The sequence below is a fragment of the Gopherus evgoodei genome, chromosome 5 (genome assembly GCF_007399415.2).
Source record: "Gopherus evgoodei ecotype Sinaloan lineage chromosome 5, rGopEvg1_v1.p, whole genome shotgun sequence".
Classification (NCBI taxonomy): Eukaryota; Metazoa; Chordata; order Testudines; family Testudinidae; genus Gopherus; species Gopherus evgoodei.
Window position 1 is genome coordinate 8774836 of NC_044326.1, and position 144179 is coordinate 8919014.

Below are 144179 nucleotides of genomic sequence, written 5' to 3' on the forward strand. Positions count from 1 at the left end.
AAAATTAAAATTTTCTGTAATCCATATTTAACCAGTGCTAAGGTTTTGTCTCCAGACTGACCAGGAAGATAGAACTGAATCATCCAAACATGGGCAGCTACAGTTTATGATGTCCCAGCCTGTCCTGAATGATGTTATAGCTTCCACATGTGCTTAGTTAATCCTCACACTGATCTGGAGGCAACCAGAATCGGCTGACAGAAAGGCAGAATTTGGCAAGACACTGCAAAAGTATTGCACAGCAGCCAGTGTTGGAATCCTTTCCTCTTATGGATTCCGCCTCTCTGCACAAAACTAACCCACCCTTGTTAGGGGGAACTTGCATCCTTTGTTTAAATGAAGAACAAAAATGCTGCCAAAATGCACTAGACTACAGCATAGGGTGACCAGATGTCCTGATTTTGTAGGGACAGTGCTGATATTTGGGGCTTTTTCCTATATAGGCTCCTATTACTCCCACCCCCTGTCCCAATTTTTCACACTTGCTCTCCGGTCACCTTTCTACAGAAGTAGTAGGTATTATCAAACAACTTTATAGTGAATGGCTCCACATAATTCTACTTTATGCTCTATGCATCTCCAGATGTCTTAATTCAAACATCGGCACAGCTGTAATTAACAAAACAAAGGAGATGGGTTGGGGTTGGTTTGCTTGCTTTAGCCTACTTTTATCTCCTCTGTTCCCCTGCTGCTCTGACTAGAACCCGGAGGAAGAATCGGTGAAAAACCCGACAATTAGACGTTGTTTTGCTGAATGCGTTCAAGTGATCAGAGGGTAAAAATTCAGGTATATGAAATCATAAAAAATAAAACAGAAGAAGCTAATTTAAAAGGTCAGACGGAAGTGTTAGTAACAACCTCAGCAACTTGGGAGGAATATTTGATAAAATGTTTGCCAGAATGGCTAGACAGCCCTGGAAAATCTTCAGTTTATGAGAAAATGTCTGTGCTTTGGGAAATGACAGTATACTGGTGTGTGTGTGTGTATATATAGGTGTGTGTATCTGTATGCAGCATCTAAATCTACACACCCGGATGGATGGATTTATTCTCATCTCACTGTATGGGAAGTTACCTGCATAAATCCATTAATATTATATGAAACTCCCATTTAAGATCAAATTTCCAACCTGTCCTTAACTAGGCCTCCATTTTGGTGGGTGCAATTAACATCACTTGTACAACTCACAGCCTGATTGTACCTGGAAGTCAGGTATTTAGATGGTTAAATATCCGCAAATTACCACAGCTACTGACGTGGGCACCTTTTGCCCCTGGTGCTTTCTTTCCTCTGCATACAGCAGATCTCGAATAGGTAGCTGTTTCCATACAGCACCTTACCTGTCTAGTGGATTAGTCCCGCTGTCAGTGCAGATCTCCCCTGAACATCAAGGGACTACATGCACATGTGTCTGGAGTTGGGGGCAGAAGGGCAGGGTGAATGGATTCTTCTCCTTCCAGAGCTCCTGACAAGCCACCTGCTCTGGGCTGGATTCCAGCGTCAGTGACCACACACTGTTCTGGCTTCGCCTACCTGGTGCTGTCTCATAGTGCAACAGAGCCTTTAAGCTGCAAGCTCCTTGGTTTAGGGGCTCCAGTCTTTGCATGGCTGCACTGTCCCGGGCGTGGCTACATAATGCTCCCACTCATCGGAAGTCTTTCCACTGACTTTAATGGCTGGGGGATTGGGCCCCAAACAATTAGCGGTAAATAAACAATAAACTGCAAATTGAAAAGCGCCCATCACCTGCAGTGGGAATTTGGCAGGGGGAGGGGTTAGGCCTGTGTCGAGCTTTGTATGTTAACCATTTGCAGGCACTGTTCTTACACCACTAAAGGGCTATTTGGTTATCCTCAGCTCTCCCTTTATTTACGGTCACCGCAGGGCTCCTACAGACCAGAAATGAAATATGCTTTTCCCACTGAGACGGCCCAACTGGGTTCCCCTGGGGAATTTTGGCAGGACTGGGCCGACTGGGATTTGTGAGCGCTCTTTGGCAAGCCCATTAGCAATCTTTGAACACACACTGTAACGAACCACCAGACATGGCTCATAGCAAGTGCATCATTGGCCAGTGCTGCTTGATATTGTTGGCTTCCTGCAGGGAAATAGTTTGACACACACCAGACTTGCTTGTGCCATAATTCATTTAGTTCAGTGTCAGCTTGACAAGGGTATTGCAGAGTTCAGCTACTACCCGCTCCATACACGGCATCTTGGAATCCAATAGATTGGTTTCTTTCTTTCTTTTTTTTACATTTTGTATATTGAGTTTCGATTTGAAAACAAAGAGAAAGGAGGACAAACCATAACACTTGGTTTTCCTAACACCGTGAGTCTGGCAGCTCTGTTTCTCTTCTTGCAAAAGCTTAGTCAGAGAGGCTGGGTAAACATACGTCAGGCCCCAGTAATGAAAGCCATGTTAGTCTTAATGGGCCAAGTTTGCTCCAGGTGGGACTGTACTGACCTGGGTGGGATTACACCTGGGATGAATTTGACAGCATGTCTCCACCATGGCGCATGTTTTCCCGTATTTTTATTTGCACCAGAGAACAGACCTGAGATAAGATATTTAGACTCAGATCCATGTTCTGCCCAAGTCCCCAGGGTATCTGAAGTCAGGGATTGTGGGCTGAGTCTATTTCTAAGTTTAACACAGGTTGTTTATGGAGCCTACTGGGCTTATCAGGTGCCCAAAATGCAACAAAATAGGCACATGAAATACACAGCTGAGTGGGGTTTAACCAACTAATTGGCTGAGTGCAAATATACAACAAAGCATAACACACAACACTATGTCTGGTCATACTCCGATGATGCCCTTTTGAGGGGTCACAGATCTTCTTTCTCCACATAGTCTAGGGCACTGAAGGCCACTACATCCTTTCGGAAGTGGGTTCAATCTGGATCTGTGCATGGTGGGGAAAAAAATCATTGCTACCCTTTTTGGCCACAGCAAGAGCAAACAAAACTAACAATTACTGAATATTTCAGCTTGGGTAGCTCTGCCGTCTCGGCAAGGAATTGTATCGGAAGGGCCCAAGAGTGCTGAATATCATCTTGGACTGATTCAGCTCAAGAACCCTAATGCATTACAAGGGGGAACGGCAACCTTTATGGAGAGATGTCTGACTTTAGCTCCGACACACTAACCTCAGAGATGGGCCTACATGGAAACCTCCATCCCAAACTATGGGGAAGTTTGAGCCTTGAGCTGAACTTCGCTGCCACTATGTCTCTTTTATTGTTTGAGAGAGAGAGAGAGAGGGAGAGAGAGAGAGAGAGAGAGAGAGGAAGAGGTGGTGGCAGAAGAGTCAGACATGTCCAATATCCAAAAGCATGTCTGGCAGTGTTTCCTCACTGCTGACACACAGCAACATGTGCTAGCGATGGTGCTGGCAGTGGATGCTGTGCAAGGCTTTTCAACAAAGTAAAATGAGAAGTATATCTCAGATTTGGATTAGAAAAAAGACCCGCATTTCCCTTTGCTTCAGCGTGTAAGTGAGGATGACTGTTCAGGCATAAACCCGTCTTACGCATAGGTAGTAACCTGTGGCCAGATACATCAGAGACCCGAGAGTCGACAGCAGGAATCAAACCCTGGGACCTTCACCTTAAGCCCTTATCCTTGAGCTAATGGAATAGCTCTGTCAGCTGTCACTTAGCAGCAGTTGAATCCTGCCTGGGAGCAGCCTCTGGAAGGACAGAAGAATTACACCCAGCTTTGGGGCTTTCATGGTGTTGACCTTTCTGTGTTTTTATAATCGCGGAGGATGCATTCTAGTTTCCCCTGAATTGCACAGCAGCTGTGAAACACCATCACCCCAGTAGACGAAACAGATCATTTCCCTAGAACCCCGCAGTCCCCCTGCTTCCTTCACCTGGCAATACAGCGGATAAGATGCTGGTATTCCATTAGAGCATTAGTATTGCCCTTACACTAAACTCTTATTCCTGTAACCTTAGTGGGCGGTGATCACAAAACCTGCCGGTGGCTCATTTGACACCCGATCGCTTTTTCCAGCCTGCCTGACAAACATATCGATTGCATCCCGTTTTTGTCCCCTCTACCCACATGTAATGCACATTTAAAAACAAACTAATCATTGTCCTGGGGCTTTAAATATCTGTTTCTCTAAGCCCGCAGCAGTCTGGTAAATCGTACATTTGGTAGTCAATAGCCTCCATGAAGTCGTTAGGGATCCCTATGGAAACGGACTCCACCTCCATCTTATAAGCTGCGGTCACGCCCCCTTTGCTGGAGCCCCTTATTTTGTTGGAGAGGCTGTTCATCTTTTCTTTCAGTTGGGTGGAGGATGGTTTTTGGAAAGCTGTGACCATTTTCCACCCTTTGAAGCTTAGCGTTCGCCTCTTAGGGGTTCTTTCCTGAGGGGTGGAGTTCAATATGAAAGAGCTGTTGAGGGTGGCGATTCTGGGCCCCATGTCCATGTCGGAATCCCGCCCCGAGCTGCTCATGGAGGCGGCGCGCCAGTGGTTGTCGTACACCCTCCAGATGGGCCGGCGGTGCCGGCGGCACTGACACTTGAGCAGCCTGATGAAAGCTCTCTTGAATTCTTTGCTGGAGCAGGGGTAGATGATGGGGTTCACGCAGCTATTGAAGTACCCCAGCCAGAAGATGATCTTGAAGACCATGTCGGAGGGCTTCAGGGAAGGAAAGAAGGAACCTTGGAGGAAATGGGGACAAACAAGGTTAGAGGAAGGCCATTGGGAAACTTGAACTGCAGGTCAGAATATCAAGCTCTGCAAGGAAGGGCGAAACTGATTGTTGCCCTGCATAAAATCGGCATGCACCATGGACCAAGAGTTGAGGGTCTGACTGGCTGTTTCAATACCCCAGGTTGAGTAGTTGGCAAGCCTGGCCTCTAGGTGCTCATAACAGTGCAGTCAGACTGTGCAGCATCCACCGCACAGTGGGGCAACATCAGGGATGAAACAGCTTCACCAGAGCAGCGCTGCTGAAAGAGCTCAGCGTCGGGGAAATATCTCTCTTCCCATCCCCCCACATGCCTGCCCAGTGCCCATCCTGGCTGCTTGGGCTGGGCTCTGGGGACAGTACTTGGTCCTAAACCATTTTCCACGATTCACAGAGAGACGGGCTTAGAAGACAAAATCCAGAACACAAGGCAACGTTTCCTTTCTTACCTGTAAAGGTACAAAACCTGCTTCTCATCTGGTGCAAATCAGCACAGTGCAAGTGAAGTCAATGCAGCCATGCCCATTTGTCCCAGTGGAGGATCTGGCCCCTGTGATACCATCTTTGAGTAAACTAGGTGTTTCAGGAAAATATCTGGTTGACAGGCCTAGAATCCAAGTCTTCTAAATGGAGTAGATGTGGCAGCACATCAGACCATCTACTTCCTTGATGCCCTCACAGGAAAGAGCCTCCCAAACCCAGCACAGCTGGAGACTCCCAGACAGCGGGGCGACTGGGTTATGATGAAGATTTCTATAAGAGACATGTTTACTTGGAAGCAAGCTGAGACCTTCAACCCAGTCCAAGCGGGCCACTGGACAACGGCTTTTGCCCAATGCCGGCATGGGCTGGCGCAACTCTCCTAGGGCCGATCTACCAATCACCTGAGCCATCCAGTTCTTAGAGGATATCACTCATTTGGCCCTGGCTCCTGATGTGCAGGTTAACCACGTTAACTGCCGAGCTCTTGTGCTCAGTGAGAACAGGGAGCCAGGGCTCAGAATGAGCACGGTGCTGCTGCAGCAGTGAAGGTGGTATATGAACCCAGACTGATAGACAGCGCAGCTGTTTGTGACACTGATGGTTCTCCCAATGCTAGCGCCAGACAAAGAACTAGTCCCCAAGGGACAGCTGATGTCAGTCACTGACAAACACGGCAGCAGGCTTGCAAACTATAGAAGAGAGCAATTGAACAAGCGAGATTGAGATGCTTGGGGAAACCACAGAGTGCAGTCAGTTATCAACATGAAGGCAGTTCCCATTTCAAGGCAGATGAAACACTAACAAATTCTGAGGGAAGACTTTAATCTGTACCCACGGTGCATGCACAGGATCTCGCTGACTTTTATGGAGTGCTCTGTCCCGAGCTGCCACTCCTCTCCTGTTTGGAGAGTGGAGGCACGTGGCCAGTTTATACAATCCTCAAGGTCCTTGCAGCTTGGATTCTAGCTAGAGAAAATGGAAAAAACATGTTGTGAACTATAACTGTGTATATATGGCACGGAAGTGGGGGAGGTGTGGTGGGGAGCGGGGGACTCTTGGGTTATTATAGCTGTAGATCTGCTATTGACTCATCAAGCTATTTGGGCACCAGATGAACCAGCTGGATAGTGATGTAAACTTACTTCACAGGGGTTTGCTGAGGCTTAGTTCAACAGTGTTTCTAAAGTGCTTTGGGATCCTGAGCTGAATAGAGCTTTACTACTGCTAGGGTGATCAGACAGCAAGTGTGAAAAATCGGGACGGGGGTAGGGGGTAACAGGCACCTATATAAGACAAAGCCTCAAATATCAGGACTGTCCCTATAAAATCGGAACATCTGGTCACCCTAACTAGTTCAAACTATTTATTACTACTTAAGAAACCTAAAGGAAGATGTAACTAAGTGTCTGGTTTAGCTGTACATAGCCAAAGCATTCACATATGCTAAGACTCTTTTGAACTCCCAGGAGAGATTTACAGTAGATGGTGAATTGGGACAATAATTTTGTCCTTCTGTTGGGAGCAGCAGAACCCCAACAATAACTCCAGGAGCTATGGCATGTGGCCAGGGATACATAACAAAAATAGATGTGTCTTCAAAATGCATATCATTTCTATAAAACAAAGAATGGACTGAAAAGGAAGAGGAAGCCCTACCAGCTAGGAGGTTTATCAGGGACTGATATTCAAGATCTCCTTGCAAAGTTATTCTAAAACTTATTTGATTTAACAGAGAATGAAATCTTTTCTATAGAACTTTGAAACCACCCTGTTGAGCTGAATAGGGAAAAACCCAAAGAGTCCAGTTTAAAAAGGCCACAGAGAAGCGTTTTCTGTGATAGGCAGGTGCCAAATGGTACCATTAACAAGGCTATGTTGCATCCTGCACAACCAAAAGTTACCTTCTCTCTCCACTCCCCATCACAGGCTGCTGGCTCCCCATTCTGTTGTGGCATCTCAGCATGCATCACACTGTGACATCACTGCTTTTTCATGGAGTTGGCTGTATGGTTAAGTAATTCCCAACCCCCAAATTTAAAAAATCATGAATCAGGGCCACAAAATCATGAGATTTAAATAAATAAATAATTTTGGCATTCTTTTCATTTTCAATCTGGCACTGGAGCCCGTAGGGTTTCCTTTTTCAAACTTGTCTCCCCATCCTGGAGGGCTAGAAATGTACTTTTTATTTTAAATGAAAACTGAGATTCTCACATAATCACATGACTCCAGAAGCTGGGAATTAACAAAAAAAAGTGAAGAGCGTGAGATCTGGGAACACAGTTTTACTGCTAATTCATACCTTGGATGTGTGTGTCCCCTTCTGGGATAGGAAAAGGAATTGGGGCACAAAGTTATTCTCTAATTATGTCTTCTTTACTTTGCCCATTTTAACAAATGGCTGCTTTTATAGATATCATAGGCCAGCTCTTGGCAGGGATGTACACTGGCTTCGACCCAGGTATAACCTGTATGATGGCCCTTGAATTGAGAGTCCTCCAAGAGAAGAATGCAGTGGCACAGAATAGCCACAACTTCCCTGCCACTGCAGGGACCAGATCGGGGGTTCAGCCCATGCGCTGGCTCAGGAGTGGACAGGACAAGAAGATATGCCGATTCAGCACACGGCAGCAGCAGCCTCGCACAGTGCAAACTCTGAGACAGGGTGAGTGGTGGTATTACAGACCAGGGGTGCAGTCTAAGGGCCAGCATAATTCAGAGAGATGTAATTCCCTGCAACAGCAGCTGTGATTCTAGGCCTCCATCTTCATAGCACCACTATTGTCTTTTGAACTGGATATTAATTAAACTTACTGGCGTGTTTTTTGGACCTGGAAGCAGTTGATAAGGCACTGGTCCTGCCTTCTATTCTCAGCTCTGGCACTGTCCTTCTGCAACTCAGTTCACCTTTCTGTGTCTCTGTTTCCCCGTCTGTAAAAGGGGCAAAATGGTACGGATCTTTCTTTGCAAAGTGTTGGGAGAGCTGCAGATATAAAATTGCAACTTAAGTGCTGGCTGTTATTCACTCTTGAGCTTTTTAAAATAAAATTTCAAACAAAATATAGCCTCTCAAATCTTCCTAATTATTTTTTTGGTTGCTGTTTGCTTTATTAACTTTAGAAGAAACAAACAAGCAAAAATAAAAAAAAATACAATGCAATTAGCAAGAAACTTAAGGACGGGGTTGTCACAAGTGCTAAAGGGATTTAGGAACATAAGTGTCAGTGTCTTTCAATCCCAATTCAGGTAGGCACTTGTGACAACCCCTCTCTAAATTAAAGTTATTGAATCAACCAGGAATTTAATATTAATGAATTTAACGTATCATAAGAATTAATTTATCATGATTAAAGTAAACATTATTCCAGCATCACTGCAAAGGAATGCAAACAGATAACTGTTTTATGCTTTGGTTTCTATATGGTTTCTAATGTTTTTAGGGCTATATGGTTTCTAATGTTTTTCTTGACACAAAAGGCCAGCAAAAGGACACGTTATAGCCAGCAGGTGTCACTGTTGCACCCGCAGAGTCTGCTTCTATTACACAGAAAAGCCTGAAATAACTTTCTGACTCAGCCTTAATTTCTTTTAATTTTAGCTCTGGATGACAAATCACGACACTGTGTGACTGAGCGTTAATTTGCATGTTAGTAAATATCATTAGCTCTGGGTATCATTATTATTTTATCTGCACACATAGCCCTGGTGTCAAAACAGTTGAAAGGGTGTTGAGAATCTGGCATGAAGCCACAGAGATCCAGAAATTCAGCGCTACGGAGAAAACCTTCCATGGCCCAGTGAGGAGCTTCCAAAATAGTTTGATAGATGAAAATATGCTCTGTAAAACCCAGGGCCCTAATTCAGCAAAGAACTTAAGCACATGCCTATCTTTAAGCATGTGCTTAAATCCATCCCTATTCTGCACAGAACATAAGTGCATGCTGAAATGATAAGCATGTGATTACATCCTATTGAAGCCCAGGGGAATTAGGCACATGTTTAAGTGCTCTTACAGGGAAGGCTGGACTTAAGCATGTTCTTAAATTATGTGCATAAGACCCCATTCAGGAACGCACTCAAGCCATGTGTTTAAATTTAAGCATGTTTTTAAGTTTCGTTGCCCTCGGTGGGACTTAAGCATGTGGTTAAAGTTAATCGTGTGCTTAAGTGATAGTCTGAATAGTAAGGCTTTCAACTGAGACCAAAACCCTGTGCTGAATTGGGGCCAAGTGGCGATTTACAGCAGTGAACTCTGAATGTTTAGGCTTTTGTTGCTCTTCGAAACAAGCAACACTATTGTCAATAGAGATGTGCAGCACCAAAACCACTTGAGCTATGATTAAGTGGCCGGGTTTTACCCTGGTACAATTATTAGTGATACTGTGGCACATAGGAGCCCTAGTCACGCCCAGCACTTCACTGTGCTAGGGGCTGTACAAACACCAAAAGAGCTTACAATCTAAATATAAGACAAGAAGCATCAGTTGGATGCTGACTGATGGGAGAGTACAAGGAAACAGAGGCAATGCTGGTGAGCACGACAGGCGGTGGTCTTGGCATGCCAGTGGCCTAATTGTTGTCAAGTGTTTTTGTAGGTATCCTGGCAAAAGAGCGTTTTAAGGAGGAATGGAAAAAAAGCACAATGAAGTGACTTTGTGGGTGTTTCTGGGGAGTGACCTCCAAGGATGAGGGGCAGCCTCGGAGAAAGCAAGAAGGCTCTTGTTTGAAAATGTAACAAGTGGGTCCTGTAGGCTGGCATCACGGGCCAATCAGAGCAGGAAATCGACAATGTGAGCTGATTGTGAAGGGCCTTGAAAGTGAAGGAAACCAGCTTATGTTGGATATGACCAGAAGGGGGCGCCAGCGGAGGCATGAAGAGAGAGAGGTGCCCTGGTGGAAGCAACAGGCTGGGAAAGTCATCTTTGCAGCTGTTTTCTGAATGGATGAGAGAGGAGCAAGACTGCATTTGTCAAGGACAGAGAGAAGGATGTTGCAGCGATCTAGACATCAGATGATAAGAACATAAGAACGGCTGTACCGGATCAGACCAAAGGTCCATCTAGCCCAGTATCTGTCTACCGACAGTGGCCAATGCCAGGTGGCCCAGAGGGAGTGAACCTAAAAGGCAATAATCAAGTGATCTCTCTCCTGCCATCCATCTCCATCCTCTGATGAACAGAGGCTAGGGACACCATTCTTTACCCTTCCTGGATAATAGCCATTTATGGACTTAGCCACCATGAATTTATCCAGTTCCCTTTTAAACATTGTTATAGTCCCAGCCTTCACAACCTCCTCAGGCAAGGAGTTCCACAAGTTGACTGTGCGCTGTGTGAAGAAGAACTTCCTTTTATTTGTTTTAAACCTGCTGCCTATTAATTTCATTTGGTGACCCCTAGTTCTCAACATCACTCATGATTTTATATACCTCTATCATATCCCCCCTTAGTCTCCTCTTTTCCAAGATGAAGAGGCCTAGCCTCTTTAATCTTTCCTCATATGGGACCCTCTCCAAACCCCTAACCATTTTTAGTTGCCCTTTTTGGAACCTTTTCTAGTGCTAGAATATCTTTTCTGAGGTGAGGAGACGACATCTGTACACAGTATTCAAGATGTGGGTGTACCATGGATTTATATCAGGGCAATAATATATTCTCAGTCTTATTCTCTATCCCCTTTTTAATGATTCCTAACATCTTGTTTGCTTTTTTGACCGCCTCTGCACACTGTGTGGACATCTTCAGAGAACTATCCACGATGATGCGAAGATCTTTTTCCTGACTTGTTGTAGCTAAATTAGCCCCCATCATATTGTATGTATAGTTGGAGTTATTTTTTCCAATGTGCATAAATTTACATTTATCCACATTAAATTTCTTTTGCCATTTTGTTGCCCAATCACTTAGTTTTATGAGATCTTTTTGAAGTTCTTCACAATCTGCTTTGGTCTTAACTATCTTGAGTAGTTTAGTATCATCTGCAAACTTTGCCACCTCACTGTTTACCCCTTTCTCCAGATCATTTATGAATAAATTGAATAGGATTGGTCCTAGGACTGACTCTTGGGGAACACCACTAGTTACCCCTCTCCATTCTGAGAATTTACCATTAATTCCTACCCTTTGTTCCCTGTCTTTTAGCCAGTTCTCATTCTCAGTCCATGAAAGGACCTTCCCTTTTATCCCACGACAGCTTAATTTACATAAGAGCCTTTGGTGAGGGACCTTGTCAAAGGCTTTCTGGAAATCTAAGTACACTATGTCCACTGGATCCCCCTTGTCCACATGTTTGTTGACTCCTTCAAAGAACTCTAACAGATGATGGGAGCCTGGAAGAAAGTTTTAGCTGTGCAGATGGATAGGAAAGGGCGTATCATAGACATAGGCCGCAGAGCCGGGGACACCACCTGGACCATGGTCCAACTGTTACCTTTGGGCCAGGCCAAAACTGAGTGGCACTGGGACACCAAGTGCCTAGTTGCAACACCACTCACTCAAATTTGGCCAAGCAGGCACTCACTCTGATCTGTCCCAGCCACCTCCTGCTCCCTCACGAACCTCCTGACCCATGAGCCCCTGCACCCACCCCTACTAAGTCTGAGGGCATTGCAATGTGGCATGCCGGGTTGCAATGATACTCACTCAGATTTGGAAGGGGTGTGGGTAGGGACTCATGGGCCTGGGAACAGGCTGGTAGTGGTGTTGGGGTACCTGAGAGGGGAAGAGGAGAACTCTGGTTTTCCTCCCACCAGAGATGAAAATAAGCCGGTACACCCCGGTGTAGCGTACTGGCAAGAGCTGGTGCACTGTACTGGGGTGGTCTGGCTTCCCCTGGTGGCAATTTAAAGGGTTTAAATTGCCACTAGAGCCCTGCTGCTGGAGCCCTGGGGTAGCAGCAGCAGCCAGGGGCTCCAGCAGCAGTTTAAAGGGCCTGGGGCAGTAGCAGCTGTTGAGCCCTGAGCCCTTTAAACTGCTGTCGGAGCCCCCGGCTCTGCTGCTACCCTGGCAGGGGAGGGGAGGGCACTGACTGGTACAGGGCGGGCCAGGGCTGGCTCTGACCCCCCCATCCCTGTCCCTTCTGCTCGAGGTCCCACCACTTCTGGGGGCCAGAGCCGGCCCCAACCCAGCCCCGTACCAGTAAGTCCCTATTTCTACTTTCACCCCTGCTTCCCACATACTTTAATTGGGGCTCAGCAGCCCTATTAGACACATAACACAGATAGACTCTGCAAGATGCTGGGATGTGAGGTCCTAGAGAGTGGCCTGAGGTGAAGATCATGCCCAGGTTAGAGTCCTGAGTAAGAGGGAGGATTGTGGTGTTCTCCACAGTGACTGAGAACAGAGGTAGTAGTAAGGGCTTAGGGAGAAGATTAAGAGCTCTGTTTTAGTCATGTTGAGCTTGCGCTGGTGGCTAGGAGATGTCAGAAAGACAGGCCGAGATTGTAGTTTGGACAGGAGGAGACAGGTCTGGAGTAGTGAGGTAGATCTATCAATCATGGTAGCTGTATGTGTGTGTGCAGATGAGATTACCCAGAAATCAGGTGTTGAGGGAGAAGAGAAGGGGCCCAAGGACAGAGCCCCAGGGAACCCTCACAGGAAGCTGGAGAGGGAATAAAGAGGATCCTTTGAAGGGCTGGTAGATGGCGCGATTCGAGGTAGGAGGAGAGCACGGAGCCACTGAAGCCCAGGGAAGACAAGGTCTTAAGAAGAAGAACATGTTCCATGGTGGTAAAGGGGGCTGGCAGGTGAAGGAGGAGGAGGATGGAGTATTGGTTCTGAGCTTAGGCTAGGAAGAGGTCATTGTTAAGAACAGTTTCCGTGGAGTGCAAGGAGTGGAAGCCGGACTGGAGAGGGTCTAGGGTGGGATTGGAGGCAGGGGCGGCCCCACACACCAGCACTTATTGGTGTAATGTGGCTACTGTAGCTTATCCCTTGTTCCTGCAGTGTCGAAAAAGCCGTGCATTTTAAAAGCAGTGGGAGAGTTCACTGAAGTTTAACACTGGTTGTTTTTCTCCCAGCTGAATTTTGTGTACATACCAAACCTAGGGGCTCATTAGCATCGCTATTAGTATGCAAATATACATGCCCCAAAGAGACACATATTGAGTGCATCCATAATTCATCCCACCACTTGCAGTGTGATTATGCAGCTCATATTTTATGTCCTTGGCTAGTAACTTTATATACATGTAAGCATTCATCAGTCTGGCAGAAAAATAATTAGTAAGAAAGAACTAGTTCTCTGTATCTCTCACCCACATAGCCACATGGAGAGGGAGGGCTTTCAGGATTGGGTCTACGTTATATAATAGTTACACTGCAGATGCTATTCAAGCATGGAGTGAGAACACTGAATATTGAACACACTAAGAACCCAGGATAAAATTTCCAAAAGCACTTAAGTGACTTAGGAGCCATAGTCTCCTTTTCAAAACTGATTTAAGCACTTAAAAGCCAAAATCCCAGCAATTTTCAGTGAGATTTAGGCACCTAAGCAGTTAAAGGACAACTAATTGTCACTGAAATCACTCTGAAACCTGAAATCAATAGTTACCTTTAAAAATTTGACCCTTAACTGCCTGCGGCATTTAGGCATTTTTGAAGTTTTTGCTCCAAATCTTGCAACCCTTGTACAGTCTTCATTTGGAGTTTTGCATGAGTAAGAACAGCAGGATGAGTAAGAACATTATAATTATGTATCATTATCCTATGTTCCAGTAGTACCTGCCATAAATAAAACCGCAGAACAGTTTCCATTAAACCCTCTTGTTTAACTGTCCAAGCCATTCACCTTTGGGCTACGGTTGGATTCGGCCTGCAGGTGAATTTGGAGCAATAGCTGTGGAAGTGTTTTGGGGTCAGGAGAGGGCAAAAAAACCCACATTTTTGTATGTGTGGCCCGTCCTGAGTATGTGCTTTGGGGAGTATGTGGGTGCAGAATCTGAAAGTGCAATGGCTTTAAAACCTACATTGGCAGCAACCTTTCCCTCAAAAGTGACAGCTGATCCCAGCCCCTCCTCCTCTCCCAGGTTGAGGCCTCGGGCATGGTGCTGCGTGGTACATAGGACGGCAATGGGACAAATGTGCTCTAGAGAAATGAAGTTGCATGGGTGGGAGATGCTGCAGTCTCATGGGTTAAAGGTAGAAATATGAATCAGGGGCTCCAGTCCTGGCTGTCACTTTGGCTGACTTTGTGACCTTGGGTAAGTCAATTTCCCCCTCAGTTCTCCATCAAGATGCTGATGTTTTCCTACATCATAGAGGCCCGGCTGAATTATGTTCACAGAGCATCCAGGAGGCCAGTTAGTTTTCCTTCTCACCTGCAGCTTTCCTTCTGGCTCATGGGTGAACACCCTCACCTTCTGTTTATCATGGGGTTTTGAGGACACCTCATGCGGACATTCCCAACAAGGGTACCCCTTGGCTGTCTCACAGGATGTCTTGTGGGAAGCTCAGTTAGTTATAAACCACAGTTTCCCATCCCTGTATGGGCAGAGCGTCACCCACTGACTCACCATGTAGACATGCATGGAGATCTCCCATCCACTCACTGACCAGCCCTGGATCCTTTCTATGCTGCCTCCATCCCATAGCTTTTGCTCTTCCCCCAGGCAGTGAATCAGTTTAAGTTGCTACCATTGGATTGTTTTGCGAGTTCCCAGTCACGGTTTTCAGTGAAAATGACAAATGCACAAATGAAAATGGACTGACTCCAATTGAATTCTGGCCTCAGCTCCCTGGATGTAGCCAGAATCTCTGAGCAGCTTTCTTCCTGACGCAGTTGGTGCGGGGGGGCTGGTCCTTTCATAAGGACACTGGTTACAGCACGCCCTGAAGAACTGCGGAAGAGAAATGCCACAGTGTCTCCAGGCACAGGCACGTGACGACTACTGTTCAGAAATGGGTGTTAGCCCCAAACCCAGAGATACTAAAGACATCAGCGTGCGAACCCCAGCCTCTTGACACTGTGTAACCTTGGGCAAATCAGCTCTATCTGGCTATCCAGCCCACACTCTTCACCATGGTATCGAGATGCTCAGCTAACACAACCTTGGGCACAGAATCTAGACAGACAGGGCTGAGGACCTGACCTCTTTCTCAGTACCTCAGTTTCCGCAGTGGGGATACTGACACTTCGCCACTGCAAAGGGACTTTGTCCCAGGTGGACAGCGCTCTGCACACTCACCCACTACCAGTCTATGTGACCCTGCCAGCAGAAAAGTGAGATAATGGTCTGGAGGGACTTTAAAGGGATTCCCTTACCTTCTGATCTCCCCCCACCCTCCCCACAACAGAACAAGGGGGTTCTCACGCAGTGGCATAGCTAGGAAAACTGGGTGGGCCCTGGCTTTCAGGTGGGTGGGTTCTCATGGGGGGAGAGGGGTGGGGCAGGAAAGATGGGAGGCCCTGGGGAGGGGGACAGAAGGGATGGGGGCCTGTCTCTCCTCTCTCCCTCTTACCGCTCAGTAGGCACCTGGGGCACACAGGTTGTGGGGCGCATCCATGGGGCAGATGGGGGCCCCCAGAGGCTCGAGCTCTGCCCACCTCTCCTGACCCAAGCTCAGTATCTGTCAGCCCGGATGTGCCCCCATCCTGCTGGCACCGGGTGCTGCTGACCCTGTCTCCAGCCCCAGTGTTAGCCCTGCCCAGATCTGCCCCCATGAGGCATGGCCCCCGCAGGGCTATGTCCCTGATCTCACTTCCTTAGCCCTACTAATCCCCCAAACCCAAGGAGGCCTGGCCGTGCCTCTCACTCCCTATCCACCTGCCTCACCTTGTCCTGCTGGTCCCCACCAGATGTGAGCTCCAGACCGACCTGTATCCCACTGCCTTGACATTCAAGTCAAGAATTGGGCGCAAGGGTGGGGAATCAGTGAGGGTTTCTGGAGGTGTGGGTGGGTCAAGATTCTCGACACTCTCCCACCTGCCTGCTGGGAGACCCTGACCGACCTGCTGCTCCAGCCCCTAAAAAACGCTTCCTCCCAGCCTCTGTGAGAGTGCTGGGATTGGTAGGGGCCAATGTTTCACTGCCCACTGGGATGGCCGCGTATACTGGGGTGGTTGTGGAGGTCACTCCACTGTCAGGATGGCAGTAGGGAGTTGCCTTGTCTAGGGCAGAGAGGAACATGGGAAGCTGCAGCTGACAGCGTGTTTACAGTGATGAGAGCCGCTGCTTGCTGAAGGTAGCGGCGCTAGGATCTCAAGTGGCCCAGCACTGGAATTCCTCAAAGATTGTAAATGTCCCAGATGCAGTTCAGCCCCATAAACAATCTAACAATAACAAAGGGCTTCGATCATGCCACCAGAAACCCAAACACCATGGCATCTGCTAGAGGCTTTTAAAAGGTACGTTCTCTGAATTCAGTGCTGTGGTGAGGAGTGAAAGCATGGAGCATGTAACTCTTTCACAGTGACTATAAGTCCAGAACCCTGAGTGAGCCCTGCTTGTAGATTGCCATCAGCAGCGGCAGTGGCCAGTTTTGATCTGGGGATCTCAAAGCACTCCAGCATGGTAAGGAGATGTCTCTATCTCCTTTCACAGGGAGAGTTCAAATGAATTGCTTACAGTCACACAGCAAGCTAGTGGTAGAAGCCAGAACAGAACTCCAGTCTCCTGATCCTCTGACCTGGCCCCTAATCGCTAGCCCACTTTATCCCTGAAGGTGATGCTTTGGGATCTGCAGATTTAGAATATGCTGTGACCTAGGGGCTCAGATTGCAGCTGGGTTGCTGGAAAGCCCTTTGTTGTCATATGATTTCCAGGCAGCTTAGCAGGTGTATTGTTTCCAGATGACACCTTAAAGAAAAGAGGCCATGTCTGTGCTGCGTGAACATTAAACGGCCTGACTCACTGCATAGTACAAGTAAGGGTTTGTCCCCAGGTCCTCAGCCAGAATGTCTTCCACTGGCTGCCCACACTTCTCCACTGCAGCTCCTGACAGTGGAAGAGCTGGGTTCAAATCTGCTGTAAGGCACAGATAACAGGGGTAGAGCAGTTTAGTTTAGGTCTTCATCCACAGCAGAAAATCACCAGATAATTGTCCGTCTAGTGATTTCAGTGATAATGAAGGTGCTCAACGCCCTCCCAGGAGGCACTCAGTATCTTGCAGGACTGGGCCTCCAATTGCTCTGCACCTCCGTTTCCTCATCCAAAAATGGGACTAATAAGACATACCTGCCTCACAGGTAGGCGCTGAGGCTAAACTGATGAATGCTTGTAAAGCTAGGGCCGCCCGGGGGGGCAAGTGGGGCAATTTGCCCCCGGCCCCCATGAGAATATAGTATTGCAACTTTTTTTTATGGAAGGGGCCCCCGAAATTGCTTTGCCCCAGGCCCCGTGAATCCTCTTTGCAGCCCTGTGTAAAGCCTGCTGAGATCCTCAGCTGGACAGCATTACAGATGTGCATGTGCACTATTCGCTCCTCCAGCAGAGCAGGACTGTTCCCTGTCTTCCATTCCTTTACACTTCACCCAGCTCATGGGTGATCCTGTTCTTTAACCCGGCATCAGCCCAGAACAGAAGCCGCAGATCTCTAGAGTCCTTGCTCACCGTTATAGGCAGGGCTATCTGTAAAGCTCATGGGCTTCCAGCAAACTGGACTCCTATCCAATGGACTACGGAAAGGAGACCAGACGGGCCTCCAAAGCTGTGACCAATGCACTATGGATGGTAGCGGGAGAACCATTCTCCCTGTTGGGGCTTCTCCACCAAGATCTCCATCCACACTGGCACGGTGCTCATGGGCATTGGCCCAGTGGAGGACAACTCAGTGGTTAGCTTTCCTCTGAACCCAGTTTTGTGATGGCTTGTGCACTACTGGAAGCATTTGTTTATGTATGTGACATATTAGGGGGACCAAACAGGGTGTCAAATTCCTTTTGGGTAGAAGAGGCCATAGTGATGGAATAGCGCCACCTAGTGATACATCACTTCCCAGGGCAATGGACGGTGCAAGCCGAAGACCAATGTGCACCAGAGCTCTTATACGGGGACAAAGATCTGAAAGCCACAGCAGAAGGGGCTCAAAAAATTACTGTACTAATAATACCAGGCACATCCACAGCACATGACAGCTGGGGATCTCAAAGCACGATACTGGCATAACACATTAAGCTTCATTACACCCCTGTGCCGTGGGACGTATCATTGCCCTGCTGTTAGCAATGGAAAATCTAATCCACAGAGAAGATGAATGCCTCAACCAAGCAACAGAGGAATGGCCAACTTGCCCCACTGCTGTAATGCCATTGACTTGATGGGAGTTACTTCAGTGATGGATATGGCCCTAGGTCTGTATAAGAGTCAGGAACAGAACCAACATTTCTTGGTTTCCCGCCCTGCGGTGTGACTACAAACCCATCCCCTCCCCCTATTACATTGCCATTAATCTGCCTATGCCATTAATCTGCAAGCTTCACCATTCACACGCAGAGTTGTGACAGCCTTTCTCCCCATCTTACGATGGGCTAGCAGAGGGCGGTGGTGAGGGTGCATATTAAAAAGAATTGGTTACATTTGAAACCGTGCATTTACGGGGCCAGCATGAGGAACTGTCAGAAACACTTAAAATGAAATGCTAACTGTCAAAAGCAATTGTGTGATTGCTGGGCCTTGTTCTGATTTGTACGCGCGAGTCACTCAGGGTACAGCTACACAGCTAAAAAACTAAAAACCAAACCAAACCTTGTGGCGCTGAGTCTCAGGTCAATTGCTGCAGGCTCACTGGGCTCAGGCTGCAGGGCTAAAAATAGCAGCACAGACTTAGGACTCAGGCTGGAGCCCAGGGTCTGAGACACTCCTTCCTCCCCACCCCTGCTGGGTTTCAGACTTTGGGCTCCAAGCTTGAATGTCTACACTGCTATTTTCATCCCTGCAGGACATAACCTGCAAGCTTGAGTCAGTTTCCTCGGGCTCAAATTTGCTACTGTGGGTTTTTTATTTTATTTTTTTTGCTATGTAGCCATACCTGAATTTCAGTGATTCGCAAAGCCTCTCCAAATCGTTAGAGCAGTTCTGACTGTAATGGTGAATTAAGTGGTCCCAGAACACAGACTGCAAGGCCAGATGGGATCACTAGCTCATCTCACCTGACCTCTGGTATAACACAAGACACAGAATTTCACACTGTTACCTCTAACTTGAGCCCCAAAACTTGTGTTTGGCTAACGCATGTCTTCCAGAAAGACAGCCAGTCTTGATCTGAAAACATCAAGAGATGGAGAATCCATCACTTCCCTTGACAGTTTGTTCCTTTGGTTAATCACTCTGAATGGTAAAAATTGTGACATTTCTTGTCTGACTTTAACTTCCAGCTATTGGTTCTTTTTATGTCTTTTCCTCTGTAGGTTAAAGCACCCATAAGCACCTGATTTAGTGCCTTTTTTCTCCAGTATATAGAACTTCCAGGTCTCATATTTGGGCAGCACCTTTCATCCAGTCAGATCTGCAAACCCGTTCCAAATAGATAGCTTTCAAGAGAGACCTGCTGCATGGCCACCAGCAAGAGCTGCACCCAGGAAGCTGTTTGCAATGCAGAACAACAACTTTATAGACAAACTTATGAATTATCAATTATTAGAGTTGGAAGGAACCTCAAGTCCAACCCCCTGCTCAAAGCAGGCCCAATCTCGAAATGGCCCCCTCAAGGATTGAACTCATAACCCTGGGTTTAGCAGGCCAATGCTCAAACCACTGCAACATGTGCTGTTGCTCTTACTTGCCACTATATAGCACTCTTTGCATATACTGATGCTATGTACATAGCCAGACAGATACTGCTTTTTATCTGCAACTCTTGTAACCGCCATCAGATCACTCCACTTAGTGAGTTAGATCTGAGAGGGGACAGCATAGGCAAGCACTTCAGTGGAAGGGTGATGACTGTTTTGACTCATGTCTCCCCCACATCTCTTTTCGACCCTGTTTCATGTACCATGTGCTGGGTAATGACATGAGAAGATGCTATTCTTGTTAAACTCACCTGGCTCTTCTCTGAAAGCTACTATTTACACAGCTATTTCAGCTGTAGGTTAGCATTCCCGGCCATGTGCACACAACCTGATGTCTTGTCACCTCCTCCAACCTCTGTTCCGCCTTCCAAGTTTCAGGCAGGGTCTTTTGTCATAACTCTAGTCCCAGATTTGGACCTTAGCGTCCAAAATATGGGGGTTAGCATGAAAACCTCCAAGCTTAGTTACCAGCTTGGACCTGGTACTTGCTGCCACCACTGCTAAAGGTCCACTGAGCTGTGACCTCAATTCTACCATGTACTGGTCTTCGGGGATGCTGTACCCAAGACAGGCTCTTTCAAAATTTTCCAAGAAGGCCTCGGTGTCATCACCTGCCTTGTAGGTGGGAAATTTCCTGTGCTGTGGAGCAATAATTGGCGCCGGGTTGTTAGTGTTGGCTGGCACATGAAGCCCAGCTTTTGCCAAGTCCAGTTCATGTTTTCTCTGTTTTTCCTTCTCTTCATTCTTTTTTTGTTGTTTTTTCATTTCTTTTTGTTGTTTTTTCATTTTTTTGGTTGTTTTTTCATGTCTCGGCGGTGGGCCGCCTCTTCTTCTTCTTGCTTCCTTCTGTGGGCCAACTCATCTTCTGCTTGTTTCCTTCAGTGGGCCAACTCTTCTTCTTCTAGTTTTTTTTTGTGTGCTGCCTGTTTGATTTGTTCTTCTCTTTCTTTTATTTCCATTTTTTTTGTTTTATTTCCAGTTGTCGCCTGTGTTCAGCTTCTTTGAATTGCTCTTCGGCCTCAATTTTTGCCTTAGAAGTCATGGTTCCTGTTTTCTTGGGTTGGGGTGCCCTCCGGTGTTTATCTTCTGCACTGCAGGCTCTGTTGCCTCGTAGAGTCTGCCTAGCAACAGTGCCTTTAGCTAATCTTCAATGTTAAGTAAACCTGAAAAACCACTTTATTTGCATGTATATAGTGCTGGTAATGACTCTCAATGGGAGAGCTATTGTCACAAAAGACCCTTAACAGCCTCTTAATGGCTTCTTGCTTATTATGCAAGCCACAAACTGCCAGAGAGAGCAGAAAAAAAAATTCTCTCTGGTTCCCTTTTAAAACCAAACTGTTTCTCTCTGCCAAAAAGCCCTTAGCAGAGAAAAGAAAAATATAATATTCCTACTGGCTTCTGGATTTTGTCTGTCCCATAACCGCTGCACACCATGTCATAACTCTAGTCCCAGATTTGGACCTTAGCGTCCAAAATATGGGGGTTAGCATGAAAACCTCCAAGCTTAGTTACCAGCTTGGGTGATGACTGTTTTGACTCATGTCTCCCCCACATCTCTTTTCGACCCTGTTTCATGTACCATGTGCTGGGTAATGACATGAGAAGATGCTATTCTTGTTAAACTCACCTGGCTCTTCTCTGAAAGCTACTATTTACACAGCTACTTCAGCTGCAGGTTAGCATTCCCGGCCATGTGCACACAACCTGATGTCTTGTCACCTCCTCCAACCTCTGTTCCGCCTTCCAAGTTTCAGGCAGGGTCTCTGTGTTCTTGTGAGTAAGGGGGTAGGTATTTGAGGGCTTTGAGACTGACCGCAGCTCAGCACCAAGGGCTAAGCCTATCGCGTAACCTTACTTGGTATATAGACCTAGTGAAATTATTCAGCTTGGACACTAGGATAATAAACTTTATCAATCTCAGTATCTTGGCTAGATCAGGCAGGTGATTGGCCTGGTGCAGTGCAGCGGACTAAGTGCAGAGCTGGGTTTCCTTGTGCTCTTGTACCTTCTTAGCATTACTTATTTTGTGCTTATACACGCAACCCTGTATCTAGGCTGGGTAGGATGAAGCCTTTAATGAGATCATTGCTCTGCAGCTGTCACGTTACTTTTACTTAATGTAGCAACTTGCATGCAACTTGGAGGGAGGAGCCCAGGTTGCAGGAGGGAATAGTTTGGAGGAGGCACTGGGAAGTCAGTCTGTGGGCACATGGCTAGACTGTTAGCTGTGGTTGCAGAATCACTGGATGTAGTTCTCTTAATTAAAAAGTCAGTTTAGTTTATAAGCCTGGAGTCCTCACATATTCTTACCCAGTGTGTGGTACATGAAACACTTAATAGCAGGAATCATGCACAGGGAGACAGTGTACAGCTAAGAGCCTCATTTGCATGCTGAGGATCACAGCACGTCTTCCCAGACAAACCCACTGTTTAATTTGTGCTCTTGAGAGTAATGGAGCCAGCCTGCAAGGGGCTTGCGATTTACTCCAACTCAGTGCAGTGGGCCACGGATAACATGCAATCTCAGTTGTGCCCCCCATCACCTGTGCATCCACATGCACTGGAGTGCAACAGCGTTGCTGTGAACTGTGTCAACAATTAAACAGTGTTAAGGCTGAAATAAGTAAAGAATGCAGACAGTGCCTGATATTGCACTGGCTTGCACTTGGTCATTTACACTAGTACAAAGAGGATGCAGAATGCTACAAAGTCAGGATCAACAACCCACTCACTCACACCAGCGGTAGCCTTTTATACTCACTTGCCATGCACTTTACACAGGTGGAAATGACAACAGGCAGCAGAGAATCAGGCCCCAGAATCATAGATTGTATGCCCCTGAGGGCAGAGACTGTGTTGTGCTGTGTGCATGGGCAGCGCCTAGCACATTGTGGTCTGTATCTGAAGACAAATAACATACAATAACAATCACTTTATGGAACAGTCACAACTGCGTGCTTAGTTACACAGCAGTAGTAGTGGCTCAGGCCATCTCCAGTATTGCCGATCCCAAAGTATCAAAAATCATATCAGTCCCTTCCCCCCAAAATGATGAGATTGACTGAAAAATCATGAGATTTTTTTAAAAATTAGGTTCTTTTATTTGAGTTCTGATTTTGGAGCCTTTTAAGGGTCATATTTTTAAACTTCTCACAACCACGAGGATTAGAAACATTCTTTTTAACTGAAAGCTGAGACTCTCAGGAAACAGCCTGAGTCATGGGCCAGAAAAACCCTCGGGTCACTAGACTTGTGAGAATTGGCCACCCTGGAAATCTGTGGAAGGGCCTCAGGGTGACTGTTATTTATGCAGAAAAGCCGGGGACTCCAAATAAAAGACATAATTTGTCTCTTGAGAACAGGGAACACTCAGGATAATTGAGTTTAGATCTTCTAGTGTTTACATCTTGCTAGAGGTCACAGGGCTAGAAGAACGGAAGTCATTGGATGGAACTAACACAAGGTAAATATGCACTAGAGAGATTATTATAAGATCCTTGTTTGGATGGTTTGTATTTCCTCTGCTCAGATGACACCGGGTGACGCCAAAGAGCCTTGAGCTTCAAGCACTCAAAGGTCTTCAGAAAAATTCCATCTGCATCGGGGGCTGAATGAACACAAGCGATGCATGATGTTCCCAGGAACCCTTAAGGACGATTCAGAATAAATGAGTCATGCAGGATCTATGCCATCACAGGTGATAGATCCCAGAAACATGGGCTCTTGTTTTTCTGTAATATGAGTCAATTTCCCGATTGCTTTGGCATAGCAAACAGCTGCAAATTGTCCATAGTTCATGCATTTATTACACTGTGTGCCTCTAGCTGGACATGCATAGTCTCTTGGAATATGACTTTGTCCACACCTTGTTCATGTAGGCTGGACTTTGTCCCTCTTGCCTGGGAGTTCTCTCTCCTTCCTTAGGAGTTTTACAATTATGACTTTTAATACTCAAATATCTGTTTATAGCTTCTAAGCTCGCTTTAGGTTTTTCATGTTGCTCCTGCCTTTTATTCTGTTGTTTGACTAACTCTGAATGGTTTCTATCTGTATAGGTGTGGCTAAGGTTAAATCACTCTTCAACTGTAGCTGCTGTGAAAGGTTTTTATCTGGTAACCCAGTAGCCAGCCTGTCTCTGATATTTTCATGTTTTGCATTCCCCAGATCATAATTTTCAGTCAAGGTATGAAGAGCTCTTATAAGCCATTCAACACTTACCCCCAGTTCTTGAATTCTCTGGTGAACACCTGTTCTTTCATAACCCACATTTCTGAAGGGTATAAAATATGGGTCAAATATAGCCAGGACCTTTTCATAGTCATCTTTATGACTGTCTTCAGTAAAGTCAAAGTATTTAAAACTATACTTTGCTTGCTTTCCCGTAGCGTCAATTAGATATCCGCATATCTCCAGTTTCTTTGTGGCATTTGTTTGCAAGGTGAAATCTTGCAAAACGCTGCTTCCAGCTCGTCCATTCTGTAGGTTTGTGGAAGCTGAAGTTCTCTGGGGGCATTGGCGTGTTGATGAGATCATGCAACTTTTGTTGCTTTATTCCTTCTGTTTGCACCCTTTGTTGCTGTTCTTAGTTTACTCCTGAAACGATGTCATGTTCCTGCACCAGATATGGACTGGTCACAGAGCTTGCTTATGCACACCGGATGTGTTCATCATAAGATCTTTTAATGCCCTGCCTGGTAGGGCTGAGGTTCGTTTAGATGAGGTATTTTACACACAGTGCCATATTGTGGGTGAACAGTATGATACAGTTTAGCGTTTCATTACAACTCTTGCAGATTTCCATTGTGCGAGCACTGGTGTTTTTTAAGCATTGGTGCTTGAAGAACTCACAGCATCTGATCACAGAAACTGTGCACACAAGACTGTCTGATCCTCTGCAACCATATCCTGGGATACTGTAGCCAGCTCTAGTGGGACAGGGAGTGTTTAGTTCAAAGCTGATTGGCAGCAGTGACAGAGTGCAATGGGTGGGATATGAAATACATCATAGGGGGAATCCTCTCTTACACAAGAGGGCTGGGAAAAGACCTCTAAACCACTTAAGTTCCATTTAAGCTGACACGTGATTCAGTTGGTGGCTAGGCTAGGGTGACCAGACAGCAAATGTGAAAAATTGGGATGGGGTTGGGGGTTTGGGGGGGAGTAATAGGAACCTATATAAGAAAAAGACCCAAAAATCGGGACTGTCCCTATAAAATCGGGACATCTGGTCACCCTAGGCTAAGCCCTGTTCTGGATCTCTGCATAGGGGTGTATTTCCCCCCTATGAATTGTCAGAACACTGAATAACTTTATCATTGACAGCTGGATTGTTTTCTGCCATTCCATGTAAAACAACTTCCATTCCATATGTTGCTCTCAGGTTGGGTGTGGGGGAGACAGGAGGGGTTAAATTGTCTGTCAGCTACAGCAGATTCTGCAAAAATAGCCTTTTCTAGCTACCTGTATGCTACCTGTGTGCTGGGGGTTGGGAGATCCTGATGTTTTTTATCAGCTCACAGTAGCTGACCTTCAAGACAGCGCCAGATCCAGTTCAGCCAAATTGGCCACACAGTTTTGCAGTTCATTGGCAGCTCTACTGGCTTGTGTTGTGATCCTCGCCTATTTCCGAAGCTAAACAACATCGAGCCAGGGCAGTGCCAGGACCAGAAGTTTAATCCCCCAAATCCTTACTACCCGAGTAGTCAAAGTCAGCCACATTGGCCTCTTCCAGCTGTTACGGACTTCGGAGAGTAGTGGTTTACCAGCATCAAGCCCTCCCCTACATCAAGGTCTTGCTGCCAGTGATCTCTCTGCAGAGATCCCTACAACTGTATGTGGGAGAAGGCCCATAACCCCTGCTTACAGTTTCCCTTTTGGGATGCCAACTTGCTTCCAGTGCCTGTGCAAGACCTTGGACCTGATCTGCAAAGTCATCAGCTCACCGACATCAGTGACTGCCTCATCTTCATCCGTGACACTCTCAGGCAGCCACATTCCTCGGGAAAAGGCCATTCGCAAAGCCTAGCGTGGAAGGCAGAGATGAAGTATTCTCAGCTGAGTGGGTTTGGCTGTGGAGGAAACTCCCAGAGGAAGGAAGATTAATCCAGAGCCTAACCAGCATTAGGGCCTTTTGCCAGATCCTCCAATCTGAGAAAGCGTTCCCATAAAACCTGGAACGATTCAAATTTTTAAAAATAATTGAACAAACAACAATAAATAAAGACCAGGATGGAAGAAAGTGTGTATAGGCTGGTGGAAGGGGAACTAGGCTGAATATATATTTAACCAGGCAGAATCCTCTTTAACCTAGGATGAGAAAAGAACGGAAGACTCCATGAGGTCCACTAGAGGCACACCATGCCATGTAAATTACTTGAGAAATGCTTACATACTATGACAACAGTTGCAATAGAAAGCCCATAGATAAGTAGACAGAGCTAGGAGAGTTCTGCTATGATCCTGTTACCAGAAGTCATATATTTTAATAAAGGGGAAATTTGGAGAGAAGACTAGATCTTTTGCCAGACCCTGTTACAAGAGTGCTCTGTGCCTGCATATACATAAATAGATAACAGATAAGGTGCCAGTAGGTGACACTCAAGACTCTGGCACATAGCTCTTGGGTTTTTTAGGACTAATACAACTTTGTGCAGTGGCCTGCAAATGGCTTCTTTTGTGCAGGCCCTAACACGCTCTTCAACCTCCCTCCCCATTTAACCACTGCTTTTTCTGAGAAGACCAGAAGAAGTCTGGTTTCAACATACCTCTATGATAAAAGGTAACTTGCAATCAAGCTCTCTCCTCTGCTAGAAATAGGGAGAACATTTTTTTTTAAAGTGAGAGCTTGGGGAATCCTGGGGAAAAGGAAATAAAAGATTCTCAAACAAGTCGCAGGACTCTTGGAAAAACCTCTGTGTTTGCTGGGCCTGTCCCAAGACGACTCTTTGTTTTTCTAACTCAGAAGTTCTTGTCTTCTCTCTTGGTTTTCTAAGAATGTGAACTTGGAGACCCCTCCCCCTCTCGCTCCTGTTTAAACACTCATAAATATGAAGTTTAGACTTGGCTGCAGGATCAGCGTTGGAGTATCTGAATCCCACTGGGAACACATGCATTTTTATACGCTTCGGGGCCAGATCCTAGCTTCCCAAGAGAAGGGTGAGTTCCACCCCCTCCCCTGCCGGAATGCCTTTCCTGCATGAAATTCACTCAGTGTATCTGATCCTATGCCCCACTTCAGCCCTTAACATGGCCTCAAGCATGCTCTCTGCTCTAGCGTGAATGTTTCCTGAATCCAAGAACAGGTGGAACTACTGAGGGCAGAGAACTGCCCACCTGAAAACGATGACTGGGGCTTTCTGCCTTCATCAGAATCCAACAGCCAGAATGTCAGCAGCTGCTGCTCCCAGTGCAGTTTGACTCCTGCACCTTCACTGTGGCTCTGACTGTAAATGCCACATAAGAGCACAACAGGCTGACCAAACAGCAAATATGAAAAATTGGGACAGAGGGTGGGGCGTAATAGGCACCTATATAAGACAAAGCCCCAAATATTGGGACTGTCCCTATAAAAGTGGGACATTTGGTCACCCTAGAGCACAGAAATGCTCGCCCAGGTGGCTTGAGAGCAGCAAGCCCTGGGTATGGGCAGAGGGAATGGGCATTGTGATGTCACAAAGGAAAGGGGGGGATCTTTTGAGGCTCTGCTAAAGCTCTTAGTGGATCCCTACTGAGCGTGCTCAAGAGTGGTTATTCAGAAGCAACCAAGCAATTTCTCATGGCCCTGGGTATTCTCCAAACGAGAACTAGTGAGTCGCCCAGGTTAAAAGTTCAGCCCTTCCTGAGTGAGTCTGTGCGAAAAAATGTACATAATTTCCCATCGTTTTTCGCCCTGAGAAAAGTGTTGGTGGTTTGGTCCCCTCCATCCACCCCCACTCTCCTGCCAAGCTTGTATAATTCAGAAAAGTTGGGATGCTGGTTTCTCAAACTGCCAAAAGATATTCATCTTTTGGCTGAGACCAAGACCTGAAAATTACAGCCCCAAAGAGAGACAAGGTGGTGGAGGTAATCTCTTTTATTGGACGAACTTCTGTTGGTGAGAGAGATTTATGGATTTACGGCTTTTTACAACACTCTATAACCCATTTACCACCTCTTTCCATCCTATGACTGCTGAGGTGTTAACGGGCCACTCGATCTTGAATAGTCCCTTACAATATTACTTATGCCAAAAAAATCTGCTCCACCTTGCCTTTTGCTGTGATGCTGGGAGTTCCTTTCTCAGACATGAAGAAGAGCCCTGTGTGGCTTCAAAGCATGTCTCTCTCATCAACAGAAGCACGTCCAATAAAAGAGATTACCTCCACCACCTTGTCTGTCTAATATCCTGGGACCAACATGGCTGCAAAGCCCCAAAAGAGACGTTTCCAGAAAATGAGGAGAAGGCAAAACACAGGTCACTATATATGAAGTTGTTCTGTAGCCTTTTCTTTGACATTCTCTATCATGCACAAATAAAATAACAGCAAAATCAGAACTGGGGCTCCGAGGTGATACCAATTAACAATAAGAAGAGGAACCACCTCCGACCACTTCCTGAGGCCCTGAATAACTTCCTGCTTTAGTTTATATCATCCTCTTGAAAATATGGAACATGATTTGTACAGCACCTAGCACAATGGGGCCCTGGTCCATAACTAGTGCTCCTAAATGCTATTGTAATATAAATAAACAATAATAATAATAATAATAATAACAATAATTATTATTTAGGGCCTGATCCTTCTTATTGAAGTCAGTGAAAAGGCTCCCATGGACTTCAATAGGAACAAGCCCTTCAGGCCCAATTTTGCCATTGCACCTTGTGCAGATGTTCACACGAGTGGTGGTATGTAACCATTCCGATTGGGCAATGCTTTACCTCCAGGACTGGCCTTAGGGGTGGGTGATATGGGTGACTGCCTACGTCATGGTCAAGAGGCAAGGAGCGGGGTGGGCCCGGGGTGTGTGTGAGACAGCAGAAGGGAGCTCAGGGCAATGGTAGGGGGAAGGCAACAGGGGCCAGAGGAGATGGGTGGGTGGCCTGGAGAGGCAGCGGGGGCCAGGAGCATCAAAATACAAGTTCGCCCAGAGTGCCATTTTCCCTAAAGCCAGGCCTGGTTACATCCAGTTATATTATTATTTGTATTACAATAGCACCTAGGAGCCAGACACGCCAAACCCATGAGAAAAAAAAAAAGATGCAGAAATTGAGCTTGATTTTGGCTTAACTGGTTTGTGAGTTGCTCGCTGGCTAGTTTTTGGCTTGTAGCTTGTTTGGCTTGTAGCTTGTTGCTTGTTGTAGCTTGTTGATTCTTTTTTTTGATCGGTTCCCGGCAAGCCTGAGAAGGGGCAAGGGAGGGAGAGATTCAGGGGTGCACAGCGGGCCCACCACAGTCCCAGACTGCAGGCCGGGGGGATCAAGTCACATAGAGTGCTGGGGTTCTTAGGAACTGGCTTGTTTTGGCCTTGTTTTGAAATGAGATTAGCTTGATTTTTGGCTTATTGTGAAAAAGTCGGGGTGCTTATTTACCGCATGAATGTTGGCAACTGTGCTAGGAGCACCAGTCACAGACCAGGTTCTCCACAAACACAGAGCAAAGAGACGGTCCCTGCCCCAACGGGCTTACAAAGTATCAGACAAGAGACAACAGACTGATACAGAGAAGAGAGAACAAGAAAACAGTGAGATGATATCGTACAGCACGATCAGCAGCGGTCTCAGTGCACCAGCAGCATCACTGTTCCCAAGTTTTTGGTACGGATCTGAAGAAGGATCATGAGGTGTAAGTGGCTCCATGAGATACAGGGCAATGGGATACCGTGACAAGGAGAGTGGTGCTCTGCCGCTTCCATGTTAATCCAACCTCGTAGCAAGTGTTAGGCCTCAGAGCAAGGTGTAGCTAAGTGCCTTGTTATCATGATAAGGTCAATACGGAGTCTTTTTCTTCACTGGCACATTCGTTCTCAGCCTATGCCTCACCCCTTTTTTACTCTGTGCTCTTGATGCAAACAGGGTCAAAGCTCCATCAGTATTTCTTGGCATGGGCCCATCTCCAATTTAAATGCAACCTGTGTGGTAGCTGCCTTCCTCACTGTTGCCTTTCAAGCTGGATAAACAAGACTTCTTGCCTACTCTGTTCTTTAATTCACTAGCCTAAGGGCTAGCTAAGGCATCCATGTTACACTTTCATGTCACTAAGCGTTCTCAGTTGCTAATTATGTTTGAATACTCAAAAGGAACAGTCTCCAGCCTCTTGAGTCATCCATATTAAAAAGCAGACGACTGTGACAATTCTCATACTGCAGATGAATTAAACATCATAATCTCAGAAAGCTACTATTGCCCTGTCTTCTGAAATTAGTCTCCTGCGTCTTATACCAATCTTGCCACCCTGCTGAGTGGCAGAAGAATTCTGGGGCCTTGCAGGTTGGCTTCTCATTGGAGAAAGATCCATGATGTGGAGATATGCTTTACTTACACACATACATCAGACAGAGGCAGTCACAAATGGCATGCAGGAAACATCCTCTTTGAGAAATCCCAGCCCACACACCAGTATCTAGTTCCCAGGAAGCTTGTCTGTCCCCAGGAATTGTCTCCAATTATACAGAAGGAAGAAACGAACAAACTCTCTGCTATCTGCTGCAGCTTCTCTCAACTGCAACACGGGGCAAGATGGCACTTCAAGGAAATGCCTTTCAATGCTGGTTCTGTTGACTGACTGATGCTGTGATTATTGTTAACTCCCTCACAGAAGGATAGACACTAGAGCAGATTTGGAATTTTCTGACAAAACATTTTTTGTTGGAAAATGGTGATTTGTCAGAACTAGAACTCTGTGGGAAAGGGTGGTTTCTGACAAACCTCCCAAGTCAAAAACAATTTTGGAAGCAAAAAGAGTCCAAAATTGCTGAAACATGATGTTTTGACATTTTCACAATGAAGGATTTCATTTTTTTTTGCTTTGAAACAATGTTTTGTTTTGAAATGTTAGTTAATTTATACTTTTAAAAAATGATAAAAAATAAAAAAGGTCAAAAACAAAATAGAATGTTTCAAAATGTTTTGACTGACCCTATCTGAATTTTTTCCCCAGCTTATTTACAATTTTTTTTGACATTTGTCCCATTTGGGGATGGGAAAAAATGTGAAATCTCAAAAACACTTATGGTACGGGAAAAACTCTTTCTTGCCCAGCTCCGCTGGTGATGTTTAACTAACTAATATTTATAAAAGCTCTCTGACATCCACATATAAAAGGTGGTACAGATATAAGGCAAATAACAACCACCAAAGCACAGAATAATATGTAACAAGTCAAGAATGGGAACAGATGAACAGGACCAATGAAGAGGACAAAATGGAAACCCCTCATCTGGAATAGGTGTCCAATTTCAGAGCCCACACTTCAAAAAGGAAGTTAAACAACTGGAATAGATTCAGAAAAGAGCCATGAGATTGAGTTATAATTTGGAAAACCTGCCTTGTAGTGGCAGACTAAAAAACTCGATCTATTTAGTTTATCCAAGAGAAGATTAAAAGGTAGCTTGATCACAGGGCATGAGTACCTATACGGACAAGGGATTTCTGATAGTAGATGGCTCTTGAACATAGCAGATAATGCTCTATTGAGATCCAGTGGCTGCAAGCTAAAGCTAGACAAATTCAGACTGGAAATAAAGTAAATATTTTTCACAATGACAGTAATTAACCACTGGAGCAACTTATTAAGAGATGTGGTGGATTCCTGATCACTTGAAGTCTATAAGTCAAGCCTGGATGGATGTCTTTCTAAAGGATATGAAACAACTCACACAGAAGTTATGGGCTTGGTGCAGAAATTTTTGAATGAAGCTCTTTGGCCCGTGTTATGTAGAAGGTCAGACTAGATTGGGAATCATTAAGAAAGGGATAGATAATAAAACAGAAAATATCATATTGACTCTATAAAAATCCATGGTACGCCCACATCTTGAATACTGCATGCAGATGTGGACACCTCATCTCAAAAAAAGATATATTGGAATTGGAAAAGTCTCAGAAAAGGGCAACAAAAATGATTAGGGGTACGAAACGGCTTCTGTGTGAGGAGAGATTAATAAGACTGGGACTTCTTAGCTTGGAAAAGAGGCAACTAAGGGGGTATGACAGAGGTCTATAAAATCATGACTGGTGTGGAGAAAGTAAATAAGGAAGTGTTATTTACTCCTCATAACACAAGAAGTAGGAGGTCACCAAATTAAATTAATAGGCAGCAGATTTAAAACAAACAAAAGGAAATATTTTTTTCACACAACGCACAGTAAACCTGTGGAACTGTTTGCCAGAGGATGTTGTGAAGGCCAAGACTATAACAGGGCTCAAAAAAGAACTAGATAAGTTCATGGAGGATAGGGTCCATCAATGGCTATTAGCTAGGGTGGGCAGGGATGGTGTCTCTAGTGTCTGTTTGCCAGAAGCTGGGAATGGGCAACAGGGGATGGATCACTTGATCATTACTTGTTCTGTTCATTCCCTCTGAGGCACCTGGCATTGGCCAGTGACAGAAGACAGGATACTGGGCTAGATGGACCTTTGGTCTGACCTAGTATGGCCATTCTTATGTTCTGATGTTACGTTCTAGATGATCATAATGGTCCCTTTTGGTCTTAAAATACTTGAATCTATGAATCTGGCTTTGGCTAGAGCACTCCTTCTAGTGGTCAGAATTAACAGAATTGGTACAGATAAGACTTCAAAGTTCAAAGAGCTGTGGAAGGTAGTTGTGGAAAACAGCAATGTGGCACAGATCACGCTAGATCACCACAACTGATGAATTACTGAAACTGCTCTAATTATACATAGCAACAGAGCCTTATAATCCACCACAAGGTCCTTCGCTGTGTTCGCTTCAGAGTCCCTACACTAGGGTGTATTTTGTGTGAGCAAGAAATTACAATGAATCAAGTGTCTCTGCTAAGAGGTTTAATTGCATATAATGAATGTTTTGGTCATGGGGGATCACTCCCCCAGGACACTACAGACCTGATGCCAAATCCATGTTTAGGTAAAATTCACCATCGGAATCCAAGGGAATTCTGTCTGAATGAGGAATGCAGGGCCAGGCTCAATGCAGTATGTAGGTCCTGGGAATGTTAGTACTGAGCATGGTAGGGTGCAGATAGTGGTAGTGTCAAGGGTGGGTTACAACTTGATGGGCCCCAGTCAAGAGTATGGCTCCTGCTGCTGGAATGGGGAAAATCAGGCCTTGAGTTGCTTCCTCACTCCTGTATTATTGCTGCAGGGGATTATGGGAGCCTGGCTCTGTTTCCTCTCTGCATGCTCCTGCTTTGGAGGTAGAAGGAGAGGGGAAGCATGTGAGCTGAATGCGTTGTGGCACCCCCATAAGAATGGCCACCCAGCCAGTCACTTATTTTACTTGTGCCATAGGCCTGCCTTGCATCTCTGGGCACTGCACCCAGGGCCTAGACAGGAGAGGTGGCTGGGCTAATGAAATCAGTGGGCCTTCATGAGTTATGTCCCTCCATCCCAGACACACCCATCTCGTCCCTCATCTGTTCAGACATGAGCTCTCCTTGCCTGCCCTTACAACCAATAATGGCAACAGGAATAAACAGCTCATAAATCTCCTCCTCTCTCCTTTGGGGCTTTCACAACATTTTTCATACTCTGCCTCGGAGGGGCTGAGCTTGCTCAGGGCTGTGGAATCTGTGCTTGGATCCTGAGGGAACAATCTGTTCCCTGCCTTAGCAGGAGACAGCGAGCTCTCTGCATGTGTCCTTCTCAGGCTGCCTCTTCAGACGCCCATCGAGCCTTTGCTGTCGGTTCGTTCCTCGCTGCTGATGCTGCTCGCACACCTTAGGGACATGTGGCAAAGGACACACGCTAGCTCCTGGCCACAGCCCAATGAGGGAATTCAATCCCTGTGGCTGCAAGTAGTTGGCAAATGCTGACCATTGGTCAGCAGAGACAGAATTCTGAATAGAATTGGCTTTAGGATTTTCAGGGCTTTTCCCATGCCCTGCCTTGCGATTCTTCTGCTGGAGGTGGGAGAATAGGACTATAAGGAGCCTCCTCCTCCATTTCCACTTTCAGAGTAGGTCCTTTAAGGTCTTCCCATCTGGTTCTCCTTACCAAACATGGCCTCCTACTCCAGACCTACTGCCAGAAGCATGTGGGTCAGGGAGAGGGTGAATTAGGCCACATGTTCCTTCCTTCTTCACTCCAGCAGCTAAGGAAGGCTGTCAGTTGCTGAGGCTATGGAAGCATCTCAGAGAACAGTTGCTTGTGCTAAAAGCCAGCCTAGGAATCATATTAACCAATGGGGGATTAGCCAGTGGGTCAATGGGGCCTGTTCCCAGGGTTCCCCGTGCCCCAACTCTGCTTCCCTCAGGGACTGGGGATGGGGCAGGAGGGCTTGCCCCACTTGCTTGCCCAGCTCTCTTCCCAGTGAGTGGGGCAAGCCCCCATGCCCCGATCCCACTCCCCAGCAGGAGCACCGGTGAGGGGACTGCGGGGCAGGGACTGCAGGTGGCAAGGATGGGGAGGAGGCCACACTTGCTCTGGGCCAGGGCCCCACAGTACCCTAATTCACCTTTGATATTAACAAAAGTGGGGATGGGGTAAGACTGCCATTAATGCCTTGGGACATGGGAGTGTTGTCGAGATAGGGCACTCAGCCCTGGGGGCGAGGTGGGGGAGGAGGTCCTAGCATCGCCGCTGAGGTGCTAGACTTGCCCCAAGCAGGTGGGACAAAGGGCCAGTATCTGCAAAACCCTGTTGCCCATATTTCTGAACAATATTAAACTCCATGGGCCTTGTCCAAAGCCTACTGAAGTCAATGGGAATCTTTCCTTTGACATCAGTGGCCTCTGGATCAGCCAAACTTGCCTGAACAACCAGGATCTCCTATTTTGCCTAGCTGTGCACCCCATTTGGGAGGAGATGAGATCATATTAAGGTGCTGAATTCATAACTTCACAGGCCTCTGTGCAATCACAGAATCATAGAGGATGTGGTGGCCTCACCAGTGCCGAACAGAGGAGAATAATCGTTTTCCTCGATCTGCTGGCAATGCTCCTACTAATGTAGCCCAATATGCCGTTAGCCTTCTTGACAACAAGGGCACACTGCTGACTCATACCCAGCTTCTTGTACACTGTAATCCCCAGGTCCCGTTCTGCAGAACTGCCACTTAGCCAGTTGGTCTCCAGCCTGCAGCAGTGCATGGGATTCTTCCATCCTCAAGTATCAGAGGGGTAGCTGTGTTAGTCTGGATCTGTAAAAGCAGCAAAGAGTCCTGTGGCACCTTATAGACTAACAGACATTTTGGAGCATGAACTTTCATGGGTGAAATGCATCTGAGGAAGTGGGTATTCACCCACGAAAGCTCATGCTCCAAAACGTCTGTTAATCTATAAGGTGCCACAGGACTCTTTGCTGCTTTTCCATCCTCAGTGCAGGATTCTGCACTTGTCCTTGTTGAACCTTATCAGATGTCTTTTGGCCCAATCCTCCAATTTGTCTAGGTTACTCTGGACCCTATCCCTGCCCTCCAGCATATCTACCTCTCCCCTCAGCTTAGTGTCATCCATGAACTTGCTGAGGGTGCAATCCATCCCATCATCCAGATTATTAATAAAGATGTCAAACAAAACCAGCTCTGGATAGACCCCTGGGGCACTCCACTTGATATGGGCTGCCAACTAGACATCGACCCATTGATCACTACCCGTTGAGCCCGACGATGTAGACAGCTTTCTGGAGTTATGCAAGGGGTGCATTTAGCCCTGTAGAGCACATGGCCCGCCAAGTAGCTATGGCTGATGAATGCTTTAATAAATGCATTCTACTCCAGGCATCCCTGGGCTCGGTGCTTTCTGTGCTGTTGAGCTATACAGTAATGTCACACAAAGTGAACTGCTGGCACTTGCATCAGGGAGAAGAGAGACATTCCCCCACTTTCCAAACACAGACATTCAGATTGGTATCTCTTGCAGCATCATTTGTGCGTAACTGGAAGACAATCAGGTAGTTTGGTCCTTTCCCTATTTGTGTCTGGCTGATAGAGGGCATGACTCGAGGCAGCAGACACAGTGCAGTAATTACACACTGCAGTCAGATGGCTCTTCTGACTTTGAAAAAAATGTTTTTCTGACTGAGGAATGACCTTATAAAATAACCCAAATGTCTGAGGGGCTTTAGAAAATATTGATTGGCCCAAGTCACAGAGGGCACAGACAAATCTGGACTTTCCTAAAGTGCCAGAGGATATTTGTTTCAGCCTGTTAGAATAATAGAATCATAGAATATTAGGGTTGGAAGAGACCTAAGGAGGTCATCTAGTCCAACTCCCTGCTCTAAGCAGGACCAACCCCAACTAAATCATCCCAGCCAGGACTTTGTCAAACTGAGCCTTAAAAACCTCGAAGGATGGAGAGTCCACCATCTCCCTAAGTGACCCATTCCAGTTCTTCACCACTCTCCTAATGAAATAGTTTTCCCTAAAATCCAACCAAGACCTCCCCCACTGCATCCATTTTGGAACCCCCCTTCAAGTAGTTGAAATCTGCTATCAAATCCCCTCTCACTCTTCTCTCCTACAGACTGAAGAATCCCAGTTCCCTCAGCCTCTCCTCATAAGCCATATGCCCCAGCCCCCTAATCATTTTTATTGCCTTCCACTGGACTCCAATTTGTCCACCTCCCTTCTGTAGTGGGGGGCCCAAAACTGGACACAGTACTCCAGAGCACCCCGAGCAGACTGTCACTGCTTCACTTCTCCTGCCCCCCAGGCTTGCGGCACCTAAGCTGATTGGTGGGAGGAGTGAAACAGCCTGGGAGGTGGGAGAAGTGAAGTAGCCACGGCATGCTCAGGGAGGAGGCGGGGCAGAGGTGAGCTGGGGCGGGGAGTTCCCCTGCGTGCTGCCCCCTGCCCCTTACTTGCTGCAGGCGGCCCTCCCCGTGCTCCCCCCACCTAAATGCCGGCGGTGACTGGGGCAGCCGAAGATCCAGCCGCTGTGGTCACCTAAATGGTGCCCCCCAAATCCCAGTGCCCTAGGTGACCGCCTAGGTTGCCTAAATGTTTGCACCAGCCATGCTTGTTATAGCTGTGTGTGCTGTGGGATGGATGACACGAATGTCCCCTTTCCATCTCCCTGATCCTGAGCTGACTGGTCATTGGTATAAACTAGAGCTGCCTGAGAGCTGCTCTAAATTATGTCAGCTGCTGCTAGAGGATTCCTGAGGGTATTCCAGCAGCTGGGGATTGGCAGGGTGTCCAGACACCCCAGCTATGACCCTTGCCCTTCTTTCCTCTATACCAGTGGCTGGAGGGCGGATGGCAAAGGAGCAGCTGTAGTGGCACTATGAAGGGGGAATCACCAGTGACCAGCTAAGCTCCATTTACGTAACTCTATTGCTTTCAGCCATGTACGCACAACAGAGGATCTAGCCCCATCTCTCTCCGTCCAGCATGCATGAGGCTGAGGCAGATAGCTTGGAATCCCATGTAGCCACAGAACGCAGCTAGCCCCAGGCCTTTGCTGTTACTGCTACAGAACTTGCGGCTGCTGCTTTTCTTGGCATTTCTCATGGCTCTTACAGCCAAGATGGCAGATACATCACAGGCCAAGAATGTCACATGGGCCCCTCCAAACAGGATGGCGCATGGATTTTACTCTGAAAGCCGACAGACCCTCTTCTGATTGCCCACAACCCTCCTTCAGCTCCTAGGCTTGGATTTGCAGCAGAGCGTGCAAATGCGAGATGATGCCCATCTGGCAGCTTTCCGGTGTGGCGTCAGGAGGCAAATGCAGCCAAGTATCCCCCGCCATCCTCCTCCCTCTCATGAAATGTCATGGCCAATCAGCACGGGATAGGCTCCAACCGCTCGTTTCCCCTGTGACTTCAGAGTCTGGAGATCTCATCAACCTGTCCTCTAGCCCTGAGAGGTTAAAAGCCCTAAGGCTGCTCCCCAGCCTGGTCAATGGGAAGGAACTTTTAAAATTTTCACAACAATACTGCATCACAGGCTGGTTGTTACTAAGAATAACAGGTGTTTGCATAGCAGCTTTTACTCGAAAGGAATACCGAGAGCTTTACAGACGGGTGTGTATGGAGAGATCACCTCTTCACACAGCTGGGCAGACACAGAGACTATTCCGGATTACCTACGCTGTGTCTACACTTAAATCACGGTAGCACTTCAATGTAGCCACTCACGGCAGTGATGAGAAGGGCTCTTCTGTCAGCAGAGTTACTCCATCTCCCCGAGAGATGGTAGCTGTGTCTAGGGAAGAATTCTAGTGCTGTCTACACTGGGGGTTAGGTTGGTTTAACTCAGGGGGTCTCTCCCTTTTTCTTTCTGAGCCCTTCCCCCCAAAAGGTTATAAAAACTCCATGGCTCACCTGTGCCTATAAAAGCCAGGGCCAGTGTTAGGGGGCAGCAAGCAGGGCAATTGCCTGGGGTCCCCTGCCCAGGGGGGTCCCACGAAGCTAAGTTGCTCAGGCTTCAGCTTCAGTCCCAGGTGGCAGAGCTCGGGGCTCTGGGCTTCAGCCCTGCATGGTGGGGCTTCGGCTTTCTGCGCTGGGCCTCAGCGAGTCTAATGCCATCCTTGCTTGGAGGATCCCCTGAAACTTCCTCGTGGCCCCTTAGGGGGCCCCGGGCCCCTGGTTGAGAACAGCTGAGTTCTCTATCTATCTCACTTAGGGGGTGTGGATTTTTCACACCTCAGAGTGTTATAGTTGGGTCAATTTAACTTTTTGGTGTAGACCAGGCCTCAGATTATAAACTCTTTTGGGCAGGAACTATCTTTCTCTTCGTACAGCACCTTGCACGTCATGGGGGCAGGTCAATGACTGGGACTCCTGGGCGCTACTACCACACCACAAATAAATAATAATAATAATAATAATAATAATAATACTCTCAGATGATCAGCCTTTTCACACTCTCGGTGTTTTAATAATGGATGACCATTGCTAAATTCCTTTGCCTTCTTTCACCTGCTTAGACCTTTTTACCTTGGTTTTGCCACCATTCGAGTGCTTAGCTCAAACGTTTGCCTAGGGACAAATTGTGCTCCCAGTGACATGAGTGCGAAATGGAGTAAAGTCAGGGGAGGCACTCCAGATTCACACCGATAGCAGGGTCGGGTAAAATGTGCCGAAACCAAATTCTAAGGTCTGTACAAAAGCTGCGAAGGGACAGCAACTTGTTCTGCACTAGAAATTAAGTTAAAGAGATGAAATTGAATAATTAAAGAGAAAATCAGGGAAAAACTTCGTAACTGTGAAACTTTCTAACTGCCGAATAGTCTCCCGAGGGAAGTAGTGTAAGCCTCGTTGCTTGGGATGTTACAACTGGAAGGAGAATGTACGGTTAAGAACAACCCTGCAGTGGCAGGATGAGATGGCCTAATCGGTCTTTTCCATCACTGTTTCTATGATTAGGAGTCCAACACTTATCATAATGTTTAAATGAATGAAAAAGAAATGCCCGTACTATAAATACTGCATCACTTTATGCTACAAATGGGCCCAGATCCAGTCAAGTTCAGAGTTCAGGCCAAATCAGGACTTAGATTGAATGGCTCTGAAATCTTGCAGTCTGTTCTTACCAGCTGTCCACCCTCTTGAGTAGCAGAGCTGTCATGAAATCAGCTGTCTGCATGAGATTCCTCCTTTCCTGGGTTGGAAAGATGTCAGCTGCATTTGAACCAGCACTAGGAAAGGGCACCTTCAGAATTCACCTTCATCAGTGGCCAAAATCACACCGGCAGGGATCTGAAGTCAAGCCAACAAACCCTATCAAATGGCATTACACACGCAGGGGTATATTTTACGTTACAGTACCTAGAGGAGAGCCTCTGACTGAGATCAGGTCCCACTGAGCTAGACATTGCACACCCATAGTAAGAGACAGTCCTTTCCTCGAGGAGCTTAGTCTAACTAGCCAAGACTGCCCTTTCCTCATTTTACAGGTGGTTTTGTTTTTTATTTATAGGTTTTCCTATGAGCCTTGTGGCTGATGTATGTAAGTGCAAACCATTGGTGTTACAGGTGCTGATCTGCAGGGGATATGACTCTGTTACAGACCCATCTACTGAATCTTGGTGCTTTAACGGCTCATGCTTTTAGCTCTCCACATCCCCAGTCCAATCTGCATCGCCTCAGCCAAGATGGCGGCGGTCACATAAGCGCCTCACAGACCTTAATGGATTTTGCCTCATCTCATTCTTGTGAGGGATGGGAGTATTCGCATCCCCATTTTACGTATAGGGAACCTCTACACACAGAGAGATTGAGTGACTTGATCAAACTCATTCAGGGAATCTGTGGCAGAGCTGAGAACTGATCCTGTCCCTCCTGAATGACAAGCCAGTGCCTTAGCCACAAAAGCATGCTTCCCACCCTGCTTTTGTCTCATCACTGTTTTGAAGCTGAAATAGAGGGGTTCTTTTTTATTAAGGGGCCATCAACAATGGCAGGATGCCCATCAGTCTTCAGGGTGTCAGTCCTAAAGCTGCAGGCTGCTGTCTCCTCCATGCACACCATTGGACAAATTGTCTTGGTGCATTCTGTGAGTGTGCCTGCTTTCCCTTGATACTTCGGAGCTTGGACAGTGGGAGAGGCAGGATAGGAGCCTAAGTGGATCCATCTAGTGTGGCACATCCTATCTACAACCTGGCAAATGTATCGCAAGTGCGTCTGAGAGCAAAGAAGGACAGAATCTGGGGGAGATGATCTCTCCTGCACTCTCAATTCCTCTGCCACTCTGTCCTTCAGAAACAAACTGCTTATGATGCTCTCTGGAAGGTATTGAGAATGTGAGCAGCAGAGAACGGCTAATCAGCGAGTGCATTTCCAAAAGGATTAAACGCACCTCAATCCTTGGTGGATGAGGCACTCCCAAGAGGAAGAGAAAGAAAAAGAGACATGAAAGTGACAATAAACAAACAAATCAGGAGAAAATAAAATTGACTTTCCCAGCTCAGATTTCCAACCCACTTGACCCAGTCGCCATGGTGATTGTACCCAGGAGATTTGGAGACAAGATGACGCCCATCTGGCAGCTTTCTGAGGCGGCATCAGGAAGCAGACACAGAGAAGTATCCCCCCCACCTCATCTACCTCCCTCTCATGAACTGCATGTCACAGTTGGCTTCTGTGGAGTCAGAAGGCTTTAAAAAGAGCCCCCGACGTGTTTTCTGTTGTGTGATTTGCAGAGCTATTTTAAATCTGGCTTTGGAGGGAGACAGAATGCTGCTGACTGGACAAGCCTCAGCCGCAGTAAGAAGATAGACTCTAGGAAGGAGAGGCAATCATATGAAATAGCCAATCTGAAGCCCTCCCTCCAAGGACATACATTGGGAGTAGGCGGGGGCATGCTTTTTTGGAGGGATTCTACCCTGGGATTTGTAACTGGCTTTGTGGGTGAGTTGATGACACTCTCAAGAGCCAGAAGCTGGTGTTGGCCAAGCATCAAGCTTGAAATACCAAAGTGCCTCTTAGCTTGAATTGTGGGGAATTGTCCATCCCTCACAGCTGGCTCAATGCCATAATTCACTGCCCTCTTCAGGAGGGCAAGTGTAGTGCATCCTCTAATCATAATAACAAGAGCATGACAGACTGTTCTCCCCAGGTTCCAGAGGTTGTCAAAACTCTTTGGCTGAACAGATTCATAGAATGTAAGGCCAGAAGGGACCATTATGGACATCTACTCAGACCTCTGGCAGAATGCAAGCCTTACAACCCTGCCCCATGAACTGGCCTCCCTTCCCACACAAGTGAGTCCCCAAAATGTCTGTTGACCAACAGCATCCCTTTTACAAAGGCACCGAGTCTCAAATTAAAGATTTCCAGTGGCACCTGTATGCCAGAGCAGCAGCGATCTGCCAGTTAGCATCTGGAGAAGCAAGGATCAGTGAGGGGCTGGTGGGTTAAGAGGTGAGGACCTTGAGAGGCTGGCTCGTAGGAAGTGGTGCGCAGAATGAAAATGAGTGACACCCACTGTGTCAGAGTCAAAAACACAGCTGGCGATGTCTCTATCCACTTTGCTAGCTGGGAGGATAATATCTTGCTTGTTTATTGGGCTTTTCATGCGCAATGATCTCAAAGCACTCGCTCTACCAGCGAGTTACAAAGGAATTGCTTCATGCAGTACTGAAATGCAGCCATCTCTGGGGTGGAAAGCTGCTGCTTTTTACCAGTGCCCCGTGGAATACATTGCTAGTGTGTACATGTTTCCACTTGCTGTTCTCTACATGGTGGAATATCAGACCTCACTAGGGTGACTAGATGTCCCGATTTTATAGGGACAGTCCTGATTTTTGGGTCTTTTTCTTATATAGGCTCCTATTACCCCTCACCACCTGTCCTGGCATTTCACATTTGTTATTTGTCACCCTAGACCTCACCAAGTGTTTGTAGTTATGTCAGCTGCTAGAGACTAGTCTTAATACTATTTAAAGAGCATTTAAAGCATTTAAAGAGCTTCTCTTTTAGATCAAGAGGCAGATGCCTGTGGTTTTGGAGCTGGATGGTTTTATCACCCATGCTCCAGGTGGGTGGTTTAGCTGGTGATCACAATGTCTTTAAATGTGTGGCCTCAACAGCAATACCACACAAAAGTGCAGGAGAGAACAGGAGGGAGCAGACCTTTTCCAGCTGAAAATGCAGAATCATTCCTTAAGTGGTGAATAGTATATTCAATATAGTAGAGAGAGATTTGAATTAACTCCCCTAACCTGCCCCAGTCCAAACAGTACCAAATTTTGGGGAAGTGCTGATCTGAACACAAACTTTGTCTCGCTCCCCTGTGACTGCAAAGGGCTGAACAAAACCCCCAAATTCCAACGCCCCTGAGCGTTGAGGCTCTTCAGAAAGGGCCCTCCCTCCCCTGATCCCGTCTCTACGTAGAGAGACACAAAGTAACCAAGCCGTGCGCAATCCGAGCGATTTGCCTTGTGTGCCGGGAGTGCAGTGATGCTAATGGAACCAGAGAAGCACCCTCGTGCCCCATTTTGCTGCCTCTGGTTCCTGGCCCAGTTTCCACATCTCAGTGCTATCAGGTGCAGAGCACAGCAAAGCTGTAAATGGGGCAAGATAGTTGGACTCTGCGGAATACAATCTTATTTGAAAGGACGTGCACTTGCTAGTGTTGTGCTCCAGTGCCATTTCTCAGCAAAGAAAACAATATTGCTACATACAGAGGCTTAGCTGATGTGACTCAGCCCAACCCCGCTAGAACAGCACCAGCTGAGGATCTGGCCGACAGAATTCAAGCGCCAGGGAAATTATCATGCATGGTTTTCTCTTCTTTTCTTCTCCCCCTCTTCCCATACACAGCTGTATCTTCAAGCACAGATTAAAGCGTACTGGCATTGTATTTGCGGTCATGCTGCTAAGTACATCAAGGCGTTAGTCCCAGTGCTTTTTCCTTTCACAGTGGTACAAGTGTAACGATTTAAGCAGTTTGGCAGGAAAGCAGCAGTTATGCCTTCAGGCTGCCATGTTCATGACTCGGCTCCAAAATTAACCTGTGGGACTCATAGTCACAGGATATTATTCAGGTACCAAGATCTTACACTTTAGGGCACAAACAACATGTAACTAATGGGAGATTTGAAAGAAGCATTCTCTGTGGGAAAGCTGTCTCATAAATGCCTCTTGCAGGGTGTCTGGTCTCGCTTGTAATTATCTAGTGGATTTACTCCTGCTTTACAGAAGTGCTGGTGAGACAAGGCTCAAACCTTCTGTTTTATTGCCTGATTTCCACACCTGTTCCACTAGATCCCTTGGGAATCTTGCATCACGATTGGAAGTTGGGATGTGGAAGAGCCCAGAGAGGAAAGACACAGGTGGGGCTCCCAAAAGATTTGGGCTGGCTCTGGTACAGGCTTCCTGTAGGATCTTGGGCACGTCACCTAATCTCTCTGTGTATTTGTAAAATGGGGCTAACAATAATACTCTACCTCGCGGGAGTGTGTGAGGATGAAACTTTGAAGTGCTCAGATACTGTGGGGTAACCAGAGCACGTTAGTAGGTAGCTAGAACTCTTTGCTCCACCTTGAAAAGGAGTGCCCCAACATTGTGAACATTTTCAAAACAACGGGGCAATTTTGCATTCATAATGAAACCCCAATATTATTTTAAATAACATTCCATCTTGTTGTAAATATTTCACACATTTCTGCAGCTCATGCACTAGAGAGATTAGTGCCTAAATTCTTGGGGGTAGGGCCATCTCTTACTGTGTGCATGTACAGGGCCTAGCGCAGTGGGGCCCCACTTTTGGTTGCTATTGTAATACAAAGCATTAGCAATAATAACTATCATAAAGAACTTACCCCACAAACGTGTACCCCTATTAATCTCAATGGGAGCTAGCACTGTTGGGGGGATCAAAGATGGTTTAGTGGCTGGCATGGACTTGCAAGGACAGCACAGCTGCAAAGCCGCAGCCTGAGCTGGTGTTCTGGGCAGTGTGGCTGTAGCGCCACCAGCCGCTGGTGCTCCAGGCAGCGCGGTAAGAGGACAGGGAAGTTAGGGGTGGTGGTCAGGGGGTGTGTGGATAGGGGTCGGAGCAGTCAGAGATTGGGGAACAGGGGGGGTTGAATGGGGACAGGGGTCTGTGAGGGCAGTCAGGAAGGAGGGGGGGTTGGATGGTATGGCGGGGGGCAGTCAGGAAGGAGAGGAGGGTTAGATGGAGTGGCAGGGGGCAGTCAGGGGACAGGGAGTGGTGGATGGGGCAGGAGTCCTGGAGGGCCATCAGGGGACACGGAACAGAGGGGTTGGATGACGTAGGAGCCACAGGTGGGCTGTTAGGGGGTGTGAAGCTGGTGGGGTTGGATAGGAGTCAGGGGCCGGGCCATGCCTGGCTGTTTGGGGAGGCACAGTCTCCCCTAACCAGCCTTCCATTCAATTTTGGAAACCCAATGTGGTCCTCAGGCCAAAAAGTTTGTCCGCCCCTGCTCTATAGCCTGTTTTACACTGGGGAGAATAGCACTGCCCTTCCTCACAGAGACATCGTGAGGATAAATACACTAAAAAGTGTGTGGTATACAGGGAATTCAGTCATGGGGGTCCTATAAGTACCTGGGATAGATAGATCAGGTCTCCAGGCAGTAAGGGCTACTCACGTAAGGGTGTGCAAGATCTGGTGCTAAAGTAGCCCAGTACATCTTGAAATGAGGCCCTCTGTCTGACTGACTTCAGAACAGTCTGGCTTTTACAGTACAGAGCGGTGGCAGAGAGAAACCGGCACTGAAGCAGATTTGACATGACTCACAATGAACTCGGTCCCCCAGCCTCGGCGTATTCTAGCCTTAGCGACAAGCACGTTGAAGGCAAACACTGTATCTTAACGGATTTCGTTTCCCAAATCCGCCATCCGATCTTGTTAGCAAAGAAGGCAGGCAAGCCTGTGGCGGTGTGCCAGCCCGACTTCACAACACTGCCTCGCAGCCTTCAAGATAATTCCTACAGAAAGGACCCCAGGTACAGAAATAGCAGGAGTTCGGAGAACTTTCCTGGTGCATTTTGTAAATGTGGCTCCTAATTAATTTCATTTTAAAAACATAGATTCCTTGGCAGCTGCCTGCTGAGGTTTGAACCCAAGACCTCCACAGGCTGCGCTCAGATTACGGCCTCAAGACCAAGCAGCTGAAAGTCTTTGTTTCTGAGGTGTCTCTTTTTTTTTTTAATTTTGGTGCCTTGAGCATTCCCTGTCTAACCCCGTTATGTTTCTCAATCAAAATCCCAGCTCTGCTGCCGAATTATTGTGTGACTTGGACAAGTCAATTAATCTGTCTCAGTCTGAGCCCTCCCCAAGGGATAGCGATGAGAGAGTGGGGACTGAAAGCTGATGAACATCTATTCATTGACTTCAGTGGGTTTAGGATCAGGACCCAGAAGCCTGAGTGTATAGCTGGGGCTTTAGAGTGGCCTGATCCCAAACCCACTGAAATCAATGAACAGATCTCCCTTCACTTCATTCAGCTCTGAAAAGCTACTGACGAAGGCAGCTAGGGATGAATCAGTGCCTATGTCTGGTGCACTGGTCACAAGCCTTCTCCAGCCAGCCCCGCCCACTTTTTGGGCTGCACTGGCTGCTTCTTGACCCCATAGTGGAGTGGGGGGCTGCAGGCGCCCTGTGCCACTGCATTCTCCCTTCCAACAGTTGCATTGCCCCTAGGATGCTGCCTCAATCAGCACGGAGGGAAACGCCTGGTGACTCAGTTTCCCCATCTGTAAAATAGGGATAGCAATGCACCTGTCTCACAGGGGTGTTGTGAGATTCAATCTGGGTGTGTCTGAAGGGGCTAGAACTTATTAACAGATGCAGAGGGAAGACATCACACATGGACAAAGGACTGTTACTCAGAACGGAGTAAAAGCAGCAAAGAATCCTGTGGCACCTTATAGACTAACAGACGTTTTGGAGCATGAGCTTTCGTGGGTGAATACCCACTTCGTCAGATGCATGACGAAGTGGGTATTCACCCACGAAAGCTCATGCTCCAAAACGTCTGTTAGTCTATAAGGTGCCACAGGATTCTTTGCTGCTTTTACAGATCCAGACTAACATGGCTACCCCTCTGATACTTGACATTCAGAACGGAGTGTTCAACTGATGTCTGATGCAGGCCTGCGGAAACTGCATGGATCTGCCACAGCAAGGTCTCTTCTTTTCCCTTACAGGAAAGCCGATGTTGCCTGCAAATACTGGAAGTCCACCTGACATGGAATCTCATACCATGGAACCACGCTGCAGCTTTTTGTTTCTAATCAACCAGCACCAAAGGGAGAGATAAGATCATACAGGAAATATGTCCAAGTGTCTATAGCTATCCATCTAAGGTACTTATATCGCCCCTGTCTAGACAGACACCCATCTGTTGTGAGTGGACTAGATCTCACATGCTTCTAAGCCCCCTAGGTCTGAGCAGTGACTGGTTTCTGTTCCTAGCTTTTGGGTCTCTCCGATACATTCTCAGGTGCAGCAACACCCTCCTTGGGCAGCGAGATCCCACATTCCAGCCATCTAGATCCCAAAACCAGGGCCACAATCCTCCTAAGCTCCCTGTCACTCACACACATTTTCCCAGAGTCCATCTGCCTGGGGGAACTCTGTTTTCTCAAGTAACCCCTTCAGTGACAACATGGTAGGAAAGCAAGGGATACAGGCCTAGCAAAGGAGTTTGTTAGCCACCGGCTGTTCACTCGTAACAAAGCACACTAGAGAGTTACAGATCTTTGGAAAACAACACAAGCTGCGGGGTAGGGCACTACTATTGCCCCCTGTTACAGACAAGGAACTAAGACACAGAGAGGCTAAGTGACTTGGCCAAGATCACACAGGATGTCCGCGGTAAAGCAAGATCTGAGCCCAGATCTCCCACAGCCAAGCCTAGTGCTGTAACCACTGGACTCCATTGTAAGTGGCAGAAATGAGACCTGAGCTATACTTTTTAAAATTCATCCCTTCTGCCCTGAGGCGCCCATACCTGATTCTGGCACTAAGCAGCAGGGACATCTCTTTGCCTGAGAGCTGATATTGCACAGACAAAAGTTTGCGTCCATTCCTGATATGGGTCAGATTCATTTTTCTCAGTTACTTTTATGACCTGGCGATGGTATCCTACATTTACAATGCACCGTTTCATCTCCTCATCCAGAACCTTTCTACAGTGCTGTATGATATCTCTGTGGTGATGCATGACTTGTACTTCTTGCGTGCCCATCACTGTTGTGTCTGGATCTCTTTACACAAAGGATCAGACCATCTAACTACCTTGGGGAGTAACTCCAAGCCGAGGCCTGCCCCACCAGACATGCATGCATGCGCGCGCGCGCACACACACACACACACACGCACACACACGTTTATTTTTAGTACTGATGTTGCTACTAGAGCCCCCCCAGCCTTTGGGTTACAGAAGCACAAAGCCAGAGATTGCATCAACCAGGGACAAATTGCCAGAGGGGAAATTTAGAATGACCTCTTTGTTTCCTGGTACTCCCGTCAGTCGGTCTGTCTCCATGTTGCCTCTTGCTGTATATTTATATTGCAAGCTCTTTGGGGACAGGGACCATTTTTTGTTCTGTGTTTGTACAGGATTGAGCCTAATGGGGTCCTGGTCCATGATTGAGACTCCTAGGCGCTATTACAATACATAGAATAATAATAATAATAGAAGACACTATTGAATATTTTCATTAATGACTTAGATTATGGAGTGGGAGAGAATGCTTATAAAATGTGTGGATCACACCAATCTGCGTGGAGTTGCTAGCAATTTGGAGGACAGGCTAAGAATTCAAAACAACCTTGAAAAATTGGAGAACTGGTCTGAAATATACAAGATGAAATTCAATAAAGACAGGTGCAAAGTACTACACATAGGAAGGAAAAATCAAATGCACAGCTACAAAATGGGGATTAACTGGCTAGGTGGTTGTACTGGTGAAAAGGATCAAGAGGTTATAGTAGATCACAAATTGAATATTAGTCAATCATATGACACAGTTGCAAAAAAGGCTAAAGATATATTAATGGGAGAATTGTATGTAAAGCATGGGAGGTAATTGTCCCACTTTAGTCAGGACTAGTGAGGACGCTGGAATATTGGGTCCAGTTTGGGAAGCCCTGCTTCAATAAAGATGTGGACATATTGGAGAGTGCCCAGAGGCAGGCAACAAAAATGATAAAAGTTTGAGAGAACCTGACCTATGAGGAAAGTTGAAAAAACTGAGCCTGTTTAGTCTTGAAAAGATTTTAACAGTTTTCAAATATGTTTCAAATATATCTTATAAAGAGGACTGTGATCAGATGTTCTCTAGGTCCACTGAAGACAGGACAAGAAGTAATGGGTTTAATCTGCTGCAAGGAATCTTTAGGTTAGATATTAGGAAAAGTTTTCTAACTAAAATGGTAGATAAGGGCTGGGATAGGCTTCCAAGGCAGGTTGTGGAATCCCTGTCATTGGAGGTTTTTAAGAACAGATCAGGGATGATCTGGGTTTACTTGGTCTTGCCTCAGTGCAGGGGGCTGGACTAGATGACCTCCCGAGGTCCCTTCCAGCTTTACATTGCTGTGACTCTATAATTCTAAGATTTTAGCTAAATTCCTTTACAGAGCTCACTGTAGGTCCCGCGCCATTGTCACATTCAGACTTTATATATTTAAACAATATCCTTACATTTTAATGAGAGGAAAAAAATTTTGAATGTTAAAATCAGATGAAAATATCACTCTGGCTTTGTAATTTTTCGTAGTATGTTGTATGCAGCCCATAAGGAAAAATGGAAAGACAGTGGATTATTTATTCTTCTAATGTGGCTACTAGTCAAGTATTTGGAACTACTTACCAAGGGTTGATTACCCATCACTGGTCAGTGTTAAATCAAGGTTGAATGTTTTTCTAAAAGATCTGCTGTGGGTCAAGCAGTAATTAAGTCAGGGAAGTCCTATGGTCCTATAGCGGGTCAGACTGGGTGATCACAGTGGTCCCTTCTGGCCGTATAATCTGTGAATCTATAATAGGTGGCAGGATTGTGACAGTTGAGGTAGCCCAACCAGTCACTCTTTAACAAAAGCAATACTAAATACCTACAGTTCTGTGCTGCTGCATCTCCCTCCCCGCCCCCACTGAGTTACCATCCCTAGGATGAGACCATAGCTGCCGGCCTGTGTGATGGAGGAGGTCAGACTGGATGATCGTAATGGTCCCGGCAGATCTTAAAGTCTGTGAGTGAAATCCAGGCCCCACTGAGGCCTCTTTAATAGGTAGAAGGTTTAAAACAAAGGAAAGGAAGTATTTTTTCACACAACGCACAGTCAGCCTGTGGAACTCTTTGCCAGAGGATGTTGTGAAGGCCAAGACTATAACAGGGTTCAAAAAGAACTAGATCAATTCATGGAGGATGGGTCCATCAATGGCTATTAGCCAGGATGGGCAGAAATGGTGTCCCTAGCCTCTGTTTGCCAGAAGCTGGGATGGGAATGGGCAACAGAGGATGCATCACTTGATAATTACCTGTTCTGTTCATTCCCTCTGGGGCACCTGGCATTGGTCACTGTCGGAAGACAGGATACTGGGCTGGATGGACCTTTGGCCTGACCCAGTATGGCCATTCTTATGTTCTCTTTTAATCTGTTGTTTAGCCATGGCGGATTTTTTTTGGTCCTCTTGATGTTTATTTGATTTGAGGTATATATATCTCTATTATGCTGTTTTTAATTAGTTTCCATGAAGCTTGCAGGCATTTGACTCTTGTGACTGTTCCTTTTAATTTCTGTTTAACTAGACATCTCGTGTTGTGTAAGTCCCTTTTCAAAGTTAAATACTACTGTGGTGGATTTCTATAAGGATGTTAAATTTAATTACATTATGGTTGCTATTCCCGGGCTGTTCAGTTATATCCACCTCTTGGACCAGATCCTATGCTCCATTTATGACTAAATTAAGAATGGCCTCTCCCCTGGATTGGGGACTAGTTGCTCCAAGAAGCAGTCACTAACAGTGTCCAGGAATGTTATCTCTGCAGCCCTGAGGTGACATGTGCCCACCCTGGAGCATCCAGAGAAAAAAATTAGTGGTGCTTAGCACCCACTAGCAGCCAGCACTCCCCACTCCCACCCAGAGCCTCGTGCCCACCCCGTTGATCAATTCCTCCCCCTCCCTTCCAGCACCTCCGGGCTGCCGTGATCAGCTGTTCCACGGCATGCAGGAGGCTCTGGGAGGAAGCGGAAGGAGCAGGGACGAGGCACGCTCAGGAGAGGGGGCGGAACTGAGTGGGAAGAGGCAGGGAAGAGGTGGGTCGGGGGCTTGGGAGAAGGGGTCAGGTGGGGCAGAGCAGGAGGTTGACCACTCCCTGGGCCCGGAGGAAGCCGGCGCCTATGCCCCTAGCAGACCACACTATATACTTCAACAAGCAGGCAGAGGGCATGCAAAGAAGCACGCAACAACAGACAACAAACTCACCACAAGGGTCACACAGTTGCTTCTCCTTCCCCCAGAGAACTGCCTCACCAAACTCCCCTGTTCATAGCTGAATTCATAGACCTTACAGCACTTTACAAAGATGAGTCTCACTATCTGCATTTTATGTAGGGGGAAACTGAGGCACTGAGTGTCAAAATGACTTGCTCAACATCATGCGAGGTGCAGAGCTGGGACTAGAACCTTTGCTTCCTGACTCCTGGTCTTGTACTGTAGATTTTCAAAGGCAGCAGGACTTGTGTCCCTACCTGCTCATTGTGCTGTTGTAAATCTTCCCCTAAAATGCTCTAAAAGCAGCTGGGATTTTTCTCACAGTGCGAAAAGGATCAGTTCAAGCCTCTAATGCCTCATCTGTGACAGGCAGCCCATTCAGGACATAACAGGAATCAGAAATTATCTCTCTTCTGTGAGCTGGCAGGGGAATTTTTGCTATGGGAGCCTATGGCTTTCTGGCCTCATACCAAATGCATTAGCGAAGGACTCTTATCAACCAAAAGCTATCCATTAGGATTAGCTAAAGAGCCATATCCGCCAGCCACTCCAGTAATTCCGTTCTTGCACTAACCATGCCAATGAATATTGGACATGATAAAATACAGCATTATGTGTCAGCAGGGCAACTTTTATATGGGAACGGCTTTGTGGTTAAGATGTAGGGCTTGTCTACATCACAAAGTTGCAGCGCTGGTGAGGGGGTTACAGCGCTGCAACTTAGGAGGTGTACACATCTGCAGGGCATCACCAGCGCTGCAACTCCCTGTTTGCAGCGCTGGCCGTACTCCCATTTTGTCTCGGGTGTAGAGGATCCAGCGCTGGTGATCCAGTGCTGGTAATCAAGTGTAGACACTTACCAGCGCTTTTCTTGACCTCCGTGGAATAAGCAGGTATCCCAGCATACCTGAGGAAGCGTCTGGTAATCAAGCAGGTCTCCTTCCCTGGTTTGCAGGGGGGTTCGGGGAACGCGAGAGCAAACCGCGGCGAAGCTGGTCTCCTTCCCCGGTTTGCTCTCGCGTTCCCCGAACCCCCCTTGAAGCCGCCCAACAGCGCTGCAGTGTAGCCACATCTAACACCACTTGCAGCGCTGGTTGCTGTAAGTGTGGCCACTCTGCAGCGCTGGCCCTATACAGCTGTACTAATACAGCTGTAACAACCAGCGCTGCAAAATTGTAGATGTAGACATACCCATAGGAATGTGAGGTTGCTGAGCTGTGGGCTAGCCCCAGCTCTGCTGCTGACTTCATCAGTGACCTAAGAATCTTGCCGTGCCTCAGTTTCCCCCGCTGCAAACTACGTATAGTAAAAGCTGTAATGACCTGGCTGGTCCGCATATGCACCTCTTCCTTGGGCTGCATGCTTTTAATCCTAGAACCAGTCCCACTAGCAGAAGTTCTTCTTCAATGCAAACAGTAAAGCCCCATTCTGTGTGAGCAGGAAGATTTGAATTCTATCATCATGCAGTTCAGAACAGCCTGACAACCTCCCTGTAAGAGAGGCAAGGTGGGTGAGGTAATATTTTTTTATTGGACCGACTTCTGCTGGTGAAAGTAGCACGCTTTTGAAAAGTTCTGTGCAAGCTCAAAAGCGTGTCTCTTTCACCAACAGAAGTTGGTCCAGTAAAAGACATGAGCTCACCCACCTTGTCTCTCCAATATCCTGGGACCAACACTGCTACAACAACATCCCTGCAAGGCAGTTAAATGTTGCAACAAATCCATGATCACCTAAAGACTTCAAGTTGCAAAGGGACAATAGTGAGGTTTCTAAGGATGTCTGAGAAGCTTAATAATTCATTAATATCTGTTAAGGGCTTTGAGACATAAGCGCGGACTCCATGGGTGCTCTGGGACTGGAGCACCCAGGGGAAAAAAGGGTGGGTGCTGAGCACCCACCGGCAGCCCCTGATCAACTCCTCCCCTCCTCCCAGCATCTCCTACCCTGCCAGAGAGGTGTTTTGGTATCCTCATCTCTGTTTTACAGATGTGGACAGTGAGACAGAACAGACCTGATTCTCCACTGCCTTTGTACCTCATGTGGTCATCTACATCTACGCAGAGTCAGCACAAAACACCACCCAGTGAGAATTCTCCACTCACAAAACACCACCCCTGTCATGCTGTTGGAAGTGGCTCATGAGTATGACTGCCAGCCTGAGGGTAGACTGTCAAAAAGTAGGGCAGACACTCCAAACTGGTTGTATGTTCTGTCATTAGATTTCACCAGCCCAGTGTGAGTGTGAACTCCCAAAGCACTGTAACAGTCTTGGAGTCACAGACAACCCCCTGGGGCATTCCAGTCTAGCTTGCCACCAGGGCAAGCTGGATGATAGGATAAAGGGTCACTTGACACCAAAAATCACAACAATATTCAGGTTACTTTCAGTCCCAAAGGACCAGGCATTTTGTACTCAGATCTCAAACCAAAGACAACACCTGTAGCCAATCCTGCAATAAACTAACGAAAGATTTATTAACTAAGAAAAGGAATGAGAGTTATTTACAATGTTAAAACAGGAAGCAGACACACACAAATGTGTTACAGTGTTAGATTTAAAAAGGTAATATCAGCTTCTATAATTAGCAGCTCTATATGTCCTTTAGGGCTGACCCACGCCAAGCAGCAGGGGGAATCTCTTGCTTACGTTCAGGAATCTTTGCCCCCTCAGAGTCCAGACAGCATAAAGATCTCAGTTTCACCTTGTCAGGGATTTGAAATTCCCTTCACCGCAGAATCCAAGACAATGGGATAAGTTTATGAGCAGGTCTCCCCTTCCTGGAGGGAGTTCAGAATGCAATCAACAAGGTCTCTGTCCTTTGATGCTACACAATCCCTCATTTGCCTTCAATGGGTCATCTTGTGTGCAGGACGAGCACTTTACCTTAATCAATGCTTCTTTTCTGTTTGGTGAGTTGCACGGTTACACTGGTTTACAATGCAAATGCCCAATATAACTTTGTACCCTGTGATACCACAATAAATGAGATTCATATATGCAGCATCCTACAAGCATTCCATAAAGTCTAACAACTAAACTCGTTCTTATAACACTAATATCCATTTTAACCATACTAACCAACAGGTGAGCCAGACTGGTTTCCAGCTATGCATTTGTCAGTGTTCAGTGAGGATGGGCCTTGGCATGAGTTGGCACCTGCTCTGCCAGCATTACCCACCCAGTAAGAATTCTCCAGTCGTTTACAATGATGGGAGCATTTTATATTCACGTGGTGACACAAGATGCCAGGCAAGGGAAAATCAAGCCTGCTTGTTTTCTCAGCAGTAGAAATCACATTAATCACAACTCACTCCATCTGGGCCCTGATTCAGCAAAGTAATTAAGCACGTTCCCAACTTTCAGCATGCCAGCAGCCCCACTGAAGTGAAAACAAGGTTACGTGCCTTACTGAACTGGGGCCTTTGTCAATTACTGCAGCTTACTGAGGTAGAAGGTGACTGAACTTTGTGTGAAAGGGGTGGAGAGGGGAATGGTGGGACATGCTTACTAGGGCTGCTCAAAAACTGCCCATTGAAACTTGTATTTAATAGAAAATTGGGTTTCTGTCAAAAGTGAAATTTTGTATGAAAAGTGTCCACTTTCTGTGAAAATGTTGATATTTTCCCAACCAGCTTTAATGTTTCAATCTGGAAATTCTGCCATGGTGCCTTATGAGAGTTGTGGTTTGAGTGCCTCATGCTCTTCATTCTCCTCTATAGAATGGGCTCCCCAATTAGACTACACCTCCCATGATGCCCCACAGCCAGAGACTTCCATGATGCACCACTTTCCCCTTTCCAAGGTTACTTGGGAAACATTAATTTTGACACATTCTAACTTGTGAGTGCTTGACTTTGCAACCTTAATAAAGTTGTCTTTGTCAGAGCGGTAGCCATGTTAGTCTGGATCTGTAAAAGCAGCAAAGAGTCCTGTGGCACCTTATACACTAACAGAAGTTTTGGAGCATGAGCTTTCGTGGGTGAATACCCACTTCGTCGGATGCAACCCACGAAAGCTCATGCTCCAAAACTTCTGTTAGTCTATAAGGTGCCACAGGACTCTTTGCTGCTTTTAAAGTTCTCTTTGTGTAGCTTTTTGTGTGTGTAATTTCCTAGGTGTTTAAAAAAGCAAACCCATGCCCATGTGGATCAACAGCAAGGTTGAAACCTTCAGATCTACCTCACAGACACCTGCCACTTGAGCTTAGGGAGTAACGGATAGCAGTAGTAAGTTGTTATCCTCTATGTCAACCAGCACTAGAGGGGGATGAGACACACACTTCCAGCAGGTTTCATAGATAATTGCTGACCGCAGAGGAATGATGAGACTCTGGAGCCTTGGATTCCATTTTAGGCTTTAGAGGGGAATATTCTCTACTAGGCACAACTTCTTCTGCTGCTTCCCTCAAACTTGTCCCCTTCTGTTTTGTCTCCTCCAACCTGCCTAGGAGAGGCTCGTGTCTTCCCCACCCATTGCTCCTCATCCAACTCCCATTCTCTTCACCTAGCCAACCCCATTCCCCACTCTTCAAGTTTCTTAACCCAGTCCCAGTCTCCTTGCCCAGCCAGTCCTAATCTCCCTCTCCGGACAAGTTGTCCAAGACTGAGTTCCCACCCTGCTATCCCAAACTTCTCCCTTCATGCAGCCAGTCCCAGTCTAGTCCCAGTTTCCCATCTCTCAGCTCCTCATCTGATCTGTCTGCTTCCTCCCTGCTCCCCAGTTGTGCCCTGCCCATACTTCTCACTCCCACTGGTTCCCAGTTCCAGTCTCTCTCCCTAGCTTCCTAGTCCAGCCTCAGAGTCATACCCTCCACACACCCCCACTTCCCTCAGTTCCTTGTCTCAGTCTATTCCATCTGCCCTATACGTTTGTCTCTTGTCCACTATGTAGTCAAATCAGGCAGCTTCCTCCTCTGTGCTACTCGGGCCCAGCAAGGGAGTCATTGAAAGCAAAGGAGAGAAAGACTCCCTGTTGCCAGTTCTGGTGCCAGGACCCAGAGCCAGCACAACCCGAAACATTCCAGATGAGCAACTGCTGGGAAAGTCCAGCTCACTCCCAGGAGTATGTGTAGTGCACATGGACTCTGCCAAGATTTTCGCTCTGAGAAGTCTTTACTGAACAAGTGCATGCTGCAATTTTGCAAAGGCTTGTAGTCTGGCTACAATTGAGTGGATTGTCATGGGGATGGCAAAAGGCACATCCCTGACATAACAGCCACCCCTCTGCAAAATGTCAACTTCCTGCGCCAAAGCATGGTGGCACTGGAGTCTTTTTTTTTTTTAAACAGTCACCAGAATTTAACATGGGCAAGACAATGTAATTTTTTCTTAGATTCCTTCTCAAAAACGGCTGAGCAATTTTAGCTAGGCGAGCTGAATTTTTCCAAAATTACAGCTCTATAGACATCGCTCGATGCCTTTATTAGATGACTTGTTATTGCCACAACATGGTTAGTGGCTCTAGATAATTCTATTTGTTCTGGCAGAATCAATTCAAAACAAGCTGATAAAAGAGGATTAAGTCGCTGCACTGTAATATCATTCAAAACTGCATCCGCACCCAGGTTTAACTTTGCATCAAGCTTATATCATGTCTCATTAACCACATTACAAGACGTGATCAGCAAATACTGGCCCAAATTTGGGTTAATGGAAAAGGAACAGGTCATTAAATGCTCCATTCTAGAACTCTGGCATGGGCAGCAGGAATAATAGGAAGGGAGAGGCTGTGCCTCCCCAAGCAGCCTATTGTGGCCCTGCCCATGCTCTGCCCCCAGTCCAGGCCCCCTCCTGCTGTTCCCAATGCTCTGCCTTGGCTAGGCCAGGTTGGCTGGGGCTGGCTGGCCTGTCTCCTGCAGAGACTCAAGGCCGCTGGTTCTGGGGCCGCGCTACCCATGCTAGCCGCCCAGAGTCCCAGGGACTGGGGGGGCTGTGACTATGCTGCCCAGCTGCCTGGAGCCCCGGGGCTGGGAGCAGTGTGGCTGCACCTCCCAGAGGCTGGGGGTGCTGAGACTCAGGGGCGGCTCCAGGCCCCAGCACGCCAAGCGCGTGCTTGGGGCGGCAAGCTGCGGGAGGCGCTTTGCTGGTGCCGCGAGGGTGGCAGGTTGGTTGCCCTTGGCAGCTTGCTGGAGGGTCCACTGGTCCTGCGGCTTTGGCGGACCTCCCGCACCTGCGGGAGGTCCGCCAAAGCCGCGGGACCAGTGGACCGTCCGCAGGCAAACCGCCGGAGGCAGCCTGCCTGCCGTGCTTGGGCGGCAAAATCCCTAGAGCTGCCCCTGCTGAGACTGCACTGCCCCATGCACCAGGGCTAGGGCCTGCTCCCCGAGCCACCTGGTCCTGGGCCAGGGGGTTGTGGTGGGGGTGCTTTTGACTCCTGTGGGGGAGGGAGATAAATGAGGAGGAGCAGAAGGGGAGGGGCAGGGCCTCAAGCAGAAGGGGAGAGGCCGGGGGCTAGTCTCCCTGGGCAGCTGGATCACCGGTTGCCCATGAACTCTGGGACAAATTCTATTCATTTGAATGTAACAAGGCCATGGGGCCAGTTAAAAAAAAATCTATTTATTATGCAGCACAGTTTGGTTTGAATTCATCAGTTTTTGCCCCTTATAAGAAATCCAAAATATTTAAGGTGAAAGATCAGGAACAAAGAAATGTTAAGTGCCAAAGCAATTCCCCTGCAAAATGTCAAACTAGCTACCCTGGGCAAAAGTCTCTGTTACTGTAAACAGTCACAGCATCACTATCTGTATGTCAACAGAGAGTCTGGCCCAATGACAGCAACTCTTATTTTCAAAGCACATCACAGGCATTAATAAATATATCCACAAAACACTCCTGGGAGGTTAACTGAGGTCTGGGAGGCAGAATGAGAATTTCTTACTTCCGATCGTGTGCACAGTTCACTCAGCTATGGGTCTGATTCTCAGGTCTACTCCAGCTCCTCTGCAACACTCTGTCAGCAAAAAGCAGCCAGAAAGCCAGCATCAGTGGGTCCCTGAGCAGCCCCTTTGTGGCTATATGCCACACTGTCAAGGTTTTTTCCCCACTTTGAACTTTACAGTACAAAAAGTGGGGACCTGCATGAACACTTTTAAGCTTAATTACTAGCTTAAATCTGGTACACTGCCACCAGCCAGAATTTAGTGTCTGGCACACTTTCTGTTCCCCCAAAACCTTCCCTGGGGAACACAGACCCAAACCCCTTGGGTCTTAAAACAAGGAGAAATTAACCATCCCACTCCTTTTCCCCCCAGACTTTCCTATTCCTGGGTTGCCTTGAGAGGCTTCACACCGATCCAAACTCCTTGGATCTTAAAACAAGGAGGAATTAACCATCCGCCCTCCTTTCCCCCCACCAATCCCTGGTGAGTTCAGACTCAATCCCTTGCATTTTAAAACAAGGAAAAATCAATCAGGTTCTTAAAAAGAAAGTTTTTAATTAAAGAAAGAAAAGGTAAAAATTATCTCTGTAAAATCAGGATGGAAAATGCTTTACAGGGTATTCAGATTCATAAAGACCACAGGGACTCCCCCCCCCAGCCTTAGATTCAAAGTCACAGCAAACAGAGGTAAAAATCCTTCCAGCAAAAAGATACATTTACAAGTTAAGAAAATGAACATAAGACTAATCTGCCTTGCCTGGCTATTACGTACAATTTTGAAACATGAAAGACTGATTCAGAAAGATTGGGAAAACCTGGGTGTACGTCTGGTCCCTCTTAGCCCCAAGAGCGAACAACGAACAACACAGAAAGCACAAACAAAGACTTCCCTCCCCCAAGATTTGAAAGTCTCTTGTCCCCCTATTGGTCCTCTGGTCAGGTGTTAGCCAGGTTACTGAGCTTCTTAACCCTTTACAGGTAAAAGAGACAGTAACCCTTAACCATCTGTTTATGACACACCCTCTTCCAGACTCCTCTACATGGGGATTTCCAGGAGAAAGACAACATTGACAGGGTGTCCATATGACAGCAGTCCATAAAGCCGCTGGACATAATTTAGAACAGCCTGATACAGTCTTGAGGCTGCCCTCCATTATAAAGGGACCAGACTGGCTCCTGGACAGTCCCAGGATCTGGCAATGTAAAAGTGACTTAAAGCCACCTTTCCTATTTCCTATCTCAGATGGGTCTTTAATATACACAGCTAAGGCTTCAGCCCCATGTCTTGCTCTTACTTCATATTATTTACAAGTTAGTCCTTGCCGTTGATACTATTACACGTGATAGCGTTAACCAATACACTCTACTGAAACAAATACCCTGCCTATCGAAACTGTGTGCTGCCTGACATAATAGATTCCGGCGCAGAAATGAATTAAATTGATATATGTCCATATAACCCTATATACTGCAAAACCTTTCTATTGCTGCTTGTCGAGTCCGGAGTGCTGCATAATCCAGGCTTCAGATAGTTTATTTAATAGAATACATTTTTCCATGGTTTCATTGAGTTTGTCTAGAGGTTTGTAGGATTTTGCTCACTGAATCACAGTGATTTTAAAACTTTCAGGTTCTATATTTTTCCCTGTTTGTATGACATTTCCCATTATAGAAACTGTATTCAGAGTTAGTGACAGGCACCAACCTAAAACAGCCATTTGGCTTTAACTGTCTCTCTTTGGGACAGTTTGGCAAGCGGCTGCTGCGGTCTGGTAGCAGAGTAACTCGATGGTTTCCATGCCCCAGCTCTGTCACTGCCTCAGCGCTTCACTTAGGGCAAGCCAAAGCAGACCCAGTGTTCAACCTGGGGTCCTAAACTGGATATTTGGGAGAGAGAGACTACTATTTCCCCAGCCCTTCTACTGCTGCTCTTCCAGCCAGTGGCCTGCAGTGGGGGATGGGACCCCAGTGCATGCCATCTGATGGAGTTTATTGCCAACTCTTGCGATTTCCTCACAACTCTAGGAATCTTGTGGTGTTTATTTATCTGCCTCAAGAAAATATGATGAAAGTTGCCAACTCATGAATTTTCCCAGATTCAAGATGGACACCATCTCCTATTACTGTCAACGGGTCTCAAGCCAGCAAGATGGCCGCCATTTCCCCACAGTCTCTCTGCATGTGGAAGTGAAGCTGCCCTTAATAAAGTTGGCTGCTATCTCCCACTGTTTTCAATGAGATCAAAGCCATGCCCACAGGCAAAATGGCTACATGGCTATATGGTTCAGGGGACTAGACAGGGCACAGGGATTATAAATATTTCATCGTCACTGGATTCTTGTTATCAGGGTCCCCAACCCAGCCTGGTTCCAACCAGAGTTGGGCAAAATTATAAATGTCCATTTTAGGCACCTAAATGCCAAGTGCTGTATGCAGAATCATAGACCAATAAAAACCACTAGGACCCTTGCTGTAGCTTTGCTCTCTACACCTGTCGCTCTCAATCTGTGGTCCACAGACCCTATGTCTAAGGGGTCCACAAACTTAGACTGGAAACAGAATGAACAGAATTCAACTATCTATACAGACAATAGATTTCCAAAGAGGCTCCCAGATCCATTTGAAATTTTGTAGAGGAGTCCTCAAATGAAACTGCTCTACACAACATTATGATTAGGAGGAAAGCACACAGATACAGCTGGTTTACAATATATAATTTTTACTAACCATACACAAACATACAAAACCTAATTACATATATATACACTGCCGCTCTGTTAGATTCTGGTGGCTTATGTGACAGAAGACAACAGAGGACCACTGAATGGACCCCGAACTATTTAAAGAGACGATACTCAATTCTTATGCGCTAAATACTCCTTCCCTCTAAAAGGAAATTAAAAAAAAAACCATTTACGAATGTCTTATATCAAAACTCCTATAATTAAATATATGACAACCCTTTTGTTTTTTTAATATTACCAGGGAGTTTTCACATGGGAAATGTATCCCAGACTGTTCTAACCCCAGCAAGAACATCTGGTGCTCTTTCTTTCCCAACCTTCAGGCAGGAGATATGAAATAAGCCTGGTGATTTTCAGTGGGTTGGTTCTTTATTTGGGAAGGCCCAAACGAGTTACTAAAAGGACAAAGGACAATTTGTCGTTTCAAAAGTGAAGCATAAGACATACATGCAGGGCCAATCCTCAGCTTCAGCCTAGAAGAACTCAGTGAAACTGAAGGAAAAGTTTGGATTCTGTTCCAGATTTCAAACATCTTCAAGTTTGTCGGAGTTTGGGTATGGAATTAATAGGTCTATTTGCAACATTCAGTTTAGTTTTCAAGCGCTGGGTAGGTTCAGATCCAGGCTTTTAGGGCTTGGGTGTATCTCTTTTAGGAACTGATCCCACAAAGTGTTAGTACCCTCAATTAGAGCTAGGTAAAATGTTTCGACCTAAACTTTTTTTCTGGCAAAAAAATGCCTATTCAGGTTTGCGTAAACTTTTTGTGACTTTGTGTTGATTTTGCCAATTTGTTTTTGGTTGGAAAAAAACCAAACTTTTTAAATGTTCTGAAAAAACGTTTCATGTTGACATTTTTAAATGCAACATTTTGTTTAAGGTGACTTTATGTTTAGAAATGTCCCCCAATTTTATGTAAAAAAACTCCTAAATGTTAAAAAAACCCTGCTCAAATCAAAAGAGAATGTTTTGTGTCAGGTCAAGTGAGACATTTAATTCGAACCAAAACTATTTTTTAAAATTTTTTGATCTTTCAGAAATTTGAAAAAAAAAATCATGTTCATGTTGACCTGAAAAAGACTGTTTTTCAATTTTTCTGAATGGCCAGTGAACTGAACAATCAGTTATTTGTCCAGCTTTGCCCTCAGTTCCCACTGAAATCAATGAGAATCAAAGATGTTCAGCGCCTTATACCAGCAGGCCCTTATCGTGGGATGATCCTCCAAGAAGTTTACAAGGTCTTGAGGGGGGTAGTTCAGATCAGACTCCAGAGGTCTAGAGCTGCGTCATACTATCCGAGCCTCCTGCTTCTGAAAAATGGAGCAGGAAAAGTCAAGAGAATGAGGCTTCTCATGGGCTTCTTTTCCGCTCCCAGGCAGAACTACCCTGTGACTCAATGGCTGTTCTCATGATCATAGAATCATTGGTGGGGGGAGGGGAAGGGACCTCAGGAGGTCATCTAGTCCTACCTCCTGCTCAAAGCAGGACCAACCCCAACTAAACCATCCCAGCCAGGGCTTTGTCAAGCCAGTCCTTAAAAACCTCTAAGGATGGAGATTCTACCACCTCCCTAGGTAACCCATTCCAGTGCTTTAACACTCTCCTAGTGAAATAGTTTCTCCTAATATTCAGCCTAGACCTCCCTCACTGCAACTTGAGACCATTGCTCCTTATTCTGTTATCTGTCATCACTGAGAACAGCCGAGCTCCATCCTTTTCGGATCTCCCTTCAGGAACAAAATACATAAATAAAAGTCCAAGTGATCTGCTGTAGCAAACATCACCTCGATCCTCATCAGGGACCAAACCGAGGGCTAAAGTATGAACTTCAACAGAGTGAGCTGAAGGACTGAGGGTACATCTACACTGCAAAAACCAAAGGGCCGCAGCAGAGTCCCAGCGGCTGGGTCAATTGATGTGGGTTTGGGGACTCACGCGTTGGGGCTAAAAATAGCAGTGTAGTCATTCCCACTTGGGCTGGAGCCTGGCCTCTGAGACCCTCCCCACCCTGCCTGAGTGGGAACATCTATGCTGTTATTTTTAGCCCCATCGTGTGAGCCTGAATCACTTGACTTGGGCTCTGAGACTCATTGGTGGGGGCCTTTTTTTGCAGTATAGATGCACCTTAAGTCCTCAGCTGTATCTCTAGCAGATTTATATCCTCCCTGGATCAGGTATGGAAGAGATCATATAGCAAACTTGACTGTAAGTTACACTAGCATCCAGAAAATGGTTTGATTCTAATTTCAACAAAGGAGCAGTCCAAATTCTTCCTCAGTATAAACCCAATTCAGTCAGTGGAGTTACACCACTGATGTATTCGGCCCAGTTGATTTACGCCAGGGTCTAGCTTAGTGCATTGTGTTTTCTGTACCAATTCTGCCATCTCTAGGACAGATGACCACCTTATATAAAAGGAAATAAAATCGGAGTAATACTTAAGGATACTTACTATACATCCTTTCACACAGCCTTCCTGAAACCCATTTAAAACAATCCTCCATGCATCCAATATAGATTTACATTCCCCCTTCATGACAGAACTGACTGCAGCTCCTTCTCGGATTTGCTGCAAAACAAATACCCTTTCCCTGTCACATAATTTATAAATGATGGAATCACTGAAGTCAGAGCCACCGTCGTGGTGCCATAAGCCTGGATTTTCTGCAAAACCCAGTGGGAAAGCAGTCTAATATACATTGTAGGCTTTTAATCCATTGAGAAACAACCCAAAGAATACAAATGACAATCTAAAACCTGACTTGGACTCAGATGGCTTAAAATTTAGGGCTAGACTGTGGCTCTAGGCACAGATTTGAGCAATGTGGAGTGAATAATGTGCATCATGCTAGAGGTACGTCTACACTGACAGCTGTGCGTAGAGTACAGATCCAGCAAGCCCAGCGAGCATGGGTATAAAGAGCAGTGTAGACAATGAGACGCAGGTTAGGTGAGTAGAGTACAGTGCCCTACGTGCCAGGGCCAACGTGTACATGGGCTCTCTACACACCCAAGCAGCGCCTCCTATGTCTACTGTGCTATTTTTAGCAGTACAAGGTCCTGCTACCTCTCTGCTGCTGGAGTATTTCCCTGTAGTGTTTAGCTCCATGTGTAGTGCCTGTACTCTAAATGCTGCCGTAAGGGTAGACACAGCCTAGAAGTAGCACCTGGAAGCTTTGTGAGTCAGGGTTTGGCTACACTTGCAGATGTAGAGCGCTTTGAGTTAAACCAGTCTTCGCAGAGCGCAGTAGGGAAAGCGCTGTAGTCTGTCCACGCTGCCAGCTGCCAGCTCACTGGCATGGCCACATTAGCAGCTCTTGCAATGGCCACAGAGAGCAGTGCATTGTGGTAGCTATCCCAGCATGCAAGGGGCTGCAACGTGCTTTTCAAATGGGGTGGGGTGAGCTGTGACAGGGAGTGTGTTGTGTGTATGTGGGGGGAGAGAGAGTGAGTTTTGGGGGGCTGAGAGCATGTCAGCATGCTGTCTTGTAAGTTCAGACAGCAGCAGACCCCCTCTCCCACCCGCCTCTCTCTCTCACACACAGCATTCCACAGTAATGGTTGCTTTGTCTCAGAGCAGATAAGCAGCTGGCTATTAAATGGAGCTTTCAAAGGGCATATCCAAACCAATGACAAGTGACCACTTGACTTAAGGGGATTATGGGATGTTTCCGGAGGCTGATCAGAGCTCAATAATGCAACACCTCATTCACACTGATGCTGGGGCGCTCCAGCGGGGGAGCAGCAAACGTTATTCTACTTGCCAAGGTGGAGTACCAGGAGCGCTCTAGCGTTGGCGCAGAGCGCTCTACATGCCTTGCCAGGGTAGTGGACGGGTAGTGAGCTAGGGTGCCCGGGCTCCTTTAATGTGCTGTAACTTGCAAGTGTAGCCAAGCCCTCAGAGACACGCCTCTGATCCTGACCCTGCTCCCTTCTTGCTCTCAGGAGGTAGCAATGTACTGCTGGCAGAGTACCCATGCTGGATCAGCCACTCTGCCCAATGAGTCGGAGACAAGGCTCTGCCCATTTCCTCCCTCTCTGCCCACGTGCCCCACGGCTGGAGTAAGCAGGGGACAGGCCCATTTACTTCTATGCACAGAGATCCAAGGTCCAGATAGAGCAGGGGAGTAGAGGGGGCAGGGGTATTCTTACTCTCCTCTGAATGGGCGCATAGCCTGAGTAAGAATATACCCCTTTACTAGTAAAAACAGATGTCGGCCCAGTTGACACATTCTGCTCTGGACTGGAGTGGGGGCCGACGACTGGATCCTGTGTTCAGTTTGGTCCCATCTCTAACCTCTGTCCTGCAACTGATTTTGGGGCATTCCTTTTAGAAAACAAACACAGCAGGAATGGGCCCTCTCCACGCATGAAGAATAAAGTACCTGGCTATGCTGCCCTTTAAGCAGGATAATTAATGTGAGCCTAATGTACTACCTGCCCTGTAGGAGCCTTGTCTGTGCCTGCCCCAGGGTCAGCTCCCTGCCACAGGAACAGAAGCCTTCCCTTCTCAGCCCAGGCCAGCTCCATGGTCCCACTGCAGGTGAGCAATCCTTATGCTCCAGGGGAACGCTGGAGAGCTGGGGGGTGTGGAGCATATCTCTTTCTTATCTGCAGAGGGGCGTTGTTTTGCAGCCTGTGCCCAGAGGTGTCAGGGAACTGACCTCTGCCAGATGCAGCTAAGGCTCCCTCATGCTGAGGGTCGGTGGTAGTGAAGTGCCTCCCCCCAACCAACCCCCCACAACTATACAGCACTACACAGGTGGCCTGAGATCAGATACAGATTATGGGCTGGAGTTTTGAAGGTATTTAGGGACCTAGCTGAATCTTTAGATGCTTAAACACCTTTAGAAATCCAGCCCCTAGTCTCAAAAGGCATTCACCTGGATCCCTGCTAATGGGAAAGGTGCAGTGGCTTACTTCACAGAGCCCATGCATTCCCTTCAGGGCCGGCGCAACCCATTAGGCGACCTAGGCGGTAGCCCAGGGCACTAACATTTGGGGGGTGGCGACCGCGGTGACTGGATCTTTGGCTGCCGTGGTTGTTGTCTGTATTTTGGGGGCGGGACCTTCGGCTGCCTCTGTCGGGGGCGGGACCTTCCGCCACCTAGGGTGCCAAAAAAGCTGGCGGTGCTCCTGATTCTCTTCTCCATTGGACCGTAGAACTCCTATTACTATCAACAGGAGCTGCACATGCCCAGAAAGGGAAGCATATACTCCGGGTGTGTCATAAACAGATAGTTAAGGGTTAATGCCTCTTTTACCTGTAAAGGGTTAAGAAGTTCACCTAGCCTAGCTAACACCTGACCAGAGGAACCAATGGGGGAACAAGATGTTTCAAAAGGAAGGAGGGAAGTTTTCCTTTTGTTTTTAGAGTTTCATTTTCAGCCAGAGTGAAAAAGATCAAGGAACCAGCCTCTTATCAGAGTAGTAAGTTTTAGAAAGGGATAAATAGGTTTATGTTTATTTTCTTTGTAACTTGTCTTGGTACCATTAAGGGAATTATCAAAATTGGGTATTTGGGTATTTTTTGTGCATTAAGATTTTTGCCCTGGGGAACATCCTCTGTGTTTTGAATCTGTTGTCTGTGAGAGTAGCTGGTATGCTTATCTCTCCCAGAGGGTTTTCTTTTACCTTTCTTTTCTTTAATTAAAAGCCTTTTTCTTAATACCTGATTGATTTTTTCCTTGTTTTAATATCCAAGGGAGTTGGATCTGGATCCACCAGGAGTTGGTGGGAGAAAGGAGGGGGGATGGTTAATTTCTCCTTGTTTTAAGATCCAAGGGGTTTGGATCTGTGTTCACCAGGAAATTGGTGAAGTCTTTCAAGGCTACCCAGGGAAGAAAATTAGTGCTTGGGGATGGTGGCAGCGATACCAGATCTAAGCTGGTAATTAAGCTTAGAAGTGTCCATGCAGGTCCCCACATCTGTATCCTAAAGTTCAGAGTGGGGAAGGAACCTTGACAGGGTGTGATTAGGGTTTTGTCCCTTGCTAAGCAAACAGCTTCCTAAAGTGCCTTATTAGCCAGTCAAACATATTCTTATTAATTGCACCAATACTCTCGACGATTGCATCATATGCTGGAGATATATATCACAATACCAAGAAGGGTGTAGGTTATTCAGCTGATAAAACTCCACAGAGGTACTAGGGAATACGTTTAGATTTCAAGCAATATTTTTGCAGATAGGTCTAGGACCAAAAAATGAATAACACCACTGCACATATATGCAGAGTAATTAAAGATCTCACAGTGCTTTTAAAATATTCATTAGTTAAGCTCCTCAACCCCAACAAATTAGGTAACTATTATCCCTGTTTTACTGGTGGGTAAGAAGCGGGGTCAAGTGATATGTCCAGGGTCACACAGGAAGTTAAGAATAGAACCCCCGAGTCCTAATTTCTAGGTTCCTGCTAATCACTAAGAATTGCTCTTTTCCACAGAGGACAGATCCTCAGCTGGTGGGAAATGGTGTAGCTGCACTGATTGCAATGGAGCTCTACTGATTTATATCCAGTGAGGAGCTACATTTGTGTCTGTAAAGCCACACAGTATGTTTGCAAAAACTCTCCTGCTAAGCACTGTTTAGGCATTCACACATTTGAAATGGTGCAACGCAATGAAAAGAAATCAAAGGCAGCATGGGTTCTTTTTTTGAAAGTCGAACCATAAATGAACTTGTGCAATTTAGAAAAACATATCGAAAAGCCACCGGGAAGCTGACACCGAAGTCGTTTTTACACTGAAATTGTCAAGTTGCACAAACGGAGAAAGAAAAATGTACTTCGGAAATACTGGCTCCAAGGAGAAGGGCCAGAATTTCAGCGGGTGTAAATTGGCATCACTCTGTTGATTTCAGTGGAATGGATTTACACCCGCTGAGGATCGAGCCCAACTTTCCAACTGGAAACAGAAAACATGTTTATTAAAAAGAGATATTGTCGGACAATCTTTCCCCTCGGTTTCCTATTTGAAATAACTCTGTAGCAGAGCTTCTGAACTCCTAGGCTTATTAATAGAATGCAATGGGGTAGGATTTAATGCTGGAGTTTTGACTATCCGGGCTCTTCCAAGGGGCGTGCATAAGGGTGTGACCACATGTCAAATACAAAGCTGATGAGAGAGACTGAATTTATTCCACTCATGTTTCTATAATCAAACTTTTCATTTCCATAGCACACTAAGTCCAAAGATCTCAAAGCTCTTTACAAACTATTAAGCCTCACAACATACCCCAGGAGGTAGGTCAATAACATTATATCCATTTAGTGCAATAGAAAACTAAGGCACAGAGAGGCTTAAGTGGCTTACTTAAAGTCACACAGTGAATGAGAATCCTGGCTCCTGGTCCCATGCTCTGAGCAACATGTAATATGTGACTAAGGGGAGATATGATAAAGATCTGTAAAATCATGAATGGTGCAGCGAAAGTGAATAGGGAAGTGCTATTTTCCCCTTCACATAACACAAGAACTGGTGGCCAGCCAATGAAATCAAGAGGCAGCAGGTTTAAAACAAACAAAAGGAAGTATTTCTTCACACGGCACACAGTCAGCCTGTGGAACTCCTTGCCAGGGGATGTTGTGAAGGACAAAAGTGGGTTCAAAAAAGATTTAGTTAAGTTCATGGAGGATAGATCTGTCAATAGCTATTACCCAAGGTGGTCAAGGACACAACCCCACTCTAAATCTTTGATTGTCAGAATCTGGGACTGGATGACAGAGGGATGGATCTCTTGAATTGCCCTTTTCTGTTCATTCCCTCTGCAGCATCTGGCACTGGCCACTGCTGGAAGACAGGATACTGGGCTAGATGGACCATTGGACTGACCCAATATGGCTGTTCTTATGTTCTTATACTTCATCTTTTACTTAGGGTGAGAACTGGCTCTTAAATATAGCTAATTAATCCTTACAACATCCTGATGAGGTAGAGAAAATAGCACCATCATCATCACAAAAGAGAAACTGAGGCAAAGCAAATAAGTGATTTGGCCAAGGCCACAGGCAGGATTAGAACTCACAAGTTCTTGGCTCCCTGCTATGACCTTAAACCATGATTTACTCACCTAAATCTCAATTTTTCAAAGTGTTGTCAGGAACGGTAAGTCCAGAAATGATTTTTAAAAGGGACAAACCCACCACAACAAATATCTTTTAAAAATGTTCCAACAGAGCGGCTGTGTCCCTGCATGCTTTTTTAAATTGATTTTTCCAATGGGCTAAACAAATCTATTATGCTGCCTATAATAAGCAGTGAGGTGATTCATGTAATCTAAATCTCAGATGCATGGCCTTCGATCACGTGACACCTTCCTGTAGGCTCAGATGACAATAGGATGGGAAAAAGGCCTGGCTAGTGTCAAGAGGATGCATTTTGACCCCTCCAGCACCCCCTCAACAATAACTAAGGGCATGAGAAAATCCGATGCAGAATGGGCTGTAAGATTTCCTGGACCCTAGGATTTTCCTAAAGCTGTTTATTTAATGAGTTGTCTGTGACTGGAGAGGGATGGTTGACAATGCGGCATCAGATCTCAGCTGGTGTGCATGGTCTACGCTGACTTCTAGGAGCTATCTGGATTTCCATCAGCTGAGGATCTGTCCCACTAACTATATTTGGGGGAGTCTGAAAGAGAATAAGGGGTATTTAAACTCCCGTTTCTCTATGAACTAGCTATGCTGCTCCAAGGGGAAGATCTGCCAGCACCGGTGTAGATGCCTCTGTCCTACCTTGTGAACTAGTACTTGTGTTTCTAACCAAGGTCATGAAACCTGGCTTTGGAGCTGGGGGTTGCCAGCTCTTCCTCCCAAAGCTACAGAGGCTGCCTGCATGCCAGAGCAATATTGGCACAAAGATTTTAACCCTTAGAATACTGTCTGGGGAAATGCACAAAGCGGCACAGGGATGATAATCTTAATACTGCTTGGCATTTTACAGCAACTTTCACTGGAGGATTTCAAAGTGCTTTCCAGATACTCAGAACTAAGCCTCACATCTTCTGTGTAGGGTAGGTGAGGCTAAATTGTATTCATTTTACAGATGGGTAAACTGAGGCACAGAAGGGTGACATCACTTGCCAAATGCACCAGAATAAGCCAGAAGCAGACTCAGGAATTGAATCTAGGAGTTGCTACCACTAGGCTACAGAATGAGGAAATCAATAGGCCTTGTGTGTGGCACATCACAAGGTCTCAGCGAAATGCAGACAAAACAAGAATTTCGCCTCTCAGCAATCAGCATAGATACTGGTAGCAGCCATGGGAAATCACCCAGAAAAATGCTACCATTCTAGAGAAGACTTTGGCTCTTGGTCCAAAATACACCCCTGGCATCACATTCCACTGAAGGCAACGGAGTTACACCAGACACAGGTTTAGCCCAATGTTTTTGCATCCATAGTCAAGAGGAGGATGCCTTCTGCCCTTGTCTGCCCTCTTCATTTGCAAATGTGGTGCCCGATCCAAAGCCCAGCCAAGTCAAGGAGAGGCTTCCCACTGATCTGTGCGGACATTGGTTCAGGGCCTCTAGACTTTGGCAACCTATTGTGATGAGTCTCAGGGCTGCCAATCAGAAGCCTGACTCATGGGGAGCTGAGAAAGGACCAGTATAACCTAGTGTAGTGTTCTGTCCCATCTAGTGGCACCGAGTCCACTTAGAGTTAAATGGGTCTGCTAGAGTCTTAGCTCAGGGCCATATGGCTTTTAGCTCATGCAATAGAGGCTCCTACATTTAGCTTCAGAGGTCCCAGGTTTGATCCTGGATGGCTTCACATCAGGACAACCCAATCCAAGAGCACAGAACTTGGGAGAAATGCACCAAAGTAACCACTGATGCTCCTGACCATGTTAAATAACTTGATCCTTTCCCTCTCCCTCTCAGTGTCTCTTTGCCAAAATGATGCCTCGCTCTCGGGGCAGTTTGGGCAGTTTCAGAATGATCACAGCATAAAACACGTGTTATTCTCCCCCCCTCCCACCACAACCTTAAGTCAATTTCTGACCCAGACTAGCGCCAGCTGCTGATGGACGTTCCACCGCGGTGGGGAACAGGGCGCGCAGATATTGCGAAGTTCTTTGGAGAGTATCATTATTATTCCGCCCTTGAGAAGGACCCTGCCCCCCTTTAAGTGCCACCAGCGCTTGAAATGAAGCCTGGAAGTTTACTCATGGCAGAGAGCCACAGCGAAGAGCGAGAGGGGTCGCGCTCCTCCGCTTCGCTGGGGAGGACGCGACAGCGCAGCGGGGGTTCACTTACCGAAAGGCAGGACGAAGAAGAAAGGGAACCAGCAGAGGATGAAAACCCCCACGACGATGGCCAGGGTCTTGGCCGCTTTCTTCTCCCGGGAGAACTTCAGGAGGCGAACGGAAAGCGAGCTCCTGAAGTTGTGCCCTTTGCTCCTGGCGCTGGAAAGCGATTCCCCCGCCACGCTGCGGCAGTGGATCCGGAGCACCACTTCCATGGACTTGCCCCGCTCCTTCTTGACCCCCGCCTCCAGGCTCCTGGTGGTCCGCCGGGCCACCACGTAGATCCTGAAGTACATCACCAGGATGACCATGAGGGGCAGGTAGAAGGAGAAGAGGGAGGAGAAGAGGGCATAGCCCGGCTCCTGGGTGATGCTGCAGATGCTCTCGTCCGGGGGAGGCGGCTCCTTCCATCCCAGCAGAGGCCCTATGGAGATGACCATGGAGGAGAGCCAGACCACCCCCAGGATGACCACCGCCTTCTTCTCGGTCATGATGGTGGGGTACTTGAGGGAGTACTTGACCCCGATGTACCTGTCCACCGAGATGATGCACAGGCTCATGATGGAGGCGGAGCAGCACAGGACATCCACCGCCGCCCAGATGTCGCAGAAGATGCGCCCGAAAGCCCACGAGCCCAGCACCTCCAGGGTGGCCGAGAAGGGCAGCACGGTGGTGCTGAGCAGCAGGTCCGCGATGGCCAGGTTGACGATGAAGTAGTTGGTGACCGTCTGCAGGTGCCGGTTGCAGGCCACCGAGAGGATGACCAGGATGTTGCCCACGATGGCCGACAGGATGAAGAGGGCCAGGAAGACCCCCACGCCCACCGCCTGGAGATCCAGGGCCAAAGGCAGGGAGGTGCCATTGGTCTCTGCGTCCTCCCCCAGCAGCCCCCACTCCCTCCAGGACCGGTTAGCGCTGCCTTGTCCCGTCCGGTTCCAATTCAAGCTGGCATTGATCAGATCAGGGAAAGTCATTTTAAAAGGGTCCGGGCTCCATGGAGGATGGCTCCACTGTGGAAGGGACGCCGGGCATGCTCCCCCCCCAATCTTCTCTTGCACAGCAAAGAGTTTCTTCCTCCTCCACTCACCCCCAGTCAAGTCCCCAGCCAGGAGGTTGTGTTTCAGCCACCCCCCGCTTCCAGCCCACCCCACACAGGCAAGTCTCCCGGGAAGCGATGGGGGGAGCAAAAGGAAAGGAAGAGCATGGGGTACCCTTTGCTCGCCTTCATCCAAGAAGATGCCTCGGCTGAGGATGCAGGAGTTGGCCGGAGGGATGCAACAAGAGACTGCTTGCAAATTTCACGTCCATCCTCCCCTCCCTTCCCTGTCCAGGATGCAGAAAGGAAAATCCAACTCTAAGGCGGAGGGAGGGGCGGAAAGTACCAGCTCCTCGGATGCTCAAACTTTGCATTCAGTGGATGGCACGGCTGAGAGAGAGCGAGCGAGATCTGTGCCTCGCTTCCCGGGGTGGTGGCAACCTCAGTTCTCCAAACTCCTCCTAACGCTTCTGTTGCATTCCCCTGCTGATCGGGGCGGGCGGGATGCTGGGGGAGCAGAAGGAAGAGGAGGGAGTTGTTACTTTGGAAAGAAAAGGAATCCCAGAGCCTGGCATCTACGAGGATCCATTCCAGCTCCACGCCAGGAGGATGCAAAAAGCTCCTTCTCTGCAGGGCAAGCGTTGGGGGAAGGAGCCACTCCGGAGCATTTTTAAAGACAGAGGCAACCACGCGGCTAAATATACACCGCTACCCCTGCTGCAGGGGCACCGAGTCGACGCGCAGCGCTTCCCGAGGCAGCAGCGAGGCCTCTGTCCAACGCTAGGGGGCAGCAAATGGCTGGAATCCTCTGCGGCCAGAGCCACGTGGGCTCAGACTCCAGAGGAGGGAGTCATAGGATCGAGCCCAGCGCCAGGCTCCTGCAGGGGCTTGCCTCCCGGGGCCTGACCCAGTCTCCCTAGGCACAAGTGGTGCCCGTGGTCCAGAGCCCCTTTGGGCGAACACCCCACCCCCCGGGGGGAGGGCTGCTGACGCAGGCTTGGCGTGGCTTCTGCCCCCTCCTGCTGCTCCCCTTCCTGCCCCAAGCATCGCTGCCTCAATCCAGCAGCCCCCTCCGCCAGGCAACCCCCTAACCCCCCTACCTGGTATAGCCAGCACTGCCGCCTCTCCAAACCGCCCCCTGCTTCTCTCATCCCCTCCCCATCCTGCCGGGAGCTCCCAGCCGCCCCATCCTCCTCTCCCTGCACCTCCAGGTACTGTCCAGCCTTCCTTTAGCCAACCCCCCAGGAGCGCCCTCCCTCCCCCTGCAGCCAGGTGCTGGAGCGCCAGCCTACGTAGGCAGCGTTGCCTTCAAAGATCAAACCCCCCAAAGTACAGGGCAGGAGAAAGGCACTTGGGCAGGGATATTGCGCGACCAGGGCATCGCCCCCGGTGCTGTTTGCAAGGCAGCTTGTGGTTAAAATGTCCAGGCATTGCTTGGGGGCTTGTTTATACAGTCACTTTCCCCACGGATAGACCCAAGCCCTGTTTCCAGTGATTTATTTCTAACGAGCCTTCTTCCCCTCCCGCCTCCATACATTATGGCAGGGCAGCGACCTGTAAGTTTCGCTGGGATGGTTCCGAAGCTAGTTCCTACTGTACACAGGAAATATTTGCTTTCAATTATGTTTATCTTGCATTTTAACAACTATTCTCCCCCCACCGCCCCCGCCATGGCCGCAAACATTTGCAGCCAAGTGATTTAACTGCAGCCTGAGCAGAGGCTGCTGCTGATTCGTGTGATGAGCAGAACTGGTCAAAAATGTTGTGTATTTTTCTGAAGGAAATGAAAAATAAAACAAAATAAAAAACAAACAAACACACACACACAACCCCCCCCCAAACCAACAATTCCTTCCCTTTGAATGGGGTGTGTGTGTGTGTAAGTTTTATTTTTGAAAGGGAGATTTTCATCCTCCTTCCTTTACGTTCCAGCTTTTTTTCCCCAATGCAGAAGAAAGGGGGCAAGGGCAAAAACCTGACCCCCCTCAAACATGCCCAAACTGATTTTTTTATTTAATAATGTATTTATTTATTTGGTAAGAACAAAACCTTTCAAGCAAAATGACATTTTTCTGTTCTCGTCAAACAGTCATTTTCATGAAAAGAAAATGTTTCGAGGAAAACATTTCAACGGGCCCTATTTACTTCTGTTTCTTCCTGAGAAGCCAAGTTCAGCTTGCTGTCATCTTAGCCCAACAAATTTTGTAGCTATATCTGTACAGCTTTAGATAGATCTCACTATGTCTATCATTCTCGATAAATATATCGAATCTAATCTATGGGCACACACAGAGATGGAAAACTTACATTTCCCCACAGTTAAGGAGTAGTTGACTTTATGTAAAGCAGTATTTAAATTTCTTTTTTAATGTGTAGACAGATTGCTTAATGCGCTACTGGACAGTGCTCTGGTACTATGGTGGTGAGTGTCCTATAAAAACCTGCATAGAACAGAATAGAATAAAATGTTGCTCACAATCAGAATAACACTAAATCTTTACCCTAAAAGTATTTAATTTTCTGGATTTGGGGGCCCTGAGCTACAAAGGTATGGACATTAGGAACCTAAATACCTTTGTGGATCTGGGCCTTGGTGCTTGTTGTTATACAGAGTTGCAGTGGTTAAACTGAATGTTTGATTTAAAACAAATTTAGTTAAACTGGTGCGAATGGCTGTGTGGCCACTTATTTCAATTTAAACCAGGATTATGTGGTTTTATTGAAATTGATTAGCTAAAGCTTTGAGCTAAAACCGAATAAACAACTCTTTAGCAGAGAAAAGAGTGTCCACATTGGGTTTTGCACTGGTTAAACTCAATTGGTTTAATTAAACAGGTGCCACTTTGTGTGTAGATAACACTGTGCAAGTCAATCTGTTCAGTTGAAGAATTCAATGGAGTTGCAGCTATAGCTGGTTTGAAATTTTATGTTGAAACTGTTTTCGGTCAGAAAATGCCGTATCAATGAAACTGATTTTTTCTGCAACATCAGCTAATTAATACACTGAGCGCTTATTGAAAGTGTCAAATTGTTTCATTATAACACAAACAGAAGATACTGTGATCTAGACATTAAGATATTTCAATCTGTATAAAATAGCTGTTTCCCTTAATGCTTATTTTTAAATGAAATTAAATAAAAATAAAATACAACATAAATAAAATATTTCAGCTACATATTTCAATTATGATACGACATCATTCACAACTATTACTCAAATGACATAAAATTATGTAAAATCATGAAAAATTAAAAATAAAATAAAAATTGAAACAAAAATTTCATTTTGAAACAAAATGTTGAGCTTTTTCCAAAACAAAATTTTCTAAACAAACTTTTTTTTTGAATTTCTATTTTGCAGGAAATTTGGAAATATGCTTTTTCATTTTAATTGCGAATGGATGAAATTAATGAAAAGAAATTCTGAAATGTCAGAATATTCTGTGAAACAGAAATTCTGAGTTTTGACCAATTTTAAGACAAATGCTTCCCCTTTTCACATTTAAGGCTGTTGTCTCACACTTCCTCAGCCTCCTCTAGCTTTCTATTGATTCTGTTGATAACACTTGGAATTTTATGGAGACATAGTGCTAAATGCACTCTTGTGCACAGAGTAACTTTTAAAATTAAAATAAGAAATTTAAAACCACCAAGTGATTGGTATTGTTTGCTATTAAGATTGGTATTGTAGTTATACCACAGGAGGAAACAAAGCAGACACATTTTTAAAAAGGGAATACAATTTTTTCTATGTACAATAACAGGGCTGAACATGTATTTTATTTGTGAAGTTATTGACATGTACTGTGACCGTATAGATCATTGTTGCAACCAGGGTCCTATGGTTGTGCCAAGTCTTGTACACAGGAGGTCAAGTGGGGTGTCTATGGAAAGGTAGTAGTTTGCTAGTTATGATTATGCTGTCTGTATGGGAGTATCATTTTTGTATTTGAAGTTATGAATATTGGCTATGTACTTGTATCTCAATGTGTTTGATTCTAAGTAGCCTCAGTGAAGCATTTGGTCAGCTTCTTGAGAAGGGACTATCCTCAGTAAATGTCCAATCAAGAAACACTTAACTGACAATGGACTTTGGGAGATGCCAATCCACATCTGAGCTTTCCTGGTAATGGTTCAAACTAACATTTAAACAATGGTATCGGCCTGCAAAAACCTGAATCAGTCATGGATATGTGACTTGCCCAAGTGGCTACAAACTTCATCTTGTTGCTGTGATTTTGCACAGGAGAACAAAAGGGTTTTGCACAGGAGAACAAAGTGCCCCTCACTCCCGACCCACAAGAGAAAGAATATAAAAGGCCCTGGAAACCCTTCAATTTTGTCTTCAGCTGGCTTAAGAGATGGCCTCTCCACCTCAAAGAAACTGGAACAAAGGACAGTAACTACGGAGGTGTGAGTGATTGCTGGACCCAGACTAAGAAGGAGTCCAATCTGTGAAAGAAGCTTATTGGAAAATCTCTGTGGGTGAGATTTTATCTGTTTTCAATTTCCTACTGTACTAGGCTTAGACTTGCATGTTTTATTTTATTTTGTCTGGTAACTTACTTTGTTCTATTACTTGGAACCACTTAAATTCTACTTTTTATACTTAATAAAACCACTTTTGTTTATTAATTAACCCAGAGCAAGCAATTAATAGCTGGGGGAGCAAACAGCTGTGCATCTGTCTCTATCAGTGTTTCAGAGGCTGGACAATTTATGAGTTTACCCTGGATAAGCTTTCTACAGAATAAAACAGATTTATTTGGGGTTTGGATCCCATTGGGAGCTGGGTGACTGGGTGCTAGAGACAGGAGCACTTACTAAGCTGTTTTCAGTTAAGTCTGCAGCTTTGGGGTTTGTGGCTCAGACCCTGGGTCTGTGTTGCAGCAGGCTAGCATGTCTGGCTCAACAAGGCAGGGTTCTGGAGGCCCAAACTGGCAGAGAAAATGGCCTCAGAGGTAGTCTCAGCACATTAGATGACAGTCCCAAGGGGTTTCTGTGATCCAACCCTTCAAAGTATTGCGTCCAGTGTTGGGCACCACATTTCAGGAAGGATTCTCAAACTGGAGAGAGTCCAGAGAAGAGCAACAAAAATGATTAAAGGTCTATAAAACATGACCTATGAGGAAAGATTGAAAAAAAATGGTCTTTTTTTAGTCTGGAAAAGAGAAGACTCTGAGGGAACATGATAACAGTTTTCAAGTACATAAAAGGTTGTTATAAGGAGAAGGGAGAAAAATTGTTTTTCTTAATCTCTGAGAATAGGACAGCAAGCAATGGGCTTAGGTTGGACATTAGGAAAAACTGTCAGGGTGGTTAAGCATTGGAATAAATTGCCTAGGGAGTTTGTGGAATCTCTGTCTTGGAGATTTCTGAGAGCAAGTTAGACAAACATCTGTCAGGGATAGTCTAGATAAAAGTTCATCCTGCCATGCATGCAGGCGACTGGACTAGATGACCTCTCAAGGTCCCTTCCAGTCCTATGAGTCTATGTTTTATGCATTAGATGTTTCCAAAAGCCACAATGGTAACTTATGTCACTGGTGTCTAAACTTCTCAGCCTTGTGGCCAAACATTTTATTTCAGGAAGGGTGAAAGGACCATGACCAATACAAGGGGAATTCTGGGAAGGCACTGGAGGACTGCGGCACCAAGCTATTCTTGCCTGTGTCCACACTACGGGTTTGTAGGCGTAGTACAGTTAAGGACTGGTACTAACTCAGGTTTCCACTTAAACTCCCTCTTGCTCCAGCCAACTGGAGTTAACTCCATCACCTAACTCCAGTGAGGGGTTTGTGTGTGTGGATGTGAGTTTGAGTGCAAGGTAACACTCAAGCTATAGCTCAACTTACCTTAAAGACAGAACCCCTTTGTGTTGCTCAGACAATGCAAAGGGAGTGGCTGGAGCATGCTGCTTTTCCCAGCTGGGCTATGATCTCGTGGTTTGAGTTAAGTTCAGTAGCCACAGTTAATATGACTGAGAAAGAAAAGCAGAAACTCAAGAAAAAGAAAGGAAAACCAATGAAGAAAAGGCTAACAAGCATTGGAGGTATTCATAGGCGCCATCCCCTCTACCCGGGCGGATGCTTGAACCCCCTCCCCCCGGCCTGCTCTCACTCCACCCCTTCCTCCAAGCCTCCACCCTGCCTCTTCCCTCCTTGCTCTGCCCTCACCTACACTCCACACCTTCCCCTGTAGGCCCCACCCCACCTCTTCCCATCCCTGTCCCAACTCTTCCCAGCCCTTCCACCAAGCACACCCAATCCCCACTCCTACCCCCTGCCCTCCCAGTGCCTCCTGCACGCCAGGGAACAGAACAGCTGTTCTGCAGCGTGCAGGAGGCGCTGGGAAGGAGGGGAGGAGTTGATCAGTGGGGCTGCCTGTGTGTGGGAGGCACTAGGGGGAGGGTGAGTGCTTGGCTGCCAGTGGGTATTAAGCACCCACTCATTTTTTTCCATGGGTGCTCCAGCCCTGGAGCACCTATGGGGTCGGTGCCTATGGAGGTATTACACTTTCAGGCTGCATTCTTAGTGCAGCCTAGAAGACTGTGGTCTTAAGCCAGCTCTGGACTAACAGTTAAGATACTTTTGAGTAGGAATTAGTTTGGATAAAACAACCAGGACAGCAACATGACACTGCACAGCACAGGATTTGTTTGCAAAGGGGCTTCTGAACTCAGCTTGTTCAATAAGTAACATAAATCAACTAGAAGTGTGGCTGTGTTGGAAATCATCAGCTCCTGCTATAGGTGGGATAGAGTCTAACGTAGGGAAAACTACCAACCCCAAACCTAAAACCTTGAATATGGCCTAGAATGGAAGAGAATCAAGACATTAGGATTTACTGGTGTGCTTTTAGGGTTTCCGTAAGAAGCTCACACAATGCAGAGATGAGCATCATATCAATGCAGCAAAGAATCCTGTGGCACCTTATAGACTAACAGATGTTTTGGAGCATGAGCTTTCGTGGCTGAATACCCACTTCGTCAGATGCATCCGACGAAGTGGGTATTCACCCACGAAAGCTCATGCTCCAAAACGTCTGTTAGTCTATAAGGTGCCACAGGATTCTTTGCTGCTTTTACAGATCCAGACTACCCCTCTGATACTTGACATCATATCAATGCTGAGATAGATAACAGGAGTAGTAGAGCTGGCTGAACATTTTCCAACGGAAAACTTTTCCAGTTGAAAATGACGATTTGTTGGAATCAAAATGTTTCACAGGAGCATGCTGATTTTCACAAAATATTCTGTAGAAATTAATAGAAATAAAGCAGTAACATTTTGAAATGCCTTATTTCAAAAATCATATATTACATCATTTACAATACCAGCTACTAATTAACAAGTAGAACACCGGTTGAGCAAATCAATTACCAATTAGGATATCACTCATCAAGTTAATATATATATCAAATATTTTGTAGAAAGAAAGAGAGAGAGAGAAACTATATATATGTGTGTGTGTGTGTGTGTGTGTGTGTGTGTGTGTGTGTGTGTGTGTGTGAATGTCAAAATATAAATGATTGACCTGAAACAATTTCTTTCAGAAATTTCGTTTCATGGGAAATTTCAAAAGTTTGACCTTTTGTTCCAATTCGGAATGAGTTCTGTTTTAGTTTTCAGAATGTTGAAATGTCTATCTCTTGGGAAGTTTGGAGATTTGACCCACTCTAATGGATAGATACTATAGAAGCCTGGATCTTGAACACTCTTGGACTTGGGAAGCTCCTGGCTGGCCCATCTACATTTATTGGTCTGCACCAAAATCAGTCATATAGCTTCATGCTTTCATAAAAGATGCTGAATCAGAATCTGGCCCAGAGATTTGCATTATGGCTTTGGAATAATAATGGCATCATTGCTTCACAGCATTCAAAGTTCCCCAAATCTTGCCATCTAAATAAAGACATGAGACAGCAAATGGATATAAGTTAATATAAAGGGTAGGGAGGATGAAGGAAGGACAATGGTTATCAGATGGTGTGGCTGTAAAGAGAGGAATGTCAATGTCTGAATAGGCATTGGAGTCAGTGTATCTTAGCTAATGGGATATGTAGGCTACAACCAATTGTGTGTTTAGTTTGGGGGTTTTCTGGGTGAGCGCTTGCTGGAATGGAAGTGGGGAGGGGAATGGCAGGAAGGGGAAGGTTTTGTGGGAGTAAAAGGGAGAAAGGGAGAAAATTAGACAAGAAGAAAGAGGGAGAGAAGCACAATGCACAGGACAGGAGAGGAGGAGGAGCAGTGGAGGGGTTACATTGTTGGGAGAGGATGGGACAAAAGTGAACCAGCAACCCATGGCAATGGAGGGAAAATGATATCATCCTCCTCTGTGACAGGCATGGATTATTCCTCCCATGGCTCCCTCATTTCTGGATCCAGTTCAAAATCCTCCTTGAACTTGCTCCAGCTTCTGTTACTAACCTCTACTCCCTCCTTGTCCCCTCCACTCTTCTAACACCCGGCTTCCTCTCGGCCTGTTAGGGCAGTCTGTCGATGGGGCAGCTGTTTTCTGGACAGCTCCTGCTGCCAGTACAACCTCCCTGTTTGCTTCTGCCTGTGCAACTCATTTCAAGTCTCCGCTGAAACCGCGGTCTTCTCTCCCTTGCTTCCTTGCCTCTAACTCTTCATATCTTTTCCTTCGTGCCATTATTTAAAGGGACAAGGATCCTGATTCTGTTAACGTCATGGGAAAAAAACTGCCATGGATTTTCCTAGCTCTTTAAGTCCCTGATCCAAAGCCCAATGCAGTCAACCGGAGTCCTTTCATTGACTTTAATGGATTTTAGATTGGACCCAAAGACATTTGGAGAAACAGTTTGCAACATAGACCCTACCTAAAATAAAGCTGTCATGTCTACATTTTACATGCTCCCTTAACATCTTCACTTCCTCATGAAGACATAAGGATATTTCAGATAGCGAATATTTAATGTAACACACATTAGATGCAAACACACGTAAACAAACAGCATTAAAACAGGTGGCACAAACCTAGGCTATAATTAACCACCGCAATCTGGACTCTGTATCTTTACTGTCCTTTCTTCTAGGAGTGAGCAAAATTAACTCTACACTTATCCTATGATGGGTCAAAATTCTGATCAGCCCACCCTGGGAAAAAAGATGTCTGGGTTTCCTTTTTGGTTTTACCTCCATTGCAAAAGAAATATGCAGATCTTCTATAGAACTTGGCTAAAATATTAGTGAATTAGGGCCAAATTCTCTGCTGAGTTATGACTGATGGAAGCTCACTGAAGCTAATGCAGCCATGGAGGTGTAAGTCAGCGTAAGCCCTTACGTACTAGGCAGTGCTGATGAAGCTAATATTTCAGTGGTCCTATCCTGTGTATGGATGAGACTGCATCCCACGGTCTGAAGAGCTGGACGATGGAAAATGTACACACGGACAGGGAAAGGAGAATGTTTTCGAGCTATTCATAGAGTTTCCACCAGAGTGGTATTGACACAGAGCAGGCTGGCAAAGAGTAGGTGGGGGAAGGTCTAGCTGCTGATCAAATGACTTAGCAGCCAACAGGACATAACGGAGTGAAGCTGTTTGAAGGTAACTGTCAGTGTTAACCACAATTGCAGGTTGTACCTCCTCCCCACTACACCCCCTCGCCTCCCTGCTATCGCCCGAGCAGCATTAACACCCTTGCCTGAACTGAACGGATTGTCTTAGCCACAGCCATGCTGACAAGAGGCAAAGCTTTCTTTGGTCACAAAGGGCCAGACGCTGTCCCTCTCACTCTGATTTGGCAAGTAGCGGCACCAATTTCAATGGGACACTCATGGAGTAAGACAATACTCACTGTGAATAGGGCTCTGACCCAAAGTGAAAACTGTCTCGCATTAATAGTTCACCACTTTTGTTACTATCTTCCCGCTTCATCTCTGTCCTTTCCATTTAATGTCATAGCCATTACACGATGTGGGTCAAATATTGCCCTGGTGCAAGTTACACTGGAGTTACCTGCATCTCTAGTGGTGTCTGAAAAGCAATGCCATGATAAAGCATCATATATTACTCTTGCTGCTCATAATACCAACAATAAGTGGCTATCGTCAATGGACATCCCATTAGACTCCACTAGAATCCTTCAGATGGTTTCTGTTGGCCTCTCTTGGGACCAGATTCTGCTTTCCTTAGTCCTGTTGAAATCAATGGAACGATGTTAATTTAGACTTGCTGAGGATCTGTTTCTTGTACCACATGCTGGGAAGTGATATAAAGGATTACGTGCTTGTAAAAGTAAACTGGCTTTTTATTAAGAGAACTATTTACAGAGATGTTGCAACTGTAACTACATTCCAGCCATGTGCCCACAGGCTGACTTCCCAGCGCCTCCTCTAAATTCTTCCCTCCTGCAACCTGTGCTTCACCCTCCAAGTTTCATGCAGGTTGCTGTACTAACCGTGTTTGTATTTTACAAATCTAAAAGGGCCCTAAGTTTATCAGGTATTCTTACTGCTAATGATGACCCATAAACACAACCCAATCTTCATTTCTGATTCACCAAGCTGCTTCTAATCCAAGCTACGGGTATTTCAGAACAATGGCAATGTTTTGCATTTCTATGGCTCTTGCTCTATTGAAGTCAGTGGATACAGAATAGGGTATGTCAGGCCTTCTGTTTCAAAATCTCAACAGTGCTTTTCAAATACTAATGAAAAACCTCCCTCATAGGTGTATGGGGAGGCATGAGTAGTCCCATTATTATCCATTTTTACTGATAGGAAAACTGAGGCCCTGAGCAGGGGAGGGGATAGCTCAGTGATTTGAGCATTGGCCTGCTAAACCCAGGTTTGTGAGCGCAATCCTTGAGGGGGCCATTTAGGGATCAGGGCAAAAATATGTCTGGGGATTGGCCCTGCTTTAAGCAGGGGGTTGGACTAGATGACCTGCTGAGGTTCCTTCCAAGCCTGATATTCTATTCTATGAATGTGATATTGAGGCTGCAGAAGACATCTGGTAGAAGTGAGACGTATACTCACACCTCCTCATTCCCACTTCAATGCCTTAGTCACTAGAGGAGCTTTTTTCCCCTTTTAAATAGCCAATGTGTTTCTGTTTTCCTCTCTAGGAATCCTCTGCTCGCTTAACTTAACCTGTCAGTTCTCCCTGTGTTAACGCCAAGTCACAGAGTGATGTGTCCAGTGGCTGCTGTTAGTTAGCATGTACGGCTCCCAACACTGCTCCTGGTGTTTCCACTAAAATCTCTATTAGCTTTTGTCCTTCAGTGTGACTGCAGCTTAATTCATTATCATCACTTTTCTAAAGCCAAAAAAAAAAAAGTATAAAAAAACCAAAGTTATAAAAAGAAGACTCGAGCCATATACAAACACACTGGGCCAGATATCCCTGGGGTAATCCAACTGAAGTTACACTGGTAATTAATTTAGCAAACCGTGTTATAGATTCACAGATTCCAAGGACAGAGGGACTATTGTGATCATCTAGTCTGACCTCCTGGATAACACAAGCCAGAAAGCTTCCCTAAAATAATTCCTAGAACAGAGGTTTTAGAAAAACATCCTATCCTCATTTAAAAATTGCCAGTGATAGAGAATTCCCCACAACCCTTAGTAAATTGTTCAGGAAGCAGGATCTGAATGAGCTCTCCCCGATATCTAGTAATCACTGTGGGGAAAAGATTTCAGGAACAGACCGTATTTGCATAAACACACCTACTCTACCTACGTGCGCAGCATGATAGAACCGCTTTGCCAAACTCATCAATTTTGGCTGCTGCTGGGCTACAAAACACTTTAGTATTGAGTGCAGGGTTAATGGAACATTGTTATCCTTACTGAATGAGTAAAGGGCAGCAGAACTGTATGTAGCCTACCCTGATTGATACCTTGTTTGCTAAGCAAAGAGTAGGCTTGCCAAATCCCAGGGAAGGGTGACCTTCCTGCATGCTGGTTTGACTTCTGCCTGAGAGTCACTAGACATCATTGGATCCTTCTCTATCCATTGGTTAAAGATAGAGCTGAAAAGGCTCATTTGAGAGTCCTAGTTTTGTTCAGTGATCTCTAGAGCTGAAATCACTGATAACCAGGTGCTGAGCCTTATACCCGCTGTGGGACAGTGTTGCAGTGAAAGAGACTGCACAGACTGCACGATCAGTGAGATTCCCCACCAGGGCTGGCTCCAGACACCAGTGTGGGAAGCAGGTGCTCCTGTATTGGGACGGCACGTCCAGGTCTTTGGCGGGAATTCGGTGGCGGGTCCCTCAGTCCCTCTTTTCCTCTTTGAGCTGCCGCCGAATTGCCACCAAAGAGGAAGAAGAGGAGGACCCGCCACCGAACTGCTGCAGAAGAAGTGGCATGATTGAGCTGCTGCCGAAGTGCCGCTGCTCTTTTCTTTTTCTTTTCTTATTTTTTGCTGGTTGGGGCAGCAGAAAACCTGAAGCCGGCCCTGTTTCCCACAGTCTGCTGAAATCACCGAGAGCTACATTAGCGGTGGAACTTCAGAGCGTGAGGCAGCAGCAGAGAAACAGCAGTAGCAGAGAGTGGTGGCAGTGGCAGCCTGTAGTGACGGCAGAATGAATGGCAGCAGCTCTGAGCCAGTGCAGCACTGAGGCACTGCTTGAAGTCTTCTGCCCCGCCCCTAGGAACTCTGTGAACGCCCTTGTGAACGCTGGGTCTTCACTGGCCAAGGACAGCAACTGCGAGTGGGGTGCAGTGTCACGTTAAAGGAACATTTGGTGATCAGACTTTCACACGGCACGGTGAGAAACTGAGGCAATGGACGCTGCTGAATGTATGCTGGGTTTTTGCTCATGGCGATAGGCTTCTGAATTGTGGTTGCGGTGTTTTTCCCAAATTAATACTAGGTTCCTTTTCCTTTCTTATTAAAAGTTTTCTTTGCTATTCACAGGCTGTGCTTTTGAGAGGGGAAGTATTGCCTCTGAGAGGCACCCAATGCTTGTTTAATTTCCCCAGATTACTGGGTAGGGGCTCACGCCAGTTCTGTTTTGTAACATTAAGAGGAGCCCCCAGATATTGAACTCAGACCCTTGTTGCTGCCACCTCCACACGACAGAAAGGTGACATTTCCAGTGGTTAATTACCTTCACTGTTAAAAATGTACACCTTACTTCCAATCTGAATTTGTCTGGCTTTAACTTCCATCCATTGAATCTGCTTTTCTCAGCTAGATTGAAGAGCCCATGATCAAATATTTGTTCTCCATGGAGCTACTTGTGACACTGGCAGACCAGCCAACCTGTGTATGACCCATAACAAGAGGCATTACAATTGTAATCAAGACAATCCACTTATGCCTGGGTATCAAAGACATGTTAATTACGCTAGCAATCCTCAACTCATTTACTTTGTATTGATAAGACTAAAAGAAGGTACTAAGTGTATTTGTCTGTGTTTACCTATATCCTGTTAGAAGTCTAACCATTACACTGTGTAAATGGCTAACTTTTTAACAATTTCGGTTTCCTGTGGCTCTCACTTCATTAGATGTCCATTCTGTCCCTATTCTAACATACCTTTTCTTTTAAAGACGTTTGGGATCAGACAGCCTGTATAACAGTGGCACTAAAAGATGGCAAAAATGGGGCTGCTTGTCAAAATGCCAGCCAGGTACCAACTGTAGCAATAAAAGCATCAGCACACCTGCTGGGAGAATGCATGCAGCTGGGCTGAACTCCAGAGGGTTCCTGTGCATGACTATCTATCAGGAGAAAATCAGAATGGACATGTCCTGAAAGGCATTATCAGACTCCATCTTTCTAATTTCAGCCATTGAGGATCTCAAAAGCTAACGAGTCAATCAGGCACAAGTGCTCCTTCCAAATGACTCATGGAAACCATTTCCGAGAAGACAATATCATCTCTGCATTGGCGAGAAAATCAGCTCGGTTGGATCAACTAGAACTCAGTTAATTATTACTATTATGTTTAGTGGCATCAAGAAGCCCTAATGTGATAGACGCTGTACACACAGCGGTAAGATAAACATGCCCTGCCCAGAAGAGCTTACAGTGTAAACAGACGGTGGGAGAAAAAGATACAGCCTGCAGAGGCTTAGAAAGTGAGGGTTTGCCTAAAATGACAGAGTTTATGGCAGAGGTAAGAACTGATCTGACTTCCCAAGTCCTAGGCCAGTGGTGGGGTGACTAGACAGTCCTTATCCCTAGGAAGAACTTGGATATACTATCTGTTGTGTAGAGTTTGGAAGAGGACGCATTAATAAAATCTTGAGTTCTGGATCGGAAGTTTGTAGGAGGCCTTCTAGACTGAGAAGCTATGGGACCTTCTGAAGTTGGCATCTGCATATTGACCAATTCCTAGTTCAGTGTTGTGTTGATCACAGCTTGTATTGGCATAGCAAGCAGAGAATTACCATAATCCAGGACAGCTGTTTTAGCAGTCAGTGAATCCCACATTTTGACAACAGTTTTTCAGTGCCCTGGAAATTATTGTGATTAGAGATTAGTACTTTCTACTGCCGCTTTGCTATGGAATGAAAATGTGGATTTCACAAACATCAATAATGTAATTTAAAAAATCAGTTAAAGTTCAAGGATTGTTTTTATTGGATGGGAATGGCAGAGAAGGAAACAAATGCTGTTTTGTCTTATTGGGAATACACCCATTTCTCAGCATATAATGATCAGTGGGGAAACAAGGAACCCCGAAGAGCACTCAGGCACTGACACAGCTTTGTATGGTAGTTGTCTTCTTAATACTAGCACAAGATAAATAAATCTAGGTTCTCAATACAGGGCACAATTAGCTTTTTAAATCCAGACAATTCCACTGGCTGAGAAAGCTGAATGGGAGAACCTTAACACAAGCCAGAAGGTACAGGAGAATGAGATGAATTCTAGTAATTACTTTCAGAACTATTAGTCAAGGGCTATGGACCACCTTTCATATAAGGAGAAATTAAAAAGACTGGGATCATTCAGTTTAAAAACCAGATGACTAAGAGGAGAAATGATAAAATTTTATAAAATAATGCGTGGTGTGGAGAAAATGAATAGGGAAGTGTTATTTACCCTTTCATATAACACAAGAACTAGGAGGCACCCAATGACATTAATAGGTAGCAGGTTTACAACAAACAAAATGAAGTATTTCTTCACACATCATTCAGTCAACCTGTCAACTCATTGCCAGGGGATATTGTGAAGGCCAAAAGTATAACTGGGTTCCATAAAGAATTAGAGAAGTTCATGGAGGATAGGTCTCTCTTGGCTAACCAAGATGGTCAGGGATGCAACCCCATCTTCTGGGTGTCCCTAGGTCTCTGATTGCCAGAAGCTCTGACTGGACGACCGGGATGGATTACTTGATAATTGCCATGTTCTGTTCATGACTTCTGAAGCATCTGGTACCAGCCCCTATTGGAAAACAGGATACCAGGCTAAATGGATCATTGGTCTGCCCCAGTACAGCCATGCTTATGTTCTTAAGAAGATGTATTAGGACCTGATCCCTTTGACTTCAGTGTGCTTTGGATCAGGCCCTTCTCGAATAGAGAGGAGAGAACAAATGGTTCTAGTTCAGAGATCAAATTGTCCACAGCTCAAACAAAGAGGAGGTTCACCATGGAGTGTTTGATTATAAAAGTAAACTTTGGCTTGCTGTGTGAAAGGGGATACCAATACAAAAGTTTGAGAACCACTGAGATAGGCATTGCACCATAGTGAGATAGAGTCCTCAATGTCATCTGTTAATTATATTCTGTGCCTTGTACAGCAGAGCTGCATGTATTTAATTTTAACAGTATTCTCTCCATGATGACAGACATACCAAAAGTCTTGTTCTCTATCCTCTTTTTAATGAGAGGAGAAAATGAACCATAATAGCAAAGCAAGTTTCCATACTACTCTGGAAAGACCAATTGGTTATACTTGTGACTCATTTAACAGAGTCTATACTAAAAATCACTGCTCATGAAATATGGAGCCTTCTTGTGCAATCAATTCACCATATGACTATTCCGTTGGGGAAGCTGAAATACTCATGATTGTTCATTTTCAAAAGAAAACACAAAAAATTATTATATAAATCCATGGTACGCCCACATCTCGAATACTGTGTACAGATGTTGTCTCCTCATCTCGAAAAGGATATACTGGCACTAGAAAAGGTTCAGAGAAGGGCAACTGAAATGATTAGGGGTTTGGAACAGGTCCTATATGAGGTGAGATTAAAGAGGCTAGGACTTTTTAGCTTGGAAAAGAGGAGACTAAGGGGGGATATGATACAGGTATATAAAATCATGAGTGATGTGGAGAAAGTAGATAAGGAAAAGTTATTTACTGATTCCCATAATACAAGAACTAGGGGCCACCAAATGAAATTAATAGGCAGCAGGTTTAAAACTAATAAAAGTAAGTGCTTCTTCACACAGCACACAGTCAACTTGTGGAACTCCGTGCCTGAGGAGGTTGTGAAGGCTAGGACTAGAACAGGGTTTAAAAGAGAACTAGATAAATTCATGGTGGTTAAGTCCATTAATGGCTATTAGCCAGGATGGGTAAGGAATGGTGTCCCTAGCCTCTGTTTGTCAGAGGATGGAGATGGACGGCAGGAGAGAGATCATTTGATCATTACCTGTTAGGTTCACTCCCTCTGGGACACCTGGCATTGACCACTGTTGGTAGACAGGATACTGGGCTAGATGGACCATTGGTCTGACCCAGTATGGCCGTTCTTATGTCCTCATTGAAATTCCTGGTTCACTTCTTTGTGGTTCTGTTACTGTGTGTGTGTATTGACTCTTTAGAAAAGTGGCTCTCACCCTTTCCAGACTACTGTACCCCTTTCAGGACTCTGATTTGTCTTGCATACCCTTCAAGTTTCACCTCACTTAAAAACTTCTTGCTTACAAAATCAGACATGATATAAAAGTGTCACTGCCACACTAGTACTGAAAAATTGTGTACTTTCTCAGTTTTACCATTCAATTATAAAATAATTCAATTGGAATATAAATATTGTACATACAGTTCAGTGTATAGTATTAAAAAGCAGTATAAACAAGTCATTGTCTCTATGACATTTTATTTACACTGACTTCACTAGTGCATTTTATGTAGCCTGTTGTAAAACTAGACTAATATCTAGATGAATTGATGTCCCCCGTGGAAGACTTCTGTGTACCCCCAGGGATACATGTACCCCTGGTTGAGAACCACTGCTTTAGAGGGCCAAACTAAGTGCCATTAACATCAGCTGAAAGTCTTCAGTGGGAATTGGATCAAGCCATAGATCTGTTTTTATACCTTATCTTTATCATTGTCTGGAAAAGTGAGGCTGACGTGGTATGAATGTCATGGTATATCTTGCTCAAATCCTAGTTTAGGTATTCGTAGCTGGAGTAATAAGATAGAGTGAATTCACCAGTAGAAACAAGTGTGAAGGGGTTTTAAATCAGCTCTGATGTTAGTAAAATTCCCATGAAATTAAAAAAACAGTAAGAGATACTGATCTACAGGCAGCCGGCAAAGAGGGAAGTTTGGACAAGGAATGATTTAGCATTCGCATGATTCACTCATTTTACCAACTTTACTCCTTTTACCAAAAGTTTAATGAACCACACAGGCTCAAAGGGAGGATTCCACTTGCTCAACCATTTCCTAGAACAAGGCTCATGTCCTTCCAAGTTATGTTGTCAATACAGCAGGCTTCAATTAACTAGAATACGCTCAGCTGGGAAATTCACTCAGTGGGAACATCTCCCCAGGAACCAGTTTAACCTAACGATAGTGAATGGCAATGATGGCTGATTAATCAGGAGAGCGGGAGCCAAAGTTTTGCTTCCTAGGGCATATTTGGCTGGTACTGAGGGTGATTCACCAGGTGTGACAAATACTGAGAGGTTTATCCAAACGATCCTGCATCTGCCAATCCTTCTTGGCTTGCTCATCATTGACGTCTATATTAATTTGTATTAGGTTATGGTATGGTTCTTGTGGTAGCAAGCAGGAATCCTGATCATTGATCAAGACCCCACTGCTCTAGGAGGTGAACAAACACAAAACAAAAAAAGTCAGTGCCTGTCCCGAAGACAGATCGGGGTGAACAAGTAAACAATGAGACAATATTAGCCAGCTTAATGGGCCGTGGCCTCAGCTGCCTGGTTGTTGTCAAGTTATATATATTATAATGTTCTTCCTTTCGCTACCCTGTGTTACAACATGCATCTCAGAGACAGTCTGGGATAAATGAATGAGACATGTTCATGTGAAAACCGAAGAGGGAAAACTGGGTCAAGAGGAGATGTAAAGGGAGAGATCCAGATCCAGTAGATGGCGCAGCATGGCTAAAAGAGTGGCCCTGCTCCCTCTCCCAGCCCTGAGGAGTTGAAGGCAGAGAATAAAGACTAGCTGGGTTTAGGGTGCTGACCTGAATGGCTTTGGCTGGGGGAATAGGTCTTTATTTATTTAAATGTGTATGACAGGAAATGAAGGAGAGCCCAGCCTAAGCTCCAAGTGTCTTTGGGAAATGCTTAAAATGTCATCTCCTAAAATAACCCTGCTCCAGTAATTACCCACAGAGAATGGCACTGTGGCGGCAAGACAGAAATCCAAGGTTAATAAACCCCACTGAGAGAACCACTACCAGTGTGCCTTGCCAACCTCTCTCCTCTCCCTGCCTCCCACAGGCCAGGAAGGAGAGATGAGCTTGTGTCTGGAAGGTTAACTTTCTGGAAAGTTGCAGACCAAGTGGGGAAAAGAAAGCATGAAAGGTGTAGGGCCTAACACACAACACCCTACCACAGTCCCTTCCCATACAGAAGCAGGAGCCTGAGGATCCGAAAATAGGTAGGCGTTTACATTGAAAGGAGGAAGGTCATTAGGAATTGGATTTCAACATGGAGAAAATTCCCACAAAGGTGACAGGTGATATGATCCCATTTCAAGTCTAAAGGGCTCTTCCTGGAGCAATATACCCACATGGGAAGGGATGGGAAACTACACCCTCATCACTAGACTCCTGACTTGTGGGGTTCCACAAGGATCAGTTCTTTCTTTGGTCCTTTTGACATCTACATCTACATCACCACAAGGTGAACTAGTGAGATGACTTGGACTCAAGTGCCACCAATATGCTGATGATAGACAGCTCGACCTACCCTTTGCCATACACAGTCTCACCACTATCACCAATTTGGTCTAGTCCTCGAATAATATCAGTTCATGGATGTAGAATAGTTGGCTGTGGCTGAACTCAAGCAAAACAGATGTTGGTGAGCAGAGGAAAGTATTTTGAAGAGCCGCAGTTCAGTCTTCTTTGGTTGGAGACACACACCCACACTTGGCCAGTTCAGTCTGTAGTCTAGGTGTGCTCTTGGATTAATCAGTGACACTAAATGCTCATAGACTCATAGACTCATAGGTCAGAAGGGACCAATCTGATCATCTAGTCTGACCTCCTGCACAAGGCAGGCCACAGAACCCCACCCATCCAATTTTATAACAACCCCTAACCCAGGACAGAGTTATTGAAATCCTCAAAATTGGTTTGAAGACCTCAAGCTGCAGAGAAACCACCAGCAAGCGACCCATGCCCCACGCTGCAGGGGAAGGCGAAAAACCTCCAGGGCCCCTGCCAATCCGCCCTGGAGGAAAATTCCTTCCCGACCCCAAATATGGCGATCAGCTAAACCCTGAGCATGTGGGCAAGAGTCACCAGCCAGCACCCAAGAAGGAATTCTCTGCAGTAACTCAGTTCCCATTCCATCCAACATCTCCCCGAGGACCATTGAGCAGACCTATCTGGTGGTAATCCAAGATCAATTGCCCAAATTAACAATCCTATCATAACATCCCCTCCATATACTTATCAAGCTTTGTCTTAAAGCCAGGAAAGTCTTTTGCCCCCACTACTTCCCTCGGAAGGCTGTTCCAGAACTTCACTCCCCTAATGGTTAGAAACCTTCGTCTAATTTCAAGTCTAAACTTCCTAATATCCAGTTTATACCCATTCGTCCTCGTGCCTACATTAGTACTAAACTTAAATAATTCCTCTCCCTCCCTAATGTTAACCCCCCTGATATATTTATATAGAGCAAGCATATCCCCCCGCAGCCTTCTTTTGGCCAGGCTAAACAAGCCAAGCTCTTTGAGTCTCCTTTCATAAGGCAGTTTTTCCATTCCTCGGATCATCCTTGTAGCCCGTCTCTGAACCTGTTCCAGTTTGAATTCATCCTTCTTGAACATGGGACACCAGAACTGCACACAGTATTCCAGATGGGGTCTCACCAACGCCTTGTATAACGGTACTAACACTTCCTTGCAGGAAATACCCCGCCTGATGCATCCCAAAATCGCATTTGCTTTTTTAACAGCCGTATCACATTGGCGACTCATAGTCATCCTGCTATCAACCAGTACCCCAAGGTCCTTCTCCTCCTCCGTCGCTTCCAACTGATGCAGCAGCATCCAGAAATAACACTTTAATAGAGTCCAAGTCCAGAAGAGACCATTGGGATCTGACCTCTTGTAGAACGCAGAGCATAGAACTTCCTCCAAATAATTCCTAGAGCAGCTCTTTCTGAAGAACTTCTAATCTTGATTTAAAAATCATCAGTAATGGAGAATCCACCACAACCCCTGGTAAATTGTTCCAATATTTAATTACCCTCTCAGATGAAAATGTGTGCCTTATTTTAAGTATGAATGTATCCAGCTTCAGCTTCCAGCCATTAGATTGTGTTATGCTTTTCTATGCTAGATTGAAGAGCCCATCATTAAATTTTTGTCCCTCATATGGGTACTTCTAGACTAATTAAGTCACCCCTTACCCTTCTCTTTGTAAAGTTAAATAGATTGAGCTCCCTGGAGTCTATCGCTATGAAGCATGTTTTCTAATCCTTTAATCATTCTCATGGCTCTTCTCTGAGCCCTCTCCAATGTATCAACATCCTTCTTGAATTGTGAGCACCAGAACTGGACACAGCATTCCAGCTACAGTTGCACCAGTGCCAAATTAGGAGATAAAATAATATACCATTCCAACTGGCTAGTAGACTCCATCCTATCCTGGTCTCAGTTAGCCACACCTTAGTCACCTCCTGTCTGGACTATAGCAATGCAAAATATCTGAGTGACGCCTTCAGCACACAGGGAACTCCAGCTCTGCTCAGCCAAACAGGCTACTCTGAGCACTCTGGCCTCCACTCACTACACTGCCTTCCCATAGAAGTTTGAATCTGGTTCAAGGTCTTGTTCCTCCTCTTCAAGGTGCCCCATAGCCTCAGCCCAGGATACTTAAAAGATTGATTCAAGCTCCAGAAGAGAAAAACTGCAGGAGTTTGCCTGGGAACTGTCCGAGAGCAGCTACGGTGACGGCTGCATTGGGGGGCTGTGTTGTGAGCTGGTGGGGTGAATATCAGAGTGTGCTGACTGCTATGACAATTTGTTTGATTCATGCTAGTTGCAGGGACTGTTTGACTGTGTGTTTGTTTGAAAAGTGTGAATTGGGAGTGCTTTGTTCCAGGTGGGCCTTGAGTGGTTGATTAGAAAAAAGGCTTTGAACCAGGCCAACTGCTTCAAGCCAGCAACCTAAATTTTTTTAAAAAAAAGCAGACAGTTGCAAACTGAGTGAGCTGCGAACAGAGGGAGAGAAGCAAAACAGAAGATGTTTGCCTGGGAGGAGTTCCCACAGAGTTTTTTTTTGCCTTCCAGGCTTGTGTGAGCAGTAAATACAACATGTGAAGAGGCTCTTAGAAGGAAGACAACATGGAGAGTGAGCGATCCCCTGTTGTGACCTGCACAGGATGTGCCATGTTTGTCTTTCTCCCAGAGGATAGAAACGACTTTGTCTGTACAAAGTGCAAGCTGGTCTCCATATTGGAAGAGAACGTTAAGGGACTAAAGACCCAAATATCAACCCTGCGTTGCATCAGAGAAAACGAAGACTTACTGGATAGAAGTCAGCTTTTGGTATGGCAGACACAGCATGCTGAAGAATCAGAGAGGCAGTGCAGAAAGGGGAAGAAAACTGTCAGCGTGTGACCTCCAAAAGAAGAAAGAGGAGAACCCATATACCCCTATGCAGATAGAGGCAAGACACTGTTTTCAGGTTCTCTGCACAGGTACTATGGTGGAGAATGGTTAGCAAGAGTCATCTGAGGGAAGGGATCAGTAAGAGATCCCATTGACCGGAAGGCATGGGATGCATTGTCCTAGGGATGGGGGAGAGGGGTTCCATGACCACCAATCCCAAGAGGAGGAGAGAGGTGGTGGTGGTCGGGGACTCCCTCCTAAGGGAGATGGAGTCATCTATCTACTGAGCAGACTGGGAGACTTGAGAAGAGTGGAGCTTGACTGGAGCTAGAATTCAGGATGTGACGGAGTGTCTGCCAAGACCGATCAAGACCTTGTACTGCTACCCCTTCCTACTTCTCTATGTAGGCACCAAAGTTACTGCCAAGAATGGCCTTCAGTGGGTCACTGCAGGTTATGTAGCTCTGGGAAGAAGGATAAAGAAGTTTGAGGCACAAATCGTGTTCTCATCCATCCTCCCGTTGAAGGAAAAGGCCCAGGTAGGGACCATCGAATTGTGGAAGTAAATGCGTGGTTATGCAGGTGGTGTTGGAGAGAGGGCTTTGGATTCTTCGACCATGGGATGTTGTTCCAGGAAGAAGGATTGCTAGGAAGTGATGGGATCCATCTAACGAAGAGAGGGAAGAATATCTTTGCAGGCAGTCTTGCTAACCTAGTGAGGAAGGCTTTAAACGAGGTTTGCCAGGGGATGGAGACCTAAGCCCTGAGGTAAGTGGGGAAGTGGGATACCAGGAGGAAACACAGGGAGGAGGGTGCAACAGGGAAGGCCTCCTGATTCATACGGAGAAAGAAGGGCAATCGGCTAGTTATCTTAGATGCCTGTACACGAAAGCAAGGAGCCTGGGAAACAAGCAGGAAGAATTGGAAGTCCTGACACAGTCAAGGAACTATGATGTGATTAGAACAGAAGACTTGGTGGGGTAACTCACATGACTGGAGCACTGTCATGGATGGGTATAAACAGTTCAGGAAGAATAGGCAGGGGAGAAAAGGTGGAGCAGTTGCACTGTATGTAAGAGAGCGGTATGATTGCTGAGAGCTTCAGCAAGAAACTGGAAAAAATCCTATTGAGAGTCTTTGAGTTAAGTTTAGAGGCAAGAGCAACAAGGGTGATGTCGCAGTGGGTGTGTGCTATAGACCGCTGCACCAGGAGAATGAGGTAGATGAGGCTTTCTTCAGACAAATAACAGAAGTTTCCAAATCACAGGCCCTGGTTCTCATGGGGGATTTCAATCACCCTGACACCTGCTTGGAGAGCAATACAGCGGTGCACAGACAATCCAGAAAGTTTTTGGAGAGTGTTGGGGACAACTTCCTGGTGCAAGTGATGGAGGAACCAACTAGGGGCCATGCTCCTCTTGACCTGCTGATCACAAACAGGGAAGAATTGGTAAGGAAAGTAGCAGTGGGTGGCAACCTGGGCAACAATGACCATGAGATGGTCAGGTTCAGGAAACTGACAAAAGGAAGAAAGGAGAGTAGCAGAATAAGGACCCTGGACTTCAGAAAAGCAGACTGACTCCCTCAAGGAACTGATGGGCCGGATACCCTGGGAGTCTAATATGAGGGGGAAAGGAGTCCAGGAGAGCTGGCTGTATTTTAAAGAAGCCTTATTGAAGGCACAGGAACAAACAATCTGGATGTGCAGAAAGAATAACAAATATGGCAGGTGACCAGATTGGCTTAATTGAGAAATTTTCAGTGAGCTTGAAGAGAAAAAGGAAGCTTAGAAGTGGAAACTTGGACAGATGACTAGGGAAGAGTATAAAAATATTGCTTGAGCATGCAGGGGTGTAATCTGGAAGGCCAAAGCACAACTGGAGTTGCAGCTAGTAAGAGATGTGAAGGGTAACAAGAAGGGTTTCTACAGGTATGTTAACAACAAGAAGATGGTCAGGGAAAGTGTGGGACCCTTACTGAATAGGGAAGGCAACCCAGTGACAGATAATGTGGAAAAAGCTGAAGTACTCAATGCTTTCTTTGCCCCGGTCTTCACAGACAAGGTCAGCTCCCACACTGCTGTCCTGGGCAGCACAGTATTGGGAGGAGATGAGCAGTCCACAGTGGTGAAAGAACAGGTTAAGGACTATTTAGAAAAGCCGGACATGCTCAAGTCCATGGGGCTGGATGCAATGCATCCAAGGATGCTGAGGGAGCTGGTTGATGTGATTGGAGAGCCATTGGCCATTATCTTTGAAAACTCATGGCGATATGGGGAGGTCCCGGATGATTGGAAAAAAGGCAAACTGTTCCCATATTTAAAAACAGTAAGAAGGAAAATCCTGGGAACTACAGACCAGTCAGCCTCACCTCAGTTTCTGGAAAAATCAAGAAGCCTGTCCTCAAGGAATCCATTTTGAAGCACTTGGAGGAGAGGAAGGTGATCAGGAACAGTTATCATAGATTCACCAAGGGCAAGTCATGCATGACCAACCTGATTGCCTTTTATGATGAGACAACTGGCTCTGTGGATATGGAGAAAACAGTGTACATGATATACCTTGACTTTAGCTAAGCTTTTGATATGATCTCCCACAGTATTCTTGCCAGCATGTTAAAGAAGTATTGATTGGATGACTGGACTATAAGGTGGATAGGAAGCTGTCTAGATCGCCGGCTCAATGGGTAGTGATTAATGGCTTGATGTCTAGCTGGCAGCCGGTATCAAAAGGAGTGCTCCAAGAGTCGGTCTTGGGACCAGTTTTGTTCAACATCTTTATTAATAATCTGGATGATGGGATGGATTGCACCCTCAGCAAGTTAATGGATGACGCTAAGCTGGGAGAAGAGGTAGATATGTTGGAGGGTAGGGATAGGGTCCAAAATGGCCTAGATAAATTGGAGGATTGGGCCAAAAGAAATCTGATGAGGTTCAACAAGGACAAGTACAGAGTCCTGCACTTAGGATGGAAGAATCCCATGTACTGCTACAGGCTGGGGACTGACTGGCTAAGCAGCAGTTTTGCAGAAATGGATCAGGGGATTACAGTGGAAGAGAAGCTGGATATGAGTGAACAGTGTGCTCTTGTTGCCAAGAAGGCCAACGGCATATCGGGCAGTATTAGCAGGGGCATTGCCAGCAGATTGAGGGACGTGATTATTCCCCTCTATTTGGCACTGGTGAAGCCACATCTGGAGTATTGCATCCAGTTTTGGGCTCCCCACTACAGACAGGATGTGGGCAAATTGAAGCGAGTTCCGCGGAGGGCAATGAAAATGATTAGGGGGCTGGAGCACCTGACTTATGAGGAGAAGCTGAGGGAACTGGGCTTATTTAGTCTGCAGAAAGTGAAAGCTGGTCTTTAATAAGTGGTGGAATCTCCATCCTTAAAGATTTTTAAGGCCTGGCTGGACAAAGCCCTGGCTGGGATGATTTAGTTGGGGTTGGTCCTGCTTTGAACAGGGGATTGGACTAGATGACCTCCTGAGGTCTCTTCCAACCCTAATATTCTATTATTCTATTGTATATTCTAATTCTGCTCACTGTTAGATAAGAGGCTTTTACGCTATTCAGCCAATAGCCAATACACTAGTAGTTTTTGTTAAGTGACTAAAAGAGCTTGGCTTGTTTAGCCTAGAAAAAAAGAAGGTGTTATGAGGAGATATCATTGCCCACTATAAATATATTGGGGGTAAACACAGTGGTGAGATAAGAGCTATTTAAGCTAACAGGCAATGTTAGCACAGGAACAAATTGGTATAAACTGTCTTGTGAATATATTTAGGCTGGAAAGTAGAAGTTTTCTAACCATCAGAGAGTGAGGTTCTGGACCAGCCTTCCAGGAAGAATACTGTGAGACAAACAACCTAAGTAGTTTAGCCTGATAAGTTTATGAACAGGATGATACCATGGGATTGCCTGCAAAATGCTGGAGACTAGACTGGATGACTCAGGAGGTCCCTTCCAGTACTATGTTCCGGCTGCCATCCTTCCTGGAGATTTCCAGTCTTGTCTTGTTTATTGTTGGGACACTTTCATTTCCTGTATGGGTGCAACAGGTCCCCAAACCAATGTAAGGCCTATGCCACATTTTCATATCTTAAACGGAGAGTTATTTCAGGTAAGGACTATAGCTTGCTGTATGCCCATAAAACTTATGGGACTATGTAAGTGAGTAAAAACCTAGCAAGCTGTTAGGACTCCCTTCTCTCACTTAAACCAGTGTAATTCAGCAGTATCAGCTTAAAGCAGGTGGATTACAGATAGCAGTTTCAGTCTTACTATTATCATGGCAATGTAAGATACGCTCATGCAATGCCAATAGGCCACAACGAGTTGCAGAGTTAAGAGAGCAAACGATTTTAGCATCAGCAAAGAAACCAACACAGGAAAAGGTATTTGAGTTGATTTGGGGACAGCTGATCTCTTTTCTATTCTGTAATGATTACAATGTTTGGAAAATAAGATAACAGACGTGCTAAAGTCCCAAGTCCAGTAATATTTTGACTGGCATGAACAAAATAAAAAATCAGACGCAGTTAGAGCTACTCACATCCATCTAGACAGCTCTGTGCAAAATAAAAAAAAATTAAAATGGAAGGAACCAAGGGCATGATTCTGCCAACGCTTACTCACGCACGTAAACTCACCGAGTCCAACACAGCTACTCACGTGGCTAAGTGTTTGCAGGATCAAGCAGCAGGCTTATCCTTTAGATAGATTAGTCTGTGATTCTTGGTCAATGATCATTTTTAAATCATATTCCATTCCCAGGCCCTTTGGAAACCTAAACCTGGCATTAGGTTTGTTTATATTTACAAGTACTATAAATTATAGATGTCACACGAGCAGATATCTGTAGCAAAGGCTATTATTTTCAGAGCCTATGGTTAGTAATGGCAAGTCCCATAAAGGCTAAACATGATTTCCCATTTGGAGGCATTTAAAGAATGATTTTTTTGGCAGGACAAATATACTCTTAAAATTCAGCAGAGAAATACAATTTGCTTGCCCTCTAAAATTCTCAGTTAAACCAGCTTACCTTATATACACACACACATCGTATGTATTGATGTGGAGCCTAAAGAGACAGCTGCATACATTTAAATAAATAATCTAGATTTATGGAGAAAGGCTATAACTAGAGTTGGTTGAAATTTTTCCTTTTCATTTGTGAAAAATTTCAAAAACCTTTCTGTTTTGATGTTTTAAAATGTATATATTTTACATTTTTTCCATGGTTACCAAAATTTTTCCAAACCACAGTATGATCAGGTGGCACCCTCAGGAGGCCCCTGGGTCCTATTACGCTCCATCTCAGGAAGCAACCAGCTAGGATGAAAATAGTAACGAAGGTGGGTCCTCCAAGTTTGCCTAGAAAGAACTCTCCAGAGCAGCATTTTGGAAATTAAAGAGATCTGGTCCTCCAAAGAGCTAGCAGGGCTCTGTTGGCTAAGGTAAAAAAAAGCTGGTTGACTTTAACTGTTCAGATCCTGACTGGGACCAGAGGGGTGAAGAAAGATGCTCCTCTGTGGCCAAAGTAGCTTGACAATCAGAAAGAGTTTATGGCTGGCTGAACTGATATAGCTGGGACTGCAGAGAGAGAACCTGATGGCACTGGCCCTAAGACAGGGGTGGATGTAAAAGGATCCTGTAGGAAGAGGACCAGGGAAATAGCAGCAAAGGATTGATGTTGAGCACTATGTGGCTGCTGTGTATAGGATCCCTAGGCTGGGATCCGAGGAAGTAGGTGGGCCCGGGTTCCCCCTACACCACAAGTAAAATGGAATAAAACCCAAGAAGGAGACTGGGTTTATTTGGGAGCCTGAACAAAGGGCTGAATTTAAAGGGCCCAGAGCCAGGGCTGAAGTAGGGCCTAATGAGGGCAAAGACTATTGATTGGTTTCTAATATCCTGAAAGGGGTTCATTTAGACTTTGTGACTTGGCTGGTGGGCCAAACCACTGAAGACCCACAAAGGTTGACTAGCAACCTACAGAGATGCCAGGAGTGGAGAAAGAGCCACAATACCACACCCAGCTGCAAGGAGGCACCGAAGAAGAAGGAGTCCTCCTTGACAAACAGGGACCCCATGTGTGACTGAACTGGAATGGGTGTATCAAGCATTTATATACACACTTAGCCAATCAGTCAGGAAAACACGACAACACAAGGATCCAGTCAAAAGCTGCACAGTGGCAAACAAAAAATATTAATAAAAAAAACTGCATTTTGGCAAAAACAGCACACTTTTAAAAAAAAATGTTTTTGTACAACCAAAATATTTCATCAGAACCTGGCAGCAGTGACAGACTGCCTTGTGCAAAGTCCCAATTCAAGTGGCCTAGGTCAGTCCTGGATCCAAGCAGCAGTGGCTTAAATCTGATCAATGGAAAAGTCCATAAACAAAATATATATGAGTCAAAAAAGCCTTTAGTCCTCAGGGCTCCTGTCTCCAGTTTCCCCCTTGTACTTTCAGAAGGTTATAAGTCTCTCAGAGCCAATGTGATGCTGGCTCAGGGGTCAGCAACCTTTCAGAAAAGTGATGTGCTGAGTCTTCATTTATTCACTCTAATTTAAGATTTCATATGCCAGTAATACATTTTAATGTTTTTAGAAGGTCTCTTTCCATAAGCCTATAATATATAACTAAACTATTGTTGTATGTAAAGTAAATAAGGTTTTTAAAAAGTTTAAGAAGCTTAATTTAAAAGTAAATTAAAAGGCAGAGCTCCCCAGACCAGTGGCCAGGACCCGGGCAGTGTGAGTTTCAATGAAAAGCAGCATGAGTGCCGCCTTCGGCACGCATGCCATAGGTTGCCTACCCCTGTGCTAGCTCATTTGGGAGAGAGTAGTTGCTCCTTTGAATTCTCAGGTTCTTTTGCCTCTTTCTCATCCAGTTCCTCTCTCTTTATATTTGGATTTGCCCTCATTAGCTACAGCAGCTGTGTGTGTGTGTGTGTGTCTCCATCACTGACATTTATCCATCCCTTCCTACCTGTGTTTTGTGTGTGTGGTCGGCAGGGGGGTCAGAGGAGAGGGAGAGTTGTAGACTCCATCACAGAACCAAAATGTCTTTGCAAAGATTTGTTTTCAAATATGCTATTTTTCAATAAAAGCAAATTTGTTTGAAAACATTTGACCTGCTCTAACTATAACGCCGTAAAACTTTCACTTCATGTTTTTAATAAGAGGGAATCTGTTGTGAAGAAGAAACTATATAGATGAAGGTGAATATTTATAGACATTTCTGATCTATTCTGCCACATCAGATTTAACCTGGCTTTGCATCACTTACCCATCCCTGTGGTATCCTTGCTTTAATACAGTACCATATGCAGGCAGACCATTCAAAAGAATCCTTTCTCCATTTCTTCCTTATGGACACCATTGGCAGTATGCTTCAATTCACACCCCCCTTCATCCCCAAACACACAATTCTCTCCTTGGAAGAAAGGACTCTTGCTGCCTTATTGTTGAGAGAAATATCGTGCAAAGAGAGAGAAGCTGTACATCTTAGCTGGCACATAGTGGGATCCAAGTCCTTTTATGCTTAGTGGGAAGAAGTTCCACAACTGTGGGCCAGCCAATGAGAATGTCCAGTCTATTCTGGCCATGAATCTCACTCTTGATTCTGATAACTATCATTCTAGTGATCATCTTAGGTCATAGTCATGGAGATGGTCTCTGAGTAGGTAGGGCCTAGTCCCTTGAAGATCTGGATCAAAGACAAATAAAATCTTGTAGTGGATAGGGAGCTGTCTACTGTGCAAAGCCTTGGACAGGTGTACATGGGCTGCTATTTTGTGGCACATCTGTACCTTTTTCCATGACACCATTTCCCACTTTGGGTGTAGTGTGTTGCAGTAGTTGAGCATGGAAGTGATGAGCACCTGGACCACTGTGGCCAAGTCCTCATCTGAAAAGAAGTGGCACATCTTCCTAGCCAGTTATCTGCTGATATCATGATGGTATCTAGGGGCAAAGTGGAGTCTGGAAGGACCCTGAGACTGCATAACAGCTTCACGGGTCTGTGACATCAATGACTCTGGGTTAATTCAACCTAGATTGGCAGAGAAAAAATCATTGCTATCCATACAAACATGGACAAATTGCCAAGGATGAATAAAAAGAAATAAATAGTGCAAGTATGTAAGGACAAAATCAGGCTAAGGCATATCCAGGGACATAAAAAGCAACAAGAAGAGGTTATTTAAATACATTAGGAGCAACAGAAAATGAAGGAAAGTGTAGGGTCATTACTTGGCAGGGAAGGAGAGGTAATAAAGAATGACACCAAGAAGGGTGAGGTGTTTAGCTCCTATTTTGCTTTAGTGTAAAAATAAATAAATAAAGTTAATTGTGACCGGATACTTAACAAAAGTAATATTAACAAGGAGGGGAAAGACGGGGGGAAAGAACACAAGTCAGATTAGGGAAGGAAAAAGGCTAAAGATTTTTAGATAAGTTAGATGTATGCAAGTTGGCAAGACCTAATGAAATGCACCATAGAATACTTAAGGAAGTAACTGAACCAGTCTTGGAACCATGAGAGATTATCTCTGAGAACTCACGGAGGACAACTGAGGTCCTGGAGAGTGGCAAACTTACTATCTTTACAAAGGGAAACAAATTGGCCCTGAGGAATTATAGACCAATCAGCCTAACTTCAATTCCTAGAATGATACCAGAACAAATTTTTAAACAATCAATTTGTAAGCACTTAGAGGATAATAGGGTGATAAGTAATAGCCAGAATGGATTTGTCAAGAGGAAATCATGCTAAAATAACCCAATTTCCTTCTTTGACTACTTCTTAGTGGATAGGGTGAAGCAGTAGACATATCTTGATTTTTAGTAAGGCTTTTGACAGAGTCACATATGAAATTCTCATAAGCAAGCTAGAGAAATGTGGTCTTGTTGAAATTTCTAAAAGCTGGGTCCACAACTGGTTAAAAAACGTACTCAAAAGAGTAGTTATCAATGGTTGACTGTCAATCTAGGAGGATGTGTCCAGTAGGGACCTGCAGGGGTCTGTTCTGGGTCCGTTTCTATTCAATATTTTCATTAGCTAGTGGAGTGAAGAATGTGCTAATAAAGGTTTAGGATGATACCAAACTGGGAGGTGTTGCAAGCACTTTTGGAAGATAGGATTAAATTCAAAACAACTTTGATACATTGGAGAATTTGTCTGAAAATCAAGACGATGACATTCAGTGAAGACAAGTGCACGATACTACACTTAGGATGGAAAGACAAATGCACAATTACAAAATGGGCCATACCTGGTAGAACCACAGAAAAGGAGCTGGGGCTGACAGTGGATCACAAATCAAACACAAGCCAACAACTGGATGCAGTTGTGAAAAAGACATTAACAAGAGGGTGTTGTATGTAAGGTGGTAGTTATCCAACTCTTCTTGGCTCTGGTGTGTCCTGTGTCACGCTGTCTGGAGTGGCTCACAGCTGTGAGTGCCTACCTCAGGGCTGACTGCCAGAAAAGCAGGGCAGTCACTCCAGCTGGTGGTATATTCTATAGTTAGATATTACCAAGCCAATAAGAAGTGTGAACTCCTGGATCACTATACCAGTCTTACCATGGAATCACAGACAGTCTTCTTAGACTCTCCTTCTCCAGTCTGTCTTACCACCCAGACAAGCTGAACTGTGATAAAAGGTTATTAACCGCCCCACTCCCAAAATAATAATAATCACACCACATCAGGTTGCTCCCAGTCCCAAGAGACCAGTCACTTATCCCTGATCAATTGATACTCCAGATCTTACAAAGACAACACTGGCAGCCAATTCTATAGTAAACTAACCACAGATTTATTAGCTAAGAAAAAGGAAATGAGTTATGGAGAGGTTAAAGAAGGTAAAATATATTACCAGGTGACTCACAGTTTGTAAGTCCAAATGGTGGCAGTGATGTAATAAACTGCCACTTTCCCAAAAGTCTTTCAGGGTACCCAGATTGTCTCTGGGGATCTCAGCTTTGCATCTGGTATCCTTCCCCATAGGAGCGGACTTACTGAGTTGCCGGGGTGCTCGACCCCCCCGCTCTGCCCCATGCTCCACCCCCACTCCACGCCTTCCTCCAAGCCCCTCTCCTGCCTCTTCCTGCTCCAGCCCTCCCTCCTCCCCCCTCCCAGTGCCCCCTGCATGCTGTGGAACAGCTGATCCATGGTGGTGGGAGGGGAAGGAGCTGATCATGGGGGCCACTGGCAGGTAGGAGGTGCTGGGAAGGAGGGGAAGGAGCTGATCCATGGGGGTTCCGGTGGGTGCAGAGCACCCACAGAGTCAGTGCCTATGCCATTCCCTGTAAGAGACCAAACAGTGCAGAGATAAAGGATCTTCCCTTGAACCCATATTTACAGCTTCTTCTGACAGAAAACAAGCTGACAGTATCCCTACCCAGGTGGGTTTTTCTTTCAAGGATGGTTGGGAGTGAGGAATGCACTTTGAGTCATTGACCTCCGATGGTCACCATTAATGGCCACTTGCTTTGAAATTAGCATTTCACAAGGCTGCTTTGATGGGTTAATTACAGGGTATAACCCAATGTAAAATGTATTTATCCTGTTAAAATGTAATAGCAAACAAGTGAAAACAATGCAAGTAACATCCTATTAGTTTTCATGAAGTTTAAATACCAACTACACACGTCTACATTTCACAATCACTTTGAGCTATACTAGCACACAAGTGAATTGACCTGGATACACTAGCATGATCTGGTCTGCCAGAGTCACATCCTCATTTGGATTAACCTGTCCAGTTTCAGGGTTGCACTTTAGAAAAGATCTGGACAAACTGGAGAAAGGCCAGAGGACAGCAACAAAGTGCTAAGAGGTTAAGAAACCTGACCTAGAACAAAGATTTTAAAAAACTGGGTATGTTTATGCTTGGGAAAAGACAGCTGCGTGTGAGGAGCTGATAAACTTCAAATATGTTCAGGGTTGTTTTAAAGAGGACAGTGATGAGTTATTCTCCATGTCCACTGAAAGTAAGACAAGTAGTAATGGGCTTAATCTGCAGTAAGAGAGAGAGTTAGGTTTGACATTAGGAAAATCTAACTGTAAGGGTAGCTAAGTTCTGGAATAAGTTATCAACTGAGGTAATGGAATCCCCATCATTGGAGATTTTTAAGAACATGTTAGACAAATACCTGTCAGGTATGGTCAAGATATACTTGGTCCTACTTTAGCACAGGGGTATTAACCAGATGACCTCTGGATGTCCCTTCCAGCCCTATACTTTTGGTTATCCTCATTTTAGACATAGGGAAGTTGAGGCATAAAGCAGTGAAGTGATTTCTCTAAGGGCACCCAGCAGTTCAAGGACAGAACCAGAAAGAGAACCCAGCTTTCCCAAATCCCAGGGCAGTGCGCTATCCACTAATCTACACTGCCTTCTAGAAAACATTGTAAATCACTCTGCAATTGCTCTGTAACACATAGGACAGATTTCAGAGTGGTAGCAGTGTTAGTCTGCATCAGCAAAAAGAACGAGGTGTCCTTGTGGCACCTTAGAGGCTAACAAATTTATTTGGGCATAAGCTTTCGTGGGCTAAAACACACTTCATCAGATGCATGCAGTGGAAAATACAGGGGACAGACTACAAAATAGTTCAGTGTGCTAGTAAGGTCTTACTGGCACTTATTTGTGATGAACTCCGAGCAATCAGTCCCATAAACATGTCAATAACACGTTCATGCCACTCTAACCACAGTATAATCTCTCCTGCATTCTGCAGGGGCGGAGCGGGGAAGGAATGGGAATTCCAGCTATGTAAATGAATAAGATTTTGGCAACTAACCTAAAGTAATTTAATTTCTATCTCTTTCTCTCTCACACACACACACTTTGGGTGCTATTTACAATATTTAGCCAAAACAGGTTTATCTTAAATCTTGAGACCAAAAGTTCTTCAAGAATGATCTCCTGCATAACACAGGCCAACCCCCCCTCTCCAATAATTTCTGCATCAAGTCCAGAATTTCTATCTTAGGTGGTTTTTACCTAGGACTGACAGACAAGTAGCCTATCTTTTACACTTTGATGACACTTATGTAGCTTGGCATGCAATCAAGACACATTTATTTGAGTCAAATTGAAAATGGACACACAAGGCCAATTAGTGAGAGGGTTTTGACAGACTGTCTTACAAGAAGCCTGGAATATAACCCATTCAGTCTTAAAGCAGCTTTCGTTTTCTTTAAACCAGTAATTGTCATTGTCATGTTACCCATTTCATCTGGATCTGATTCTCCAGCATTGTGAATGACTGTAAATACAGAGGGCAGCTTGAATGACATGGCCAGGTTCAACATTTGCTGGTATCAGTCAACAAGCTGTCACAAATTGTAATAGATTTTCTCCTAGAAGATGTCATTGCCTCTGACAATCATGCCTAGTGGGTGGAGCATAGATCACAGCTAGCCATAGGACCAGGCCTGAGCCAAAGGGGGACCTGGAATCAAGATCCGGGGACAGGCTGGGTTAGTGCCAAGATCAGAGTCTGTAGATAAACAAAGATCAGAACTGTAGCCAGCGTCCAGGTTAAGGTTCCCCCTTTGAAATGCAAAACAAACAAACAAAAAAGCAACACACACACACACAACAAACCCAGTGCAACCCCAACCCCTAATCACAAGGCAACTCATAGAATCTAGAGAGATATAAATCTCATTAATCTGTGTTAGCATTGATAATAAAGAGGAGGCATTTGTTTTATCAGCATATTTGGCCAGCCAGGCTTTGTAGTCTGTTTTGTTTAGCCAGTGGTTACTGAATGTGCAGTTTCTGATTTTGAGTGTTTTTCCCCTGCCCCAGGAATGTAGTAGGATCACTTGCACCACTGCCCAGTTCTGACTACCCATCTCAAAAGAGAGCAGCAAAAGGAAATATCAGGACCAGGCAAAGAAAATTACTGAGTCCTAGAGAGTTTTCATATGAGGCAAGATTTACAAGAGTAGGACTGTTTAGTTTAAAGGAGATAGGACAAATGGGGACAAGAAGGATTCCTATAAAATAGCCAGTGGTGCAGAGAAGGTACATCAGGCAGTCTTCCTCCCCCTTTCCCATAAAAATAAAAAATAGCCCTCCCCATCATATAATTTACATGTGGAACTCACTGCCACAAGATGTCATTCGGGCCAAGGAAATAGAAAGACCCAAAAAAGCTTTAGACATTTATGTGGATAATGAGGACTTCCAAAATCACTAAGTTACTGTGTTTTTACTATGTGGGATATAAATCCCAACGCTTCTGGGAATAAGCCATCTACTAACTGACAGGGGTTAGGAAATGTCCCCCTAGAGGCGTGTTGTTCCACAATTATGTAGAAGACCTGCAATCAGAAAGCACGCCCCTGCCCCTGAAATGCGGTCAGCCATCTAATTAATGCTGATTACCTCCAAATATGAGCAGTCAGTCACTGTCTAGGCTGCTTGCATTGATCTCTGAATGCATATTGTTCATTAAATGGTGAGAGACAGATGCAGACTGCTTTTAATTGCTATATTCTCACCATGGTATTTTAAAGAATGAAAACAAATGCACACACAGAGCAGCAAGCTACATATACGTTTGTTTATTTTTGGTGATGAAAATTTGGAGAAGGGTTTAATGGTCTTTAACAAATGTGTTTTTTCCATTAGGTAAAATACAATGCACAAAAAAATCCCAATACAAAAAAACCTCTCTAATGTTGCTTAAAAAGGGGTGTTTTATTCTATTATCATAACAGTATATTTCAACATTAAAGAAAACCAAACGGGCATACCACTCCATTGACACAAGTAATGCTCACCCAATTAGAAACCCACCATACCAGGTGTCTCCTCATGCCCAGGCTACTATAGAATGGGAGATCCAGAACATGCTACAGATGGGTATAATCCGCCCATCTATCAGTGCATGGGCATCTCCAGTGGTTCTGGTACCCAAACCAGATGGGGAAATACGCTTTTGCGTGGACTACTGTAAGCTAAATGCGGTAACTCGTCCAGACAACTAACCAATGCCACGCACCGATGAGATATTGGAAAAGTTGGGACGTGCCCAGTTCATCTCTACAATAGACTTAACCAAGGGGTACTGGCAAGTACCGCTAGATGAATCTGCCAAAGACAGGTCAGCATTCATCACCCATGCAGGGGTGTATGAATTTAATGTGCTTCCTTTCGGTCTGCGAAATGCACCCACTACCTTCCAGAGGCTGGTAGATGGTCTACTAGCAGGACTGGGCAAATATGCAGTTGCCTACCTCGATAATGTGGCCATTTTTTCTGACTCCTGGCCCGAACACCTAGAACACCTGGAAAAGGTCTTTGAGCGCATCAGGCAGGTGGGGCTAACTGTTAAGGCCAAAAAGTGTCAAATAGGCCAAAACATAGTGACTTACCTGGAACACCAAGTGGGTCGAGGAACCATAAACCCCCTACAGGCCAAGGTGGAGGCTATCCAAAAGTGGCCTGTCCCAAAGTCCAAGAAACAGGTCCAATTCTTCTTAGGCTTGGCCGGGTACTACAGGTGATTTGTACCACACTACAGCCAAATCGCTGCCCCACTGACCGACCTGGCCAAAAAGACCCAGCCGAATGCAGTTAAGTGGACTGATGAGTGTCAGAAGGCCTTTACCCAACTTAAGGCAACGCTCATGTCTGACCCTGTGCTAATGGCCCTGGACTTTAACAAGCCATTCCTAGTAACCACGGATGCATCTGAGCGTGGGATAGGAGCAGTGCTCATGCAGGAAGGACCGGGTCACAACTTCCATCCTGTCGTGTTTCTCAGCAAGAAACTGTCTGAGAGAGAAAGCCACTGGTCAGTCAGTGAAAAGGAATGCTACGCCATTGTGTACGCCCTGGAAAATCTACGCCCATATGTTTGGGGACGGCGGTTCCAGCTACAGACCGACCATGCTGCGCCAAAGTGGCTTCATACTGCCAAGGAGAACAACAAAAAACTTCTTCGATGGAGTTTAGTTCTCCAAGATTTTGATTTTGAAATTCAACACATTTCAGGAGCTTCTAACAAAGTAGCTGATGCCCTCTCTCGTGAAAGTTTCCCACAATCCAGTAGTTAAAAAGTGTTCTTAAAATGTACAAGTCTGTTAGTTATATACTTAGTAGTATATGTAAAGGTGCATGTGTTGTATTAATCTGTTTATTTTAGAGTTCTAGGAAGAAATCGCCGCCAGTGAGATTCCCCACTGTCTGCGATTTGGGGGGGCGTGTCATAAACAGAGTGTTAAGGGTTAATGTCTCTTATACCTGAAAAGGGTTACACGCAGGGAACTGGACACCTGACCAGAGGACCAATCAGGAGACAAGATACTTTCAAAGCTGGGTGGAGGGAAGTTTTTATGTGAGTTCTTTGTTCTTTGTTCTTCTCTCGGAGAGTCTGAGAGAGACCAGACATTACTACAGGCTCTCTAAGTTTCTTTTCAAATAGAAGGTAAAAACCAGGCGGTTTAGGCTTTTTAATTGTTTTACTCATTTTGCAATTGTGGATCTGGCTGGTTAACTTTTATATGTGTAGTTGCTGGGAATATTTTTATTTGTATTGGTACTGGTGGGAAAGTCTCTTTCTGGTGTCTGTAAGCTATAAGACCCTGTAATATTTACATCTTGAAGTTACAGAGATAATTCTTTACTTTTTCCTTTCTTTTATTAAAAGATTTCTTTTTAGTGAACCTGATTGGTTTTTATTGGCTTCCCTTGTTTTATCCCAGGGGATTGGGATAACTTACCAGGACGGCAGGAGGGAGTGATAAACTCTCTCTCTGTTTTCCTTGAATCTGTTTGCCTCTTTGTGGACGGGAAGGGAGATGCTTCTCCGTATGGTGATTTAAGAGGTTAGATCAGTATCTCTCAGAATAGCCCAGGGAGGGAAATTCTGGGAGGGTGAGAGGTGGGGGAATGGCTTATTTCTTCTTGTTTTAAGAACCCAAGGGATCTGGGTTCTTGGGGTCCCCAGGGAAGGTTGGGGAGGTCAGAGTGCCCCAAAACACTATATTTTTGGGTGGTGGCAGCCTATCAGATCTAAGCTGGTAATTAAGCTTAGGGAAATTCATGCTAATATCTCATTCCTGGACTCTAAGGTTCAGATTTGGGAAAGATTGCTAGGACAAATGCAGATTATGAGTAATGAAACAAATATAAACAAAAAAAAATCAATCAGATTCTCTAAAAAGAAATCTTTTAATAAAAGAAAGAAAAAAGTAAAGAATTATCTCTGTAACTTCAAGATGTAAATATTATAGGGTCTTATAGCTTACAGACACCAGAAAGAGACTTTCCCACCAGTACCAATACAAATCAAAATATTCCCAGCAATTACACATATAAAAGTTAACCAGCCAGATCCACAATTGCAAAATGAGTAAAACAATTAAAAAGCCTAAACTGCCTGGTTTTTACCTTCTATTTGAAAAGAAACTTAGAGAGCCTGTAGTAATGTCTGATATCTCTCAGACCCTCCGAGAGAAGAACAAAGAACTCACACAAAAACTTCCCTCCACCCAGCTTTGAAAGTATCTTGTCTCCTGATTGGTCCTCTGGTCAGGTGTCCAGTTCCCTGCGTGTAACCCTTTTCAAGTATAAGAGACATTAACCCTTAGCACTCTGTTTCTGACAATTATCATAACAGTATATTTCAGCATTAAAGAAAACCAAATCCCCAAACAAGGCAAGCTGGTCAAAGGAGAAGCTAAAATATAGGCAAAAGACAACAGTAGCCAAATCATCCCCTGCTGTCTGCCTCCCCCAATGAGTGTGCCCACATCCCAAGAGGTGTGGATGTGGGTATAGCTCAGCAGTTTGAGCATTGGCTTATTAAACCTGGGGTTGTAAGTTCAATCATTGAGGGGGCCATTTAAGGATCTGGGGCAGAAATCTGTCTGGGGATTGGTCCTGCTTTCAGCAGGGAGGTGGACTAGATGATCTCTTGAGGTCCCTTTCAACCCTCATAGTCTATGATTTTGACCTTTCCTTGGTAAAACCCCCATTGCGTTTTTAAGGGTAAATCTTCAGTGCTGTTCAGAGGCATTATAGCTGGTCTGGGTGGTGGACAAATGAGCAGAGGGAGTGTAGCAGGGGGGAATCTTTCCCCTGGGAATATTGAGCAACTGCAGAAGCATTCCCCGGAAGCTGCTCCACTTCAGTGGCTGGAGACACTTCTGCAGCAGGTCCTTACGGGCTGAATTTTCATTGGGAGTTGCCAGCTACTGAGGTCTTTTGAAAATCTGGCCCTGAGTGTCTCCCCACAATATGAAGAGGATAGAAGGATCTAAGTAGTGGCAGGGTCTCCAACCCAGTCCCTTCTTCAGAGATTCATCAAATAAAAGGAAATGTAAAAATGCTCCCTTTAACTGGGATGGCAGCATGTGAAGAATTGGATTGCTAGGGCCGCGATGCATGCCAAAGTGGAGATTGGATTCCTGAAAAGATATACTGGAAATTCATACATTCCAAAGCCAGAAGGGATCACTGTGATCATCTAGTCTGCCTTACTATATATCACAGGCTATGGATCTGCGTAGAGCAGATCTTTTAGAAAAAACGTCCAATAACGATTTAAAAATTGTCTGTGATGGAGAACTGGAAGAGAGGCAGCTAACAGGAGAGGTTTGGAGTAGCTGCAGCTGCAGTCTCCGTACCTGGAGGTAGCAGGCCTTGGTGAGCGGTGATTTGGTTCATCTGTGGGTTGGTTGGTTGTTGTTGTGTATATGGGCTGTGTAGCGGGCTTGTGGGCCCCTGAGTAAGCGCTTGGAGCTTTGATTAGCCAGCTGTTTGAAGTTTGAGTGGGTAATCACTCCCTGGTGGTGATAATAGCACTTTCCATTCCACTACTATCTAAGGAGAATGTTAAACAAAATTAGACATTTTTAAATCAGCGGGTCCAGACATCAGCATCCAATAATTTTAAAAGAGTTGGCTAAGGAGCTTGCTGGACTGTTGATGATGTTTTTCAGTAAATCTTGGAGCACTGGGGAAATTCTAGAAAACTAGAAGAAAGCTAATGTACCAATTTTTAAAAAGGGTGCATTGGATGACCTCAGTAATTGCAGGCCTGTCAGCCTGATATCGATCCCAGGCAAGATGATGGAGTGGCTGATATGCGAGTTGATTAATAAAGAATAAAAGAGGTAGTGTAATTAATGCAAAATATGAGTTTATGGAAATAGTTACTTTGATAATATCTTTTTTTTCCCATAATATTACAAGTTTGGTTGACAAAAGTAATAGTATTGACATAATCTACTTTGACTTGGTACCACATAACATTTTGATTCTAGTTTTCTTAAAGATATAAAATGAACATGGCATACATTAAATAAATTAAAACCTGGTTAAGAGGTCACAAAATGTAATTGTAAATGAGGAAGTATCATCGAGTGGGTCTGTTTCCTGTGGAGTGTCATTGATTCTTGGCCCTACATTCTTTAATATTTTTATCAATAACCTGGAAGAAAACAGAAGATGATCACTGCTAAAGTTTGCAGATGACTAACTCAGGGTGGATAATAAAAGAACTAGTCACTGATTCAGGGAGATCTGGATTGCTTGGTAAACTGGGCCCAAGCAAATGTGTTCTGACATGGTTAAATGTATACATCCAGGAACAAAGAATGTAGGCCATACTTACCGGGTGGGGGACTATCTTGAGAAGCAGTGACTCTGAAAGAGATTTAGGGGTTATGGTGAATAGTCAGCTGAACATGAGCTACCAGTGTGATGCTGTGAACAAAAAAAGACAATGTGATCCTTGGATGCATAAACAGGGAATCTCAAATAGGAGTACAGAGGTTATTTTATCTTTGTATTTGGCACTGCTGCAACCACTGTTGGAATATAGTGTGCAGTTCTGGTGCCCACCATTCAAGAAGGATGTTGATACATTGAAGAGGGTTCAGAGAAGAGCCATAAGAATGATTAAAAAAGCTGCCTTACAGTGGTGGACTCAAGGAGTTCAGTCGATTTAGCTTTATGAAGAGAAGGCTGAGGGGTGACAATTTCAGTCTATAAATATCTAGACGGGGAACAAATATTCACTAATGGGCTCTTCAGTCTGGCAGAGAAAATCTAACATGATCCAATGGCTGCTGTCAGGTGTACAGTTCAGAATAATAGAATAATATCTTGCTGACTTCAGATCTACCACAATCTTCTGTTTGACTTTTGTTGCCAGTAACTGTATGCTCTCATTTTGAATTGTTTTTCCAAGGTAGTGGTGTGAGTGCATTCCTTGGGTGGTAACTCTTCTTCGATGCTCCTGGAGTACAGCATCAAACTCAGCCATCAGTGCCACAATTTTAAGGAAGTTTCCATTGTTTGGCACATACAGCTGATCTGAAGTGCCATGCAGTGCTAGGTTTTGGGTAGCAAGCATTCTCACAATGGCAATGAGACTTTTCAGAACATTTTGCCAGTAAAGAGACTCTGATGCAATCTTCTCTTGATGCTAATCATCTATGGTGGCCTTTAACCTTACTCTTATCTCAGTTCTTTCCACCTATGGAATGGTCTCTGGTGATTTGCTGCCTTCTCATGGCATGCCAGATTTCTAGCCAGATTTTTCCAGTCCTTTTTTCCAGTAGCACCCAATGTGGCTGGAACATTAGACTGGAAGAGTTTGCAACAAAAACAGTATGCAGCATTCTGGGTTTTTGAGTACATAAACCATGGCCTCTCCACTTTGCCACTATCAGGGATTTCACGCCAGTAACGTGTTGGATGGAAACTTCTATTTTCATTGTCTTTGGGGAACATGCAGTTTTTCACTTGCTGTGGCCCAGGCAGTATGAGGAAGTCCCTCAGGCTACTGCTCAAATGGGTCCACAGTCCTGGATCATCTAGACTTAAGGAACTAAACTCAGCAGCAGCTGTTTCTTGCGCCTCCACCACACTCTTCTCTGATCTACACTTTTCTTCAGGAATGTGCATGGTTACAGCCATTGGAGATGGAGATATGGTTGCTGCAGTAGCTGCCAGGTCACCTGCACTGTGACTAATTGGAAGATCAGGCATCTCCTCACCACTCACATCCTCACTGGGGCCGGAAGGCTCACCATGAGCATTTGTGTCTAGGTATCTCAGGAGAGCTCCTTCCTGCTTAGATAGAAAAGCTTCCTTTGCTTTCTTTCTTTTTCTGAATGCTGCCCCTGAGGGGCGTTTTCTTCTTTCTCTCATGACGGCTGTTCTGTGCCAGCTAGAGTGGCTCTCAACACTCAGTTGAAGGGGACAAATAAGCAGGCTGGTAGCAGGGCCTGAGTGAGGGAAGATATCGGCGTCTTAAGGGCCTAACTGGCTCCTACTACTTCAGCTGACTGCCTGTTCTCCTCAAGCGGGCTCAGGGAAGCAGCAGTAAACAGGAAGCTCCCTGAGAAGCTGGTGTTAATCAGCCCAGGCTCCTGTGGGTGCTAGAGAGGTACATAAGAGGCTTCTTCTCCTCTCTCTCCCTGCAGCTCCTGTTGCTTTCTGTTATTGCCTCTCACCTTTTCTCCTGCCTGCCTGTTATGTCTCTTGTGCCTCCTTCCTCTAGCACAGCACTCCACCATCTCTGTGCATCTAGAGCAGAGCGAATACATATGCACCAGCAGCAGACACCATTTTCAACACTTTGGGTGGTAGAAGCAGCAAAGAGTCCTGTGGCACCTTATAGACTAACAGACGTTTTGGAGCATGAGCTTTCGTGGGTGAATACCCACTTCCTCAGATGCATGTAGGTGGTAGAAGAATATCAGGGTTGGAAGGGACCTCAGGAGGTCATCTAGTCCAACCCCCTGCTCAAAGCAGGACCATTCCCCAAATAAATCATCCCAGCCAGGGCTTTGTTAAGCCTGACCTTAAAAACCTCTAAGGAAGGAGATTCTACCACATCCCTAGGTAACCCATTCCAGTGCTTCACCACCCTCCTAGTGAAAACCTTTTCCCTAATATCCAACCTAAACCTCCACCATTGCAACTTGAGACCATTACTCCTCAGTTTGCCTCATGGCAAGGCCAGCCCTGATTCTCTACTATTAAAGGTACAGGGTGCCTCAGTTTACCAGTTATACCTTAAACCACTGCTCCTGTAACTCACACAGGACTTGTGAGCACTTACAATACAGCAAAAGTATATTTATTTAAGAGAGCGTTAAGCTTTAACTAGAATTGACAGAGAGAGATGGAAACAACCGGTAACAACACCAAACAGAATCATAAAATGCAACCCTGGCTCTACACTTATCAATAGATACCTTCCCTAGATAATAAAGTAGATTTTCCCCAAAAGTCTGGTCTGTTGCAGAGCTGCTTGGAGCCACAAGAACCAGGATCCCCTTTTTCATGAGAACACCTCTCTCCTCAAAAAGTCTTCTCAGTGAAAGGATTCAGAGTACTTCTCCCTTCTCTGAGTTACACTGAAACAATCTGTTGTATCTGTTTGTAGACAAGGTGATCTCCTGTCTGGTGGAATATTGCTGTTTTACCTTTCAATAGTTTAGGTTGTTTGCAGTTGTCTTTGATGGGTTTCCATTGAAAGTTTCGGTATTGAACAAGGCTAAACAACTAAGTCTTGCACTGCATCCCTGGCTAAACAGGACAGGATACAACTCTGTCCTGCCTGAATGGACCATCACCAAGACACATTACCCCACTGACTAAATTTTTATTCCAAGTCTACAAAGCATACTTTCAACATGAATTCATTATTCTTAAATATTACCCTTACGTACATCTCAAAATGGTTGAGAATCTTGACAAATTACAAACTTTTGTTACATAAGAACATCAGAACAGCCATACCGGGTCAGACCAGTGGCCCATCCAGCCCATTATTCTGCCTTCTGACAGTGGCCAATGCCAGGTGCTTCAGAAGGAATGAACAGAATGGGTAATTATCAAATGATTCATCCACTGTTGCCCATTCCCAGCTTCTGGCAAACAGAGACTATGGACACTTCAGAGCATCCTGGCTAATAGCCATTGTTGGACCTATCCTCTAGGAACATATCTAGTTCTTTTTTGAAACCTGTTATAGTCTTGGTCTTCACAACATCCTCTGGCAAGGAGATCCATAGGTTGACTGTGTGTTGTGTGAAGAAATATTTTCTTTGTTGTTTTAAACCTGCTACCTATTAATTTCATTTGGTGACCTCTGGTAGATACTTTATGTGTTACTCTTTGTGGTTCTCGGCCACTGTCCTGTCCACTAGACCATCCACCCTATCCCAGTCAGGCACCAATCCAGTTGATGCCTTATAGCTGGGACCTCTAGTTGCTACTGTCGTACTTATTGCTGTTTATAGGCACATTTACTTGTACAGTGTATTATGAAGCATCACAAGTAAATACAATAGAACTAGAACAGACACAATATATGACCTGGATGCAATTTCCTTCCTTTTTTCCTTTTGTTTTTCTCATTGGTTATTCCCTAATTTGTAGAATTCAGTGGTTTGCCGTGGTTCTTCCAGACACTATGTAAACAAGGGAGGTTCTGCTGCATTCTGGTAACACCTTGATTCCCTACAGTGCTGGTCCTCCTCGTCTGTCGCATCCCGCAGCAAGCATCACGTCATAGACAGTGTGAGGGGAAGCCGTGGGGCTGGCTCCAGGGTTGAAACTGCATGGTCTCAGCAGCAAAGCATCCAGGAATGAAAAGAGAAAGGAAATGCTTCTGCAAAAAAGAGACAGCTCCAGCAAGCAGTTAAAAAACAAAAGCAAGAAGAGACCGTTATTGATGAAAATAGATCCTGCAGACAGGATCAGAACCCATGAAAGCAAGTGAAGGACAAAGGGTCATAAACAAGATATATAAAAGAATCTCTCTTGCACTCAATGCATCTCACAAACAAAGCTGCTCAATGACTTCCATAGAAAGACATGGCAGGTAAAATTCAGAGCACATCCGCTAGCGGGGAGGAGCATAAGTTACAAAGATTCATCAATTTTGAATGCCCAAAGGGACCATTAGATCATCTAGCCTGATCTCCTGTAGAGCACAGGCCAGAGATGTCCATCCAGTTACTCGTGCATCAAACTCAGTGACTTGTGTTTGACTCTCAGAGCATGGTATGGTGTCCCTGACTTAAGATGTCCCTAAACTTCTGACTGCCAGAAGCTGGGACTGGATGACAAGGGATGGATCACATTGCCTGCTCTGTTCATTCCCTCTGAAGCATCTGGCATTGGCCACTGTCGGAAGACAGGATACTGGGCTAGATGGACCATTGGTCTGAACCAGTGGACTACTCCTATGTTCTTAAAACACGTATTCCAGAAAGGAACCAATCCTGATTTCAAGACTTCACAAGATGGAGGATCCAGCACTTCTTGGTAGCCCGGGAAATGATTAATCACTTTTACTGTTAAAAATTGTGCCCTATTTCTAATTTGATTTTGCTGGCTTTAATATCCAGCCATTGGTTATACCTTTCTCTGCTTGGCTCAAGAGCCTCTTTATTCCTGGCATCTACTCCCCATTAAGGTATTTATACACCACAATAAAGTCACCTCTTGATCTTCTTTTTGATTGATAAGACTGATTGACAGATTCCCTTAGACTTATGGGGCTGAATTTTTTATTGCCCTGCACCTTCTATGGTCATTTATACCAGTGCAAAGGACTTATATCTCCTTAGAACCATCTGCTAGCTGCTTTCTCTGCTACACTCCTCTCTTCAAAGTTACACTAATTTAAACTCCGTTGGATGCAGTGGTCCAAACTAATAGGTGACATATATGGGGGAAGGAGGGTGGATGTCCATGTAAATGCCTGATCCTGCTTCCTGTGGAGCTGATTCTTCCTGGCCTGGGACCTTGTGTAATCACCTGCACGTAGGCAAAGTGGGCCAAATTCTGATCTCATTTACACTGGTGCAAAGCCAGGGTAATGTCAGTGACTTTGATGGCATTACATTAGAATCGCAGCAGAGTAACTGAGATTGGTACCTGGCCCAGGGTGATTTAATGGCATTTCACTTTCACTCGCTTTGCACAGGTATAGATGACAGCCCAAGGTGGTGGAGAATCAGCCCTCTTGAGTGTGGCTCCTAGAAACTCAGACTTCACAGAGCGCAGTTAGCATTGCATGCAGCACTCAGCAGCTAACTGCAGGGCAGGCAGGGCACAGAACACTAGTGTAATCTGTGATTGTCGGTTCCTTCACACGAAAGGCATTTTCATTGTTATCAAAGGACGTTTGAAGCTGTAACTCCTGAACACTCATCAGGGTCAGCCCCAGGTAGACCATTGCATGGGCTGAAAGCAACAAGACTACACCTGTGGATAAAGATTATTCACGTGAGTAAGCACTGCAAGATGGGTTCCCTTGCCCCTTATGCTGCATTGGGATCCACTAATGGGGGTTTGTGCCAGGGGATCTTAGTATAGGATGGGGTCTCAGACTGTAAACTCCCAATAAGGGCAAGGATCGTACGTGTTTGTTAAGTGCTGTGCACACCTCTGGCACTGTCTAAATCCTAAATAGAAGCAATGGATGCAAACAGTCTCAAATGTTATGAATTTCATACCTATCTCCTTGCAGTTGCATGTTCAAAAGAAGACAACTTCAGGGATTGGCTGTCTTGTAACGATATTTCAAGTTGTGTTAATCAGTAAGCCTTTTTGCCTGTGAAGTAGGATGCAATTTCTTCTCTCAGTGTCTCTCTTTTCCTCACTGGGAGGGATAAAGGGATGGGGTTTTCTTCTGCTGACACAGGAACAGATCCTGGAAAATGGACTACAGGGAGCAATTTTGCAGCAGCAGGGGGATGGACTAAATAAGTTAATATGGTAGCTCTTTCCAAGCTGTATATTCTGTTTTTCTATATTATGGACTAGATTTTCAAAGTTCAGAGTCATCTTTCCAAGTGTTGACACAATCAATATGTCCATATAGATCATTGTTGCAACCATTGTTATATATTTGCAACAAATCTTGTACAAAGGTTGTCAGGTGAGCTGTCTGTGGAAAAGGTATGATTTGCTGGTTATGATTATACTATCTGTATGCATGTATCATTTTTGTATTTGAAGCTATGAGTATTGGCTCTATACCTGGATTTCAAAGCCCAAATCAGCTGACCCGGGGTTGTTTTATCGCAGTGTAGACATATCCTATGTACAGAAGCTGGGACTCACACCCCTCGCTTGTAGTGTAAACGTAGCCTACACAAGTGTGTTTATATCCAAGACCAGGTGTAACATTTGCAATATCTGGTCCCATGCATAGACAAATCTGTCTCGAGTCTGTGAATCTCAATGTGTGTGAGGAGCACGTGAACACTGTTGCAGCTTTCTTGTCCATTGAACGGTTCAGAAGACTTTTAAGATAAACCTGTTTTTTTTATCACACATCTAATAATGATATTAAATTTTTATTATTTCCAAACACAGAACGGATTCACGCTGGCCCTAACTAATGAAGAACAAGAGTCTGACTCCCGTTTGTAGGAGGTGACTCAGTGGGCAAGCATCATCCCACTGAGGATTTTGAAATTCCACATCTGTTTGTGGTTAATGGTTCCTGAAATACACCAGGTTAACAGAAAGCAAAATGCTCCACAAACTAATGTGTGCAAAAGTGGAGGTGCACTTGTCCCTCTCCTCCGCCTTACTGCTTCATCTACTTCCCCAGGTGAGACCATCTGCAATAAATACATCTCCCTCCTAGCTAGATCCAAGCAGAGCATGTGCTGGGAACATGCAGCATTTCATTCTGTTTATGGACAGGTGGACTCAGGGGGAAGGGAGGCTGTGCATTCTCTATTGTTCACGATCCCATTCTGGGCAGCCTGACAAAGAACATGCAGGTTCCAGAATGAGATCAGGTTTATATTTTAGGGGCCAGCTTCGACGCTATACCTGAGATGAAATATCTCCAGAGGAAACCTTTGCCCTATCACTTCCCCTTGCTGGAGGACACAGAGCAGAGAAATCATTGCAAGCATGTCAACACACTGCAGTGTTTCTAATTTGCAGAGGAAAAATCCCTAATCATGCCTGGAGATCTGAATTGGCACGGACTCTGTGAACCTCTTAACATTATTTTTCAAGGCAAATGAGCAGAGGTTTATATATTTCAAAGGAAAGGCCTGTGACCAGTCTTAAATTGCTGCCACTTGCCTGGCTCTCCCTGGCTTCACATCATCTGTTTGTTCCATTTGAGTCACTTCCTTTAGGTTTTTCTGTAGCACGGGTCAGAGGTCGTGCAGCTTTCCTTCAAATTGTCCTCAAATGACCTCAGCTCAGCAACTGCTTCTGTTAATTGCTTTGCTTGTCTCCGCTGAGCAAAAACCTGCCAACGACAGGGCTCAGAATAGTGTCTAAAACAACTTTCACATCCAGTTACAGCCAAGCACGGTCTGCAACACCATTTGCGTTCACACTTGGTTACAAACCATGGGCCTGATCTACTCACAAGAGAAGCCCTTGCGTGTGTGTGCATTGATTTCAATGGGACTATCTAGAGTAATAGTTAATGTATTGCTGGAAGGGACCTTGAGAAATCATCTAGTCCCATTCCCTGTGCTGAGGCAAGATTAAATATACCTACCTACATGAGTAAGGTTTATTGTGGTGAGTAAAGGGTAGGAGGAGCAGGATCTATGTTAAAGAGCCATACTAAACATTTGTAAGGGGGAAAGGTTATACAGCATGATTCCTGTCCCCATTGGAAACTTAAATCATACGTGACAACAGTTGTAGCTTGCGTGGCTCAGCTCTGAGGGTGGGTGGATGTAAGAGAGTCCCCTCAGACTTTTAGAAGACGTGGCAGGTTGGGATTTGTCTGTCAATCCTTTTTGTCGGAAAATGCAGTTTCTACAAAAATCAGAATTTTCTGTGGGAAAATTTTGATTTTGCCAAAAAAATTGTGAGGAGAATCGAAAAGAAATGTTTTGGTTTTGTTTGGGTAACCCCAGATCAAAATGTTTTGGCTTCTATGAACAAAATTGAAACATTACATTTTGATCAGTTCAACATTAATCTGCGTCTATCTGAGCTACCGTGGTGCTTCAAGGAAGCTGTAGTTTGGGGTACCTCATGCCCCATTCTCTGTGTGACGGGATGCAAGACCAGACTACATCTGTCATAATGTGCTGCAGCCAGGAGACTGCAATGATTCATCACCTCCCCTCATCAAGAGGGGAGACTGGTGCATCATGGGAAATGTAATCCTATCAGGTAGCCCTGCCTGTCGAAGAGAATGGGAATATGAGGCATGTGAACTACAACTCCCACAAGGCACTACAGTGGCATTTCAGAATCAAAATATTTTGATTTTCATCTGAAATATTTTGGATTTTGATTTTTTGCCAAAAACTTGAAAACCACAAAACAAAACAAAATCTAAACATTTTCTGACCAGATCTACTTAGTAGGAAGCAATGGACCAAAAGCTGAGTACTGACTGTAAGTATTGCAGTACAGGATTTCCATAGCATATGCTCAAAGTTTCTTGTCTCTCCCTTTGCTTCACTTCTCCAAGGCCAGAGAAGCAGACTTATGAGCCAGCTCCAGTTTCAGGTACTGAAGATTGGGTAGAACCTTCCAAAGCTGGGTCAAGGTGAACTCTGTTCCTTTGAACTCCAGTCTGAGATTGTGATTGTGGGTCTTTACCTTTGTAAAAGGCTTTACCGTTGTTTTTGTTGTGTCTCCTCCTGAGCTTGGTCTCTACATGTGCTGCTCATTATGTTCTACAGCTGCAAAATGAGAAAGCTCTTGCAATGCTATGCATTCCATCTCTCTGCTGACCTCTGGCATAGATTTGGCTTGTGGATAAAATGCCTAGAATGTAAAATGTTAAGGGCCATGGGCTGTTCTCTAACAAGGCTGGAAGCTGAAAAACTGTGGCAAGAATGGCCCCAAAGACAGAGAGGAATAGATCCACTGCATCCCTGCCCCCTGGCTCCCAGATCCTTTAGGAACCCCACACTGGGACACAGAGAGCAGGCCCCAAAGAACAACCCCTGCATTAAGCATACTCCACTTTCAGGGGTGCGGATTTCCAAGTGGAATCTGCCTGAAAGGTATCAACAGTGATGCCGACTGTGGGGAGGGTGGCGGCATCCTGGGGATCAGTGTGGGTGGCTTTGCCCTCTGTGAACATCCTACTAACCACGCAGCTCTCAGGCCTGGTCTACACTACAAAGTTAGGGCAACATAAGCCATCTTGTGTCGACCTTGTGCACGTGTCGACACTTACACTTGTCTCCCACCTATGTAAGTGCCTCTTTACAGCAACACAATGCCACCACTTTGCCAAATGGCGTTGAGCCATGGTCAGTGCATTGAGGTTGACACAGTGTGAGTGTAGACACTGCATTACCTATATTGACCCTAACAGTCCTCCAGCAGCTGTCTCACAATGCCCAGCACTGATTGCTCAGGTCACAGGTGTGAACTCCACTGCCCAGGGGTCTTGGAGACCAGAAACCCCCATCCCTTTAAAACCCTGTGAATTTTTTAAATGCCTTTTCCCGATTGTCCAGCTTGGGGAGTACACCAGCTTCACAGCTATGGACGTTTTATTGATTTACTCGTAGAAGAGGTAGAGTTAGTTAACTGCTTTTCATTCCCTTGGAGAGTAAGGCAGGGAAAAGGGCAGAGAGGGACGTGCAGAGCAGTTTGTTTATATATGCAGGGATGTCTCTTCCATCCTCATGGGAGACCTCCACTGTTGTGTGCAGCTACTCAGCTGACCATGCATGCTACACACTCCAGACACTCTCCATCATGGGGCCGATGGGAGATATTAAATCCTGTGGGGAAAAAGAGGCTGTGCAGGCACAAATATGAACCAACCATAGAAACTTAGATATCTATGAGCAGATTGCATGGGAGATGCAGGCAAAAGGACACAACAGGTACCCCCATCTGCCACGTGACAGCAAAGGAACTGCGGCAAGTATATCAGAAGGCCAGGGAAGCCAACGGTCAATAAAGTGCTGGGCCTTAGACTGCTGCTTTTGCAAAAGCTGCAGACCACTGGGGTTCCCCCAAGGAGTGTGAGACACAGATTCCAAGACACAGATCTCTGATGTGAACAGGGAGAATGAAGAGGAGAACGGAGGACGTTCAACCTGATGAGCCAGCTACGCCTCGAGCCAGGACTTGTTTGAGACTCCACCACAGTCCAATCAATCCCAGCAGCTGAGCATGGGCAAGCCTGATGCAGGGGAAGGAACCTTGGATAAGCGTGTTAATGTATTTCCTATTACAATGGTGTACTGATGGACCCTAACTTAACAGCTACGGATGTTTCATTGATTTACTCCTAGAAGAAGTAGCTTAGAACAATGAGAGGTAGAGTTGTTATCTGCTTTTCATTCCCCTGGAGAGTTTGCCAGGAGAGTGGGGGGAAGAGAGGCATGCAGAGCAGTTTGTTTATGTATGAATGGATATCTCTTGAATCTTCCTGAGAGATTTCAATGAAATGTTCAGGGGAGAACTCTGCAATCCTTTCCTGAAGGTTTCTAGGGAGGGCAGGCTTATTTCTTCCTCTAAGACAGATACTTTCCCACGCCAGTTGGTGATAACTTCAGCAGGCACCTCTGCAGTACATGGGTTAGCAGCATACGGACCAAGGCAACCTCAGGACACCACCAGCAACTGTTCTCTCTCTGCCTTTGTTATCCTCAGGGGTGAGATATCAGCTAAAATCATCACTGCCTGTGGGGAACGTTGCCAAAATTCAGTGTCATTGCCCTATACTCATAGTTTCGTGAAACTGAGCAATTCCCTCCCTTTTTTCCTCGCCCCTGGTGGGCCATACCATGACATAGTGACATGGCTAGTGCTGTGAGAGGTACCATGCACAAGCACTCCGAAGCAGAAGGGTCGATAAGCAAGTCTTGTTTAAAATTTTAGGGGAGCAAGAGAAGGGGACTTGTGGATCTAAACTTTAGCTTTCCATTGTGACTATACTGACAATGGCACCTGTGTGTGTTTTATCTGCAGCTGCTGCCATTGTGGCCTTGAGGGGTCCCCCCTCCACACCTGCAGAATGCCTGAGCCAGATAAGGAGGGGAAAGACGAGGACTTGGGATGACCTGTTCAGTGAGATGCTGCATCAGACTGTGTGTTGAGGGCCAGGAGAGTGAATAGTTCAGACCTATGGGGAAGGAAAGAGCAGAGAGGAGAAAAGCCGAGGAGCCCCAACAGGAAAAGGAGAAGGAGATGCACCAGGACATAATGCGGCTTCGCCAGCAGCAAACACAGATGCTGCAGGCTCTTGTGGACCTACAGGTTCAGCAGTCACTGGCTCACATCCCTTTGCAGTCTCCGGAGAACTCCATTACGACACGTCCCTGCACCATCCTCGTCATTCCATGTGGTATCAGAGGCTGCATCCCTACCCCGACCACTCTACCAAGGAGGCAGCTAGGACAACTACAGGTTCACATACACTGAGCTGTGAGACCCACGATTGCTGTATGTATAGCCAAAATGAACATGACTTTTCTTTCCCTTTGTTAAGCTCTGCTCCATTAAAATGTTGTTTCTAATGCAGTTGCTGGTAAATTGCACAGATTTTTCTGAACTAATTTTGTTACTCAATAAAATTCTATTGTATGGAAAATAATTCATCTTTATGAGTTCTCAGCATATGCTGCAGAATGCCTAGCAGTACTGACAACACCCACTTGCTTTTTATTGTACAGTGTGACACAACTCGGAAGACCAGTGATGAACACAATGTAGTAATCAAGCACCACAGACTGAATAGGTGGTGTTATAGTCAGAGATGTACATCAAGCACTGCACGATTCCTAACAGACCCCCAAACTGCAGGACCTGGTAGCACATAGTACACCACAATGCATAATTCATTGCTGTGGCTCACTATTAAAATGCTCTTTCAAGGTCCCCCTCGGCTCCGTGTTGAGCTCTTCTAATAGCCGCAGACTCATCATTCGGCCTCCTCCCCAGGGGCAACTTTTCTCCTTTGCCTCACAGAGATCATGCAGGACACTGCCGGCAGCTATACCCATGGGGATGTTTTTCTCACAGAAATCCAGTCTTGTGTGTAAACATTACCATCATCCCTTCACTCTACCAAAAGCACATTCAACTGTCATTCTGCAGCAGCTGAGCCAGTAGCTGAATCTTTCCTTAATGCTGTCAAGGTGGCCATTGTATGGCTCCACGAGCCAGAGAAGCAAGGGGTAGGCAGGGTCCCTTAGGTTCACTACTGGCATTTCAGCATCTCCAATGGTAATCCACAGTTCTGTGTTCTTTAAGATACAAATGGCATGCACCTTTTCTCACTAGCCAGACTGTGAAGCATCCTTGGTGATCCACCAATATTTTCATAACTGCTGATGTACTCTGGAATAAGGTGTTCTGGTGCCAAAATAAGGATGTGTGTGCCATCTATTGCCATATTGCAGTTCGGGAACCCCATTGCTGCAAATCCATTCACTATGTCCTGCCCAGAGTTACAGTCGTGCATAGCAGGAGACAATTAATGTTCCTGCACATTTGCATGACAATGGCCCTCACAGTGGATTTTCCAACTGCAAAATAATTTTCCACTAACTGGTAGCAATCTGGCATTGCAAGTTTCCACAGTGCAATCAGCACTCACTTCTCCACTGTCAGTGCCGCTGTCATTCTGGTGTCCCCGTGCTGAAGGGCCGGGGTGAGCTCAGCTCACAGATCCAGGAATGTGGCCTTGTGCATCCGAAAATTCTGGAGCCACTGGTTGTCATTCCAAAACTACATTTCAGTGGGATCCCACCAGTCAGGGCTTGTTTCTTAGGCCCAGAAGTGGCACTCTACTATCTGCAGCTGCTCCATGAATGCCACCAACAATTTTGAATTCGTTTTCACTGTGTCTCACAGCAATCAATCCTCCACAAAAATGTCATGTGCTCCGCTGATTCAGTTCTTCTTGCAGCTCTGCAGATACCAGAGGATCATGTGTCTGGTTCTTGCAATGCTCATGATAATAGTGCAGAGCTGTGCAGGCTCCATGCATCTGGCAGAGATGGTGGATAGTGATGGGGGGGAGGGCTGAGTAAGTTTTTGTGGGATTTTTAAAATTATGGGATATTGGCTCCAGCCTGAGTCTGAACACCTGCCCTGCACTTTTTGGACCCACAAGCCTGAGTCCATAGATCCAAGCCAGCCATGGCCATGGCGCAGGTCTTTTATTGCAGTGTAGACATCATCGCTGAGGCATGAGCCCATGTTTTCACATCACTTATGACATTTGGAAACCCATGAGGAGTCTCTCTCACAATAGCTGTTTAGAAAAAACAATCCCCAACCCTGGGTGGCAAGGCCCCGTGCCAGGTCTGAAATGATCTTCGGGAGTGAGTAAGAAAAGAAAGCACAATGACACCGTTGGGCTTTGTCCCTTCTATGAGCCTTAGAGCTCAGCCCAGAGCATAGATTAAACCCGGTTATAAATAGACCAATAAAAAAACAAAAAGCATCATGTTAATGGTGTCTGACCAGTTCACGTGCTTTCTTAAAGTAGGAAATTCCTCCAAGTGGAATGTTCAGTAATACTCCAAATAGTGGCTATTTATTTCTAACCAGCCTTGACGCTGAGGTTTTGACTCTTCTCTTTGACTATATTTCATGCGAGGCGCCAGGCAGTCTCGCCCCAGTCACTGGCCTCTCTCCATCATTTGGCTCGCCTTGTTTGGTGTCTAAAACGTATCCCCCCCCTACTCCTGGCTCAGACAGAGGGTCCAGCTAGTCTCAGAACACGTGGATTTTCAGAGGATGCAGGAAGATGCCACCTACGCTAAGTGTGGAGTAATGCTAATAATTAATAGATGCTTTCCAATTATATACAGTGCAGCCTGAACCATCCGTACTAGGCAAGCGTCTAGCTGAGGAGCGTGCCCCATGGCAACCCCAAATGAACTGGCCTGATTTCCCCATGCCTGCCATGGTCATTTAAACAAGAATGGCAATATTTTGCAGACACTTTGTCCAGGTGTGAATGGCTACACAAGGTGCAAGGCAGTATAGAGTCTGACCCATTGAGTATAATACCGCTCTGTTTCGTTTTAGGAAGCCAGCCTTTGTTGGGCAACCAATTTTTGTGTCCTTTAAGCGGTGGGTAAAGACTACCATGACTGAAGTTTCTTTCATCCAACAGTCTCCATGTGCATTTTGGCTTGTGGGTGTGCCTCTCTGCTCCCTCTTCCTCATGCGAGCAGGGGCAGGGCCTCGGGGCAGAGCGGCAGGTGGAGCAGGGCCATGTTCTGGCATTGGGGCCCTGTGGCAGGGCGCTGGGCTGGGATTCCTGAGCCAGCCCTCTGTTACGCTAGCTCCAATGAAGGAAGTTAGATTGGAGCTGCCTAGAGAAACCTGTGAGAAGCATCGCTGTAACAGATTCAGTTCTTCACTGATCAGGGGCAGAGGGGCACCTGTTACACCCAGTGGGTTATATCAGGCAATGGTGTGCTGCAGATATTTTAAAAAGGGGAGCCACAGATATGCCCCCCTAGTCTGTGAGACACCCTGTGCCAGGGCTGCAAGTGACAGACCTTCTCTGCCCAGGCTACATTGCCACAGTTAAGCTCAGTGGGGGTGGCTAAGCAGGAGGCTCCTATCCAGGGCATTCTTTAAAAGGCCCCCTGGGCTTAGCAGCTTGCTCACGTCTGCTCTACACTACAGTTAGGTCATTGCCAGGCAGCTAACATCGACCTGACTATGGAAGCGTATACACTTACATTACATAACTGCCCCACTATGTCGACTTAATAACTCCACCTCCCCCAGAGGCGTAGAGTCAAGGTTGATGTAGTTAGCTTGACACCGTGTCAGTAATGAAGCTGCCTTGCTTATGTTACTGGCTTTCAGGAGCTGTCCCACAATGCCTCACACTGATAGTACAATCAACACACGCGCTCTTGGCGGGGACATGCACTGCCGAATCAAGGAGCAAAGTGTAGACACGCACAAGTGATGTAATTACTTTGGTGGATGTATGCCAATGTAAGTTAGGTCAACTTAATTTTGTAGTGTAGACATGACCTCATAGTCCCAGTCTACTGCCTGCCAGGCCATGCTACAGACCCCAGACCCCAGCCAAGAGTGCTGGAATGAGAGGACTCTGCTGAGAGAGCATAAAGATTGTACGTATGTTTTCAGCTCTTGGGTTATCATAGGTTTATAAATCAGATGAAATTTTGGGCTGTTACTGAAGTAGTCTCTTGGTATAACTGTGCTTTTAAAATGAGAGACAAGGTGGGTGAGATAATATCTTTTATTGGACCAACGGCTGATGGGGGCAGAGAGACACTTTCAGGCTCCACAGAGGTCTTCTGCAGAACTGGGAAAGGTACTCAGTATGTCACGACTAAATACAAGATGGAACAGATTGTTTAGCATAAGGAGTTAACACGTTGCAAGAAACCATTCAAGGTGAAGTGAGCAGTAAACACTCTACAATCATAGGACAAAGGAGGGTTAGTGGGTTATAGACTATTGTAATGAGCCATAAGTCCAGTGTCTTTACTGAGTCCCTACCTGACATCTTAGTCCTCATCTTCAAAGGAATCCTGCCCAACACCTTCAAAAAACGAGCCAGGGAACTTAAATTCATAACTTTACTTGACACTAAAAACCATGGGGCCAACATAGCGACAATGCTTTTTAAAATGAGCCATGGAGCACCTACAGCTATCATAAACCTAGTCCCAGATTTGGACCTTAGCGTCCAAAATATGGGGGTTAGCATGAAAACCTCCAAGCTTAGTTACCAGCTTGGACCTGGTAAATCTGCCACCACCCAAAAATTAGAGTGTTTTGGGGCACTCTGGTCCCCCCAAAAACCTTCCCTGGGGATCCCAAGACCCAAATCCCTTGAGTCTCACAACAAAGGGAAATAAACCTTTTCCCTTCCCCCCTCCAGGTGTTCCTGGAGAGATACACAGAAGCAAACTCCGTGAATCTAAACAGAGGGAGTCCACCCTCTCTATTTCCAGTCCTGGAAACACAAGCACTTCCCTCTTCACCCAGAGGGAATGCAAAGTCAGGCTAGTAAATCTATCACACACAGATTTCCCCCTGACTTCTTCCTCCCACCAATTCCCTGGTGAGCTGCAGATTCAATTCCCTAGAGTTCCCCACTAAAGAAAAACTCCAACAGGTCTTAAAAGAAAGCTTTATATAAAAAGAAAGAAAAATACATAAAAATGGTCTCTCTGTATTAAGGTGACAAATACAGGGTCATTTGCTTAAAAGAATATTGAATAAACAGCCTTATTCAAAAAGAATACAATTCAAAGCACTCCAGCAACTATAGACATGTAAATACAAAAGAAAAAAAACAATAACCCCTATTGTTTTTATGCTCTCTGTACTCACAACTTGGAAACAGAAGATTAGAAAGCAGGAAATAGAAATCCCCTCATAGCCGAGAGAGAGTCAGGCAGAAGACCCAAGAACAAAGGACTCCCACACAAACTTCCCTCCACCCAGATCTGAAAAAATCTGGTTTCCTGATTGGTCCTCTGGTCAGGTGTTTCAGGTACTTTTTTCCAGGTGTAAGAGACATTAACCCTTAGCTATCTGTTTATGACAACAGCAGAGGAAAGTGCTGTTGCATAGAATGAGTATATACATCAAAATGACTAGGTAAATAGTGGGGGAAGGCGGTGGTGTCTAGTGGACAGAGCACTGGGCTCGGTCTCAGGAGATATGGATTCTTCCTTCTGCTGAGGATCATGGGTAAGTCACTTCACCTTTCATTGCTTCTGTTTCCCTCCTACTCTGTGTCTATCTTGTCCATTTGGAATGTAAGTTCTTCAGGACAGGTGCTATTTTTTATTATGTGTGTGTACAGCCCCTAGTACAACAGGGCCCTGGTTTCTGACCAGGCCCCTTGGTACTGCTGTACTACTCATAATAATGGAGGAACCTAATCATTTGGTCTCCCAGCTAAAACCACATCCTCATCCCCATAATCCGGGAGGGAGAGAATAGTGCTTGGAAATCTCTTCTAAGCTGTCTTCCCTGGTAGTATCTTTAGACATTGTTTCCTGAGCACACTGACAACGAATGAGGGTCTAGCGGTGTCTGAGCTCTGTGATTTAAAACAGGGTCTGGGGTGGAGGTTCCCTGAGAAAAATGTGTTCTGGGGTTTTACCCTTTCCTGGGACATTTGTTTACAAGCAGCGGCCAGATGGTGCAATCTGGCCCATTGCAACAGGCTGAAATTTTGCTCTTCAGAAGCATTTTTATGAGCCCCAGGGGCAGGGGTGGTTATCAGTGTCCACAGAGGGGGTGGTCCCAGCAGCTGGTTCCTTTCCGTGGTAGAATGTTAACAAGGGCTCCCTTAAATGCCCTCCAGCCACTCCCTGCCTCTAAGCATCAGCAAAGGTTAAACAGGCTTTCACAAGCACTGTGGAGTCAAAGCCATAAGCAGCTCCTGCTTGTGGGTATTTCAATGAGTCAGTCGTGCAGCTGTATACTGCTGGGACTCGTGCTCAAATACAGCTTCCACAGACTAGGGAAATGGGCACGAATGCAAACCAGTGAGCAAAACTCTGCTAGGGCAGGCGTCTGGGGCTTCAAGGGCCTGAAACTGGATGACAAGAGGACGGTGCTGGCCATACAACTCCTCTCTGAGTCCCTCTGGCCTTCACTCTTCCTCCCCTGCCTTTACTTCTATGAATCCAAGGGCAGACACGGGGTGACAATGACCTTCCCCAGCTGTCCTCAGGGGCAGATGAGATCCTGCTGCCACATTGTGGGATGCTGCAGTGGCTGAATTAGGGCTTCCTGAATCACAGCTCCGACTGCACTGGGAAAGAGCAGGGAGTGCACATGTGATGCTCCTCCTGGGGAGTGGGTGCTGGCTTGCGCGGCTGTGGGGGGCACATGCTGCACCCCAAAAAGTGGCAGAGTGAATTTCTCCTTCTGCCCCAAGACCACAGGGATTTCCTGGGAGCCATTGAGCTTCTCTGAGTCCCAGTGCTTTCTGGGCTCCATGTTTAGTGGCACAGCTATGTACCATCCCCTACTGATGGTGTGGAAAACACCATCTCTAGTCCTCCGGGTCAAGGGTGCAGGGAATGTGAGCTGCCAAGGGACTGGCCCTTTCTGGGTGTGTTTCATCCAGTATTTGAGTTGCACCTGGCTGACAGCGTAACCCAGCAGTGTGGCTGCGCGATGGATGCTGATAATGTATATTGATCTGGACCCCACAACAGCATAAAGTAAAGCAGTTGGCATAGGTGGGGTGTTGTACCCAAATGCCAGTGTAAGAGTTGGAGAATTGCACAATTCCTCCGCAAGACAGGTAAGGGCCTGATACCTGAGTAGGTGACTCAGCATCACCACACAGGGGACGGACATGTGGGAAGCCCCATAACCATGACACGAGCCATTATGTTGAACTTTTGTCTGTCGTGACTACAGAATCTGTTGTTACTTAGTCTTTCATTGGCTTCACCTTCTGCCTCTTCTGTCACCCAATTGTTCTCTTTCTCCCAGCACAATGCATAGTCTCCATTGAGCCTTAAGGCTTGTCTACACTACAGCAGCACAACTACAGCCACTGCAGCGCAAACGTTTTTCACAGAAACAGATGGGGTTTTTCCATTGCTGTAGGTAATCCTTCCCCTCCCAGAGGCAGTGACAAGGTTGATGGAAGACATCTTCCAATGGTGTAACGGTGTCTACACCGGGGCATAGGTTGACTTAACTATGTCATTTAGAGGAGTAAATTCCCTCTGCCCCGGCCACGTGACACAGCTAGGCTGACCTAAGTTTTAAATGTAGACCAGGCCTTAATTATTTTGGACCAAGATCATTGAAAGTATTTAGGCACCTTGCTCCCATTGATTTCAATGGGAATTAGGCACCTAAATATTTTGAGACTCTGGGACTGTATGTCCATCAAGTAAATGAATTGTAGATCTGCTGATGAGGTATAGTCTGGTGAATAGAAGGAGATACCTAGTTTTATGGAAGGTGCTGAGATTTCTGTATTTTGATAAGTCAAATGATTAAAGCCAAGGTTGTTCCCAAAATCATTCACCCAGGTAGATCTATCACATTTTCCTCCATCAATAGCAACATGCTTCACAATGGTAGGGAAGTACCATTGGCCCCGTTTTTCAGATGGGGACACTAAGCGGTCACACGGTGAATCAGGGTTGGAGACTGGAATAGACAGACCTAAGGTCTCTTGGCTCCCTGTTTTGTGCCCATTCCAGTGGGCCAGGCCAGTTCCCACTGGCACCGAATAGGAGTGACACCATTTCCGAAATGAGAGAGACAAAATTATGAATATCACAACTCCGTGTGCCACAGAAACAGTCACATTCACTACATAATATGAATAAAAAACAAGCAAACAAAACAATCCCTACCCAAAACGATCTACAAATTACAAGGAAAGGCTCCCAGTGCAAGGGAAGCCATTCCATTATTAAAGGCACCCTTGGAAATTCCCAGACATTAGAAAATGTGGGAATCAAAAGCCAAGGTTTCATAAACAAATCTGACATCAACTCTAACATCCAGTTCATGCAACACAGAAACATTCTCCCTGACCACCTAAACAACCTCAACTCTGCCAGTAGTTTTGTCTTAGATTTTATGGTTCAGTCCAACTTCCACTGAAATCAATGAATGTCATACGTTTCAATGTAGTGAGAAATGTAACAGGCCCTTTTGTGTCCTTTCAACATTATAAATATGAATAACTGAGTATCTAGAGCTAGGGTGGGCAAACTTTTTGGCCTGAGGGCCACATCTGAGTGGGGAAATTGTATGCAGGGCCATGCATATAGGGCTGGGGTGGGTGGTTGGGGTCTGGGAGGGAATATGGGGGTGCTGTGTCCAGGAAGGGGCTCAGGGCAAGGGGTTGGGGTGAAGCAGGGGGCTCAGGGCAGGGGTCTTGGGTGCAGGAAGGGTGGGGATGCAACAGGAGGGCTCAGGGCAGGGGATTGGGGTGCAGGAGGGGGCTCAGGGCAGACAGTTGGGGGCTCAGGGCAGGGGGTCGGGGTGTGCGGTGAAGAAGGGGTTTGGGGTGCAGGCCCCAGCGGCTCTGGGGTGGCAGTGGCATGCTGCAGACCTAATGCAGGCTCCCTGCCTGCTCTGGCCCTGTGTCGCTCCCGGAAGTGGTCACCATGGCTGGCAGTGGCTCCTGGCGGTGGGGTGGTGTAGGTGGCTCTGCCATGCGCTGCCCTCATCTGTGAGTACCACCCCCGAAGCTCCCATTGGCCGTGGTTCCCAGTTCCTGGGGTGGGACGGGGTCTGCATCTGAGGGAAACTCACAGAGCCATCTGCCCTCCCCTCCACTGGGGCTACAGGGACGTGGTGCTGCCCACTTCCGGGAATGACGCGGGGCCAGGGCAGGCCGGGAGCCTGCCTTAGCCCTGCTGCACCATGGGGCTGGCAATCCCTTGGGCTGGATTGAAAGCCCTGATAGGCCGGATCCAGCCCGTGGGCCGTAGTTTGCTCTCCCCTGATCTAGATCCACTATTCTGTAATATAAAGTGTGATGGGTCATTAGGACATGAACAGCTCCTCTTTTAATGCAATAGAGCTGCTTTTATGATATGACCTAAGCATTATGCCCAGTCTCTTTCATTGCAATACTTTTGTCTATGATGATCTTTTCCTAGTTAGGACTACATGTGATCTTATTTTTTTGCTCAGTAGGAAAAAGTGCTGTTTGGATGCATTATATATAGGGAAAGGTGCCATAAGAATACCTGAGTTTAGACTGAGATAGATATATAGAGAGGGAAAATTTGTGCATCCATCTTTCTGACACAGAGAATATCTTGACATTCTTGCTGGCTACGTCAAGCTATACAGGTCCATTGTCAGCTGCGTAGGGGAGCCCTGGAACACAAGCCCTCTTCCAAATCAATTTACACTCAGTGATGCCTTTCTAGACTCTAGGGCATGTAGTAAATAGTCACCTTCTGCCAAGCTGTTAGACACATTCAATTCATCTAGCTATATCAAAAACAAAAAGCTTGACACCACCCCCCACAGCTGTTTGCTGTGAAACAAGGACCTGACTGCTTGTACAGTCGGTTATCTGATTGTTCTCCGTATGCCCTGATGAACTCACTGTACCACAAGGAGACTCCCTTCCAGACACTGGTATTTGAGAGTTGTCAAGGTTTTTCCCCCACTTTGAACTTTAGGGTACAAAAAGTGGGACCTGCATGGACATTTTTAAGCTTAATTACTAGCTTAAATCTGGTACGCTGCCACCAGCCAGAATTTAGTGTCTGGCACACTTTCTGTTCCCCCAAAACCTTCCCTGGGGAACACAAACCCAAACCTTTTGGGTCTTAAAACAAGGAGAAATTAACCATCCCCCTCCTTTCCCCCCCAGACTTTTCCCTCCCTGGGTTGCCTTGAGAGGCTTCACACCAATCCAAACTCCTTGGATCTTAAAACAAGGAGGAATTAACCATCCCCCCACCAATCCCTGGTGAGTTCAGACTCAATCCCTTGGATTTTAAAACAAGGAAAAATCAATCAAGTTCTTAAAAAGAAAGCTTTTAATTAAAGAAAGAAAAAAAGTAAAAGTTATCTCTGTAAAATCAGGATGGAAAATGCTTTACAGAGTACTCAGATTCATATAGACTAGAGGGACCCGCCCCCGCCAGCCTTAGATTCAAAGTTACAGCAAACAGAGATAAAAATCCTTCCAGCAAAAAGACACATTTACAAGTTAAGAAAACAAACATAAGACTAATCCGCCTTGCCTGGCTATTACTTACAATTTTGAAACATGAAAGTCTGATTCAGAAAGATTGGGAAAGCCTGGGTTTACGTCTGGTCCCTTTTAGCCTCAAAAGCGAACATCAAACAAAACAAAAAGCACAAACAAAGATTTCCCTCCCCCAAGATTTGAAAGTATCTTGTCCCCCTATTGGTCCTCTGGGCAGGTGTCAGCCAGGTTCACTGAGCTTCTTAACCCTTTACAGGTAAAAGAGACATTAACCCTTAACTATCTGTTTATGACAAGGGTACGTTCAGGTGGCTGGCATGCTTTGGGATATAGCAGAGTACATTAAATTCACATATCGCAGGTCAGGGTTCAGGCACATTGGCTGGGTGATGGTGGAGGAAATTGGTGCTGGTCCTGATCCTAACGAGGCTGTACTTGCTTTGTGGATAAGCCACAGGCTTCATTCTCCAGGCCTGTCAGACTGGCAGCTTTTATTGGCCCTATATTTATTAAAGGGCAAATCAAATATATGTCATCCATGTTAAAGCTGCTGCGTTAGTCTTTGATGATGCAGCCGTTAGCTCTTTTGTGATGTACTCATGGAACAATCACACAGCAGTTCTTTCAATACTGGCCCAAGTTTTCAAATGTCAGTGCTTAAAATTAGGCATCTACAGTCAGTCTTAGGCTCCAAAAACCAAACCACCCTGGCATTTAGATTTAGTTGGGGCTGGTCCTGCTTTGAGCAGAGGGTTGACTAGATGACCTCCTGAGGTCCCTTCCAACCCTGATATTCTATGATTCTATGATTCATAAGTGATGAAAAACTGTTTCCTTAATTATTATTAGTAACATCTTAGCTGCAACTCAGGAAACCACCCCTGCTCAGGACAGCCCTAAGTACACACCTCACTTTAACATCGGTGTGACTTATGAAACTGCTTAAGTGCTGTCCCAAACAGAGACGGACTTAAGCAATGAGCATAAGTGCTTTTCTGACCTGGGACCTGTAATGTAAAGGGAAGTGTAATATCCATTTAAATATGTTGGAAGTCCTCAAGTGACACTCACCATGTTCTGCATTGTTTTAGAACAGGGGTAGGCAACCTATGGCCTTCACTCTTCCTCCCCTGCCTTTACTTCTATGCATCCAAGGGCAGACACGGGGTGACAATGACCTTCCTCAGCTGTCCTCAGGGGCGGATGAGATCCTGCTGCCACATTGTGGGATGCTGCAGTGGCTGAATTAGGGCTTCCTGAATCACAGCTCTGGCTGCACTGGGAAAGAGCAGGGAGTGCACATGTGATGCTCCTCCTGGGGAGTGGGTGCTGGCTTGCGCGGCTGTGGGGGGCACATGCTGCACCCCAAAAAGTGGCAGAGTGAATTTCTCCTTCTGCCCCAAGACCACAGGGATTTCCTGGGAGCCGTTGAGCTTCTCTGAGTCCCAGTGCCTTCTGGGCTCCATGTTCAGTGGCACAGCTATGTACCATCCCCTACTGATGGTGTGGAAAACACCATCTCTAGTCCTCCGGGTCAAGGGTGCAGGGAATGTGAGCTGCCAAGGGACTGGCCCTTTCTGGGTGTGTTTCATCCAGTATTTGAGTTGCACCTGGCTGACAGCGTAACCCAGCAGTGTGGCTGCGCGATGGATGCGGATAATGTATATTGATCTGGACCCCACAACAGCATAAAGTAAAGCAGTTGGCATAGGTGGGGTGTTGTACCCAAATGCCAGTGTAAGAGTTGGAGAATTGCACAATTCCTCTGCAAGACAGGTAAGGGCCTGATACCTGAGTAGGTGACTCAGCATCACCACACAGGGGACGGACATGTGGGAAGCCCCATAAGCATGACACGAGCCATTATGTTGAACTTTTGTCTGTCGTGACTACAGAATCTGTTGTTACTTAGTCTTTCATTGGCTTCACCTTCTGCCTCTTCTGTCACTCAATTATTCTCTTTCCCCCAGCACAATGCATAGTCTCCATTGAGCCTTAAGGCTTGTCTACACTACAGCAGCACAACTACAGCCACTGCAGCGCAAACGTTTTTCACAGCAACAGATGGGGTTTTTCCATTGCTGTAGGTAATCCCTCCCCTCCCAGAGGCAGTGACAAGGTTGATGGAAGACATCTTCCAATGGTGTAACGGTGTCTACACCGGGGCATAGGTTGACTTAACTATGTCATTTAGAGGAGTAAATTCCCTCCGCCCCGGCCACGTGACATAGCTAGGCTGACCTAAGTTTTAAACGTAGACCAGGCCTTAATTATTTTGGACCAAGATCATTGAAAGTATTTAGGCACCTTGCTCCCATTGATTTCAATGGGAATTAGGCACCTAAATATTTTGAGACTCTGGGACTGTATGTCTATCAAGTAAATGAATTGTAGATCTGCTGATGAGGTATAGTCTGTTGAATAGAAGGAGATACCTAGTTTTATGGAAGGTGCTGAGATTTCTGTATTTTGATAAGTCAAATGATTAAAGCCAAGGTTGTTCCCAAAATCATTCACCCAGGTAGATCTATCACATTTTCCTCCATCAATAGCAACATGCTTCAAAATGGTAGGGAAGTACCATTGGCCCTGTTTTTCAGATGGGGACACTAAGCGGTCACACAGTGAATCAGGGCTGGAGACTGGAATAGACAGACCTAAGGTCTCTTGGCTCCCTGTTTTGTGCCCATTCCAGTGGGCCAGGCCAGTTCCCACTGGCACCGAATAGGAGTGACACCATTTCCGAAATGAGAGAGACAAAATTATGAATATCACAACTCCGTGTGCCACAGAAACAGTCACATTCACTACATAATATGAATAAAAAACAAGCAAACAAAACAATCCCTACCCAAAACGATCTACAAATTACAAGGAAAGGCTCCCAGTGCAAGGGAAGCCATTCCATTATTAAAGGCACCCTTGGAAATTCCCAGACAATAGAAAATGTGGGACTCAAAAGCCAAGGTTTCATAAACAAATCTGACATCAACTCTAACATCCAGTTCATGCAACACAGAAACATTCTCCCTGACCACCTAAACAACCTCAACTCTGCCAGTAGTTTTGTCTTAGATTTTATGGTCCAGTCCAACTTCCATTGAAATCAATGAACGTCATACGTTTCAATATAGTGAGAAATGTAACAGGCCCTTTTGTGTCCTTTCAACATTATAAATATGAATAACTGAGTATCTAGAGCTAGGGTGGGCAAACTTTTTGGCCTGAGGGCCACATCTGAGTGGGGAAATTGTATGCAGGGCCATGCATATAGGGCTGGGGTGGGTGGTTGGGGTCTGGGAGGGAATATGGGGGTGCTGTGTCCAGGAAGGGGCTCAGGGCAAGGGTTTGGGGTGAAGCAGGGGGCTCAGGGCAGGGGTCTTGGGTGCAGGAAGGGTGAGGATGCAGCAGGAGGGCTCAGGGCAGGGGATTGGGGTGCAGGAGGGGGCTCAGGGCAGAGAGTTGGGGGCTCAGGGCAGGGGGTCAGGGTGTGCGGTGAAGAAGGGGTTTGGGGTGCAGGCCCCAGCGGCTCTGGGGTGGCAGTGGCACGCTGCAGACCTAATGCAGGCTCCCTGCCTGCTCTGGCCCTGTGTCGCTCCCGGAAGTGGTCACCATGGCTGGCAGTGGCTCCTGGCGGTGGGGTGGTGTAGGTGGCTCTGCCATGCGCTGCCCTCATCTGTGAGTACCACCCCCGAAGCTCCCATTGGCCGTGGTTCCCAGTTCCTGGGGTGGGATGGGGTCTGCATCTGAGGGAAACTCACAGAGCCATCTGCCCCCCCCCTCCACTGGGGCTACAGGGACGTGGTGCTGCCCACTTCCGGGAATGACGCGGGGCCAGGGCAGGCCGGGAGCCTGCCTTAGCCCTGCTGCACCATGGGGCTGGCAATCCCTTGGGCTGGATTGAAAGCCCTGATAGGCCGGATCCAGCCCGTGGGCCGTAGTTTGCTCTCCCCTGATCTAGATCCACTATTCTGTAATATAAAGTGTGATGGGTCATTAGGACATGAACAGCTCCTCTTTTAATGCAATAGAGCTGCTTTTATGATATGACCTAAGCATTATGCCCAGTCTCTTTCATTGCAATACTTTTGTCTATGATGATCTTTTCCTAGTTAGGGCTACATGTGATCTTATTTTTTTGCTCAGTAGGAAAAAGTGCTGTTTGGATGCATTATATATACGGAAAGGTGCCATAAGAATACCTGAGTTTAGACTGAGATAGATATATAGAGAGGGAAAATTTGTGCATCCATCTTTCTGACACAGAGAATATCTTGACATTCTTGCTGGCTACGTCAAGCTATACAGGTCCATTGTCAGCTGCGTAGGTGAGCCCTGGAACACAAGCCCTCTTCCAAATCAATTTACACTCAGTGATGCCTTTCTAGACTCTAGGGCATGTAGTAAATAGTCACCTTCTGCCAAGCTGTTAGACACATTCAATTCATCTAGCTATATCAAAAACAAAAAGCTTGACACCACCCCCCACAGCTGTTTGCTGTGAAACAAGGACCTGACTGCTTGTACAGTCGGTTATCTGATTGTTCTCCGTATGCCCTGATGAACTCACTGTACCACAAGGAGACTCCCTTCCAGACACTGGTATTTGAGGGTTGTCAAGGTTTTTCCCCCACTTTGAACTTTAGGGTACAAAAAGTGGGACCTGCATGGACATTTTTAAGCTTAATTACTAGCTTAAATCTGGTACGCTGCCACCAGCCAGAATTTAGTGTCTGGCACACTTTCTGTTCCCCCAAAACCTTCCCTGGGGAACACAAACCCAAACCTTTTGGGTCTTAAAACAAGGAGAAATTAACCATCCCCCTCCTTTCCCCCCCAGACTTTTCCCTCCCTGGGTTGCCTTGAGAGGCTTCACACTAATCCAAACTCCTTGGATCTTAAAACAAGGAGGAATTAACCATCCCCCCACCAATCCCTGGTGAGTTCAGACTCAATCCCTTGGATTTTAAAACAAGGAAAAATCAATCAGGTTCTTAAAAAGAAAGCTTTTAATTAAAGAAAGAAAAAAAGTAAAAGTTATCTCTGTAAAATCAGGATGGAAAATGCTTTACAGAGTACTCAGATTCATATAGACTAGAGGGACCCGCCCCCGCCAGCCTTAGATTCAAAGTTACAGCAAACAGAGATAAAAATCCTTCCAGCAAAAAGACACATTTACAAGTTAAGAAAACAAACATAAGACTAATCCGCCTTGCCTGGCTATTACTTACAATTTTGAAACATGAAAGTCTGATTCAGAAAGATTGGGAAAGCCTGGGTTTACGTCTGGTCCCTTTTAGCCTCAAAAGCGAACATCAAACAAAACAAAAAGCACAAACAAAGATTTCCCTCCCCCAAGATTTGAAAGTATCTTGTCCCCCTATTGGTCCTCTGGGCAGGTGTCAGCCAGGTTCACTGAGCTTCTTAACCCTTTACAGGTAAAAGAGACATTAACCCTTAACTATCTGTTTATGACAAGGGTACGTTCAGGTGGCTGGCATGCTTTGGGATATAGCAGAGTACATTAAATTCACATATCGCAGGTCAGGGTTCAGGCACATTGGCTGGGTGATGGTGGAGGAAATTGGTGCTGGTCCTGATCCTAACGAGGCTGTACTTGCTTTGTGGATAAGCCACAGGCTTCATTCTCCAGGCCTGTCAGACTGGCAGCTTTTATTGGCCCTATATTTATTAAAGGGCAAATCAAATATATGTCATCCATGTTAAAGCTGCTGCGTTAGTCTTTGATGATGCAGCCGTTAGCTCTTTTGTGATGTACTCATGGAACAATCACACAGCAGTTCTTTCAATACTGGCCCAAGTTTTCAAATGTCAGTGCTTAAAATTAGGCATCTACAGTCAGTCTTAGGCTCCAAAAACCAAACCACCCTGGCATTTAGATTTAGTTGGGGCTGGTCCTGCTTTGAGCAGAGGGTTGACTAGATGACCTCCTGAGGTCCCTTCCAACCCTGATATTCTATGATTCTATGATTCATAAGTGATGAAAAACTGTTTCCTTAATTATTATTAGTAACATCTTAGCTGCAACTCAGGAAACCACCCCTGCTCAGGACAGCCCTAAGTACACACCTCACTTTAACATCGGTGTGACTTATGAAACTGCTTAAGTGCTGTCCCAAACAGAGACGGACTTAAGCAATGAGCATAAGTGCTTTTCTGACCTGGGACCTGTAATGTAAAGGGAAGTGTAATATCCATTTAAATATGTTGGAAGTCCTCAAGTGACACTCACCATGTTCTGCATTGTTTTAGAACAGGGGTAGGCAACCTATGGCACGCGTGCCGAAGGCGGCACGTGAGATGATTTTCAGTGGCACTCACACTTCCTGGGTCCTGGCCACAGGCCGAGGGGCTCTGCATTTTAATTTAATTTTAAATGAAGCTTCTTAAACATTTTAAAAGCCTATATTTACTTTACATACAACAATAGTTTAGTTACATATTATAGACTTATAGAAAGAGACCTTCTAAAAACATTAAAATGTATTACTGGCATGTGAAACCTTAAATCAGAGTGAATAAATGAAGTCTTTGCACACTGCTTCTGAAAGGTTGCCGACTCCTGTTTTAGAAGCTGCCCGACACTTGCAGAGCAGCAGGCTGTATGTAGTTAGGCCTTGCCTGTTTGTGAATAGTTATTAAATGCGGTTATTCGGAAGCCAACTGTGCCAGTGTGGTTTCTTCATAATGTCACTGGGGTGTAAACAACAGAGCAAGACATAAGTTTGGAAAACAACGATTAAGAACATTTGGATGAATTTAAAAAATATATAGTTCACCTGCTCATTGTTGATGCTGTTGGCTTATTTTTTCACGCAGGGACAAAGGAAAGAAACAGATGTATTTTAGCTTCTGTTTCTAGCCAGTTTGTCTCAGGGATGGACACAACATTGTTTTGTTGGTGTGTACTGCTCTAGAGGGGAATGGTTAAAGAAAAACAAACAAGGAGCCCCCTCTCTCTGAGCCGACTTTCAGTATGTTTTTGTAAAAAGAGAACACTTTGCTATTCATTTTCAGCTTTGCGAAACCTTGTTTTAAACCAAAATCCAAACCTGAGCCCTAAATTGTACCCTTTAAATTGTTTCTTATTCACACTTGCCTACTCTTTGTATGGTGGCAGCATTCAGAGGCCTCAACTGGACAAACTCACAACAGTCACAATTCTTACCTCAAAGAGGTTCAAACTAATTTGAAACAAGATGCAACAACAGGAGAGAAAGGAGGCAAGGAACTCAGAGTAGCACAATAAGGTCACAGATTTACAAAGGTAGTTATTGCCCAGCACAACCGTTATACTTCATTTGAAAGTTTAAATAAATAACATTGTTAGGGGGGTTTTGAAGGAGAAGACAAGATCCTGATGAATCGGTTCCGCAATAGGGCCAAAAAGGTGGTGTTAGGAGCTGTATTTTGAATAGATTGGAAGTCTGTGTGGGTGCTGAGCTGTTAAAGAGAAGGAGGTGACTATAATCAAGACTTGAAACGTTAAGAGTCTGGATGAGAATTTTAGGTGTGTGAATGCAAAAGAAAACTATTCCATGGGTTTTGATCTATTCGCCCTGATAGAAAAATCAGCTGCAAAAGGCTGTTCCACTTACCCTTTGGTAAGTAGCAATATTTTGAATGTAAAAGTGGATTAACTTTGGAAGAAGCTTAAAGTTCTCTTTCTTGTGGTTAAATCTCACTTTCAGCAAGCTCTCCTATTTTAATCTGCTCTTTTGTAGTGGCTACTCCTATGCTTGAATTGAGCTATTAAATACCAAGTTTTATAACGTTTAAAAGCTTGCCAGGATTTGTTTCAAGTGTCAGAGGTATAGCCGTGTTAGTCTGGATCTGTAAAAAGCAACAAAGAGTCCTGTGGCACCTTAAAGACTAACAGATGTATTGGAGCATAAGCTTTCGTGGGTGAAAGCTTCAATACATCTGTTAGTCTTTAAGGTGCCACAGGACTCTTTTCTGCTTTTTACAGGATTTGTTTGTTTGTTTTGCTTGAGAAGCATTGGTTTACTGCACTTCAGATCTGTAAAGGATGAAAATCAAAAAGACCCATTAATCATTTCAGTATATGAGTTCAAGACATGTGTACTTTCAATTTATGTGTAAATGTTTTCTTCTTATTCAATGCAGAAAACATCTGGCTTATATCAGAGCATGTAATCTCTTCTCTTACACAAGGTTCTGGCAGAAGCTATTCTGCTCAATTCTATAGTTAGGACATGAAGACTAAAATTATTAGCAATAATTAAAGCTGAATAAACAGTTCAGACAGTTATAGGTATTATACCAGATCTAGTCCAGTCTACAATTGTGCTTAGAGCAATAACTAGTTAACAGAAAGTGTAGTCTAATGGATAAAGCACTGGAATGGGAGTCAGGAGATCTATGACGTGTTCCTAGCTCTGCCACTGATTGGCTGTATGACCTGAGGCAAACCACTCTTTGGCCTCTGATTTCTCTCCCACTCCTTGTCTACTTAGACCCTAGGCTCCTTGGAGCAGGGACTGTCATTCATACTGTTTTTGTAGAGGGCCTTGCGCAATGGGGGCCCTGATCTTGGTTAGGGCACCTGGGTGCTCCTGTAAAGCAAATATTGTCAAACCGGCTTTCAGGAAATACATAAGTACTATAAGAAGCTGGAGGTGAGTGTGCGTTTAAAGACTGAACTCCAGTGGCAGATGAATGATTTTGCTGCCCCGAGGCCCTGAAATAATTGGCGTCCCTGGCCCCCTATGAAGTTGTTTTAGTTTTTTTACAAATTCATTTGCACTAAAATGAATCTAAATATCATTAAAATAATTGAACATTTACAAGTTTTATTATAAATAAAATTACAAGTACAGCGGACCCTCACTTGAAAGCGCCTCTGTATAGCGTGATTTTGCTTATAGCGTGGGACCACATATGGATCCAAAACCCCATGTTCAAGCAGGGGTCCAGTGCAGTCTAGGATTATTGCGAGTATGTTTACTAAAATGGCATCATGCCGTCATTGATGGTTTCAATACATGCTATGATTGGTAGAATCGCAGCATCACTGATGCCGCAATTACATAAACGCTGCTATTATAAATTTGCCGCGCCTGCAAATTTGCCACCCTAAACCTAGGCCTTGTCGGACCAGGCGATAATACTCCACAGCTGAACTCCTCAGATGGAGAGTCCAGGTGAGGCACTGCGAAGCTTCAGCCAAGATCAGTTGGAACTCGACACAGAATAAAGCAAAGATCTTGCAAGCACCTTTATCCCTGACACCACTGAAGACATCACATGCTATCAGAAGTAAAACGAAATTAAAAAAATACCCACCAGTGGAAGAATGGAGTAGTTAAAAGATCCACCAGAATTGAAACTCTCAGGGTACATCTACACCACCTGCCGGATCGGCGGGTAGCAATCGATCTATTGGGGATCGATTTATCGCATGTATTGTAGAAGTGATAAAAAGTTCCCCAATCACTCTCCCATCGACTGCTGAACTCCAACTCGGTGAGAGGTGGAAGCAAAGTCGATAGGGGAGCAGCGCAGGTCGATCCTGCACCGCGAGGACACGAAGTAAGTGATTCTAAGTTGATCTAAGACATGTCGACTTCAGCTACGCTATTCTTGTAGCTGAAGT

General features: G+C 45.6%; 1 protein-coding gene across 1 annotated transcript; it reads right to left on the bottom strand.

Moving 5' to 3' along the window:
* Positions 1–477: 477 nt before the first annotated feature.
* On the bottom strand, positions 478–72849 carry ADRA1D (adrenoceptor alpha 1D). The gene is made up of 2 exons (XM_030563979.1): positions 70848–72849; positions 478–4686 (listed from the first exon to the last, which is right to left on the bottom strand). Exons 1-2 carry the CDS (start codon positions 71809–71811, stop codon positions 4121–4123), a joined length of 1530 nt encoding a protein of 509 aa, XP_030419839.1. The 5' UTR covers positions 71812–72849; the 3' UTR covers positions 478–4120.
* Positions 72850–144179: the final 71330 nt, after the last annotated feature.

Coding starts and splice junctions, on each gene's coding strand:
- ADRA1D (XM_030563979.1), bottom strand. CDS start 71,811: ATGACTTTCCCTGATCTGATCAATGCCAGCTTGAATTGGAACCGGACG. Junction 4,687..70,847: donor CTTCTTCGTCCTGCCTTTCG/GTAAGTGAACCC, acceptor ATTTCCTCCAAG/GTTCCTTCTTTCCTTCCCTG.